The following is a 116,035-nucleotide window of genomic DNA, read 5'->3' as shown; positions in this document are numbered from 1 at the left end:
TCACTTGAGTCCCTGACATTGAAAATTGATAGAAGTGAGTTCCTGAGTTTGTTCACCGTCAATCATTTTGGTCATTCCATGAAAAATCTCTGTTAAATGGAAAAGCAAGTGGAGGGGTTGATTGTACAAAAATGCCCTCAATTTAACGGAGGTTTTTCACAGAAATACCAAAATGATTGACATGCACCAATTCCCTTGTTTGGATTCATAGACATAGAAATTTAGAATTTATGCGTGGAAAAAAAAACTTCGGAATTTGGGACCTCCAATTCCCAAGTTTAAATTCCATGTAAATAGTTATTTCCAAATTTCCTTGAGTGAGAATTTAAAATAAAATATACATACAAACTCAACAATGAGCGGTCACTACCACCACATGTCACACATCATCACCATCACGACTGCCGCCACCACCACATACCGTTGTCTCCCTTGCTCCTACTGCCACCACTACCCACCATCATCAACACCGTCTCCACCACCTCTACTAGCATATTTTCTAACTACTGTCTCATTATATATTATTGACTTTATACACATTTAATTCCATATTTAAATTCCATTGTTCTTTTAGGTTAATAAAACAAGAAAATTCACAAATTCTAGATAATAAAATTCTATCGTTTCAATTTCTGTTATTTATTCATCCTTAGTATTCTTAAGTTTTCTCATCCAAACGCAATTTAAGTGTTACCGGTATCTATTTTCTTTTCAGAGGAACAAATTCACTGCTGCGGTTGGGATATCTATGATTGTGGGTTTTTTTTTTTAAATTCAGAAGAAGCAAAAAACTAAAAAATAAAAAGTTCATTTTATATATATGTATTTGTTTTTGTGAATATGTATCTTTCATCATTTCTTGGTTGGAGAATATTGAATATTGGTTTTATTGCTGAAGACTGCTTTCCAATGCACATTTATCTGTGTTTGTCTTGGTCATAATTAAGTATTATCGGCATATCCTATATTAGTCACTTTCTTTGATAATATGTTGTTCCAAGTTGCAATTGATTGCATTCCCAGAAGTAATTTTCTTTTATTGTTATTGCTCATTCAGTTGTTTGTTTCCATGCAGGCTGTGACTGCAATGGTCCAGCAAGCGATGCAATATATTGATCAGACACCAGATATTGAAACTCGTGTAGAGCTTATTAAAACACTGAATAATGTTTCTGCTGGGAAGGTAAACTTATAGTAAAAAGCTTCAATTTCCTCCAGTTCAAATTATGTAATTTCAACTTTATAATTTTTTGTTTAAAATTCTCATGAACACTGTTCTTTAGATATATGTTGAAATTGAGAGAGCCCGGTTAATCAAGAGACTTGCAAAGATTAAGGAAGAGCAAGGGCTTATTGCTGAAGCTGCTGATTTGATGCAAGAAATTGCGGTCAGTATGGAATTATTATCTTCCCTCTCCTTCCATGCTCTCTGGAAAAAAAAAAAGAAAGGACAATGCATTTTTTAGCACTCGTTTTTAATCATTAATCTTTGCAGGTGGAAACTTTTGGTGCCATGGCAAAAACTGAGAAGATTGCTTTCATTCTTGAACAAGTATGGGTCTAATTCTTTTCAGATTACTCTTTATATTCACTACTCATTCATTACAGTCACAACTTTTTATGTCTTAGTTCTGGTTCTCATTATGAGCCATGCTGCGTATATTTATTTTTGCAGGTTCGGTTGTGTTTAGACCGTCAAGATTATGTTCGTGCTCAAATACTCTCGAGGAAGATCAGTCCAAGAGTTTTTGATATTGATGCTTCAAAAGAAAAGAAAAAACCAAAAGAAGGTGACAATGTTGTTGAAGAAGCTCCTGCTGATATACCATCGCTCTTGGAGTTGAAGCGGATATACTATGAATTAATGATACGGTATTGAGTGTTTTTATCCTATTCTATGTTTTTGTTCTGTATTTGTTTAAATGTTTATATTATCTTCACACGGTTTGCTATGGCTTGACTACCACTTTAGATTTTTTGAGGCTACACTTGACTCATACATTTGTAGACTTGTATTCAGACAAACATCTTAATATGCATGAAATTACATATCATGTACATAATGAAATGCTGTTATTAGGTAGTATTTGTTGGGTTTTTGGCTCAAAATTAGGATAAAAAAAAAATTAGATTTGTGTCACCTATTTGGTTTTGGTGTCCTATTTGGGTTTGGTTTTGACTTCTTAGTTAGTTTCCTTGTTGGAGAGATTTTGGTAATTGCCTATTTGATTTGGATTTGGATTTATTTCCTATTAGGATTCTTATTGTAACCGAAGTCCTATGCACTATAAATAGGACCTTAGGGTTAGTGTATTTAGTATGGCTCATTTGTGTGGCAATTTGGTGAGAGTCAATTTGTGAGTTTGTGAGTTAGAGAGCAATTTGGGAGAATCTTCTCCATTTGTTTTGGGTTCTCTACTCGTTTGGTTTAGGGTTTGTGATTTGTGGGATTTGGGTTGTGAGAGTTTAAACACTCTTTTGTAATCTCCATTTGTTTAGTGAAATTCCTCGCCGTGCTTCGCTCGTGGTCATAGGCTTTACGTCGAACCATGTAAATCTATTGTGTTAGTTTGAGATTGTTTGTCTTAGCTTTCATCTACGACGTTGATATTGGTACTTTGTTAGAATTCGCTTCCGTTTGCGCATAAAAGTACAACAGTATTTGATTTACTATTTTGCCACTTGGGAATCTGTATGAGATTCCCTCTGTTTTTAAGTGCAAATGGGTATGGGTTTGCCTGTTTCGTAGCTATTCAAAACCAATCAAATGAGGTTTTGCATTCCAAAAAAAAAGAGGTGGATCTCCCATTCCCGTTCCCTGATTTTGTCTTTATATTTAATTATGTTGATGAATATGCCCTTATAGGTATACTTTGTATTGGTGCTTTGGTATATAAGCACTTCCATGATCCATCCTAGTATTTTCAAGCACAAAGATGTGAATGTTGGATTGCATGGGTTTCCAGGAACCCATTGCAATGAATAAGCATGGAGTTTCTAGAATCTGATTTGGCCAAAACACTAGCTTGGTTCAATTTCTGACATAGTTCCATTCTAATGTTGTCCATACAAACCACAACAGTTTTAAAGAACGACATATCTGACGTGATGAATAACTCTTAAATGTTTTTTTTTTGTTTGGTTTGTTCATAAGATTAGGTATGAGGTCCATGAATCCATGATTCTCGTTTTTAGTTTCAGATGCTAGAAGCTGAATGGCTTCCACATAATTATGTGAATTGTTTTTGTCTAAATAAATAAATTGCTGTTGGCAGCATTATACCTTGGATAACGTAACAAAAATATCTAGCAACAAGTGGATGTCACTCTTTTGTTATTGGAATTGGAAAAACTTTTTTTCTTCAAACTCCTATCATCCCTTGTGTTGCATCATTTGGGGCATCCCGTGACTAAGAATTGAGAATCACACATGATCACAACTAGTTGAATTCTATGTGATGTTTGTAAACCTTTTGACATGTAATGGATCGCTGATGTTCTCTTATTGCCTTTGTAGGTATTATTCTCACAACAACGATTACCTTGAGATTTGCCGTTGCTACAAGGCGATATACGATATTCCTTCTGTTAAGGAGAATTCAGCTCAGTGGATACCGGTAAAATTAATATATATATTATCCTTTGAATTTAATTGAGCTTTTGTGACACTTCTATTCATTTCGGTCTTGAGGAAAATCCCTTTGAATTAAATTGAGCTTTTGTGACACTTTTATTCATTTAGGTCTTGAGGAAAATCTGTTGGTACTTGGTTCTGGCTCCATATGATCCAATGCAGTCAAGCCTTCTCAATTCCATCCTGGAGGATAAGAATCTTTCTGAACTTCCATATTTTAGGTATATTCAACAATAGCATATTAGCATCTGTTGCTCATCTCCCTTTGTGGGTTCGCATTTAACATATGCTCTTCTATGACTTATGATGTCTGCCTTTGTTATTATGCTGTAGGTTGTTGTTGAAACAGGTGGTAACTATGGAAGTCATACAATGGAACACTCTTTGGAATACATACAAGGATGAGTTTGAGAGCGAGAAGAACATGCTTGGAGGCTCTTTGGGCGACAAAGCAGCTGAAGATCTGAGACAGAGAATTATTGAACATGTAGAGTTTCCCCTACATTGCAATCTGCTCTTTATAACTGTTCAATTAGTAATTTGTTTCTGACATGTGTTACTGTTTTTTCAGAACATACTTGTTGTTTCCAAGAACTACTCAAGAATTACCTTGAAGCGACTTGCAGAGCTGCTGTGTCTGAGTATACAGGTTTGTTAATGTTCATTTGCATTTATTATTAATATTAAATCTTTATTACAATGAATGATTTTTTTTTCAGATTAGCTACAACAGGCTTAAATATAATTAGTTTCAATTAGAATCTCTTCTAATTTCCAAGACAACCCCACTGGAAGCCAGATTTACGCATTACAGACTGTTGTGATGAACTATCATGCCTTAATTTTAAAACATTTTGGTGTGATTCGCTTTTGGTTATAAGTCTCACGGCTCTTGTGCTGTGTGTCCTTCCCCACAATTGTTTATCCATTTCTCTGCATCACTCCATTTTCTGTCTGCACTCTTTTTTTGCTTTTATTGTGATTTTTAGTTAATCTCTACATTTCCTTACGTGTGTGATGTTTAAAGTCATAGGTAATCCTGATTAATTGTGATGTGTTGATGTTTGGTTTCTCTTTTGTTTTATTTATTGACAAAAAAAAAAGTCTGAAATGTATTAATGTATCATTGTATATGTAACATATTTATATATGATAACAGAGTTATCTGGATAATCTGACTGTTTAGGATGCCGTAGCTGGACTTATTTGAAATATGTGATTTTTCTTTTTTGATTCTAGTTTTATATATAGCTTTGCCCCCGTCCTATGCAGGAAGCTGAGAAGCATCTGTCTGATATGGTTGTGTCCAAGGCACTTGTGGCCAAGATTGACAGGCCAGTAGGAATAGTCTGTTTCCAAACTGCAAAGGATAGCAACAACGTTCTGAATTCGTGGGCTATGAACTTGGAGAAACTGCTTGATCTTGTTGAGAAGAGCTGTCACCAAATACACAAAGAAACCATGGTACACAAGGCTTCTCTGAAGGTTTGAGAAGACTCAGTATCACAAAATTTCAGGTTTCAGGTAGAATTCTTCTGCGCGTGCCTTGCTTTAAAATGGGTTTAAAACAAAAATGGATAATATAAAATGATGCCCATAAACCATTCTTGCAGGTAGGCGTGAATCTTTGTTTCGCGGACTAAAACAACTTTCAGATTCAAGCATTTGGATTAAATCTTTGTTTTGATCGGGGGCTGATCAGGCATGCGTATAATGTTGTTTGTTTTGTTTGCGTTATGCTTGTTAAAACTAAAAGATTGTTGTAAGCTACGAGCACTTAGTTTGCTAGTAGGTAATGAAAGCAAAACATTGATGGTATTTGTTTTTTGCATTCGAAAGAGAAATTGAGTGTTTCACTTCAATTGTCTATGCTCTTGGGCTTTGTTAAGATTCATTGTGTGCTACATACATGGTTGCTGCAGAATATCTCCATTAGAATTGTGCTTTAAGAGTGTTTTGGGTATTGTTTTTAACGTGATTGTTTCATATCGATAACATTGCCATAACGCCTTAGGTTTCTGTTTCTTTTATCCTTGACAACGCGCTCCGCCCGCCCTTTGGGTGGCAGGAGCTGCGGGCAAGTGCTTGGTAACCCAACAGGGGCAGTCCAAGGACCTATGCAAGTCGGGGTTCGTCCCCAGTCAATGTTGGATCAAACAATAGGGGGCCGTAGCACTGACCTCTGTTTTTATTGATTCAATACAATAGGGGAATATCGACCTGGCAAAAAATAAAAACGGCGGCCAAAGTTTTTAGTGGTTTTAGTTTGTAACTTAATTTGTTTTAGTTTTTAGCAAGCCTACACCAAAATCAGTTTTTGATGGATCTGTAGGAAATGAATGTTGCCATTAGGTTTTTATACGAGACCATTTTAAAACCCCTATTGCTACAAGGGATCGCAATGTGGGAACAAATACAATTTCTGGGTGAGCACAGTGCGGAGTGGTTTTAGGGTAAAATTGAAACCGAAATTTATTTTGGTTCAGTTTGACCATGTGCAGCGAAATGAAATCGAACCAATTGGCTTTGGTTTGGTTCGATTTCAAATGGTTTTGTTTCGGTTTGGGCTACTTATAGGGCCATTAAAAATTGGACTTGCTTGATAGGGTTGTTCCGGTTTGGGGTTTCCAATTTAATTATCTTTTATTTAAAGTTTTTCATTTTCAATTTGTTTTGGGCCCCAAATGTGCGAAGAATAATTTTTTTTTTTTTTTTGTTCAAACAATAGATTTTGTTAGATTAGATGTTAGATTAGCCATTGACAGAATTTGAACCCACGACGTCATGCAGAGGCTCAATATTTTTCCACCACTGTGGTAAATTGCCACTTGCATGAGAGAAGAATAATTTACCGTATCTAAAACCAAAATTGAAAACCACCATAGTAATTTAGGGCCCCACCAACCCAAATGCCTAATTGGCCAATTAATTTTTTTTATATACATTTTATGTGGTTTGGCCCGATTCTAGACATTAGGAACCGATACGAAATTGTTATTTTAACTTTCAGTTTGATTTCAAAACTACAAAATCAAACCATTATGTGCAGTTCGGTTTGGACCGTGTTTTGGCTTTAATTTTCGGCTTAACCGTCATAGAGCATTTGACTTGCACACCCTTCGATCCTAGCCTTACTCACGGTTGTGAATTCTTTTATAGGTAAACAAATTCGAGCATCTACACCACTCACGATGGTGCGCGTATTTGGTTCCAGTAATCGGTGGTTTTCTTGAGAGGAACTAAAAACATCTTGACCAAATCACTATATACTATTGTGACTACAGCAACGTCCCCACGGTGTAATTGCACCAACGAGGATGCTCCACCCATGGATAGGATTTGGGAGAGTCTGCTACAGATTTACGCGACTGTCGACAAGCTCAGAAATAACTCACAAAAAAGAGAGCACGTAAGAATCATTGACCTTGAGAAGCATGTGAATGCCCTAGAGGAACCACAACAAGAACTGCTGATTTGTACTCATGAGCGAAGAGCTGACACTGTGCTCCTGAGGCTTCACGAAAGAAGCCCCAGAGAGCTCAAGAATTCTTGAAATTCCAAGACCTAGCCAAAGATCCCACACTCAACGTCAACTGCATTTATGGGGAGTAAGAGTACCTGGGGAAGATCCACAAGGAAACAAAGGTGGCATGCAAGAAGCCCAGGATGGTGGCGACTATTAGCAAACCACTTACAATCGACTCCAATATCCTAATGTTTTTCGATCGAGATTTGGAGAAAGTCCACTCACCCCACGATGACGCTCTTGTCATCAAGGTCTAAATTTTGAACTCAATGGTTAGCCGCATTGCAATCTCCAATAGCTCACGGACGTGCACAAATCAGAGTTGGCAGCCCTTCATGAAGCCCATAAGAAGGTGGTTGAAGAGGTGTACACTGAAGGATACAACCTTGGATATTTTTCAAGTTACGCACGCGCAAGACCACTCGGGTGGTTGGGATATCTACAAGACCTACGAAGAAATCAACAACACCAACTTCCCTGTGCCATAGGACTTGTTGAATGAGATGTCACATTTAAGTAAATTCATTATATATTGTATAAATAGTTATCTAATTTTTTTCTAAATGAGATACATTAGTTCATTATATATTGTGTAAAATAGTGCCTGTTTATACTTGAAAAATACATAATTACATTAAGATACATAAATTGTAAAGTAAAATGACATATAGATTATAAAGTATTAGAATATAATGAAAACATGGAGAATAAACATATAATGTATGTTCTTCTAAGTATTCAACTAGTCTCTTATAATTTATTGAAGAAAAAAAAATGCAGAATAAAAGTTACCTATTTTCTATCTAAATGAGAGTTGTGATCTAAACGGGTGCTTAGGCGAGTCTAAACAGACCAAACAGGTGCCTAAACTGTCTAACCGAGTGCCCAAGCAAATCTGAACGCCCTTTCTTAATTTTCAAATATCTTGAATTAATAGAGCGTTGGACAGCCGCCCACCACCTAGGCCCAAAAAGCGCCGCTAAACGGAAATTTTTAAAACAGTGGCTAAAGGCGATAGCCAATCCATAATTCTACACGCCTTCAAATTCCAGGTTTTTCCCTTTTCTTTTCCCCTCAAAACTTTGCAATTCCCCAACTCGCTTTCCACGGAATTTTCAACTCCATGGAAGCTCAAACCGCCCCGAAACTTCAAAACCCTCCGAAACCCCGCAACCCCATCACAGAGCTATGGTGGTTCTTCGCCATCTCCGCCTGCGTAAAGCTGCTTCTGATCCCAGCCTACAAAAGCACAGACTTTGAGGTCCACCGCCACTGGCTAGCCATAACCCACTCTCTCCCTCTCTCCCAATGGTATTCCGACGAGACGAGCATTTGGACCCTCGACTACCCGCCATTCTTCGCCTACTTCGAGCGATTACTTTCCGTTTTCGCCAATCTCATCGACCCACAAATCGTTCACCTCCAAAAGGGCTTGAACTACAGCTCAAACACAGTGCTTTACTTCCAAAGAATCTCTGTAATCTTATCGGATTTGTGCCTTTTGTATGGGGTTTTTCGATTGACTAGGAATTCGGATTCGATGAAGCAAAAGATGATCTGGGTATTGGTGATTTGGTCGCCAATGCTTGTGATTGTGGACCATTTGCATTTCCAGTACAATGGGTTTTTGCTTGGGATTTTATTGATTTCGCTTTCATGTTTGGAGGAAGGGAGGGACTTGATGGGTGGGCTTATTTTTGCTGTGCTATTGTGCTTCAAGCATTTGTTTGCGGTCGCGGCGCCTGTTTATTTTGTTTACTTGTTGAGGCATTATTGCTGGAAAGGATTGGTGAGGGGTTTCTGGCGGCTTTCGGTTTTGGGGACTGTTGTTGTGGCTGTTTTTGCATTGGCATATGCCCCATTTGTGTACCATGGGCAGGTAATCTCTCCGGCTCTGGCTTTTTGTTTTTGAAATGGTTCTTTGCAATCTTCATATTAGTCTACACTACTGCTAAGAAACCTCATATTTATTCTGGTCTTTGCTTGTGACTTGTCGCTCAAACAATGAATAGCTCGGTGGTTTTTCCCTTCAAATGGAATTTTTGAGGAGAGCTGAATATTTGTTAATACTTTGCAAACAAATAGTAAGGGACTTCTTAGGTTTGGCACCTCTTTGTACTGTGTTTTGTGTATCTTACTATTGGAAGATGAAGGTCATCTGAAATATTATCCTGTTTTGTTAACTTGATTAATCGATAATATTGCATTACCATCGTAAAGCCACTGAATTTCCTAGCAACAGTAATGTTGTATTAGCATTTGTTGTGCGAACCATGAACATAAGGAAAGATACAGATTTTCAGTGACAGAATACTGACTGGAAAAGCAGATAATATTGCATATCAATTATTATTCTGATTCATATTTTTTTAGAGCTAGTGACTGAAAATTGTTGCACATTTTACATTAAGAACTTCACATTGTACAACTTTCTTTTTCTGGGTGGTATGGAAGGAGGGTAATAAGAGGAATTTTTAGGGAGAAAAGGGGAATGATGTGGATCAGTTGTGGTATAGGTTTCGATTTTGGTATCCCTTTGGTGTTGTTGTCTTCAGAATTTTGATATGGTTCTTTTGAAGCTAATTTTAATGATTGAAGTGCTATTTTGCTTTTGCTTATTCATCCATTTGTTATGAAAGAATAATTATGAGTATCCTTCTATTTCTTGTAGTTTAGTAGCTTAGAATGATAAGTGGACATTTAAAAATAATGTGAAAGTTGTTATTTAAGTATCTGTTTCTACAATATTGATGAGCTCCACGAAACTGCTACCCCATTTGGAGCTAATATAGTTCACAGCATTAGCATATGAACCATATGTATCCATGTCTTGACATTTCATGGTGATGATTTAGTGTTTAGGGTTTAGTCCTTCCTTCTATGGGATGGCAGGCCTCTTAAGTTTCCTATATTTCTGTTCTATGACCCTTATATCTACAATATGAATTAAACGTAGTTAGTGAGGAGAGGGATGAAAATCAAAACTCCTGCCACAATCGTCTAAACCTCAAAACGTTGATGAAAGAAACTGTGGGAACAAAGGTATTCCACCCGATCTACTGGTACTCATGTTTAACAAAATGAAGTGAGGGAATATACTACGCCAAGATAATTATGCAGTAATGTTGCTCTCTGATCATTTAATAACAATTTGCATGCATCTGGGACAAGTCATTTAATTTTTCTTGTACCTTTACAGCGTATGCCATCAATTTTATTCATGTGTAGTGCTTTGATTGTTGAACATTACCTTGCAGATGCAACAAGTTATCCACCGCATGTTTCCTTTTGGCAGGGGACTTTGCCATGCCTATTGGGCACCGAATTTTTGGGTGTTCTATATCATACTGGATAAAGTGCTTGCTTTCTTGCTTGGAAGACTTGGATTCAACATTCAAGCCCCAGCGGCTTCATTCACTGGTGGGCTAGTTGGGGATTCATCTCCTTTTGCTGTACTACCTCAGGTAATTCTCAATGGTGAACTGGAAGGAGGTGCAATATAATAGGATAACATTTTAGTTTATCAAATCAAATGGGGAAACAAAACCCCTTGGTTGGATGGTGCTGCTTGTTGATAGTTCATTCGTCTGCACACCGAGACAAATTCACGTAAGTATGAATAGGTGGTAGGTTAAGGCTGCTTTGGTTCTTGTAATCAACCCTCTGTTTACCTTACGCTCAATGGAACTAGCAAAGAAATTAAGTAATTAAAGACTTCCGAATGCCCAATTCAATTGTTTGCCACTGTTTTTCGGGTGGTCCACCAATCACCCCGAGTCCATGTGTCAGTATTTGACAGCTTCTGACTGAGCAGAAGGAAGAAAGCTCTTCACACCCTGTTAGTATGTTGAGTGCTGCTGATTGATGAGATGAGATATTCTACTTTTCAGGCTCAGGACTAGGTTATCTTAACTGATAAAATAAGATAAATACAGATTTTTATTTCCTTCACATGTTTGATGTTTTTGGGACCTAATTTTTTGTAAATTGGTGAAATGGTAGGTCACTCCTGCGACAACCTTTATTCTGGTTCTGATTTCCTTATCCCCTTGTCTCATTAAAGCTTGGAGACATCCACGACCATCGTTGATTACCAGATGGGTAGCCTATGCATATACTTGTGGGTTTATGTTTGGGTGGCACGTTCATGAGAAGGCATCACTCCACTTTGTCATCCCCCTTGCCATTGTTGCAGTGCAGAGTTTGGATAATGCGAGGCATTACTTCTTGATATCAATTGGTATGCTTCTTCGTGCTCTCATTTATTTGCAGAGAAACGAGGGGGGGTGTCCTTTAAAGATTTGTTTGAGTGGGGGTTAATATGCTTTAGGATTGCGAACTATCGTCAGATGCTAGCTTCACATAAGTTAGCATTACCAACTGAGCTTTATCCTAGACCTGGCGTAAAATGTCAGTAGTTTAACCTAGCTGAAGTAAAACTGAAATGTGTGCATGTTGAAATAGTTGTCCCTAAAATGACTAAATATGTTATGGAACTGTTTTCTTCCTACTCACTCAGGAATATTGAAATTGAAGTCTGTCGTGGCAAAATTCAAATGACAACGTTTTTAGGTCTCTAATAAGATGTATAGCTGTTTAGAATTTTTTGAAAAAGAAAGTTTCTGCATCTTGATTTCAGCATTATATAGCTCTTTATTTTCCAAATTTTCCCCAAATCAGAGTTACTGTTTAGCAACACTTTTGAGTGTAACTAACGATATTCCAATTTAAGTTTTGATGTGGGTTTTTTATTTTTACTTTTGATCCTTGGCTTCCTACCTATACACTAAAAGTTCTGTGCCATGTTTCATATGCAGTGTCCTGCTACTCACTGTTCCCACTTCTATATGAAGCCCAGGAGTATCCAATAAGGGTCCTATTGCTGTTACTACACTCCACGCTTATGTGGTTAGGTTTCTCTGCACAATTCGCTAACGGGATTGCCCTTGAAACGGCAAACTCTGGAAAGAAAAAAGATGATGATTTTCAAACGAAGAGACGTTCTGTTGCAGCTGCCCAGAAAGGAGGGTTTGTTATTGGGTGCGTTCACTGGAGTTATTTGGTTGGTATGTTGCTGGTTGAGATTTGGGGTCAGTTTCTGCATCCCATCATTTTTGGTGAAAAGCTTCCTTTTATACCCCTCATGCTTATCTCAACATACTGTGGAATAGGGGTCATGTACTCTTTCATTTGGCAATTAAAATGGATCCTTGATTCGTGATTGTTCAGGTTTTGACGTTATCTTAATTAATATAGTATTATGAAGTGAATTTTGGGTGGATTTTAATTCCTTTCCTACTAGCTCAAAATATTTTTTTACATATGTGCGTGTATATAAAGAGATATAAAGAGAAATTTGGAAAAAGCGTCTGTTTTGGGGGAGTCTTCGATAGTCTAGCTTGCCAAGTAGTCTGATTTTTTAAACAATCTTTAATGTTAGATTTCTTAAAGTCAATTTTGACGTTCATTTCCTGGACAATTCAATAGTTTCGGACAATTTAAGAAAAATTAGTTTTCGAGATCCAAAAAGGCTTTTGTCCTCATTTCAAAACTCTTAGAATGATGTTATTTCATACGTGAAACAGGACTTAATTGACCTTGTACCTTTAATTGGATTTCTCAAGTATAATATTTGTTTGTTGTTGTTAGAGGTGACAAATCAATCTATTGGGTTCGGAGCAATGGAAACATGGTCGGACGCATTTTGTGATAAATATTTTGCTCATTGGATTGGATTTTGGCTTTAAAAAAAAAGGGAAATACCCTAAAAGAGGACACTTTCTTAATCTTGGGACAAAAATCATGCACAAGCCAGACACACCGTGCACAAAACCAAAATTACTGAAATACCCACATATAAATCAAGGTTCTAAAAGACGCTAGGTGCTAGTCGGGCGGCGGGCTAGGGCCTAGCGTCTAGGTGGCTAGGCGAGGCCTAGGTGGACTAGGCGGATTTAAGTAAATCTATTATATTTCATGTAAATAAGTGTCTATTTATACTTAAAATATATATAATTTCATCATAAACTACAAAATATAATAACATATATATTAATATTATGAAGTATTGGAACATAATGAAAACATGGGGAACAAGCCTATAATGTGTGTTCATTTAAGTATTCAACAAGTCTCTTACAATTTATTGAAAATAAAATAAAATTCAAAATGAAAGTTATCTATTTTCTGTCTAAGTGAGTTGCAATCTAGGCAGGTCTAAGCGGACTACGCGGGTGCCTAGGCGGTCTAGGCAGGCGCCTTAGCAGGTTTAGGCGCCATTTCTTAATTTTCAAACACTTAGGCATTAATCGGGGCGCCTAGGCAGCGCTAGGCAAGGATTTTTAGAATAGTGATATGAATACTAAAAATCATCAGCCCATTGTATCATTGTTCTCATTTGGAAGAAAGGGCTGTTGTGACACGCCTCGACCCCGATATCCCCATATACCAGGGTGGGCATGTGTTGACCAACACCCATGGGTGACGAAGCCATTTTAAACATGCATACAAATAAAAATATGTAGATAGAAAGACTTACACCAATGCCGAATCATGTTCAGAGTATACAACTAACCAAGAAAAACACCTAAGATCTGAACAAAGGAATGAGACCTACACTGAGAAGACTCAAGGATACCTATGCAGAAATGCCTTGACGTCAGGATCGTATGCCTCGCTTCTAACTCCTGAGGGGGCGCAAAAACAAAGGGTGAGTGGACCATAATTTATACTAATACTAATAATATGAAAACCATTTTCTTTCTGAACATAATAACCCCCTGTTTTGAAAACATGTATATAGTACTACATAGTAGGATTTCTGAAAACTCTAGTATGCCATGAAAACGTTTGTAAAACTAGTACGTATAAACCAGTGCTTATAAATGATAATATAGTCGCCCGAAGACAAATCCTTAAATCTCATCAATGATGTACTCTCTCTAGGGGTATCATAGTCGCCTGAAGGCAGTACTTGTGTATCACTCGAAGGTGAAGTTATACGACATTGGGTTACACCAGTGAAGAAACATGGTAGGCCCCATCACCTGAATGTGAAGCTGTACGACTCTGGGTTACGCTAGAGAAGAAACATATAACATCACACACCGAGACTAGTCATGGCCAGTGAAGCTGGGTGATGCGAAATATATAAGCACATAAATTAAACCCTATTTTTATCAATTGTAGCAAAGTATGTAAGTATGGATCGTTCTAGGCCGATGATTAGGAGGGATTGTTAAATCACTTAAAACTGACTCAAAAACGTAAAAACAAAGTTTAAAACACTAAACTAGACTCAAAGAATGCAAAACTAAACTCTAAAACACTAAAACAAACCAAAAGACTCAAAACAGCCCAGAAACACTCAAAACTGCCTTAAAATCACAATCTGGGCAGTTTGAACACCTAACACTAATCTGGACGAAATTGGGTTATAACTTGACTCAAGACACTTAAAAACACAAACTAAATTGACTTCTAACTAAGATGACTCAACAAGATAAAGGGGGATTTTAGACGAATTTAAAAACAAAACGGAAACTTTGTAACTTGAACAGATTTTAAAACGAATTTGGCTAAAGTTAATGGATGGAAAACTAGCTAAGGGGTTCTTCTCCACACATGTCACACTTGCATACGAAACGATTTCCAATTACTTCTCAATAAACCATGAATTCCCAACACCCCAGATTAACCGTGAATTGCACTAATTAACCCTCAGATTTTCCTAAAGTTATCGAATTGGATGAATTGAATACGACAACCCAAAGCATTCCTCACAAGTTCCCTGCATGAATTGCATAACAAAGATACAATCAAAGATCATTAAGTTCTATGAAAATCATAAGCATTGGCGAGGCACTTGTTACTATGAATTGCATGAAACTTATGCCAAGAATTTACTTAACACGATTGTGATCGACAACCTTTACTACTTGTGTATATAAGTTCATGACGATTAGGTGAAATTCCCTTATACTCTAGCAATTCATGCATGCAAATTAAGTGTCGACCCTCAACCAACATACACAAATCAGTTTTAATTCTTGTAGATAAGTAAATTGAATTCACAACTTATGAAACGCAATTAGAAGTAATCAAATCATATAGCAAGCATAAACATGGTTTCGAATCCCCCCCCTAGCCAAGGGGGGTTTAGTTCCTCATACTCGCAAAGCAAAGATACATAAATTTAGAAATTAAAATCCAAAGAAAGAAAACACCTAGAACGCTCCAACTTGGCAGCAAGCGCATCAACGATTGCTCATTCCTCCTTGCTGCGGGAGAGAAGTTTAGAACAGGTTTTGGGTGGTAGTTATGGTGTAGAATGGATGGGGAATGGTATGGAAAGGTTTAGGGTTGATAGGTGGTGCGGCAAGGGATGATTTCTGGCTGGAATTAGAGAGAATGGTGGTGGAAAGCTGCGGCAGAGCACAAGGGTGGATTTCTAGCGTGTAGAATGAATATGGGAGGTGGTCCTTCGGCCAAAGGGTTATAATGAGTATATATAGGCACTTAAAACCCTAGGTAAATCAGATATGGACTTGAATAACCCAAATCCACAAGGAAATAGGCTTAGAAATCAGAATCCACAAGGGAAAAGGTCCACAAAGGTGCGGCAGGTTTAGATGATATGGATAGGGCTTCTAGAATGCCTTGCAAGGAAAGGAAAACAAGTTCTAGAAAGGGGATAGGTGCGGCAGGTTTAGGGGATGTAGATAGGGCTTCTAGAAAGCCCAAAACCAAGAGAAAATAAGGCCCAACCCACGGCAAGGATGAGAAAATGTTCTAGAACCCTTCTTTGTGTCTTCCAACACTTAGGAACCTTCTAATTTTGCTAAAACTCAAGGCCATGTAGGTTTAGGAAAGATCAACCCAAAGTGGAAACTTTTAGGCTTAGCTCTTCTACTTCAAGTAGGAAACCTTGTTTGAGTTGGAATCTTCGTTCTTCTAGGAATCCATCTTCAACTAGGAATCCCTCGTTGATAAGGAATCCTTCTTGGATTAGGACTCCTCCTCGGACTAGGAATCCTTCTTGGACTAGGAATCCTCAAATCTTCAAATCTTCAATTTTGTCCAAACCTTGTGTTCCAAGCATGTACTTTCCAATCCATGCTCACTTTTGCTCCAAAAGCTCCAAATTGCATCATTTTAGGTAATATGCCCTTTAAACCTGAAAACACATGAAAGTAGCTTAAATGTCTATTTTAACTTAGAAAACATAACAAAAATGCATAAGAACTAGCTAACTAAGGCGCATAAATATGCTCCTATCATTGGGGGTATGACATAAATATCTCACTCCTCATTTGCCCGAAGGCAGTACTTGTCCATCACCCCGAAGGTGAAGTTGTATGACACTAGGTTATGCTAGTGAAGAAACATGGTATGCCCTATCATTCAGAGGTGAAGTTGTACGACTCTGGGTTACACCAGAGAAGAAATATATACTTAAATATCCTCATCTATGTCCTATGGCCATAGACGTTTAATACCCGTGTTATGTGGATGTGTTGTATGATAACCCACTAGATAAGCACCGAAAACATATCTTAAATCTCATATCAAATCACCGGAGCTCAAAAGCTCAAAGCCTCATCATCACATAAATCCATAGTAAAACATATTCATAAATCCAATAATTCATATTTGTAATCCATAGAAATTCATATACGAAAATCCAATAATTCATAACCTTTCGTAAAACGTAAATTCGATAAATCATAATTAATGCATAAAACGTAAAATCATGAAATCATGCTTTTCATAAATGCAATCCTAATATTTTATAAAAACATGCAAGTTAAGAAGGGGTCAACTCACATATATTTTATTACCCGAGAGTCGAACTAACGAGGATGATGCCATTTCCCACTGATGCACCTAAACACATATAGAGATCATTTAATAAAAACTCTACTAAAACGTCAGAATTTGGGAAAACAAACAGCTGATTCGGATTCGGAACATTGAAAAACCTACGGAGGAACCTCGAGTTCCCCCACGTGCCGAGAAGGGTTGCTAGAAAAGTCGCCGACACCGCCGTGTACGGCGGCAGAGCATAGTACCTCCGACAAATGTGCGTGTGCTCCACGTGCCGGCCACCACGAACAGACCATGGAACCTGGGTATAAGTTCGGGTCGGGCCGGATCCAGGGTTTAGGGTTGTTGAGTTGGGTCGAGTTAATGTATTGGGTTTGGGCCTAGTTTACCTGGCCCCGATGTTTGGGCTGGTTTAGGGTTGCGTTCTAAATTGGGTTTCAGGGCTGCAGGTCAGGTCGACCCAGTTAAGTTCGTGGGTTGTTGGACCCAATGAAGAAGAAGGCTAGAAGCGTAGGAGAAGTGGTCGGGAAACTTCAAATGGCTATAACAGGTTCAGTACAAATTCAAATATTCAAAAGCCAAAATAAAAGCTCAAGATGTAAGGAATAGAAATGTACCTAAGTAGGACATGAGTCGTGGCCAGAGCTAGCCAGAAAATGCCTGCAAAGGTTGTAGTCCTCTCCAGAAAACTGGGGAAGTTTCCCCCAGGCCGTTTCTGCGTCCAACATGCAAAAATATCTTAATAACTACCCTAAACCAACCATAAGACACCACATAAAGGGTTCTAGGTACTTACCTACATCGGGGATGTCGAGAACTCGCCGTGGGTTCATCGGGAAAAGTCATGAACAATGGTTTCCGACACTGCCAAAGTTTTACGGCCTAGGCTTGGGGTCGGGACGGTGAGATCCAGATAGTGGCGATGGTGGTTCGTTGTCGTGACCCGTGGTGGAGGATGTTGTGGTCGTCGAAGCTGCGAGGGGTGGGTGGTAGTATGCTCGGAGATAGAGGAATAATGGTGAGAGGATAAGTGTTTCTTGATGAGGAAATAGGGAGAATGGAGGGAAAAAGAGGAAGAAAGAGTTCTAGATAGAGAGAGGGAATCGGGGAAGGGAACATGTGGCAGAGGGAGAAGTGGGGTGTAGGCCCCATGTGACAGAAATTATTAAAATAATAACAATATGTTACCCCAATATCTAGTATAGTGAAATGACTATTTTGCCCCTCAACTTCGAAGTTTTGTAAAACGTTCATCGTAACTCCAAATCCGATTACGTTTACACCCACGCGTTCATCGCAACGAGTGCTACAAGGATACACCAAGGATGTGAATCTTACGTGACAAGACAAAGTGATCAACAAAAGTCAATTTTTTTGTCTCGAATGGCATTTTCATAAATTCACGTATTAAAATTATAAAAATCATAATAATTGGGGATGGGTCGTTACATGTCGAGAGAGCTCTGTGAGTTCTGGGTTTTTGGGTTGAGCTTAGATCTTTGAGCTCCGATTTCGAAAAGAGAGAAGTCCAAAGAGAGGCAAGAAGAGTGAGCTAGGTTTTGGGTTGACCTCATACCTCTGATTTCGAACAAGGGGATGCGAGAAAGAGGTGAGAAGAGTGAGCTGGGTTTTATACCGTAATTTCTGTTTTGGCCGGAAAGTTTCATTTTTTCCTGGCGACTAAAGCTTTGGTAGGCATAGTAAGGTAGTGTGTTTAGTTCCAAGTTCCTTCATCAATGATTTATGGAATAAATGGGTTGTTTGTAAGATGAATTAATACTTAGAAGTTAAATTAGGGTTTGTGTTTCATGTTGGGGCGTATAGGTTGTGGAATAAATTTCAAGTTTTGACGTGCTAGAAAACTGGGATGAAACAATTTTTGGTTCAAGTTTCCAACTGTAGAAATTTGTGAAATTTTCCCACAATGTGCATGTGGTGTGCATAGCCACATCTTAATATGAGAAGTGGGAATGTTTACTAGTTATGTTGCACATATGTTGTGCCCCAAAATTTAGCGAGAGTATGACCACAACCTAGTTGGCCTTAGCGGAAATTTTTTTTAAAAAAAATGCTTAAAGGACATAAAGGGTCATGCGTGTCCATGAAATAACGATAACGAGTATCATGTTTTTCACGTGCACGGCTAAGTGGTGGTTGATATACATAACAAGATTTTTCAAACTGTCACTGTAACCTTATATATGTAACAATTATGTTTTAATTGTATCCACTATACCAATATGTTGCCGTTAAAGTTTCTTCTGCTTTGTGCATATCATGTGCATGTACTGTACATATGATGTGCATGTGGTGTGCATATAGTGTATATGGTGCGTGTTTACATCTTTGATACTCTTCGCATTGACGCAGTTTACTACTTTTTTCTTTAATTCATAGGCAGGCCCTGCAAATACAAAAAAAGCGAACGAGTTCGTGAAACAATTTTCTTTGATTCAGTTGGGTTCTTTCCTGCCCATTCAAACTGTAATTTTGAAATTCTTGAAATATTTTAACTAGGGATGGGCAAATACTCATTGATTATGGGTAACCGCGGTTACCTGCTCATTTAAATTAAACGGTTACGGTTATGGGTAACCGTTTAGATAAATAAACGGTTATGGGTATAACCGTTTACCCGCGAAATTTAAATAAGCGGTTATGGGTATTAACCGCGGTTATAAATGGGTAACCGTTTACCCATTTATTTTATATATGTAAAACTAACACAAACCATGTTCTCGATCCAATAATACTTAGCACCCAATAAATTAGCAAGGAATTCATCGGTCCTTCTCTCAATAACACTACTACAGGAATGATGATTCTCATCATCAAGGAATTAACCAAATTAATTTAAATTCCTTGCGTGTAACCGTGAAATTGAAAGAAATGCTTTGACAGAAATGTCTTCTAAACAATTTTTGTAACCCAATAATACTTAGCAAATATTATATTTAACTTCATTGGTAACAGTTAAAAATATCATTCGTAAACTATTATTTCAATTATTGGAATGGTATAAGGACTTAAAAAATTAAAATATGGAAATGTATGATGAATGTACCTATAACGTTGTTTAATTGTCAAAAAAAAAAATTATGACAAATTTTTTTTTAAATTTTCAAGTTGTTAAAAAACATGTAGACTTGTGAAAAAAGGGTAATGGTAAAAAAAAAAAAAAAGATAAACGGGTTAAAAATGATAAATGGGTAAACAGGTATTAAATGGTTACGATTAAATGAGTATGCGGTTATGGGTATGGTTAACCGTTTATAAACGGTTATGGGTATGGGTATAACCGTTTAGGCAATTACCCAACGGGTAAATGGTTATGCGGGTATAAGAATAAACGGTTATGGGTAAATTAACCTCAATTACCCGTCCGCAATAACCATTGCCCATCCCTAATTTTAACCCAATCAAATTTGATACCAAATTCAAATGAATGAATATTTGATTCTTCATATAAAGTTTAGGGTCATTTTTCTAATTGTGTCATTTTTCTGATTTCGAAAAGAGAGCTGTGAGCTATGGGTTTTCGGGTTGAGCTCAAATCTATGAGCATAAGATATGCATGTCATGTGCATGTCATGTGCATGCCATGTGCATGTCGTGTACATACAATGTATGAGCGAGCTTAATATGAAGAGAGGAAACGAGTATGCAAAACAATTTTGTCCATATCTTTCTCCTTCCATCTTTCCACTCCGATTTCTCTCTTTTCCCTCAAATTTATCTATTCTCCAAAAGGCAACTAACCTTTAATAAAGTTTTTCATTTAATTGTAGCAAAAGCCAAACCCTATTTTAGTGCTTCTAAATTTGGATCGAGAGAGGAGTAAAGGGAGGGAAAAGACATAATAAATGAAAACCCACATATAAATAAGAGAAATGATAAAATATAAAAAATCAAAATTGAAGGATTTGGGTCTCCTCCAATAAACACCAAACCAATTACTTCAACTCCAAAAATCCATCAATCAAAAAGCAAAATTAAGCAAACTCAGTTCACAAAACCTACACATGAAAAGGTAAAAGTCGAAGAAGATGGATTAGAGAGCTCTTGTGCATATTCGAAATATAGAGAGAGGAGAGAGAGAGAGAGAGGGAGGGAGAGAAAGAAAGAGAGCTTGGATGAAGAAGATGGGTGGGTTAGAGAGAGAGCTTTTGGATGAAGAAGATGGGTGGGTTACGGTTCTTCGAATTGGATTTGAGAGAGAGAGATTTTCTCTCTCTCTCTCTCCTCTTTGTTTCTCTCTCTACAACATGAGAAATGAAGGTTGGAATTTTTGGATAACCCATTTATATGAGAGGACAATTTGGTCATTTCAAGGTGTAGGAAAAATTCTATTTTTGTCATATTGTTGTGCATGGAGTGTGCATGCCATGTGCATATTCGAAATATCCTATTTATGTCCTAAGATTAAGAAATTGTCCCATTTTGGGGCATTTCCTTAAAAAAAAACTCCCCACTTGACCTAATTTTGCCCACCCAACGACTAGGAAAGCCAAGGTAGTGAAAAGATGAGATTGGCAACAATGGTGTATCCGAGCGCAAGGAAGGAAGAGGTAAAATCTCTTCTCTACCCAAAATCAACAGCCATTTTTGGCACTCTTCCTCCATTTCAAACTAATTTGACTCGAATTTCTTCGTCCCAACTTCCTTCCCCAATCCCTTTGGTGCCACCAACATGAAAACCTACCCACCAACAAACCACAGCAAGCTTTTATACCTCGTTTGCCTAAAGAAAAATTCATAGATCCGCCACTGAATGAAATTAGACAAACAAAATGCTTGAATCTAAATAAAACTACCCAGTCAATTAAGTGTTGTCACATTAATCTATAAAAATAGCGAGCCTAATAGCGTAAATTTGTAATTATGCAGAGCATTAAAGTAATTGTTTGCATGGAAACCTGAGTTCGACCTATGTTCTACAGGGGACACCCTACCCGCTATCGGTAGGTAATAAATAACAAATGATTTGGGATAATCTAATCTTTACTAATGAGTCCAATGGGCCCAAACTACAAATATCAAAGTCCATTGACAAAGCCCACAACAGCCCTCAACAAAATTCGTACCCATTTCTCCTCCATTCCACAAGCCGAAACGGCAGTGCCATTTCCGAAACACAAACCAAAACCCTCCCCCCAACCTCCCATACTCTCTCTCCGACCCTGCGAAACCCGAGCGACCCCTCACTCCGCCACCATGTTCCGCCGAGCCACCACCCTCTTGACCCGATCCACAATTCCCCTCAGGGCCCGGCCCTTCTCCACCGACGTCGCTGAGAGTGTCCCAGCGGACTCGACTTTCACTGACGCCTGGAAGAAAGTGGTCCCGCACATAGACCCCCCCAAGACCCCATTGACCTTCATGAAGCCTCGGCCTGCTACCCCGTCGTCGATCCCCACTAAGCTAACTGTCAACTTTGTGCTCCCTTATGCGTCCGAGCTTTCGGCTAAAGAGGTCGGTTTCGGAGAGATTTGTTGTGGGGTTTCTCAAATATTTGATCTGGTGTTTAATTTGACATTTCTGTGATATGGGTTTGGTATAATTAATGTTGGTTTTACTGGGTTTGGTGTTAATTGTGGTTTTGAGATTTAATTTGTTATCTCTTCTTTGATGTGAACTCATTTGGGTATTCTGTTGTTTTTAGTAGGTCTAGGTGGGTTTGGAGCTAATTCGATATTAATGTCGATTCTCATGCTTTGATTTCGTTGGGAACTTATATGGATTTGGTTTTAAAATGTTAATTTACTAGGGCTGGAGCTAATTTCAAATTCTTGATTGATTCAAGCATTTTTTGCTATACGACTTGAAAGTGCAGTGTCATTGTACATCTGTGATAAACTGATCAATGTAGGAAACTGGTTTATGATATATTAGTGAATGTAATCTTTCCATTTAATAGGTCTACATATCTTCACAGTACTTACAAAAGATGCCGCCATATTAATATTTTTGTGCTGTTTCTTGTATGAGACTCTGTGTTTTGAGTTTCTTTGCGAATGTCTTTTAGTATTTTGTTTTGATGTCAAACTTACATCTAAATCGTGCTGATTATGCTTGTTACATAAAATGTCTTTGCTAGATTGATTTTAAGCATTTATCTGTTTCGGATTTTGAATGGATGCATTATAGCATTTTCCAATCCTCATTATCCATGTTTTCACTTTGATCCCTTTTGGTTACTTTTCTGTTGACGGTGTTGGAAGAAAAGAAAATGGAACTTTGAATCCGTAGTGTTTGATTTTCTTGACCAATGAAAGATTTAGACCTGCACTTATTACTTGGTTTTCATATTTTTTCAAACATTTCTAGTACTCATATTCCACTTCCTTATTGTATATCACACTTACTTTTGCAATATACTCCCATGTTTTCATTCGTTATTGTTGTAGGCTGAACTTCATCTCAATTTAGTTTATGTAAGGATGCTTTAAGTGTAGTACATTTTTCTTTCTTACAAGTCATAACTATTTAAAATAATTCAAATTCACATGTGAACAGATGTGGACATTTTAAGGTCCCTTCTAAAAAATTTGCGGACTTTTCAATCCGAGGAGAAACCAATACTGCTTGTAATGAAAGCTAAAGTTCTGGAAAATGTGTTTTGTTAATGCATTTGAGCTAAAGTTCTGGAAAATGTGTGTTTTGTTAATGCATTTGAGGTTCCCTTTTAAAAAATTTGCGGACTTTAGTACATGGTTGCATACCCAAAAAAATGTCAAGGTCCCGTTGATTTTAAATTGTTAGTTTTCTACCTGTGTGTTTTGTGTAATGCATTTGCTCCTGTGCATAATCTAGGTTACTTCTATTTGAAAACTGAAAGTTACGTTCCATATTATACGAATGGTGTCATATTTTCCTTTTTACTGCTCTGTGAATCTTTTCAAATAGCAAGGGTAAGTACATCATGGCATATTATACTTGTCCAATATTTTTGTTTTATTTATCCCATATGGAACTAAAGATGGCTTTGTCCCAGTAAAACCAAATGAATCTCTCTTTCTCCACAAATTAAGAAAAAGTTTTTGGTGATGCATTTTGAGATCAACATGCTCTCCCTCCTCAGTTTCATAGGGGTCTTGCATTTCTAGCGTTGGACTTGGATAATCATTGAACACCCTCTTTACTATCCTTTTCACTGCCATTTCTGACATTGATAGACTGCACTGAAACTGAAACTGAAACTTTCAGCATAACTTGCTTCTGATAGAGTAAATATATGGAACTAAACACAATGATTAGTTGCATAATTGCATGACTATTTTTAATGTTATCTGAGATTAGTTTCTTGAAGCTGAGTTCCATCTTCTGCAGAGAAAATAAAAAAAATTTATGACTCAAAGTCTCTCGCCAAAGTGGAAATTGATAGAGTTAACAGAATTTGATAATGTTAAATTCAATTTTTTCTTTTGTAAGTGAGGTCACCATGTCTGTTGCCAAACTCTATGACTGTTGAGAACAAACTTTTTAGCAGCAACATTATCTGTTGATTGTGTGCACCAGTAATCCAAAGAAGCGATGCCAAGAGTTTTGTTTTGCATTAAAATTGTTTGTATTTGGTTCGATATCCATGGATTTTGTACTATATTCCTTAGTTTCTACAATTCATATCTTAACAGGTTGACATGGTAATAATACCAGCGAGCACTGGGCATATGGGTGTTCTTCCTGGACATGTAGCAACAATTGCAGAGTTGAAACCCGGGGTCATGTCGGTACATGAAGGAACTGATGTCACAAAGTATTTTGTCAGCAGTGGTTTTGCATTCATCCACGCCAACTCTATTGCAGACATAATTGCTGTAGAGGCAGTCCCACTTGACCGTGTCGATGCAAGTCTTGTCCAGAAGGGGCTTGCAGAGTTCAACCAGAAGCTGAACTCAGCGTCAACTGACTTGGAGAAAGCCGAAGCCCAGATTGGAGTCGATGTGCATAGTGCCCTCAACTCTGCGCTCACCGGCTAGTTTTACTGGTACTTGTGTGATGTTGATCGAGTCGGTTTTTGTACCCTCTGTCGTATCTTTAAGGTGATGCAATTCGACACTGATTGGTCTCTTGGAGCCAATATTTTCTCCAAAATGTTATTTTACTTCTCTTGTACTTGTGTGTTGAATGTGGAATTGGTGAACAAATAATACCGGAATTTGATGTTCTTGTTTCATCCAAGAAAACAAAAAGAAGTCAATACTTTGTGTTATACAATTCAGCATGTAGAATATAGTTGTTATAAAATCCAAGGGATCCATCCACTTTTCAGAGAGTATGAGTCGAAGCAATAACAAGAATATTTCTAGTGGAGCATCCTTCACAATCCTTGGAGATAGTTAGAAACGTCAGCTTCGTATCACAAGTAATTTCAGAAATAATTCCAGTCTCCTGGACTCGATTGCAAAGTGGCATTCAATCCTAATTTCCCCATTATTCCTCTTTTGTCCTCTCAAAGTGTGTAGTTTGTCAATGGATTTGTAGGCAACTATGTGAAGTTTGTAAAGGGTGAAAAAGGTAACTTACTCTTTTAAAACTTTCTCAAAATACCAAGTAATGGTAATTTCACTGCAGGAGGATTATTTTTACTCTAGTAAAACTACTTGTCTACTTGTCCTAAAACTCTCTCATCTTTTGTTATGTACGTTGAATTTGTTATGTTTTATTTTGTATTTGAAAATTGCAATGGCAAGAAAGTTTTGTTGTGGGACGGCAAATTTCGGATAATATTTTAGTGGTTCACGAGTTGCTACATTCCATGAAGCAAGGAAATGATGAAGGTATTAATTTTAAGGAAAACTAATGAAAAGGGTTTGAAAACTTTGAGTTTTAACGATGAAGATAAAATAAAGGGTAAAGTGAATAGTATCAGGATTGACTTTTTAGTATAAAAATGTGATTTTTCGTTAAAGTGAACAGTACCAGAAGCTTTTCGTTAAGGTTCCCTTAATTTTATGGCGATAAAATTGGATATGGCGAAAGCCTATGACCGAGTTGAATGGCCTTTTATGAACGCTATGTTGCACAAATTGGGATTTGACGATATATTATGCCAATGGGTGATGGAGTGTGTGCAAACCGTTTCATATAGTGTGGTTATTAAAGGTGAGGCCACATGATATATCACACCATATAGAGGACTTCGTCAAGGGGACCTTTTATTGCCTTTTCTGTTCTTAATTTGTGACAAAGGTTTTTCAGCCCTAATTCAAAATGAGGAGAGGGTTGGACGCATTCGGGGGATGACAGTTAACCACCTTGCCGAGCCCCTTTCCCATGTCTTCTTTGCGGATGACTTGGTTCTCTTTTGCCAGGCTACAGAAACAAAGGCTACACATGTTAATTGTTTACTCCAACAATATGTCGAGGGGTCTAGGCAATTTATTAATCTAGAGAAGAGTTCAGCCTATTTTAGCTCTAGTTGTCCACAAGTATTGAAAGTTAGGTTATCGGAGGTTTTGGGGATTAAATATTAGGAGAGTTTTGGAAAATACTTGGGTCTCCAAGTGGAGTTTGGGGGTTCAAAAAGAAAGTGTTCGAAGATGTACGGAATAGGCTGGATGAGAGAATTAATGGATGGGCGGAACAGTTTCTGTTGGTTGATGGGAATGAGGTACTACTTAAAAGTGTGGCTGCTGCTTTACCTAATTATACAATGTCTTGTTTCCAGCTACCCATTAAATTGGCAAAGGAAATTGAACAAGTGATTGCACAATTTTGGTGGATGGACCAGAAAACAAAGAAGGGAGTTCATTGGATGGTTTGGAGTAAAGTTGCAAAAGGGAAAGCAATTGGAGGGCTTGGTTTCAACGAAATTATTTCCTTTAACTTAGCTATGCTTGCGAAGGTTGGGTGGCGCATTATATGTAATCCGGACTCTCTCTTGGCTAAAGTTCTTCGACCTAAATACTAGCCTTCATCGTCTATTTTGGATGCACCAGTGGGACGAGGTACTTCTTGGGGATGGAAATGAATTTTGTAGGGGAGAAAAATATTGAAAGGTGGAATACAATGGAGGGTTGGGGATGTTAGGAGCATTCAGATTGTGAAGAACCCCTGGTTGCTTACTCCGCGTACTTTTCTCCTTCTTTTGTGCCACGTGGAGATGCCAGAAATGGTTGACGATATTATGGCCCCAGGAGGTAAATGGAAGAAGGATATTATTGGCCGTTATTTTAATAATGAGGAAGCCCGTATTATTTTTAAGTATGCCGATTAGTTAATTTGGGTGCCCTGATCGAATTATTTGGCATTATACACGAAATGGGTTGTATTCAGTTAAATCCGGGTATATGGTTGCTCAAGAGATGAATCGAAGTGGGGAGCTTGGGCGAAAGGGTGTGGGACAATCAAGTGCGGAACACATCAAGGATCCTATTCGACATTATGGCATTTGAAGGCTCCTCCCAAGCTTCGCCATTTTATCTGGAAGGTTTGCAAAAATATTTTGTTGATGGGGAACCGCTCGAACTAGAGAAGATGGGATCACTTCCAACTAACACACATAAACACAACTAGAGACCATTTAATAAACTTTACTAAAATATTAGAATTTGGGAAAACGGATGGCGATTCAGATCCAGCACATCAAAAAACCTAAGGAAGGAGCTCGGGTTCCCCCACGCGTCGACGCATGAGCTGCCACAAGACGGCAACCCAGAAGACCACATGCCATTGCATATGGCGGTTTCCGACGAACAGAAACTACAAATTCCGACCAATTCTAAAATTCACCAAATTTTACAGGAATGTAGAGCTCATCAAAGGGAAGAACTCTCTTACCTGGGCCAAAGTCCAATTCGGCCGGGAAGTAGCCTGAAAACTCCTACATCCACTGGAAACCCTATAAACGAGTGAACCTTAATTCGGCAAATCCGCAGCTCCGCCGCCCCTACACTTGTTTGGGGTTTGTTCCTGGGCTCAAGAAGAGTTGAACCATGGTGGTGGTCAACAGTGATGCTTGTAGAAACGGTTGATCGCCACCGTGCACCCACGAAACCCATCGGTGCATTTTACCCAATTTGAGGCCAATTTCCATCGAATTTTGGGTGCAAATGGGAGAGGGAAGGTCGGGGATTTGTTTCCAAGTGATAATTCGGTGTAATTCACCTAAATTTGGCTGGAGAAAACATCAGAAACCATTGTTTCCGTCGAGTTGGGTCGCAAAAAGAGAAACGGGCCAAGGGGACTCGGGTTGTCTAACCCTTTCCCTCTCTCTTTTCCCTCCCTTCTCATCTCCTGATTGGTCCCGTCTCTCCCTCATTTCCCTCATTTCTCTTCTCTTCTTTCCATCACAACCACACACGTGGCTTCCAGATTGCTGCTCCATCAAATTTGGAGCCCTCTAGATTTATGGTCAAATGACCATTTTGCCCTCAACTTTGTTCATTTATAACTCTTTTGTTAAAACTCCAAATTACATTATGTTTGCGCCCACGCGTTCGTAACGACAAGTGCTACAAGGATAAGCTAAGGAAATGAATCTTATGTGACATGACAAGACGATCAACAAAAGTCAACATTTCTTCCTTGAAGGGAATTTTCGTAAATTTATGCAATAAAATTATAAAAACCAAGATATTTGGGGACAGGTCGTTACAGGAGGCTGTCATGGAAGGTGTTATCTAGGACATTCATCATATTAAGCAGCAATTGAGTTCAGTAGAGTTTCTTTTCACCCCTTTAGCCTGTAATGAGGCTATGCATCTGGTGGCAACTTACGTCACGCGTGTGGGGGCCTACCATATGTGGGACTGCTTTTAACCAGAGCGATTGTTTAATACTCTGGCTTCTGATGTAAACATTTCAATTTATATCTAATAATATTTCATCTTCGACAAAAAAAAAATATTTTAATGTTGTTTTTTAAGTAAGGGAATTCATGCCCCTTCCGAACCTATAAATTTTGAATTTTTATGAATTGCTAAACTCCGCTCTTGTATCCGTGCTTCATAGCTGCAACATAAGAATTTTAGTATAGGGTTTAATTTTTCTGCATTTTAGTATAGGGTTTAATATTAAAGTTGATTGTACAAAAATTTCACTTTGAATTCCGGACCTCAACATCGCTCATGGTGTTTCACTTCTTTGGATTCAAATTTCCTTTTTAGTTCCAACAAAGTGGAAGACAAATTAGAAAGAGAGAGAGATGGCTCAAAGCCTCCAAGACTGAAAATTAGTCGTTTTCGATGTATTATTATTTGTATTATTTTTCTAATAATACACATTGCATATTTTATTTTTAAATACAAAGAGAATGCATACAAATTATTGAATGCACACATAAGCATTGGACCCCGACAACCAAATAATATGTTCATATAATGCAAGCTCCTTGATAGTTGATTATTCTTTTCTAATATCCCACAAGAACGATACGTGTCTAATTTAATATCATTAACTCTCAACAAACAAAAAATATTATTAACAATAATGTTGTACCAATAAATAAAATTAACATTAAAATCATAACTCAAACGCACGGATTCGTCCCAAGAAAGACGAAATAAGAGAACAAAACTCTCAAATATGTCAAATACTTTTAGCGTCAAGTGCTTTGTATTTATATTTACCAAACTTCTTATCACAAGTAACGTAAAGGTTAACCAACATGTTCAACTATTTAGAACAAATAGAATTACTTACTTTCGACCAATGACCAAAATATCGATATTATTGGCGATATTTCGCTGATAATATCGTTTTTTTTAGAGAACGATATTTTCACACGTATCCACTTAATTATCATATATTGATATTTTCGTCGATATTATCGCGATAATATTGGAAACGATATTTTCAGCATTTTAATACATTATTTGGGAAATATATCGCGATATTATTGATAATATCGATAATATCGCGAGATGAAACCGAAATCCGGTCAACCCGACCTTTCTCCGGCATTCGGAGCACCGATTGACCACGCGGCTATTCAGCGATTCGTCCGATCTCGCGATCTCCGACGCCGTCGTCTTCCGAAAGGTCTCGGCTAGGGCCTCGAAGCTGAAGGATGAGGTAGATATCGGACTTTTCTCCGCAAAAAGCTTCAAAATCGCCGCGGACGAAAACGACGATGAGGTGGTGGCGGTGTTGAAGCACTTCTGGCACAAGTTGTTGGTGGAGGGATTATCGGTGACGCCACAGTTGTTGACGTAGTGCGTTAGAGTTTCGGGGACCTTGAACTCTGTCTCTTCCTTCTCGGCTCTCTGTGCCATTTTTTTCACTCAAATTCTGATCGATCGATCGATCTCTCTCTTCCTCCATTTTTTTTTCTTCTGTTTTTTTTTCAAAGATATAGATAGATGGAAAGAAAGAAAAATGGAGGGTGTGGTTTTTCTAGAGAGAGAAAGGAAGAAAAAGTTGTGGTTTTGAGAGAGAGAGAGAGCAGAGAGGAGAGGCTTGGACAGGCGATGGGGAAAGAGAATTGGGGAGGGGGATATTATGAAGGAGGGAAAGAAGTGGTAGCAGATTTTAAAATCATCCCTCTGACCTCACGTGCAGGGTAGGGAAGAAAGAAGTGGTGGCATATTTTTTTATTCTTCTATTTGTTATTATTTTGTTTACTCCACATAGTGAGATTATTATTTTAAAATGTAGCGTTTTCCACATACACTTTGTACCTTGCATATATTCCTGTTAATTTTTTCATAGATCTTGTTTAATTTCATTTGATCCCGATCAATTGAAAATTGAGAGTAGTGTGTAAAAAATAAGTGTGTCGATAACACAACCTTATTCTAATTCGAATACAACTCTTCTTCATTAGGGCAATACACCACTTGAAACTTTCTATTTTGAATATTTTCATATTGTCCTCGAGACGTTCATTCTCATCCTGCAATCTTGTACAATGATGTGTATCATTGATTTTTTGTGTGATCTTTTAAAGTTTAAAAGAAAAAGAAGAAATAAAGGGAAAAAAGGGAGGAAAAAAAACACAAAGGGGATTTTGAACCCCTCCCATTTTACTCCTCCAACACCTTAACCACGATATATCACTTATGTTTTAGTGATAATATGCTAAAATATTTATATTTATTAATTTATATAAGTGGCATGTTAACAATTACATGCAAAACTATTTTGGGGATTTATCATTTGATGAATACTCTTCACAATAAACTTACGCTACACATAGATATGATGAAGATAGTGAAAAAGTTGAACCTCATATGAACTTTATGTGGTACTAAATCACTCATGTATCTTACCATGTAATGTATAAAGTGTAAAATATTGTAGTAAATCATTATATATAAATGATTATGGTGTGTTTAATCTTTTTTTCATTAATTACTGCATATTTTATACACTCACAGTGTTTGCCAGCTCGCTGTATAATCAACTTAAATCAGTTAAATCCATCATGTAATGCATTTCCTTCTAATTTTTTTTTGATAAACTAATAGATAATTGACTAAATAAACATTCTCCAAAGTTTCAATAAAAATTTCCAAGTTTTTCTTACAATTTCCATGGTTTTTATTCAATTTTTATCGATATCGATAATATTCCGATATTTCCGTATTTTTGGACTACCGATATTTCCGATATCATCGATATTTTATACCTTGCTTTCGACCAAGCGCAAACTAAGTGAATGGTATAGTATATTAGAAAACTATTAAATAAATTATGTCGTGCTATAAAATATCACATCTTCAAAAGAGATGTCAAAATGTTCAAATAACCACTAACGGTAAAAATAAAAAATAAAAAAAAAGAATAAATTGTAGCAATGGTTTCTCAACTTTAATCAAATTGGAGCAATGATCCCTCAACTAAAAATCCATTACCATTGGTCCCTCAACTTATCAAAATGTGTAGCTATAGTCATTTTCATCAATTTCGTCAAAATTTTATCAAAATAAGTTATGTTGGAATAACCATTTATATAATTAGGATCCCTCAACTCATCAAAGTGTGTAATTATGGTCATTTTCTTCAAATCCGTCAAAAAATTTGTCAAAATGAGTTATGGTGGAATGACCATTGCTACAATTGGGTTAAAGTTAAAGGGCCATTTCTCTAGTTAAATTAAAGTTGAGGGATCAATGGTAATGCATTTTTAGTTGAGGGACTATAGCTGCACATTTTGATGAGTTAAGGGACCAATAATAATAAATTTATAGTTGAGGGACCATTGCTCCAATTGAGTTAAAGTTAAGAGACGATAACTACAATTTACTCTAAAAAAAACAGCAACAATGCTTTCAACCGAAAAGTCAAATCAGGTAGAACATGGCATCGATTGGCAGCCCTCGCACTTGTTACCAAAATTGATAGCCCCTTAAAAAAAAAAGGGTATTAAATACAATTTATTAGTTTTTATTTTGTTTTAAAACATTTCTTTTTATCACTTAATACTACGGTCTAATGGTATTCTTTTTTACTTGTAAGTGAGAGGTTTTAGATTTGATTTTTGCCAAAGGCGAATTTGAACACAATATTGTTAGCCTATTGTGAGGCTAAGCCCACCCCCCCTTAGTGTAGATGACACTGTTTGTTAAAAAAAAAAAGGGTAAATTACATTTTACCTCCTCAGGTTTGGGGTCAATTTCAATTCCTTACAACATCTGTAAAACATTTCAATTTCATATATTTACTTATCATTTTATTTTAATTTCATACATCTGTTAGAAAATCCGTTAAGTAAACTGTTAAGTGATGATGTTGTTGCCAAATTTATGCCACGTGGCAAAAAAATATATATTTTTTATGCATTTAAAATATTATAATAATTTATCCTATTAAAAAAAAGAAACTCATCTTCTTCCCCGAGAACACCCCATCCCACCCCACCCCACCCCACCCCACCCCACTTGCAACCCCCCACCCCCACCTCGTCTATTCCCAAAAGGCCCTCCACCAAACCCAGATTTCCGCTCCTGCCCCCTCTCTTCCCTCAAGTCCGTCGAGGGATGCCTCTCCTCTATGGGCATCGAGCGCTCCACCCAAGGACGAATCCTCGACATGTACCCACAACTCACTGTGGACCGCACTTTGCCCTCTATACAATCTTCGATTTCCTTCTCACCGAGGTCCGAATCCTCTTTTTGGATATCCGAAAGTCCATAATCTAGTGTCCGAGGGTGGGTTTAGGTGCCATCAGATTGATTCTCGGATTGGCTGAAGAAGAAGGACCTCAAATAGGTAAACCTAATTTCGACCATAATTCAATTCTCTCTCTGTTTTGCTGTTTCTTCCTTGCACATTTCATCTTTAAATTATACTTTGTGTTCTGTTTGGCTACTGGGAAAACTATCGGGAATGAAAAGATTGGGTATTCCACTAGCAATAAATTTTCCAGGAAAATGGTTTCTCTCTAATTGAATGGATATGCGAAAGATACTTCTTTGAATAAAAATTGGGTTTTGCACATAGGAGAAATGGACATAACATTTGAATTGCACTTTGTGGGTGCTTATAGTTTCTTCCTTGATGGGTTGCGGGGGAGGTTGGGGGGGGGGGTGTGCTCGGGGAAGAAGATGGGTTTTTTATTTTATATTTTATATTTTTTATAATAGGATAAATTATTATAATATTTTAAATGCATAAAAAATTATTGTTTTGCCACATGGCACAAATTTGGCAGTCACGTCGTCACCACGTCATCACTTAATAGATTTTCTAACGGATGTATGAAATTGAAATGTTTTAAAGATGTTGTAAAGAATTGAAATCGACCCCAAACCTGAGGGAGTAAAATGTAATTTACCCGGAAAAAAAATCATTTATTACAATAGTTTAATGTAATAAAATAATAAGTTAATTTAATATATCGGATGATGCAAATTTTTAAAAGATGTTACAGTGCTACATAGACTGTCAAATTTAAATTTTACTTTTAAAATTTATCGTCTCCTTTAGAGATGTTCTAAGGAACTTTAGCCACTCAGTGAATGTTAACTCACCAAAACTCTAGTAAAATCGATTCACTCCATCAGATATCTCTCAAATAACGTTAGTCGGCAACTCACACATTGTTAGATAAAACAACATGATCCTTTGATAAATTGACTACTCCAATTGGTAAACTGAAATGGTTATGTGAGTTTTTTTAATTCCTGAAAGAATGAACTATGATGGCGATGTCACCCACTAGTTTTTTTTTATTAAAGAATAAAAAAATAAATTAATGATACCAATTTATAAGTGAAATGATATAGCAATTGCTACATTCTGCAGCTCACATTTGCTTGATCACTTGACACAAATGCATTTCTTAATTGATTAGGGAAGCAACCAATGATAAAAACTCACTTCGACAACTCATTCCGTCAGCCACATGCTACGGTCCACGTGGAGAGAAACCAAATGGAAATTGTAGGGCCACCAAATAATTGGAACCCTTAGAGCGTGGGACGATCTCCACCGTCCATTCCCCACCTTCACAATCGTGACCGTTCCAAGAACATGGTGCAAGCAAAATTACGTCTCTTTCCACAGCCACTTGCCACGTAGCACGTGTGGTAATCGATGTGTTGTGCTGGTAGTTCCTTTCAGGCACACGTGCAACGGGCATAAAAGGAAAGAGTTGCCCGTGGGATACGGTCAATGGTCGTGGGCCCAGGAGACAAGGACCTTGGAAGTAGAGCCAGCATGATCCTGAGTCAGGTGGGTCGCGCAGCTTTCAATGTTTTGGTGGGTGCGGGTCCCTTCCGAGTCACCTCCACGGTGTGGTCTTAATTTTGTTGTTGATTTCTTATGGGCTTTTGGGGCCCAGTGATTGCTCCAAATTGCCAGTGGTCCAGGGGTGGTGCTATTGTAATTAAGGTAGAATACAAGAACAATTTCGAAAGAGGATAAAATATTGGATTGTTTTGACATTATTGCCCCAAAGCTTCTACAAATTCTTTTATAACCCACAATTTCTTTTCATTTTTCTTTTCTTGGAGTCTTTACTTTTTGCAATTAGAATTTAGAACTTACCTAGAGGTTATATAACTAATGAGTTACCAAAAAATTTCATGATATAAAAAAGTAATAAGTTCGATTTGTCTCTTGAATTATTATCTAAGTGAAATTTAATTTTATAAACTAGTTTTTTCTTCAGAAAAAAAATAAGTTTTTAGGGTAGTTTGGTAATCGTTCCATCTAGTTATTAGTCAAATTTAAGTTAGTTTATTTGCATTTGCAATGTTTTAGAGGATCTCTACCTTGAATTCTTAAATTAAGTTCGATTAGACCTACACGTTACATGCCTAATAAATAAATTAAAACGATTTTCAGCAAGATGAAACATAAAACATGTGATGAAACACATGAGACACCTCATGTATAAGTAAAGAAAAGTACCAATGATGGTAGCATCTCCAATAGATTAGATTTTGCTTGGGAGCTAGATACCATATCATATCTACACTTTAAGCTCACATGCACCGTCAATAGTTCATTCTAAAGCATACCTAGAAACAAAGAAACAAAAGATTCCCACATATTTCCCCAAAGTGTGTCCCTTAATACATTGAACTTTTAAATTAATCATATCTTCTCACTAGTAATAAACCTTGTTAGTCAAATGAGGAACACATAAACACAAAAAACATTAGTAAAAAAGCAATTAGTATTAATCTTAGCAAACACAAAAGGAAATGGTACTAATACACTAATTAACAGCCACTTAGTACTACGGTCTAGTGATACTTATTTTCATTTATAAGCGAAAAATCTTAGGTTCGATTTTGGCCAAAGATGTATTTGAATCCTATTATTGCTAGCTCACTATGAGACATTAATGTTTAGCACACTCTCCTACCTTATTAGTTAGATAATATTGTTTAAAAGTAAAGAAAAGTACACTAATTAACCTCCTCCGTTACGTGGTCTAGGGGAAGGTAACCTCCAATCCAATTAAAAGGAATACAAAAGTGTATGGATGTACTAAAAAATACCCAACATAAAAGGGACCAAATGCAAAAACAGAAAAAAACTAATGTAGCAAAAAGTAAATAAAAGAAAAAGTGGTTTTAAGAAACTGATGCTAATGCATGCACCGCACCGCACCGCAGCCAATAGATTGAAACCCATGGAATCTCGAAACCACCACCCATTGTTTTCTTTATAATATCCATCATGAAGTGAGCAAAATTCCAATGCCTCTCAGTACACAATTAAAATATTAACATCGATATGTAAATTTATAAAAATATCGATAAATATATATTTCGATTATTTTCAATAAAAATTTTAAAAAAATTTAAATGAAATTTTAAAGACTGTCAAATATAAGTTTGGACGAAATATAAGAGTTTTCTCGATATTTAACACATGTGTAAAAAATATCGACTATATCTGCTGATTTTAGCTTAAACGAAAGAGTTTCATCCCTATTTCCATAACTTTGTCTGATTTTTTTTAGATATTTCTAATAAAATAACGACCGTATCGAAGAAATTTGAAACATAGATCTCCCAATCAATATCAACCTTTGATTCTACATAGCAATCTAGAAGTTGACTCAATCAAAGAACTTGATTGGTTTACACAATTTGTTAAAATAGACCCATAAAGCAGCTTATTCCCCCAAGTCCACTGGAACAAGTCTTTATATAGGCCAGCAGATGCCCTTCAAGTTCCTCCCCCCACTCTTTCACCTTCTTGTTCTTGGCACCGAAGTTTGCAGCAAGCTCCAAATTTGTAGCAAATTAGCAACCAGTCCCAGTCCAACAACATTTTCTTCCTCTCAGCTCCTCTAATTTTATTTTTTGAAGCATGAGGACTGGTATGTTCTCCTACACCACATATGAAGATCAAACAAATGAGCCTCACTTCCTTGATGCCTGTCATCTTTGTAGAAAACCACTTGGAAACAACTCAGACATCTTCATGTACAGGTATTTTTATAACCTAGTTTGCTAGAGCAGTGCGCTCGTTACATTGCAGTATTTACCACTAGGTTAAATTAGAAAAGTTTAGAATATCGATCCGTCGGTTTTTGTTTACGTGAAGTTTGATTTGCCATGTTCTGATGAGTATTTTTATTTTTATATTTTTCAGGGGTAACACACCATTTTGCAGTAAAGATTGTAGGCAACAAGAGATAAAGTTTGATGAGAACAAGGAGAAGAGCTGGAAGGTCACTTCCAGCAGAAGAAAGTCGGATCCCAACAAGAACTCCACCCCCAACAAAAATGTACGGACGGGGTCTGTTGCTGTAGCCTGATCGATCTGAGACTGTACAGGTTATTGGTGGAGATTGTTATTAAGCTTTCAGATCATTCCACGTGGCAATATCATGGTGGATGTGATCAATATGTAGAGGTAGGGGGGAAGGATGAGAAGATGATGTCCGATCGGATAGGATGTAAGGATTCAAATTCCAAGGAAAAGAAAGTAAATAGGAAACTGTGGCCAATTGGATAACGTAAAATTAAGGAGAAGAAATCAAGAAAAACCCAAGAATTTTGTTTTTGTTTTGGTTGATGTTTGCAAGTCAAAGAGTATCCTGTTGAAATGGAATGGTGGAAGGGAGGTTAATTTGTAAAGTTTTGTTAGTGATCGATCATCTTTGTTTACTTCTCAAAGGATGTTGATACATTGAAAGGTTTATTCAAAGACATTTTCGAATGTTTTTTGTTTTGTATTTTTATGTACAAAATAATATTCTGCTTTAATTTACATAAAAAAAATTAAAGAATTCGAAAACAAGAAGCAGTTGAAATACTAAAGTTATTATTTTAATTATAAGGTTAATTTGTAGGAAAACTAATGAAAATGATTTGAAAATTTTAAATTTTAACGATAAGAAAAAATAAAAAGTAAAGTAAATAGTATCTTGGTTGATTTTTTAATATAAAAATATAATTTTTTATTAAAATGAAAATTACCGAAATTTTTTTTTGATAAGATTCCGCCACCTGTGGCCTTTTTATTTTGATGTGAAGTGTCTGCCAAAAGAAAAAAAGGAAATAAAGAAAGAAGGAATGAATAGGCCTTTCCAGCCTTCATCTTTGCAGAAAGCATGGATGTCACATCTATCAAAAGAGATAGAAAGTGAGATTGCGCGTTTCTGGTGGTGCGGAAATAAACAAAATACGGGGAAGCGTTGGTTGCGTGGGGAAAAATGTAAAAAAGGAAGCAGGTCGGTGGATTGGGGATTAGGGAGAGGAAATTATAGTAATGATTTTTTAATTTTAATTCAATTAAATTAGAGTAAGGATCATTTAATTAAAAATTCATGATTATTAGTTTCTTAATTTCTCAAAACGTGCAACTATAATCATTTTCATCATTTCCATCAGAATTTCTGTCAAAATAAGTCATGTTGAAAGAATCATTATTACAATTTGGTTAAAATTAAAGGATCATTCCTCCAACCAATCAAGTTAAAATTGATAGACTATTTCTCCAATGGAAATAAAGTTGAAAGACCATTCTATAATTTTCTTATTCAGCCACACGGACACGTGATTCATTTTAACAGAAGTTCTAGAGAAGTTGAAGAAAATAACTATAAATGCACATTTTGATGAGTTAAGAGACCAATAATCATGAATTTTAGTTGAGGGAGATAAACATTGTTTCAATTTGGCTTTCTTGGCCAAAATTGGATGGAGGATGGTGATGTATCCTAATTCTCTGTTGGCACGAGTGCTCAAAGAGAAATATTATCCGAACTGGACATTTATGGAAGCGAAACTTGGTAGTAGATCCTCGTGGGGCTGGAAGGGTATATATTTCAAGGGAGGAAAATTCTTGAAAGGGGGTTACGACGGAGGGTGGGCGATCGGAAAGGTATACGAGTCAAATTAACTTCATACATTATTTCTTTATGAAAAATTACTAATTTATTTTTTTAATGTGTATCACATGCAAGTAAGGTGACTTAAATTGACGGAAAATTAAATATATTAGCTTTGAATATAATATTAGTGATGTAATTGGCAGATCTTTATAATTCAAAGACTGATTTTTCCGAAAAAATAGTTTAGGGACCTAATTTTCACTGAGGCGATAATTCAAGGACTAAATTGACAGTTCATCCAAAACATTTTATTTTTAGGAAACGAAAATTTGAAAACAACTTTGAGAGAACCAGAAATTGAATGAATAAGGCAAGCAAATTCCCCTTCCTCGATTCGGTTAAGGGCAGGAAAACACAGAGGATAGCAGAACAGAACCCACAAAGAAAAAAATAAAAACAGACAAGTCTCTAAAACCCTAATTGATTAAATAAACACAAAAGCATGGCATTAAACTTATCTCGTTTTGGGGCAAAACTTAGGCTAAAGAAATAGTGATGAAAAAGAAATGGGCTTAAGAAATGAATTGTGGGTCGGATATCTTGTCTCGTTTTGGGGCAAAAGCCCATTTCTTTTTCATTGCCCAACTCCAAGTCTCAACATGTTCGTCCTTTCGAAACCCACCAAACACGCGACCCAGATTTTGGGTCTCGCAGCTCAACCACTGCAGCTCTCAGGCGAGCTCCAATGTCTGCTGACCTCCGTCGCTTGCACCCTTCTCTCAAGGTACACTATCACTCCTTCAACTCCCCCCGAACCTTAATTACAAGCTTTCAAGGCTTCGATTATTTTACCCAGTTTTTGCCATTTGCTAATAACTCCACTTCCAAATCCTTGTGCTCTGTAAACTCCAATGAAAGGCGCATAGTTACAGTCGGGTTGTCACGGATAGTAAAGAACCAACATGGTTATGCTTTGAAGGGCTTTTCCAGACGGTTTTGCCCATTATTTCTTGTAAAAGTTATGAAACTATTAGGTTCTAGGGAAACTGCATTTGGGTTTTTCAAATTAGCCTTTAGAGATGATAGTGAAGGAATTGTGAGGAATTGTTGTATTGCTGCACATTTTTTGGCAGGGGATAATTTGCGGTTTCTAGCTCAGGATGTGCTTTCGTGTGTCATTGCGCGAATCGGGCCAAATAGGAGTAGAGATTTGGTGGGGTTTATGTGGGCAGGTCATTGTCAGTTTGAGTCGGATTTTTCGGTTCTTGATACTCTTATGAGAGGTTTCTTGAATGCTGAAATGGGTTCGGAGGCATTGGAGGTTGTTAGTAGGATGAGGGAGGTGGGGTTGAAGCCGAGTTTGTCAGCAATTGCAATTCTTTTCAGGTTGTTGATTAGAGTTGGTGATTATGGTAGCGTGTGGAAGGTTTTTAGGGATATGCTTCGGAAGGGGCCTCAACCTTGTAATTATACTTTTAATGCGATGATTCTTGGGTTTTGTAGAAAAGGGTTGCTTAGGGTGGGAGAGAGTTTGTTGCATGTGATGTGGAAATTTCAGTGTGATCCGGATGTTATTACATATAACATTGTGATCAATGCAAATTGTGTGAGGGGACAAACAGATGATGCACTTCATTGGGTGCATTTGATGATTGCAAGGGCCTGTAAACCGAGCACGGTTACATTTAGTACTGTCATAAATGCCTTATGTAAGGAGGGAAATATGTTGGAAGCTAGAAAGCTTTTTGATGGGATCCCAGATATGGATGTTTCTCCAAGTACCACTATATACAATACCATGATGGACGGGTACATTAAAGCACGGGACATTGGCCAGGCAAACATGATTTATGAAGAAATGAGGAACAAGGGCATATCTCCTGATGGCATAACATTTAATATCTTGATTGCAGGGCATTACAAGTATGGAAGGGAAGAGGATAGAGACAGGTTGTTAAAGGATTTATCTGTATCAGGGCTGCTTCCAGATTCTTCATTGTATGACATCATGGTTTCTGGGTTATGTTGGGCAGGTCTGTTGGATGATGCCATTGAATTTTTAGAGGATATGCTAGGAAAAGGATTACCTCTGACTGTGGTTGCTTTCAACTCAATTATTGCAGCTTGTAGCAGAGTAGGGTTAGAACAAAAGGCCTATAAGACCTATAAGTTTATGATTACGTTTGGTGTAACTCCTTCGACTTCTACATGTAGTTCTTTGCTTATGGGTTTATCCAAGAAGGGGAACCTGCAAGATGCGAGAGAGCTTTTGTGTAAGATGATAGAGAAGGGGTTCCCTATAAAAAAAACTGCTTTCACTGTGCTTTTGGATGGGTACTTTCGAGCTGGTGATTTGGATGGGGCTCAAAATTTGTGGAATGAGATGGAAAGAAGAGGGATATGTCCTGATGTTGTTGCCTTCTCAGCATTTATCAATGGACTATGTAAAGCGGGTCTAGTGGAAGAGGCATATGATATATATCTGGATATGACAAGGAAGGGGTTTGTGCCAAACAATTTTGTCTATAATTCTTTAATTGGCGGGTTTTGCAGCCGTGGGAAGTTGAGTGATGCACTGAAGTTAGAGAGAGAGATGAGGCAAAAGGGGCTTCTTCCGGATATCTTTACCATCAATATGATCATTAATGGGTTCTGTAAACAGGGGAGAATGAAGTCAGCAATTGATACATTTATGGACATGGACCGAACTGGGTTAACCCCAGATATAGTCACTTACAATACCTTAATTGGTGGTTATTGTAAAGCATTTGACATGGTCAGAGCAGATGAGTTTTTGTATAAAATGTGTGCCAGTGGATTTGAACCTGATATTACAACCTATAATATACGCATACAGGTTTTTTGTAGCACTCGAAAAATTAGTCAAGCTGTGATGATGCTGGATGAGCTTGTTTCAAGAGGTGTTGCTCCAGACTCAGTCACATACAACACGATGATGAATGGTGCTTGTATTGACATACTGGATCGTGCTATGATTTTAATGGCTAAATTGCTTAAGTTGGCGTTTCTTCCGAATACTGTTACAATTAATGTGTTGTTGTCCCAGTTCTGCAAGCAGGGAATGCCTGAGAAGGCCCTCATGTGGGGTCAGAAGTTGAGTGAGTTTTCCATTTGTTTTGACGAAATTACGTATAAATTATTGGACAGAGCCTATCATAATATGCAAGAAGATTCCGAAATTTCAAGTGGAACAGCTGAAAAAAGCCTCTTCCTGGATTTCCTTATGTACATTACATATGATTGTTTATGTAGAAATAAACCTTGCAGAGATGCAAGTCAAAATGTTCTTCAATTAATTGAATTTAGCGGCTCCTGAAAGTTGACTAGTTCATCAGTTTTTACTGCAACTATTATGATCTGGGACATTCTGATGTTATAATGAGTGAACCCTTCATGCCTCACGTTTGATGCCTCTTGTGACAAGTAGCAACAATCAGGAAGAATCAAGAACCATTTGGCTTGATGTGGTTTCAGGGAAGACTGATCACTGAATGAGGAAAGAAAGGCGAGCAAACAAAAAAAGAGTCACGACAAAGGAGATGGAAGGGAAATTGGGTTGAGGTTATGAGAATGTAGTTAGGCCTGCCAGTTATGCCGTGCAGCGCAAATGTTGGATGAAATGCCATGCATGCCAACTGCTGGAACTGCTCGATGAAATTTATGGAAAAGGTCATAATGTGCTGGGCACATTAGGTTTCAGGTAGGGATTTTCAGTTTTCAACACTAAGGCGAAGCTAATCAAAGAGAATTGCTAACTTCTAGACATAATATGGAAACCGATGTTAACTGTGTCTTAATTTTGTGGTGCAGCTGAACAAGTGTGTTGGTTGAAAACCCACAAGAGATGCAAACCTAGCAAAGCAAAATGAAAACTCCAACTGGCGGACACAGAATTTATTTTGAGGGAAATCATGGTTTCTTGGCTGACAAGGACCCTTTTGTAAGTGTTCTCCTTGACTTTCGCCTCAAATATTCAGATTATAATCTAAAATCCAAAGTCGTAAACCTGGATCGGTAATCTATCCTACTTGAAAACTTAGTATGGCTTTTCCATTTGGGTATTCTCGATATAGTCTGAATAATCAAAGGCTGAAGGCTTTAGACTGGTAGGCAAAGTATACCATGGTTTGGAACTGGGGGCTTTATATATGTTAACAAGCCAATTCATGGGTTAATACTTTATTTTGTAAGTGTGGCAGGTACACCCCTCTAGGACCTGTGTAGGATGCCCAGGGAACCACACTCGGAGGGTATTTCCGTTGGCAGCTCAGAGGGCTGCATTGTCTCCGAATTCTCTCGGCAGTACACAAGGCGCTATGCATGATACACACGAGCCAACTCTTTCGTCAAGGCCTTGATTCAGTTTGAGTAGAGTTGGTGAGAGGGAGCATCAAAGGATTCGGTTCTGGTCGTTTTTCGTATGATCCGTTGGGCTTCCTTTTCAAAATTTTTGTAGTCTATGGGAAATGAGTTATGGGGAACTCTTTTCAACGATTTAACTTTCGTAACCTTACGAATGAATGATTTACAAGATTAGATTGTATGGTGACAACGCTACCATGAATGGTTTGGGGAATTTTGGTACATTTCTGTTGATCTGGAAAGAAGGGCAAAAAGGGAAGAAAACAAATAGCCTTAGCATATGCATAAATTAAATCACCTATACATGGAAAAGACTGATTCTCTGAGAATCTCTGATGGCTTTAACAACTGTACCAAAAAAACCATCCAACTCGAGAAAAAGTTGGATCGACAAGTCAATTAGCTCACTTATTTCCTTTTCTGCACTACTTTTTCCTCATCATTTGATCTCAGAAACGACCCGAAAACAAGTTACAACTACGCCTGGGGAATTATCCATCATGTCACCCTTGCCCTCTGCATAATCATGAATCTTCTTCTACTAGCGCTCTCCACATGCTCGCCTAGTTTGGCCAGGTGAGCCATTCGCCTCTGCCATGACTCTGAGGCCTCCAACTGTCTCGGCTTTGTTACCGAGTCGGCTTGGTCATTCTCAACGGATTCAGAACTTCTGTCGGATGGGATTCCCTCTTCGGAGTCTTGGATAATCTGCTTCAGTTTGTCTACTACCTGACTCATTGTTGGCCGATCTTTTGCGCTCTTTGACAGGCAACTTTCGGCCAGATTAGCTATCTTTCTTGCCGCGGTGATAGAATACTTGTTTTCCAGCCTGCTATCCATTATCAAGCCAAACTTTTTTCCATCACAAGGGAACTGTTTCACCCATTCCAAAAGTTTCTGTTCTGTTCTTGGCCGGTTTCTCTCCAGTGATCGCCTGCCCGTAAGAATCTCATACAGCACCACACCGAAACTCCAGACATCACTCTTCGCTGTGAGATGGCCTGTCTCGATGTAATCTGGAGCAGCGTACCCATAAGTCCCCACTACCTGATCACGAGAAAAATTCATTAACTTTTTTCGAAGCAGAGTTTGCATAGGTAGGCTAGTATACAAGCTACAAATGCTGGTGAGAAATAAGTGAATGCAATACTTACTGCAGTTGAAACATGAGTATGGCCAACCATTGGCCCCTCCCTAGCAAGCCCAAAGTCCGAAAGCTTCGGTTTAAAGTTGTCATCCAGTAACACATTTGCGCATTTGAAATCTCGATAGATTACCTTCATCAACAGCAGAAGAAACATCGGAATAACAACGATTACGAATAAGCCGGAAATGTTGAAAATAGCAAGAAGAAGATACTGTAGTCTGTCTTGCAGAGAATAAAACTAATGGAACGGTTGGCGCAGGGAATGGGGTGCAGAGATGGGGCATAAAAAATCGATGTGGAAGAGGGGTCAATGAAAAATTTCCGGGTTGGCCTTATGCAAAGAAGGGAAGTACATTCTGAAATTCGGATATCCGCCTCACCCCCAGAACCAGAAGTGAGCGTAGATCTTACGAAGGATAAAGTCTGTAATGTGACATGAGCAGAGGACTACATATTCAAAATATGCCTGATCCATCCCAACATCACATGAAAGATCTGGGAGTTTAAAACAACCGACATGAAACTTCAAGAACATAAGTAGGTTGGTTTGTAAAAACCGATTTTCAATATCGATGTTTAGAGCTAACCTGAACTTCCAATCCTTGGTGCAGATACGCCAATCCTTGAGCTGCTCCAAGTATTATCTGTAACCTTGTCTCCCAAGGTACGGTTGAGTACACCTTGTTGAACAGATGATCTTCTAAACTTCGGTTGGGCATGAATTCATAGACAAGCAGTCGTTGAATCCCTCTTTCTCCATCAACAGCACAGTATCCGATTAGTTTGACAAGATTCGGGTGCTCCACAACACTCAAAAATTGAACTTCGGCCACCCACTGCTTGTGACCCTGTGTGAGAAAACAGAGAATTATAAGAAATATGTAAAGAGATTCAATTACTAGGAAGATGCTTAAACTTCCATACCTGTAAGCCATCATTGTTAAGCTTTTTAATGGCGACAACGACTGGATCGCTGCCCTTGTCATCAGCGGCCTTAATTGAACCTCTGTATACATTCCCAAATCCGCCTTCTCCGATCTTAAGCAGCCTACTGAAGTCATTTGTTGCCTGCCTGAGCTCCGCGAATGTAAACGCCCGCAAATTATGAGCCTTCTCTTCGTACATTTCTGGTATACCGCGGGGTGAATTCGCGGAACAGGTGGACTTAATGACCCTGTCGCCGCCACCTGAATAATCCGATTTTGTTTCTTCTTTCAGTTCTGGAGCAGATCTTTGTTCCCTGCTCCTAGCTTTGTCCTTGAAATAGTAGAAGCACTTCATTGTCTAGAATCCTACAGCAATTCCCTCCGCCTGCCATTGAATCGTTTGTAGAAAATTAAACCTACCACTGAATTCTCACATGAATATAAGAAAGAATCAACATTTTGTTCTTGATCAAAACTCGATTAAAATTCCCAAGTTTTTAAATAAATATGCTAAAATTCTAGAACAAAAAAATCAAGCAAATCACAGAGAAAATGTTTACTTAAAAAAAATTAAATAATTAAGAATCATAGTACAGAAATGCAGTAATTCAATGAAACCACAGATTGAATAAACAGATTAATTATGCAAAACCCTGATGAAAAAAGAGATGAAATCACAAATGGTTGTCAGATTAAAGAGAAGAACAAAAGAGTGAAAACCTAGATGGGAAATCAGGATGGAACAAAAAACTAACTTGCAGAGAAAGCAACAGACAAAAATGGTTACAGAAATCCTGACCCAGATGAGTAAAAACCAAGGAAAGAACAACGAAAGAATGAAAGAACCAAATATTAAACCCTAAATCTCAAAGAAAGAAAATACCTCTGTCAATTATTTCTCCAATAATTTGAAAAGGGTTGGGAGGTTGGGAGGGTTGGTGAGAACCGCACAGGTTTCCTTTCTTGCTTGGCTTTCTCTTTCTTTTTTATGTATGTGAATAATAAAGTAGGCGGTTGGCAAAGCTTTAATGGTTAGGCAATGTAGGAAGAAGAGAATTCAAAGTTTGGATAAAAAGAAGAGAATTCAACCAACTTCTGAAGTTGACAACAATAATATATAGAAGTAGTAGTTCCAGAAGAAACTCACATCTTTCTCTCTCACACAGGTTGACACGAAACTGAACCTGTCCAACTATCTACGCCATGGATATATAGTCAAACCCAAAAATGAAGAATATGATGAATTCCACCACACCCAACTATGAAATTGGTCAACCTATCGAATTCATTGGATCCCATCAAAATTTCGAAGTTAAGCGAGATTGGACGAGAGTAGTATTAGAATAAGGGACTTCCTAAGAGTTTTTGGGTTGCGTTCTCCCCCCCCTTCCCATTTCCAAGTTAAGCGAGATTGGACGAGAGTAGTATTAGAATAAGGGACTTCCTGAGAGTTTTTGGGTTGCATTCCCCCTCCTCCTCATTTCGAAGTTAAGCAAGATTGGACGAAAGTAGTATTAGAATAAGAGACTTCCTAAGAGTTTTTGGGTTGCTTTCCCCCCTCTCCCTTTATAATGAAATAAGACTTTGTTGTTATTTTTTTTTCCTTTGCAATTTAAGGAAGAAGGTGGGGATGAGAATGACTTAATGAGAGTATTGTACCATAAAAGCTAACTTCGTTTTTTTTTTTATAGTACTTACTTGTATTCCTTCAAAGTATATTTATTGTACAAATTATACAATCAAAACGGTTCAATTTTTTAATTTTTACTTAAAGATCATTTGAATAAAAAGATCGTTTCATAATTTGAATACATCAAATAAATAAGAGAATTTTAACGAAAAGTTCATGGTACTATTCACTTTAACGAAAAACCACATTTTTACACTAAAAAGTCAATCATGGTATTATTCACTTTACTCTTTATTTTATCATTTTCGTTAAAACTTAAAGTTTTCAAGTCATTTTCAGTAATTTTCCTAATAAATAGCTGGTTAAATATGAATATGTTATTTTATACGCACATGGTTGATGTGATCTCTATTTATTTTTTGTGCATATTGTGAAAAGCTAATACTTTTCACAACTTCACTATCCGATATTTTTCTTTGGTTAGTTGAAGTTTTGGAATAGGGTAATGGCCATGCGGATGCGGAGATACAAAATCATGGAGTTCTCCAAAGTATTATAAAATAGAACAAAGCTTTGCTGCTTAATAAGCAGCAACTTCTGCTTTCATACAATTACAACTTGACAAATGTTCAAAAAAATTGAACAATTAGAATTTGAACTAATAACTTAGATACTTGTTAAGTTGTTATTGAATGAGAGCAGTAGCTCATGCTTATTTTTAAGCAGCTAAGCTTTGTTGTATAGAATATGATAATTTAACATTTACTTACGTACATATCTTGGGAAAGTATCCAAAGACACCCATGAATCTGCTGGGAAAGTGACTCGAGGACAAATGAGACCTCAAAAATTGACCAAAATTCGTAGTTAAATCGAAGCTCGTGCTTTTGGAGTTTATTGGACATCATCTTACCCATGTAACAGATTTCTTCAATGCACATTAAAGATTGTAGCTATGTCACTCCTGTCTCCATTGAAAAATAAGTCAATCCTTTGACAAAATTAAATTGAAGGCGAACCTCAGTTGAGATTTTAAAGGATGCAAACAAACAACTTTTGTTTGGAGAAAAGTTACTAGAAGCAGAGTGGTTTTAATGTTACATATCATTCAATATTATAGGTGTTTCAACTGTTAAATTTGATTTTCAAAACGATTTAGATTTATACTTTGAATCTCAGTATTTATTTTGTAGATCATTCAGTGCTACATAATATTACATAAAATTTCTTAGAAACACAGTTCTGGTAGTATATATCTCCATAATGTAATAAAGTGATCGATATGGTTTGTTATGTTTCACCTCTGCCTAATAAAAAAACAAGTCTTTATGTTAGAGCAAGTTCACCCCTAAAAACCCCTAGTCAAGAGTCAATTCAGTTCACCCAAATGAATAGTAATTGACTACAGTGAGTAGTAACTGCCCAAGTGTACCTCCACTCCTAAACTAAATTGCCTAGTCAATTCGTATTAAAATATTATTATTTTTTAAATAATAAAAAATAATTTTATTTTTAATTTCGGATAGGATTTTTTACCAATATTATCATGCCATGTGTCATTATCCAAAAGTACAATTTTGGTGTGTTTATATAATTTTATTTTTTTGTGTTTTTTAAGTTTATTTGGTATGTTTATGTAATTTTATTTGGTGTTTTTATATAATTTTATTTGGTGTGTTTTTTTTTTAGTTTATTTGGTGTGCTTTTGTAGTTTTATTTTGTTTGAATAAACATGCTCTTAGTTTAAGTAAAGTACCCAATTTAATAAATAAGAAATTACATAAAGTACTAAAAATAAATAAGAAATTACATAAAATACTAAAAATAAATACCAAATTACATAAAGTTTGAGTAGCTAGGATATGTGTTGCTGGGATCTTTGTTGCTAGGATTTGTGTAGCTAGGACCCCCTCCACTTGTCCCTTCGTTTCTTCCACGCCTTTTTCGTGCCACGTACTCTTTTTCTGATGACAAAAAATATTTAGAATTCAGAGTCATTCCTTCTAAAGGCTTGTTCATAGTGTCACGATCTTGTTGAGCCATCCTTTCTTCTCTAAGCATCTCCATTTCTTGATTAAGTAGTTGTCTTTGTCTCTCATTAGCCACATCACATCTCTCAGTAGCTGCTAAGATTGCTTGCATATTCGCAGCTTTTGCCTCATTTCTAGATGCGTCCTGCGCCAAGTTTAGTTCACCATGACGAGCAAGTTCATCCATATATTTTGTATAGTCACTTTTGGAAGAACTCCTTTTTTTCTTTGCTGCCTTTTTATCTTGAGGCCTTAGGGACGGACTCCATATATTTTGTATAGTCACTTCAGGCGTCCCTTTTGGCACTTCAAATGCATCGCCTTCCTGTTGGTCCGGGTCTGCTTTTGGCCAAGAGTCTAGAGGGATGTCGTGCATGACAACTTCTGGACTGGTTGACACAATTTTGTATCTGGGACAATCTTTGACAACATTCCAAAATTTTTTACGGTAGATGATTTGTTTTTGTTGTTAGCATTGTACCAAACTTGTGCTTGAAGTGTCTATAAAATGTGGTAGAAAACAATTTTATAATCGAGGTAATTAATGCGGGATAAGACAATATTATATAATGTGGTTGTAATACAAATAAATAAATAAAAATATTGTCACCTGATCCGCTAAACTTCTGCCACTAATCATATTATTGGTAGCTTGAAAGAAGGCTTTTTTCCAACAAGTAAACGATTGGTTGAGTTTTTTTTCCAACGACCTTGAAGACCTTGAGCACTTCTTTAGCCTTTTCCAAGCTTCTCGCAAAACGATATTAATTTTACTCCAAAGTTCTCGTAACTGCTTCTCATTACTCGTAATCGGGTCATGAGTAGCTTTAACCCATCATTCACACAACGTAACATCTTCGATGAGGGTCCAATTAGCCATTTTTTTGCACACAAAAGTATATGAAACCTTGGATGAAAGTGTTGAAATATTGAAATGTGGTGTAGGGTGGATGATGGTTAGGTATTTATAGAAAAAAAATAATAAATTTTTGTTTTATTTTTTCTGTATTTTTTAACAATTTTTATTAAGTTAATTAATATGGACCATTGAATTTCAAAAAGATTGAAATCCAATAGCCCAAAATTGGATACATGGCCAACGGTAAGATTTCTGGCATTTTCCTAATTTTAAAAAGAAAAAATTTCGGCCGAAAAACCTGGATCGTTGATCTCAAAATTGAACGGTCCAGAGTTTGCCACGTCACTAGCCGTTATATTTCAAATTCAATTTTTTTGACCATTGGAAATTCAACGGTCCAAAAAACTAGCAATTGGAAATCCAATGGCCATCACTGCGCTGGCCCAAGTCCTGCATCCCTATTAGATGCAACGAGGGCCCTATTATGTGCTTTCGGGAACGCGTGCATGTTTCCCATGCCCCAGTAGCAAAAAAAAAATAAATAAATAAATTCACCACAATTCGAAGTCCCGCTACCATCAAACCCACACAACTAGTGAAGAGGATCATTTGAATATAAAGAAAATTATCTACAAATACAAAGATAATCCAATAAAATAATGGAGGACTCATAGTTTCAATGACATTACATAAGAAGGGAAGACAATCCTTCCATTAATTTTGATTAAACCGGTTTAGTTGGGGTTCTTTTTAGGGATACTGAAGACTCTACGTTTAGTAAAAGTTTTAATTAGAACTTCCAAGGTGGGTGTGGAAACTAGAGAGTAGATGAGCTGGTAAGGAATAATAAAGTGGGGTATGAGTAAGATTAGGGGCGGATCCAAGATTTCAAGACCGGGGGATCCAAGATAAAAGTTCAAAAAAATATTAGACTAATTTAGTTCCATATCATTATTTTCTATTGAATTTGGTTCATTGAATAAATCAAGATTAATCTCAAGGGTAATAAAACCAACAAATTCTCCTTAGCAACATAAAACAATTAGTGACTCTACAAAGATAAAATTTGTTAATGTAACATATATATTATCAATTGGGAGTTGGGACTAGAGCCTGGGATTAAAAAACTTATATGAATTTGGAAGAAATAAAATTAGGCAACTGAAGGTAGTAGAACGGCAAATGGTGGTGGGGGATAGGGTAACTTGGGTTTAAAGTTGGAAGGTTGCGATGATTGGGGCTGCGAGTTTTTAAATATAATTTTGGACTACTGGAAAAGATCGGGGTTCTCAGGCTCTATGGAGAAAGCACAGATATTTTAGTTTTTAAATTTTTTATAATGACTTGGCTAAAAAACTTTGTTGGTTTGGTTAGGTCTTTTAAAAATAAAAATTAAAAACCTCTTCTTCTTCATTATAAGCACTGCTACTTGAACATCCATGGAGGCAACAAGCCTCTCCATTGCACCCAATGGCAGAAGTAGAATTTTAAGATTGAGTGGTCCCAATATAAAAGTTTAAAAAAATATTAGACGAAAATACAAATTACAAAGACTAAAACTTGTCCCCGACAATGTTTCATACTCGAAAGTGTATCATTATAGATTTATTGTCAATTGGAGTGAAAATATCCAGAATATAATTGAAATTATCTAAAATTGGAGTTTAACTATTTAGTTTGTGAAGACTGGGGAGGAGACTAGGGTTGTGCTGGTGGGTGGTCTTCGGTTGGGTGGGGAAGTGATTGGAGAATGGGATTAGCCAATTAGGAGTTAGAAATGGAATTGGAAAAGTTATGACTTTGTTCGAAAGTTGAACCATATTTTTTTAATAAAAAATTGCAAAAACTGTATATTAAAGAACATTGTATCGAACGCACCGTTTTACTTTTGCTTTCAAACCATACATCAAACGCACCGTTTTCCCAAGTCATTTGAATAAAACGTAGTCGTCTTCTTCTTTCTTCCTTCTGGTTTGCAGAATACCAGAAGTTTCAAAACACTCTGCAACTCCACTCCTATTCTCCTCCACCATATTCCCAGACTTGGGTGATCCTCGATGGTCCTCACAGAAATTATCCCAGCTTCTGGGTGGTCTAGGACCACCCAGGTCCCTTAATAGATCCGTCCCTCTGCACTTGTCCAAATTTTTGGAGGGTCCCAAGATCGATCACAAGTGTTTCTTCAAACTTCTGGAGGGTCCCGGGACCCCCCGGGTCCCTATATGGATCTGCCTCTGAGGAAGATATACACTTTTTGGCATTCAACTAGGCGAACAAGACTGCAGAGGACTCATTAAGCATATTCCTACCATTTTCCATTTCCAACAGGGAGTTAGGTGCATCATACATATTGGCTTATTTGCATGTGTGTTGTAGTCAAATACTGAAGTCCAACTCTAATTGGTTTAGATAGTTGTATCTGAAATAAATTAGCGTTAGAGTTTTAATTAGTGAGCTATTCGTTGTGTCTTAAGAAAAGAGCGAAGGCCTGGTTATATTCCTATAGACTAAGGGGTTCTTGTGTGGAATACAATCCCCTGGGATTTAATATTCTAGTTATAGGCTCATTAGGGTTTCTAAAATCTGTTAGTGGGTAGATTCTTGAGACATGAAGCCTATATAAGTTTGAGGTCTCTATGCACGCCGCTAACATCATCACAATCCTAGAATTCCCCATCAGTTTGTTGTATAAGGAGCAGCATTGCATAGAAGTGCTTCAAGCTATTCCGTCCTCATGTTTGATCATCCAACAAATGTTGGATTTATCCAATATAAATCAACCTTTAAATGGTCTACTACATGTAATAGGAATATAATTAATACTGGAGAATAATGTAGATTGTGATTTGCTTAAAAGAATTATATCCAGTGTCTTATAATATAAGTAGGATTGAGGAGTCTTTAATTACATGTGATTATGATACCTTTCTTGGTAGCTAAGAAAGTGGGATTATGTTTTCTTTATGGACGGAAACTCTAGCCCTTAGCTTGTATAAATGCTACGGTCCTGCAAATCCTAGACATACACAACATAATGCTTCTCATGAAGTAGTTGTTCTGACTAGGTATTTGTAGAAGATTTTGGTATTGCTAAAGCTTTTCTTGGTGTTCCGGTCGACTCAATGGCGGTTCATGGCGATACTTTCAGGCCAGTCATCTTTCTTTAACCATTGTGTTTCAATCGTATAATTATATGAGGCTAACAAGTGGTATCATAGCCCATATGATTATATAATTAAAACCAATACAAGCTTAGGCTAGTAGGCAAGAAAGCGGATCAATACAATGTAGTGATAATTCTTGAGCAACTGTATATATTATATTGTCGTTAATTATGACCATATATGAGTCGATTCCCTGTGATCGCATGCCTTGCAACCAATTCCATATGAATATAGCAAACTGTTGTATGATAATTCATGGTAGTTTCAACTAAAACCATTTTTGTATGGGGTTTTGGCATATTTATAATTAACGATTATACCTTGCTATTGATTTGTGATAGGATTTAGACTTGTCCTGTAATATTCTACGGAATTGGAATCTCGTTTGTATGCAACTATTCCTATCGGCTTATTCAAATGGCTGATTACCCTTTAAAGGGAAATTATGAAGTGTTGAGTCACTCAAATGGAAAGAAGGAAAGTGGGTTATGCTTATGCGTACTGCATTTGCACTAAAAGAGGTATGGAACACCTGGCAAGTATGCACTGATTTATTGTAAAATCTGGTCCTTCTGCATAACGGTGGGCGTTGCGGGGATGAAAACCGGGATGGTCCTGAGTTGTGGGTACTTAGTTATGGGTTAGGTTTTAGAGTTAGTCCACGCAGGGACGTGTAAAATACAAATATATATATATATATATATATATATATACATAATGACTTTATAATTGTGTTTATATAAAATTTAGCCCCTATTTGAATGTTTTGCATTCTTCTCTGGCAGCTTCAACAACAGTAAAGTTCTCTTGTTGGAGAGGTTTTGGCAAATAGTATTTGGCATGGAAATATATTGGATATTGTGCTTAAGTCAGGTACGTAGTCAATCTGGTCTTGTGGAATTAATCTACATGAATGCAGATTTTAAGATTAAGCTAAACTCGCATATGATGTGTTTGAATTAGAATTGAGTTTATCTGGCTTCTCAAACTTGTGTATATAGGCACACATGGCTTCATATAATTGTTGTCTATTTGCTATAATCCTCCTATGTCGTGACACTTTCTTAGGTTTCCTATTGGTGTTGATTGCTTATTGCCATCAAGTTAATCATCTGTTCTGTAGTATATGTATATATACATAAAAGCATAATTTGGTATATAAGCATTAGTAATGCATGTACTGGAGATGTTTCCTTAGGAAGAAAAAAAATTTGGTTGTTCTTACAAGGCTAATGTATGATTTTTAATGCTAATGTTTACTAGTCTTGTACTAAGGAAATAAATATATAAAAGGAACCGTTTGACTTAAAAAAGTATTTAGGTGATATCACAAATTGGCTATGAATTAAAGTGAATGTATTATTCTTTTGCAACATAAAGTGTTTCTATTTTGAAGAAATTGGCTCCATAATGTTTTCTCATATTATTGACATCCGTAGAGCATCCCTAGTGAGGGGCTCTATATGAGACTGGAAAAGTGGTGGATATAGCCCATTTTAGAGTTCTGAGAAATCTTTGGGGCTTTATAAAGAATCTCTCCCAATAAGAGGCTATATCTTTTGGGCTCTATATGGGGTTATATATATTTATTTATTTAGTAATTTGATTAAGCGATGATTTTTTTTTTGTGTGTTAGCTTTCTTAAGTTGATTTTTGGACGTGCTATCTTAAATTTTTTTATGAACCCTTCAACCTAAAAGGTTCAAATTGTGACAAAGTTAGATTTCATTACTTAGAAATTGTTCATTGGATTAGATTTCCTTATTTCAATCTCATTAATTGAAAGAAACAAACCCTCACTTCGCCCTATGAAATAATTTGATTTTCACGTATAACACAACAATTTACCTAGCACCAATTGGTAAATTAGTATCATACAATTTTGAAAAAAAAAAAATTATTTGAAAATTTCACCCATCAATGCCCATGAACGTTAAATCAATTTGAAATTTTAATTCTTATGGAATTTAAAACAATCATTAATTAGCCAAATTGCAAGAAAAATAAATAAGAAAAAAAAAAATAAAAAAAAAATAAAAGGAGAGTATAAGTGTATTTGCAAGTGGAGGGAGAGTGATAGAATTTTGCTCACATGGGTTGTTACTTTTTTTGTGGGACCCACTGTTTTTTGGGGCTAGATGTAGCCTGAATTTATGCTACCCAAGAAAGGAAGTTGCTAGCCCCAGTTTCCAGCTCATTGGGGATGTAATTTCTCACTAAGGTTAGAAATGTGGTAGCCTCATGGAGGATAAAGCCCCCATTGGGGATGCTCTTATGGTGGAAGTGTAGTATTACATTTCTTATACAATTTGTTCCATATATGATTAATCTCCTTCAAGTATGTTGTTAGGTTTCTAGAGATCAATTGAAAATCAAAAGGTAGTCATGAAGGAGATTATTAAACTAATGTCATAGGTTAGCAAGACTTGAAACTTGAATCAGGTTATCATAATTTTGTCACTTATAACTAATTAATCCATGTGAATTTTGTATTGTTTCAGGCTAGAGTTTATCAGTGTCTTTTCAACTAAGCAAGCCACAATGACTTGGTTGATGCTAGGACTATGTTTTTAAGTTATTTCGATCAATATTGCATTTTAATTAAAATAAAAAGGATAATCTTCGTGACCACATGTGTGTATCATTTCTTTTAGTTTAATTAAGATGGCATAGTATGAGTTTTATTTTACAAGAGTTGTGAGAGCTTCATTTGCCCATAGGTGTTGAAGTTCTTCATGAAGATACTCTTATGACATATAATCTATTACTAGAACTAGTTAATTTTCTTGCCCTCAAGCGTAAATTAATATAGTTTCATGAAGTTTACTAGGGATTTAGTTCCATGTCTTCAGTTACCGATATTTCTACTATGAACCCCACTATAAGTTGTGGTTTTAAGACATGGAAATCGGTTGTGTCACGATTTATTTTTGTGTCTCTTCATGAGACTTGTAGATGGAAAGTATTGGATCCATGAAGGTTAATCAAGGATTGCTAAGGTACACATTGTTTAAGTATTATGCTTGTAAGCCTTTTCAATTTGAACTATAATGTCTGTTTATAGGATGAAATTTGACTATTTGAGTTTCATTTGGTCATCGAAATTGAAATGATATGAAATTGAATTTGTTAAGGATGTATAGATTCATGATAGATGCACATAATGTTTCTAGCATATTGTGTCTTGATTTAAGTAAGATGAATTGTGGAAATTACTAAGCATATTGTGTCTTGATTTAATGGCACTAAACGACCTGAATTTTTGATATGTTCAACATATATATGTCTACTAAATTTTTGCAAATTTCCGTAATTTTTTGCCATGTATTGTGGTGAATTTAAGAGGTCGCACTTGGTGCGATGGCAAGTGCCTTCGCCCATGAGCAGTAGGTCTCGGGTTCGAGACTTGGGAGCAGCCTCTCCATAAATGGGGGTAAGGCTAGCCGACATTCACCTCTCCCAGACCCTGCGTAAAGCGGGAGCCTTGTGCACTGGGTACGACCTTTTTATTGTGGTGAATTTAATAATAATCTATGCTCTTATAGGCAGTTATGATTGCATTGGCCTTTTGAGACGTTACTTTGGACTATTATTTTGACCTAAAACTGCTCTATATTTTTATGGTAGTAATCAAGCTTATGAATTAATTATGGTAAATTCTAAAGTAAGTGTATCTTATTGCTGAAAATCTATTGACAACTTTGTATTGGTCTTGATATCTACTCTATTATGTCTAAAATATGAAGCAATTTTATTTTGGTAAATCTTTGAAAGAATATACTAATGATAAAAAACCCTTAAGTAAATGAAGTGTGACAGCCCGTCCCGAATTATGGAATAATTTATCCTCAAAAGCGTGGAAATTACTAAATTACCCTTAACATTGAGTTGTGTTGTGTGGAATGAGCTTATTATTTTGACCAATTAAATCCATTTCCTAAGTTTTTGGACCCAATTGGAAACTTAAACTTTGTTTTAGTGTTTTATGGTTTATGGGGTTGAAAAACCTGGACCACACACTCACACACACACACACACCAAACCGTTGACTCTCTCTCTCTCCTTCCCTCTCGGATTTTCTTCCATTTTCCATACAACTGTACGGTCAAGCTTTCACCCAGCTCTTTCATGCACGGATCGAGGTTGTAATTGGTGTTTTTGGAATCCTTGCAAGTCCAGGAGTTGAGCTATACCCTTGGTTGGACGTGAGGACTCGTAGAACTCAAGTTACCAGAGCTCTGGTGAGGGGTGGATTTTCTCCGACGTGATCGTGAAGGTTTTCGGTTGTTTTGAGACCTAAGAAGGTATTATTCTTGCTTTTTAGCACGCTGGATCAATTTTGAAGGGTTTTGGACGTCGGGAAGTCCAAGTTCCTGGAGTTGCAGAGGTGGCCGAAGTATCGAAGTTTTCCTGGCGAGATTTAGTGGGTTTTAGGACCTAAAAGTGGTAAGGATTTGTTCCTCTCATCCTAAGCTTCAAATTGGTACAAATTTCATGAATTTTGATTGAGAAACGAAGAAGATTTGACGATTTGAAGTTTTTCCTAGTTTCCGGCGACAGTGACGGAATCCGGCGACTCGCCGGAGAAGAAGGCCAATATTCCATCAAAGTTGATGGAATATTCCTAATGGCATTAGGTATATTTAACGACATATGCTTTTATTTAACGAAATATTCCCTGACGGCGTTAACTGTTTCGTTTGGTGTGCCAGGCACGTGCCTGCGCATGACCGCATGTGTGGCCGTGCCTTGGTAGGCGCGTGAGGGTGTGTGGGTGCTCGGAAAATTTTGCTAAAAATATGGGGATGTTTGTGAGGTTGAGTATATCAAGTTGATATATTCAAACACCCCAATTGAGCAATGTATGAGAAGTTATTACCTAGTTTTGGTTTTGTGCTTTAAAATAACGTTTATATAGTTGTTTTGCATATAGGTGAGACCTATCCAGAGGACGAGTGTAATCAAGCGAGACTCGGGGGCTATGACCCTTCCACATATCAGTGAGTGGGCTTTTGGTTTTCAGTATATACTTATATACTTGGTATATTTCCTAGAAAATGTGTTTAAATGAAATTATGTTTTGAAATGCCATGCCTATTGATTTATGCTTAGACTATGAATTTGTATGGTATGCATAGATGTGATTTGACATTGTGGACGCTCAGGTAAGTACCAGGTGAGTTGTAGATTATTTATGTGAATTGATGATTATGTGAAATGTGTTGAGAGCTCATAAACCTGCACCCCGGTGTTAGTACTCCCGCCCGTGGTTAGGGTACAGTCCTTCACGTGATGTTCATCTCCCACACCATATGCTCACCTTGGATCCAAGTTAGGTGCACAGTCCTGTCGTACATACCACTATAGGTGGTTCTGACTAGTAGGTGACCCGTGATTATTCGCACAATCTTCACATGATCGTAGCACTAGAGCGTATTTATTTACACCCAGTCTTGTTGTATAGACCACTTTAGGTGGTTCCGACTCGCGTGCAGGCATACTTGTTGAGCTATAGATTTAGCTGTACAGGCTACTTTAGGTGGATCCAGCTGATATGTTATTTCTCATGAGTTAATTCACCTGAGTTACTTATTCAGTTATTTTGAGATATTTGGCATGGCATACTTTTGAATATTACTATTCTAAGCATGGTTTTGAGATATGTATATATTCTATTTTTTGGGAAATTATACAGGTTTTACGGCGAGGGGTTACTATCTTTGATGTTGAAGTGGTTTTGGAAAACTTTGTTTTTGCCCACTCACACTTTCTGTTTTGCGCCCCTCCAGTTTTAGGTAGGAGTGCTTGTTGATCCCTTACGAGGATTTGACGGAGGTTCTGACAAATTATCACCAATGTAGGATCACCTTTGGGTGTTGTATAATTAGTATTCGTCTTGCTGGACTGCACTTAGGCTACTTATGCTCTAGTTGTGCAATCACACTTAATTTCACACTTGCACCTTATCTTATCTAGTGCTCTAGTTGGTTTGGTTTTTTTGTTTATTCGCATTTCTTATATTAATATTGCTTCCGCACTGTGCACATGGCTACGTCATCCTCACGTGATGGCCAATATGCCTTGATCTTGGTCGGGGTGTGTCATGAAGTATTACATAAACTGCTTAAGCAAGTGAAGTAAATGAAGTATTACATAAGATAAAAATCCGTAAGTAATTTTATTTGGTAAAATTTTCAGGGATTATATTGAACGATTTTCAATTTCAGAGACTATCTTGATGGGATGAGTCAATTTCAGAGACCATATGTGATAAAAAAAACCTTAATTAAATGAAGTATTACATAAAATAAAAATATTTTTGGTCATAAGGTTCTCGACCGAAGGTATCAGTCATCAAAAGCATCAAGTAGTTTTTTTTATTATTTTTGTTTGTAGCACGGAGTATTATAATGAAAAAAAAAAAAAAACAATTTACATGTTTGTTTGCTGAATTGATAGCATAGCTACTAAAGTCTCAGTTATCTCCAATATTAAAGATCATCTTCTATGGATATTAGATCAAATGGCATTATGATAAGGTTCACAGACTCATTTGATTTAATTCAAAAAGTAGCATGCCAAAATGTATTCAAATTTCTTATATGTTAGTTCACTAATAAAAAGTTTTGAAATGTGTTTTACGGTTTTGCTGAGTGTTATTTTGCCTTATCAACAATGATTCGGAGTCTTGCATATATTCTGGACCCATAAGAGATAATCACAATTGCTCAAGATACATGTTTTTTTTTCATGGCTATTCATCTCTTCAGTTTTATACTCTTCAGTTTAAGCACTGCTATAGTACTTGTTTTCAACATTGTTATGCTCCTTAGTCTGAGATAAAAGCTGTATGACAAAGTAGACTTGCTAAAGTTTCTTTAAACATCAAAATCACAAGCATACATTAAGAATTATATTTTGAAGAATTTATCCAATTGACACATGCACAAAAGTCTTTCCATACCGTTTACCTCTCCTGACTAAAGTTTGACATATGACTGACCTAAAATTTTTCAAATGAGCTGAAATTTGGATATTTTCATCTTGTATGTGTGTCCTTATATGCTGTAAAATTCCGTGGTCATTTGCTATTCATTTTATTCTTGGAGTTTTTATTAGTAACTAGTGTTCAATAAGGTTTTCATGTTGGCAGCTTTGTTGGTTCACTTCATGTAACATCCCACATCGTTCAGGGGAGTGGATCCTGTAAGCCTTATATGTATAATCCCATATCTACCTAGCATGAGGCATTTTGGGAGCTCACTGGCTTCGGATTCCATCGGAACTCCGAAGTTAAGCGAGTTTGCGCGAGAGCAATCCCATGATGGGTGATCCATTGGGTAGTTCTCGTGTGAGTTCCTAGAAACAAAACCGTGAGGGCATGGTCGGGGCCCAAAGCGGACAATATCGTGCTACGGCGGAGTCGAGCCCAGGATGTGGTGGGGGCCCGGGCCAGGATATGACACTTCACATAATATATTTTAAGCTATTAAATGAACCTAAACGATTCTAAACTTCATTGTCTAAAGAATAATGTCTTTAGTTTTACATAAGACCTTAGGGGTATTATGTTCATTATGATAATTTATCAAGTAATTAAACTAAATTGTTGGAATCCTAGTTGATAGACTAATGAGTATTTGCTCATGTGGGAGAATTAGTAAATAAAGTTTTGAGCTTCACTCTCATTTTACTTTCTCGTAAGGTTTTCAATTACACATGCTAATTTCTATAACTGTGTGGGAGCTATTTAGTTATAAGCTCATAAAGTTTTATGTTTCTCCCTAAAGTTTTAAACAGAAAAATTATGACTAAGGGAATAAAGTTTCATATATCAATGTAAGTTTTCCTAAAGTCTTGATTACATCTTTAAAAGAACTTTTGAAGTATTGGTTACTAAAGTGGACGCTATGTCACGACCATAAAGTTATTTTATGAATTAAGGTTTTGGCTTAACATATTTGAGGAATATGTGCATTCAGTGGCTTTTCATTGCTTCTTGTACTCAGTTTTGAATGCTTTATTCGACAACTTGGTGATTCAGGTTTCATTATGGTTTTAAGGCTAATAAGAACTAAAGTTAACATGAATATATTTGTTTTCGTTAATTGTTTGTTGCCTTAATTAGCATGTTTTGTGTATCAACGAAGGATTGCATGCGGTTTTTCTTTCTTCGAAATTTTAAGTTCGAGAAAGTGTTCAGATATTAAGTTCATGCATCTAGATAAATGTACAAATTAAAGAATAGACTTCCAATGATATACGTTTTATGATGATTGATACACTAAATAATATTCTTAAAAAGGTGTTTTCAAGGTACTTGGTATATGCATGTTTTCCCTTCCGGTTTTTTGTGCACCAAATTAATGGGAGTGCAGTTCAAATTTTTATCATGTTTTGGGTTTTATTATTTATAACTGGATGCATGTCATATTGATTTGCTTATGGTTTTATTCTTGGAAGTGAATTCAGTCAAGCAACTTTGAAGATTACAGTTTTAATTATCTATGGATGAAGATTACAGTTTTAATTATCTATGGATATACCAATACCTAAAGTTACTTTGCTATGAAACGGAGTGCTTACAATTTATATGCACATTCAAGATATTCATATTAGTTTTGTTATGAATTTCAAATAACAATATTTAAGTTCATCTGTTGTAAAGTTATAGTACATTTTTTAAGTTATAACAACGTTTAGGTTATATTATCTTATAAATTTTTGGATTTTAGTTGTCTCGTACAATTATAAAGCTTCGTCTGAAGTGAGCGCCAAACACATAGTTGTTTGTTCAAGGAGGACCAACGTGATTGCGCTATAAAGATCACATCAAAGGAATGCCAATCATCATGTTATTACTAAGTCTAGTACATTCTATGTGGATAAGATTCTTGTTTGAGTGATTGTAAAGATTAAGAACATGAACATTTCTTTGTTCTTAAACTCGACAATTCCAAGCATGTGATTTTATTTGACAAGACCTGAGGGAACCATATAGCACTAGTAAACTCAAATAGGCCATAAAAGTAAACCTGTTTGTTTTGGTCAAACAACTATTTAACCAAGTGGGAGAATGTTGGAGTCAAAAACTAAATTCCAACCCTAATTGGTTTACATAGTTGTATCCGGAATAAACTAGTCTTAGAGTTTTAATTAGTGAACTATTGTTTGTGCCTTAATAAAGATTGAAAGCCCGTTCTATTCCTATAGAATAAGGGGGTTCTTTTGTGGAATACAATCCCATGGGATTTAGTATTCTAGTTATAGGCTCATTAGGGTTTCTAAAATTCGTTAGTCGGTAGGATTCTTGAGACATGAAGCCTATATAAGTTTGAGAACCACATGCACGCTGCTAACATCATCACAACTCTAGAACTCCTTGTCAGTTTGTTGTATAAGGAGCAACAGTGCATAGAAGTGCTTCAAGCTATTTTGTCCTCATGTTTGATCATCCAAAAAATTCATCATGTCGTATTCTCCAGGAAGATAAAGTTATGTGTTTTAACTAGCATGAAACAATATTAAAGTTTACAATGTGAATTGACTTTTCATGCCAAATTTGATATTTTTCAATTTCATTTACATTTGCATTTGCATGTAATATCTAAAAGGAACACTGGTCTATTTGAGATGCAGATTTCATCTCCTTCTCTGACAAACAACCATACATCTTCTTGTTTTGTTCCCTTGTATATAACAGTCTTTCTAATCTCTTTAGAATATCAAAGTTGATGTAATATGTTTATCTCACAATATTCATGTGTACGAGAGCCTATAGGGATGTATATTTGATACAATTATGGCTAGTCATTACCTGTTGTGAATGTAGACGAATTTCCTTGTGTTAAACCCAACATTATAAAAATTACTCGGTCATAACACATATATGGTATAGATTTGTGCACCCTCTAAATCCATCACAACTCTACATTGGCATATGGCCAAGTTATTTATTTATTTTTCAAATGCTCGTGTGCTTGATTGCCTTTGGGCTCAATTTGACAACCTTATGGTATGGTATATGTTATTTTGGTTTTTAAAACTTTGCATTTTTTTTTTGTATTTAATTACTTAATTAGAGATCATACTTTGGTATCCAAACTGGTGGCCAGACGTAGTAAATGAAAATGATATGAGATTCTACAAATACAAGTAGAATAAAATGTTTTTGCATTGATGGTTGAAAGTATTGTATTTTCCCGATTGGTAGAGTGACTCATATGCACAAAGTTTTAAGGCTTGGAGTTGATTGGGAATTTTGTTTTGAATTGAAGAGTGGAAATGATTTATGCGTTTATATTTTCTTTTCGTACACTGCTTCACCATGTATATATGTTTATATTATTTAAATTGGTATCCTGCAACTTGTTAACATCACAAAAGGAATGTAAGGAGCCAAATATTGCCCTTTTTTTTCTCTTTATAACGTGTAGGGTTTTCATTCTTTTGTACTTACATGTGCAATGAATTTTTTTCGTGTTAGTACAACAGTTTGTTGCAACTATTTTGCGGAGGTGGGGAATTTCTTGCTACTGAAATTCCCCACCTTCATGTTGCGTTTCGGTAGCAAGAAATTCCCCATGGGGCTATAGCTTAACAGTTTGTTGCAACTATTTTGCGGAGGTGGGGAATTTCTTGCTACCGAAACGCAACATGAAGGGGTTACAACTATTTCTATAGTTATAGCCTCATGGGTTGCAAAGATTTTCAATTGAAGCAGTATCTCAATGGTTACCCGATCAAATGTGTAGAATTGCAGCAATATAGTGCCTGGACAATCATCAATATTCTAGATTCAACTCCATCGGTTATTTGTTAATAGGCTTATTCATTGATTTGCCCCTTGAAATTATCATTTAATCTTATTTTATCCCCCGAAAATGGTTTTGTCTCACTTTGCTCCATTGAACTATCATTTTCGTCTCATTTAGTCTCACTTCACCCCATTTTAATCCATTCCGTCAAATAAACATTAAATCAAAGGGTAATATGGACATTTTATTTCTGACACGACAACAATTCCAATTCCATTTTCAATCACTCTAATTCAAACCCCCATCTGTATCTTTTGCGGATTGATGAAGCGCTGTAGTTGCAGCCATTGGGTTCATTGCGGGGCTTGAATTAGATTTTAAAACACAACTCATTATTTATTTTTTAAATGCAACCCATTATTTTCTTTTGAAATATAACTCATTATTTGTTTTTGCCAATGGCTGTAGCTACAACTCTACACCAATCAGCAATAGAGATAGATAAGGGTTGCAATTAGAGGTATTGAAAATGGAATTGGTGTTGTTTTAGTAGATAAGTTGGAGGCAAAGAGTTGTGCCAAAAATAAAATGTCCATACAACCTTTTACTTTAACGTTTAATTGACAGAATGGATGAAAATGGAGTGAACTAAGACTAATTTAGACAAAAAAGGCAATTTCATGGGCACAGTGAGATAAAACCAATTTTAAGGGGTAAAGTGAGACTAAATGGCAGTTTCATGAGCAAACCAATTAATAAGCCTTTGTTAATATCAATTATAACTCTGGTTGACTGTAATATACAAATATGCCATTATATGATTGTTGGGGGGGGGGGGTTATGTTAAAGGGCGTTGATGGGCTTGTGTTACAAAAAGACGAGCTACAACCCTCACGTTCCCTGTTTCTGAGTTAGCGAGGACTAGGCCCAAAGCATCCCAAAGGAAAAGCAAGTCCTGGGGAATGCTTTGTTGACCTTCTAGCAGCTTTTGGATGCTTGGTCTGGTGTTATGTTGAGTGTTTCCAATGCTTGTGAGATGCTTCCCTCAATGCTGATGAAGTGTTTCCTTGAACACTAATGGAGTATTTTCATGGGCATTGATGAAGTGTTTCATGGGTGTTCACGAGTATTTTCCCTTGGCGTTGGTGGAGTGTTTCCCTCGGCGTTGACGAGTGCTTCCCTAGGCACTGATTCTCGTGGCTTTGAACAATATTTGTTAAATTAACAAACATTGGGAACAACTAAATAATCACAATAAATTATGACTTGCATGAACGATGCATGGTGTGGAAGCTAAAAGCCCACTAGTTTGGCATGAAAGAGAGGTTGTTCTTGAATATATGGTTTTGAAGTAGTTAATCTAGGGTTTCTAATGGTTTGATGGTGGAGGTTTATTGGAAGGCTCAGGATAGAAGGAAGGCTTATACCTAAAGAACTATGGTTTCTACACTTAGAGAAAGCTTGCTCTATGTGGTACATTCTTGCCCCTGTCGTTCTTCTTCCCCCATGTGATTGTGTTTCTCTTTGTACAACGTACTAATGCATTGTATTCATAAAAATAGGGATCATTCTAGGCTCCAGCTGGAGAATCTCTCGGTTTCTTTTCCTCTTCTAAATCAGCTAAGTTTTCCTTCATCTTTCAATGGCTGTAGCTGCAAGTTTCCTTTTTGGTATAACACTGCAGAGGGTAGGAGCTTTGTGAAGCTTGTTTGAGCACATTGCCCAGAGTTTCTCTTTTGCTAGACCAAGTCCCACAACACCTTTCTTGGACCAAGTCCCACATCACGACTCTATTTTTTGGTAACATTCCTTTCTACTTTCTCTCATCTTTTCCTATGTGAACTTGGAAAGGAAGGATTCCTTTCTGCACAATAAAAGAGGCGCGGGCTCTCTAGATAAACATGTGATTTGGTTAGCATGACTTTGGGGTTTGGTTGTTGCCCAAGTATTCTAGTTGGTTTGCAAGGGAAAAGGTAAGGCTAAAGCTATTCTCTCTCAAGCCTTCCCACGTGAAGCCAAAATTCAGGCTTGGACTTTTGGTGCTCCCAAGTAGCCCAAAAGTCTTCCATAATTCTGATTCCACATAAGCCTAGTGAACTTCTGTAACCATTCACATCACGAACGACTCGGCAAGCCCTGTTCAGTGGATTGGGCTCATTGAAGCATGGTGTAAATGCATGGCATGACTCATATCATAATATTAATGCATTAATATTATAACACAGCTTGGCATGATAAACATGATTGATTTGCATGGGCTTGGAGTTCAATAAACTATTATTTTATTGACGTGGCATGATTGCAAACTTGCATACTCTTCATTTCGTACTTTATGCATAGATTTAAGCTTGGCTTGTGATGCTTCCACAACGATTGGGTTTGGAGACATGATTGGGCTTGTAGATGACATTTTTGGGCCCCAACAATGATAAAGTCCAAAACCTTAAAAAAAATAGTGTTTTTTTTCAAGTTATCTTTAAGGGATATTGGACATGTAATTTGACATTTTAAAGTACCAAATTCATATTAGCCTGCCCTGTGGTGAGTCAGCTTCTGTTTGCGGATATTTGTAGATAACTAGACAATGCCCACACGCCATGTGTGTCTAAATATAAAAGATTTAAAAAAAAAATTGGAAGAGAGAACTTGGAAAGGGAGAGAGATAAAGTGAGTCCACCCTAACACAAATCTCATTAAATGGCATCCCTCCGACCTTGATTTTCTCAAATTGAACTTGGGAAGGCAACGAGTGGATTTATAGTAAGGAACGAGGAAGGACAGACTATTGGAGTTGGAGCTATGAATTTAGATGGGGTTACTATTTCTGTGGTCGAGGCTATGGCTTTGAGGGAAGGTCTGAAGTATGCTAGTAAAAAAGGAGCACCAAACATTATGGTGGAAGGTGGTTCTAGTTTGATTATCCATTCGGTGCAAGGGAGATGTGAGGTTCTTTGGAATCTGAAATTTATTATTGAAGACATCCGGTGGCTGGTTACTAAATTTACAAATATCAAGTGGGACCACATCTATCAAGAATCAAATTTCGCCACTGATGCTCTAGCTCATCATGGCCTTACCATATTTTGTCTCCACATTTGGGAGCATTGTATTCCGAATTTTGCTCTTATACTGGGAACGGTTGTACTAGAGGCTTTTCTCTTTGAATGAATTTTCTTCTTGATAGAAAAAGGGAGAGAGAAAACATGGAGGAGGTTTTTATGTTGATTTTTTATTTTTACTGACGTGTGGGTGAGAGAAGAAAAAACAGCAAAACATTTTTGTAGGAAATTACTTTAATGCCCATGATTGTTTCTAATATTTTTTTTTCAGTTATTCATAGAAGGGTATAATAGGATTTTCTTGATATTTTGGTTGACAAAGAGAGTTTTATTAATAGGTGGTATAGATTTTATTTTATTTTTGATATTTTCTAACAACAAAATTGATGTTTATGTAATTACTAAATTGTCCATCTTCTTTATTTTTGTTCAGTTTTTGTGAGTGAGTTAAAATACTAATTTCTTGGAGTTTGGTTGATAACCAGAGTTTTATTAATAGGTACAAATATAGCCAAATATTAGTCCATAATTTCAAAAATGTCAGTTTTTATAAAAAATTTCAAATGTATCCAAAATATCACTTAAATAGACATAAATACCCTTAAGCTTTTAAACCTAATAAATTAAAAATCCAAAACCCTATTAGATTAAGAATTCTCATGGCAAAACCTAAAAAATGGTGAAGACCTAGTGAAGGCATCGACGGTTGGTGGAGACTTGTTGTCATAGCCTGTCCCGAGAAATATTTATCGCTAATGTGAAAAGACTAGATTACCCTTGGACATTAAGAAGTGTGGTGTGTGATTTGTTTTGAAATGGAATTGTTTGAATTTTCCTAAGTTTTTGGAACCACTTAGGAGCTAAGAAACTTTGGTTTTGATTGGGTGTTGACTAGTTTGGACCACACATATCACTTCTCCTTTCTCTCTCTTCCCTCCCGTGTTCTCTCTCTGTCATTCGGACTCTCTCTATCTCTCTCTCTTCTCTTCCGTACGAACTCAAACCCAAAACCCATTGAATCGTGACGGATCGAGGACGTTGAAGCTACCATTGTGTTCCTTGCAAGCTCAAGAACACATCTAGACCATTTTCAGGTAAGGATAGCTTCGTTTTCACGTCGAAACCATAACCCCGATTTGGGGTACTATTCATACAAACGTTAAATCTCGTGTTTTTGGAAATTTCAAGCTTGTAGGAAGCTTAGTGAGGTCTCAAGGAAGTTTGGAGTGCTTTGTTTGAAGGTTTTGGACGTCGGGATCGTGTGGACAAAGCTTGGCCGGTTTTTCTTGGAATTCTCTGGTGAGATCCTGTGACTTTTAGAACTTTAAAATGGTATAACGTGAATGTAGATGTCCTTAGCTTCATTTTGGTACCAATTGCATGAAAAATGGTTGAGAAACGAGTGAGAAATCAAGGTTTTAAAAATCCCCAGTTTTCCGGCAGTGGCGACGGTCGCCGGAGTCTCAAGGTTGAAGGTGACGGAATATTCTGTCAAGTTTGATGGAATATTCTAACACTGTTAGTTAGATTTAACGGTATCAGTTAGAAGTTAACGGAATATTCCTGGAATATACCTGACGGCGTCAATTGACACCATCAGTGTGCCTGACACATGGCCGCGAGTGGGAGGGGGTGTCTGGCCGTGCCATTGCCGGCGCGTGAGGCTTCCAAATTTTTTTCTAAAAATATGGGGATGATCCTAAGGTTGTGTAGATCACTGTGGTATATTCATATACCCATTTTGAGCAATGTATGAGAAGTTATTGGCTAGTTTTGTATATGTGCTTAAAAATAACGTTTTTATAGTTAATTTGCATATAGGTGAGACTTATCCCGAGGACGAGCGTATCCACGGGCGACTTGGGGGCTACAACCCTTCGACTTATCAGTGAGTGGGCTTTTGTTTTCAGTATATATTTATATACTTTATATATTTCCAAGAAATGCATGTTAAAGAAAGTATGCTTTGAAATAATATGCCAAATGCTTCTATATTTTGAATATGCCTTGCATGATTGCATATAATTATAAATGTGGTGCTGTGGAGCCACAGGTGAGTTCAGGTAAGTTATGTTTGGTTGTGTGAATCATCGATAATGTGATATGTGATTAAGTAATGTTGAGCTCATAAAGCTGCACCTAGGGTGATTGTGAATTAGCCAGAGATATGAAGTACATGCCTGTTTATTTACGTCACCTCTCGCACTATATGCTCATATTGGATCCAACTTAAGTGCACAGTCTTGTCGTATATACCTTATTCATGGTTCCGACTCGTAGGTGACTAGCGAACTATCGCCCGGCTAGTATGAGTGAATAGAGTTGAGCAGAATTATATTTCACCCAATCTTGTCGTATAGACCCTTTTCAGCGGTTCTGACTTATGTGTAGTATATTGCCGTATAGGTCATAGTAGTGACTCCGGCTAGATTGAGTTTGAGCTATGAATTCAGCCGTACAAACTACCTCAGGAGTTCTGGCTAGCATATCACATTTCTATGAAATTATTCGTACCTGGATTGTTTACCTTATTATATTTTGGCATAGCATACATATGAATATGATTGTGTAAAGCATGAATTGAATTGATATGATTATATATATATATATATATATATATGTGTATATGCTTATATCTTAGTTCTGGGAAAATCTTACATGTTTTACAGCGAGGGGTTAGTATGTTGATAAATGAAATGTTTTTTTTTTTAAAACATTTGTTTTTGCCCACTCAAGTTTTCTGTTTTGCGCCCCTCCAGGTTCTAAGTAAGTTGCTGTTGGTGGCTTGCGATCGTCGGTAGTTCTGACCTATTTGAATAATAGTAGGATATTCTTGGTACTGTGTAACTAGTACTTGTCCTACTGGACTGCACCTAGACTTATTATGCTCTGATTAGGAGTGTTCTTTGTTGTAACTAACTCCTATCACATTTGTTTAGTAGTGCACTCTAATAATTTGGTTTTCAATTATTTGTGTATTTGCTATCATTATCGCTTCCGCACTGTGCACATGGCTACGTCACTCTCACATGACGGCCAGCATGCCTTGACCTCGGTCAGGGTGTGTCACTTGTGCACCCCTAAACGAAGGTGAGTATAGATGGTTAATTTCTTGCATTTTTTCTTGTCTACTTTTTCTCTTTGCTTTTGTAGTTTTTTCCTTCGTATTTAATTTTCCCCCGCAACTTGAAGAAACAAAAACATGAGGTTTTATGACGATTGTAACTTGGTTTACACTCCATTATATATTTATTTTGAGATTAACATCTGAATAGTCATGAGGTTTGAAAACTTCGTGGTTTGCAATACTTGCCTTGAGAGATTTATCGAGTCTTCCCGCAGCCATGGGGACCAAGAAATTCATGTACTGCATTTAGAAACATTAGGGTTTACTTTAGGGAACTTTAATGAAAATTAATTCATGTACTGCATTTAATATATATATATATATATATATTTTTTTTTTCTTTCTTTTAGTCTGCAATTGTCAATTAATTGTACCAATAATTTGGCCAATATTAAATTAATTTTTTCAATGTGTATGTCACTTTCTTCTTTGCTTATTGTTTTGCTTATATTTCTGGAAAATGTCTAGTAATGTTCAATGTGATGAACCCAGCTCTAACCGATTAGAGGTTCACAAGGGTAAAAATATTGTACATGAATCAGACATGGCAAACCTGTGCAATTTAGATAGAGAGATAGTTATAGGTCAATTGTACGAGACTAAGGAGGATTTAAAAAAAAAAGTTGGGTATTGATGCTATGAAGAACAATTATGAATTCAAAGTGAAGAGATCAAGCAAAGAAAGGTTTGAAGTTGGTTGTGTAGGAGATGAATGCAAGTGGAAACTATGTGCTTCTAAATTACTACAATCATCCTATTTCAAGGCCTAAAAATAAGTTACTATGTACTCAGGCTCATTAGACGTTATTGTGGATGCAAATTTCTTCCTCCTTCTTCTTGGACAAAATTGCACTTACAAAACAATTAACACCTTAGAGTCAAGGCCAAGAGCCTCACGCGCCCACGATGAATGGGGGGGGCTTTGGCCGAAGAAACTCCGATGCCAAAGTTAGAATTTAGAGAGAAAAAGTGTTTAGAGAGTTTGTGGAATTTTGCAAGAGTGTTGGGATGGTTTTTTTGCTTAAACTCCTTCGGTATTTGCTAGTTGTTTATCAATTTTTGCTAGAAAATCTAATAAACTCGCTTTATTCGCTTTTCTTCATCTTTGCTTCTTTTTGTCCATGCCTTAACCTTTAGACCTTATAGACTAGTGGCAGGCATGCTACTTTTTTATAAGCAGACAGGCCTGCGTAGCTTACACAGTCGTAGGTATTGGTGTAGAACTTTTGCAAAGTTGTTAGCCATAGGGTTGGCAGCCGGATGCCTTACTTAAATAAGCAGACAAATCTGCGTAACCACTAGGCTGTTAATCTTGGCTTTTTCCAATTTCGTAGGTTGCGTAACAAGTATCACAACACTTTAGGACTTGGTGTAGGTTGTTCTGCGCTTGGCAGAGGTGAAACTTCTCGACTACATAGCATCTCGGTAGAGAATAAAGCTTCGTGTATGCATGCTAGCTTGTTTAACCTTTCACAAGAGTGTACGGTTGCATAAGTCTAGCGTGGTTTTATTGCTTGAAGGGCAAGCTGTAAGCAGTCTTCCAGAAATCCGTAGGCTACCTCAGTGCACTTGGTAGCAGCTTTAGGTTTCCAGGGCAGCCGCTCGTAGGGTGTACTGCGTAATGTGCCCTCTCCGTCTCTAGGGCCCGGTTCCATGCGGATTAGGCCAATAAACCCAAAATCTTTCAACTAGCTAAGCCTTGAAAAAGACCATTTTCCTTTTTTGTCGGTGAGGGATTTCTTGAGACAGTCGAGGATCGTCTTGTTGGACGCTTCGACCTGCCTATTGCCTTGAGGATATCTTGGTGTTGACATGTGTTGTTTGATGTTGTACTTTTAGAAGAACTTTGCCAAATCTTTTCCCACAAATTACGGGCCGTTATCAATGACAATGGACTGATGGATGCTAAATCGGTAAATGATGTTCCTCCATATGAAGCGTTCTATGTCCGTCTGAGTCGTGGTCGTCATGGGTTCTGCTTCTACCGATTTGGTGAAGTAATCGGTTGCCACGATCATCATGCATCTGACCCCAGTAGTAGGCGGTATAGGCCCTACTAGGTCGATTGCCCATCGCATGAATGGCCAAGGACTCGTCTGCGGGTGTAACTCGCTGGCAGACAGCGCTGGTACCGGTTCGTAGCGTTGGCAATGGTCGTACTTTTATACTAACTCCTTAGCATCTTGGTGCATGGTAGGCTAGTAGTAGTCTACGTTAAGAGTCTTTTGTGCTAAGGATTAGCCTCCGGAGTGATTCCCACAAACGCCTTCATGGATTAAGCTTAGAACCTTCAAGTCATCGGGAGGTGCTAGGCAGCAGAGATGTGGTCCGGTGTAGGATCTTTGGACGAGAATGCCATTCCACATATAGTAGCGTGCCACCTTGATTTGGAGCTTCCTTGACTCCAATCTTTCGGTGGGTAATGTGCTGCTGACCAAGTAGTCTATAATAGAACTTTGCCAGTTGGGAGTTACATTAACCTGTGATATTTCGGCTATCGGCTTCATCTGTAGGTATTGTGCCATCCTTGGGTGTTTTGCCGTGTATCCCCCAGTAGCCTGGCTGGTGATTAGTTGGGAATCAGAATGAATTACAAGCTTCTTCACAACCAAGTCTTTTGCCATTCAGAGGCTTGTTAGTAGGGCCTCATACTCTGCTTCGTTATTGGATGTTTTGAAGCCTAGAGTGATTGCCTGCTCGAACATTGAGCCATCTGGAGTAACAAGGACCACACCTGCTCCCGAGCCTTTATAGTTGGATGCTCCGTTGACATGCAAATGCTAGAAGTCTTTATTGGATGGAGCAGGCGTGGCTAAGGTGCGCTCGGCTACTTCTAGGGCGTCGTTGGGCCGCTCTGTTGTGTCGTCTAGGCTAGGCGTGAATTCCGCTACGAAGTCTGCCAAGGCTTGGGCCTTTATCGCTGTGCGAGGTCGGAAAACTAAACCATATTGGCCAAGTTCCAATGCCCATTTCATCACTCGTTGAGAAGCGTCTGGACCATGTAAGATGGATTGTAAAGGATATTAAGTCATGACAATGACTGTATGAGCTTAAAAGTATGATCTGAGCTTCTGAGCTGCAACAACTAACGCCAAAATTAATTTTTTGATCTTCGGATATCTTGTTTCCATATCAAGAAGAGCTTTGGAAGTATAGAATACAGGCAGTTAGGCCCCCAACTCTTCCCGTATGAGGGCAGAACTCACTGCTACTTCGGAGACTGCCAAATAAATGTATAAATCCTCCGCTTCTTCTGGCTTGGATAATAAGGGAGGTGATGTGAGATAATTCTTCAAGTCATGAAAATCTTTTTCGCATTCTTCATCCCATTTGTCTCTTTGTGCCTTTTTGATAGCTTTGAAAAAAGGCTTGCATCGATCGGTGGATCGTGAAAGGAAGCGGTTGAGGGCAGCTGCTCGTCTGGTCAAGCTTTGGATCTCGTTCAAGGTAGTTGGAGACTTTATCTCTAGGATTGCTTGGATTTGTTTGGGATGTACTTCAATTCCTCGTTGGGTTACTAAGTACCCTAAGAATCGGCCTGAAGATACTCCAAACGTGCATTTGGTAGGGTTGAGATTCATCTTGTACCTTCTAAGGATATTGAAAATTTCTGCCAAATTGCGAATGTGATTTGATCGCTGCTTGCCCTTTACTATGATATTGTCGATAAAGACCTCCATGGTTACCCCAATTTGTTTTTTGAACATCATATTTACTAGCCTTTGGTAAGTGGTTCCCGTGTTCTTGAGGCCAAAGGGCATGACCTTGTAGCAGTAGGTGCCTCGCTTTATCATAAACTTGATTTTCTTCTTGTCGGGCTCATACACGGCTATTTGGTTGTAGCTGGAGTATGCGTATAAGAAACTGAGCAACTGATTCCCATAAGTTGAATCTACTAATAGATCGATCCGGGGGACAAGATATTGGGCATGTTTTGTTGAGGTCGGTGTAGTCTACGCAAACCCTCAATTTTCCATTCTCTTTCTTCATGACTAGTACTACATTAGCAAGCCATGCCGAGTGTGCTACATCTTCTATGAAACTGGCCTCTAATAGTTTGTCGATTTCTGCCTCAATGATCGCTACTCGTTCGGGTGCGAAATGTCTTCTTTTTTGGATTACCGATTTGGCGGTAGGGTCAACATGCAGCTTATGGCAGGCCATCTTGGGGTCAATACTGGGCATGTCGGATGGTGACCATGTGAAGATATCTCGGTTTTCTCTAAGGAAAATCGTGAGTTTTTCCTTCTCATCTAGGCTTAGTCATGAGCCAATTTTAGCCATCTTTTCCGGTTGCTAGGGATCAAGAATGATGTCTTCGGTGTCTCTTTGAGTTTCCATCCTATCTAGTCTGCTTGGGCACCATCTTCTTGATCCACATGCTGTAATTGCTATTTGGTAGTTTCTTTGTCCTTTTGGACTTCGGTAACCTTTACGGGGGTAAATGTCTTTTTTTTTTATTCTTTCAACATTTGCACAATGCACCGTCGGGATGAAACCTGGTCAGACTTGATCTCTCTGACTCCTCTTCCCAGGATGCGGAATCAGATTTTTTGATACTTGACATAAATGACGGCATCCAGCTTGATCAACCAAGGTTTCTCAAGAATCCCATTATAGGGAGATGGATCGCTTACGATTGTGAACGTTTGCTTTGAGATGACTTGCGGTGTTTTTACGTTAAGTATGATATGGTCGATGGCAGTTGAGGTGTGTCTATTGAATCCGGTAAGTACCTCTGCTCTGCGTATGATTGTGCTTTCTAGGCCTATCTTCTGAATGACTGAGAGTTGAAGTAAGTTGACTACATTTCCTTTGTCAACCATCATCCTGTCAACTATAGTATGGGCTAGTTGGACAGGTACTACTAGTGCATCATCGTGTGGGAAATCGACGCCTTCTGCATCCTACTCGGTGAAGCCAATAATGGGTCCAGGTTGGGTATTGACTACTTGGACTTGTGACATTAGTAAAGCCTATTGGATCTTTCTCTTTTTGGAGTTATTAGTGGCCCCCAAATGCTCGGATTCGGCGAAAATGCCATTGATTTGAAACATCTTGGTTGGCGACTCCTCATCTCCATCTGCATTCCTTTTTGGCTGTGCAGTTGGCTTGTCCAAGTATCTATCGACTTTGCCCTCTTTCATGAGCTTCTCTAGGTAGTTCTTCCAAGTGTAGCAGTCGTCGGTTGTGTGACTAGGACCTTGATGGAATGCACAATACTTGGTGTGGTCCAACTTGGAAATATCTCATTTTGATTGTTTCGGCAGCTTGAACCATGGTTCATTCTTGATGTCACGAAGGATTTGATGAATCGAAATTGAGAACTTAGAATAGCTCTTGGTTATCGGGCCTTCTTTGGTCGTGGGTCGGTCCTTGAGCTTGGCCTCCTGTTTGCCCTTATTGGGCTACTTCCTATCCTCCTTTCTTTGAGTAGTTGTCGATTTTCTTCGAAGCTGCTCGGGCTCATTTTCTGCTCGTCGAGCCTCATCCCAAAGTGCATGCTTCGCCAGGGCAAAAGAATCTGCTAGAGTTAGGTCTTCTTTCATGATCATTTCTCCGAACAGTGGGTGGTCTACTGGGAGTCTTTTTTGGAAGGCTGCACTTGCTATTGAGTCATTGCATCCGACGATCTTTGCCTTGTCTGCTTTGAATGTTTTTACGTAGTCGCGAAGTGACTCCTTTGGGTTTTTCTTTACGTTGAATAAGTGATCGGACTTTTTCTTGATCGAATGATAAGATGAGTATTCTTTGGTGAAAACCAAGGAAAGATCATCAAAGTTTTGGATGGTTCGCGTCAGCAAGGTATGAAACCAATCTTATGCCTCGCCTTGCAAAGTGGTGGCGAATATTTTGCATATAAGGGCACCATTATTCTGATAAAGGACCATCGCGCTTCGATAATGCTTCAAGTGTTTTTCTGGATCCTCATCTCCCTTGAAAGATGTGAATTGCGGCATGCTAAACTTGCGTGGAGGCTCTACCTGCTTGATCTCGTCCGTGAAAGGTGTCCTACTTATGTTGATCATATTTTGCCTTAGTGTTTCATCAATCATTTCGTTGCGTCGGAAATCACGCATCCGTTCATTGAAAAACCTTTCTACCTCTTCTTGGATTTGCCTTTATTGGGGTAGCGGAGCCTTCGGCTACCTTTGGTCTTGACCTGCTAGTCTAGGTTGCTCTTCTACACGCTCAGCTTGTCTATGTCATGGCTGCGGTGTATGAGATAGATTTCTAGCAGGTGAGGGATTTCTTTGCAAGCTGTTGGTGGAACTAAAGCTGGATTGAACGATTGTTTCCTTCCGTTTGTCAGGCTGCCTGCTTCGATGTGATATGGAGGATACTCCTTGTAGGCTTAACCGTGAATGAATGCTTTGCCTGGAAGGCTGCCCATGTTGATTATCAAAACGTGGCCCCAACCGTGAATGTATACTTCCCTGTGGGCCTAGTTGAGAGTGCATGCTCCTCCGCGTGCTAAGACGGGAGTATACGCTATCTCGAGGGCCCAATCGAGAGTGTGCACTGCTTGAATGCTCGATTTGTGGTTGGTTAAGCAGCTGCTTTCCAGGACGCTGCTTGAGAAGTTCCTCGTCTACCCTTGTCCTACTTCGGGATACTTCATTTGGGGCACTTTGGATCTCGGTGCGTTGCAAAAGTTGATTCACTAAGGTTGTTTGTTGTGCAATGGCGCTTGTCAATTCTATGACTTGTCGGGACAAGTTTTGTTCGCCATTCGGATTGCAAGAACTTGGATGAAATGCACCTCCTTGAACAATAGAAGGGTGGTTGACTCCAAATGCGAGATTTGAGTTGGGGAATGTCAAATCTGCAGAGAAATGTGGTGAAAATGCCCCAGCATCGATGATTGGTCCAGATGGTTGAGATAGTCTCGGGCCGACTTGGGCAGCTTGGGAAGCCATGAGAGCAGGCTGGGCTGTAGGAGCGGGCTGGATCACAGGAGCATGCTGGATCACTAGAGCAGGCTGGGCTACAGGAGCAGGCTGGATCACGGGAGCAAGTTGCTCAGTGCATGGTGCATGCGAATGCGAGGCTTGGGCTTGGGCCTATGCAAACTTGGATGGCACGACTTGGGCTATGGTGGAACCTCGTAGTGGTGGTGCCACTCTATTTATGACCGTATTTTGCCTCATGGATCTCTGCAATCCCATTTCTTGAGTATTAGAATTTTCACTTGTGGTATTTTCTAAATTTCTAGCCATTATATTTTTCTTATACGTTTTATCAAAGAACCTTTGCAAGTAAAAAATTCTAATAATAAGAACATATGAAAATATTCAAATGGACTAGAAAATAGAGAAAAAACCTTTTTGTGTGAGAGTCTTCTACGAGTATGGATTTCAACTCTCAATGAAAGCACCAATTTGTGGATGCAAATTTCTTTCTCCTTCTTCTTGGACAAAATTGCACCTACAAAGCAATTAACACCTTAGAGTCAAGGCCAAAAGCCTCACGCACCCACAATGAATGGGGGGGGGCGCTTTGGCCAAAGAAATTCCAATGCCAGAGTTAGAATTTAGAGAGAAAAAGTGTTTAGAGAGTTTGTGGAATTTTGCAAGAGTGTTGGGATGGTTTTTTTGGTGAAAATTGGAGCCTATTTATAGGGATAGGCCAATCCTTTTTGGAGAGGGAGTGGCCGGTTTTCTAGGTTAAATTTTGGTTTAATTTGCCAATTAATTGGCTAATTAAACATAAAGGGAATGTTTTCGTGGTTATGGAATTAATTAGCTAGCTAATTAGTGTAATAAAAAGGAAGAAATGATAAAAAAAAAAGGTAGAAAAAGTGGTGGACTCTTTTCTGAATGGGGATGGCCGGCCTTTGAGTGGTTTTGGGTTTGAATGAATGATATAATTGACAATTAAGGGATTGATTAGGCAATTAATCCCTTAATTAGTCAATTATTACGTTTTTAAAGGAAGATTTTAGGTAATATGAAAGGAATATATTATTTAGCTAATTGATTAGCTAAATAATGGAATATAAAACATATAGAATAAATTAGGTTTTGGGAATTACCTTATAGAAAGGATTTGATGAAATAGGTTTTAAATTGTTACCTATTTTGGGCACTTTTGACTTGGTTGAAAGATGATTGCCCCGTTGTTCGTGCATATGAATCCCGTTATGCCTTAAGGGTATTTTTGTCCTCTTTTGTCCAAAAATCCATGTGTTGCCTAGTGAATATTTTTGGCTCCACAATTATCAATCGCCATCATCGACAGGCAAGTAGTTCTCTTATTGGTCAATGCATAAAGTCTAAGTACGAGGGTGTATCAAGAGTAAATAGACCAAGTGACATCATAGAAGATATGTGGAAGGACATGGGTGTGAGTATAAGTTATGTGAAGGCTTGGAGAGCTAAGGGACATGCAATGGAGTTGGTTAGGGGATCACCAGATGAATCTTACGCATTACTTCCATGTACGATAACACGTATTAAAACGGATGAGAATAATTGTTTTTTGTACTGTTTCATGTCACTTGGACCTTGCATAAGAGGTTTTTGAAGTGTTATTAGGCTGGTAATAGCAGTTGACGGGACATTTTTAAAGGGTAAATATCTTGGCACTCTATTTGTTTCCACATGCATGGACGGCATAAACAAATATACCCTTTAGCATTCGGAGTTGGAGATTCAGAGAATGACGCATCATGAAATTGGTTTTTGACAAAATTACGGGGAGCAATTGGGGAAATTGATGACTTGGTGTTTGTTTTTGATAGACATGAAAGCATTTAGAAGGCTCTCTCAACTGTTTTTCCCAATGGCCATCATGGTACATGCATATTTCATATAAGCTAAAACATTAGGCACAATTTTAAGCATGAGAGATCACACAAACTGTATTTTACAGCTGCTAAAGCATACAGAGTTCCTGAATTTCATCGTTTCATGACAGAAATATATAAAGTTGACTTTGAGATGGGTGATTATCTTAATTTGGCTGGATATGAAAAGTGGACTCATGCGTACTTTGATGGAAAGGGGTAAAACATCATGACAACCAATATTACTGAATGCCTTAATGCAATCACTAGAGATGCTCAAAAGCTACCTATCACATGATTTATTGAGTATTTAAGAATGAATATTCTCCAGAAGTGGTTTTATGAGAGTTGAATCGAGGTAGCCAAAATGAATACACATTTGACAGATTGGGTAGACAAGTTGGTGTGAGAAAATAACAAGCAAGGATTATAGTTCCAGGTATTTTACTTCATTCATTTAACTAGAATTTATTTTAATTTGTCTATTTAAATTTGGCACATTTTGATTTTTTCTCAAGTTTTTGAACTATTTTATTGATTATCATATCAAATAATTCTTAACTTTATCCATCAGTACCATGTTTAGTCAAGAATAAATATATGTATATTTGCAATGTAAGAAAGTAAAGTTAAAAACTTGGGTTTGACAAAAAAAAAAAAGTTTAAACCTATATCTAATGTAACTTCAACGTAATTTTGTTGTAGTTTTATGCAAATTGCTTTTTGTAGTTTTTATACGGATTTTTGTTGTTGTTGTTGTTTAGTTCTTCTTTTGTTTGAGTAATATATATATGTGTGTGTGTGTAGGTATCGCCCATCGCAGCTTACTCATTTCATATATACGATGAATCTCGTATTGAAGTTGTGAATTTATAGGAAAAGAGTTGCACATGTCGGCAATTTGATCTTGACTAGCTACCTTGCTCACATGCTTGTGTTGCATGTAGACACCGACAAATTTCATGTTATCCTATGCATTCTCATTATTATATGACAAAGTCCTTGGTCATTGCGTATGCAGAAGCTATATGGCCAGTTGGTGATCAGACCGATTGGATAGTAATTGATAATGTGCGTGAAAGAATTGTCCTACCACCAATTACACGAAGAAGATATGGTAGGCGCAAAGAAAAGAGGATCCCATCATGTAGAGAACAAAAATCAATTCGAAAGTGTTCAAAATGTGGTTGAAATGGCCATTATAATTAAACTTGTAGGAATCCCATTCAACTTCATCCTACTTTGTAGAACCCTTATAAATTTATAGTTTATTGAATACAATTTTCTTTCTATCATTTTATCAAGGTTCTAAAAGACGCTAGGCGCTAATCGGGCGGTGAGCTGAGGCCTAGCGCCTAGGCGGCAAGGCGGGTGCCTAGTCGAACTAGGTGGATTTAAGTAAATCTATATAATTTCATTATAAACTACAAAATAGAATAACATATTTATTAGGAAGTATTGGAACATAATGAAAACATGGGAACTTGCATATAATGTGTATCTATTTAAGTATTTAGCGAGTCTCTTACAATTTATTGTAAAAATAAAATGCAAAATGAAAGTTATTTATTTTTTGTTTAAGTGAGTCGCAACCTTTGGACGGGTTGGGCGGGTGCCCAGGCAGTCTAGGTGGGTGCCTCAATCGGTCTAGGCGCCCTTTCTTAATTTTCAAACGCCTAGGCATTAATCTGGGTGGTGGCCAACCGCCAGCGCCTAGGCGGGGCTAGGCAGGGATTTTTAGAACAATGCATTTTATTATTTTTATTGGTTGTACAATCCTTTAAATTTGAGACAATTAAAAGTTAATTTATTTTTATTTGTTTACTCTGGTATATTGCCTTCTTCATCAACTTCTTCATCTATTCCTGATTATCTTTACCACTGCTTGATGTATTGTTCCATCTTCCCTGTCAACTACTAGATTTTCAAAGGGAAACTTATTTGATTACTATTAGCCGAAAGATACGAAGAGAAAACACCATTTTTAGGTTTTGCAGTGAGAATTCATTCATATAATAGGGTTTATTTATTTTAATGCAATGATATATTTTATTTTTAATTTATTAGGTTTAAAGTTTAAGGGTATTTGCATCTATTTAAATGATATTTTGGATACATTTGAAAGTTTTTATAAAAACTGACATTTTTGAAATTAGGAGCAAATATTTGGCTATATTTGATAAATACTCTGCCCCGACCTAGTATGTCCACTAGGACTTCGAATCGAGCTATGTTGGCGATATATATATATATATCTTACAGATTCTAGAAATGTTTTAAATTGATTATGCATAGTATGCCATGATTTAAATGTGTTATATTTAAATATTGCATTATGATGAGATTTGTGATTATGTTATCCTACGGAGGCGCAGGTAAGTTCAGGTAAGTTTTTATGTGGTTGAAATGGTTGCATTATATGAGCATACATATATTCATTTAGAGCTCATCATTGCTGCACCCCAGTGTTAGTGCTCCCGCCCTGGACTAGGGCACAACCTTCATGTGATTGTTCACTTCCCGCATCGCACACTCGCCTTGGATCCAAGTTTGGTGCAACCTATCGTACAGACTGCATTAGGTAGTTCCGACTCGTAGGTGACCTGCGATTTATCGCTAGCTTTCACGTGATCATAGCACCAGAGCGTACATATTTATACGTAGCCTGTCGTACTGGTCACCCTAGGTGACTCCAACTTGTGTGCAGGCATAGGTCTAGTCGTATAGGTCACATTAGGTGACTCGCCCTTCCAGGTTTTAGCTGCTGAACGTTTTGTATCGACGAGGAGTCTTGGCAAATCTCAGTATAAGTGGCTACATCTGAGGGTATAATCCTTATCCATTCTACTGTACTTTACTTATGCTCTGATATCAAGTGTGAAACGGGTTCATTCCCACTCACCAGTGCACTCTTATATTTAGGCACTTTTAAGTTTAAATTTATTCACATTTTTTCACATCACTACACCTTATGGCTTCGTCACCCTAGTGAACATACCAGATCGGCGTGTGTCATACTCTTAATTAAATGCATATATCTCATAATCATAATTTTTCACATATATTAGTTAAAAAATTTGTTATCCTTTTTTTAATACGTTTCATTGTAAAGTAGATTGGGATTAAATACCAATTTGGACAGGTTTTCAAGAAAATATTAATATTAAGGAAAACTGCCAAGCTCAACCCATTTATTTAGATTAAGCCACAAATTGTTGGACAAGATATTTATAAGCATAGGAACATTTACATTTTTCATCCCTTACACATGACTCGCAAGTCACTGACACCAGTGGCAGAATTATCGTCGACCATTATTAGTGTCGAAAAAAAATTCTAGTTGCCCAAAAAAAATTTCAAGTCATTGTCCAACGATGACATAAAAATAGCAATAGGTGTAATAACTCGTTTCTAATTTTACGATTTTATAAACTTTAAAAATACGAATTGACCAAAATGCCCTTTGAGGCGAGGATTTTAACTTTCGTTGACCGTCGTATCGTAACCCGTATGAACCATTCTCTTAGCATATTGGCATAGTACTCGTTGCTATGAACGCGTGGGCATAAGCGGAATCGAAATCGGAGCTATAGTTAAAATTTTACAAAATTACGAATGTGATGGCCATTTTAGTAATTTCACTATTCTAGGTAATTTGGCTATTATTTAATAATTTTCTTTTAAGTTTTCTTTTTGGTGGGACCCACCCACGTGGGACTCCCCACTCCAAATCTCTCCCAAGTCTTTTACCCAATCCCATTTTTCCCAAAAATCTCAGAGACACCTATCTTTTCCCTTTCACATTTCATCTCTCATTTCTCTCATTTCTCTCATTCTGTAAAGAACCAGAAGCCATACACCACCTGCCATCAACCTTACCACCTTGATGAGATTTACAGATCTTCAAACCCAGCAAATCATGTTCACAGACGTCGAACTCAACCCAGCCATGGGACATGACACTGCACTGTTGCACCATCATTGTTCAAGGAGTTTTTTGGCGAGTTTCACCATTTCTAACATAGGTAAGACTCGGGACTCTCTCTAACCTTCATTATAGATCGATCAAAACCTAGTTATGACCCATCTTAGGCGTTTTGGTGAAGGTTTATAACAAAACCGACATGGGGGAAGAAATCCTTCAGATTTCTAGCAAGAACCCATGACCATTTGGCCACCTTCAGATCATTTTTCCGGCCAACGTCGATGATAACTTGGCCCCACTTTGGTATGGACTTGTTCTCCACATTTCTTAGCTTCAATATGGCTTTTGAATCATTGATTTTGGTTGAGTATCAAGCTCAAAATGAGCTATGAAAGTCGGAGCTAAAACCTGCAAACGCATGCGTTTGCGAGGAAGGTGAGTACGATGGTACTCGTAGGCGCATGGGCTTATGTTGGTTGTCAGCACGTGTGGCGGTGCGTGGAGGAACCCGAGATCCCTCTTTAGGTTTCTCGACGTGCCGAACCCGAATCCGCCCTCCATTTTTTGAAATTCGACCGTTTAAAATAGTTTTTTTTATTAGCCATAGTTCGTACGAAAATGCGTATTTAAGTTAATACGTTATATATTTACGTAAATGGTTTCGTTTCTGGATGAAACCATTTACGTAAATGGTTTTGTGAGTGGGTCTTTACTTTTAAATACCATATATTTATTTAGTTTCTACATATATATTTAATAAAGAATTTACTACGTATACTTAGATTAAATGAATGTTTTAAGAATTAACGAAATGACGAAATTTACTAAAGTGCACTAAATTCTATGGGATCCTTAGGTATGCGTACTACTAGGGGATTTTATATATGACCATGATAAATATTTTATTTGAACAATACGTTGTTGACTAGATTTATCGAGTCACTGTGGTACGACTATATTTATGTTATTCGCTCATCGTGTGCTACATTGGTCTTTGTACTCGCTTGGGCTAGGGCCAAACTTCACGTGTATGTTCACTTCGCACCGTATGCTCACTTTGGATCTATTGTAGGTGCTAGGTCTGTCCTAGATTGCTATAGGCAATTAGGACTCGTATGTGATGTGCATAGCACCAGTCTTTACATGATTGTAATAGTAGAGCGTAAATCTTTATTACACCCAGTCCAGTTCATGTCAGAATACCTCTGCATGAACTTATGTATGTGTCAGCATATGTCGATGAACACTTGATATGATATGTTGTTTATGCGAAATTATGTGATAACCTGACGTTATGTGTTTATTTACGAGATGTCGTGACCTATTACATTCTTGAGATATTGCAGGCTACGGTAAGTATTTTCATACTATACGTAGTACGTATATTTTGGAAACTATACTTGTTTTACGGCGAGCGGTTATTACATTTTCAAAAAGGTTTTACAAACTTTATTGTTAGGCCCACTCACCCTTGTTTTTCGTCCCTTCAGGATTTAGTGGCAGTGCTTGTGTCAACGAGGATTTCTGGCAAACACTGATATTGGACTACTTCCAATGGTATAGTTCTCATTCTAATTTTATTGTACTTTACTTATACTTTAACATCATGTGTGAAATGGGTTCATTCCCGCTCACAAGCGCACTCTTGTATTTAGGCACTTTTAGGCTTTACATTTATTCACATTTTCCACCTCACTACACTTTCAGGCTTCATCACCTTCTTGTGTCGACCATCACAACTCGATTCGGAATCCAAGTGGACATTCCGGGTCAGTGTGTGTCAATAGGTTCAACTTGTCATCTTTAATTATGTTTATTGTTGAGTATTTGTATTTAAACACCACAACCTATGTAAGTTCACCTCACTACTTAGTCCATTGCGAGGTTAAGTCCTCCCCCTCTCCCTTAGTGTAGCTAATATCGTTTGTTTAAAAAAAAAATTGGTTTTTAATGTGTGAAAAGAGTAAATAAGACATATTACTTAATTTTTTTTTTTTTGAACAAAACGTATTAAGTTACTTAAATTTAAGATTTATATTTCTATCTGTAGACCACAAACCCTAATTGTTCATATTGTTCTCCAACAAAAAAAAGACTAATCTTATGATGCTTTATGCATCTTGTGATTATGTTGTTCCTCCTAAACAGAGGCGGATCCACAGTGGGGTCAATGGGGTCGCACGACCTCTTGGAAGCCATGGAAATAACCTTGGAGCTGCTGGTGCGACCTCTTGGAGCTGCACACCATGTGGTCGACGAAATGTCTGAAAGAAGAAGAAGGAGTTCGCTTGCAGGTTGAAGAAGAATGAGGCTGCCTTTGTTCCAAACTCTAAGTTCCAAACTCAATCCCCCCCAAACCCTCAACTCCATCCCAGGCTGTTGAGTATCATGTTATGAACTGCTGTTGGTGCTAAGCATTAGGTTAAATGCATTAGATATGTGATTCTTTTATTATTCACAGAATACTGCTGAATACTCCACCAACCCCCTTTTTAGCTTCCATTATGAGTAATTGTTTTGTAGGTTGTAAATAGAATAAGTGAGCAAACTATTGAGGAACTTCAGTTTGAGCAAACACCTGAAGCAGTTTCAAGGGGTGTCACTGGATTGTGTAGTGATGCCACTGCTGGGTTGTTCTATGCATATGATCAAAACTCTGTATTTCATGTTTGTGTCTTCGATTGCCTAAATATTTTTTGAATTTAGTTCAGTTTGCATCAGACAATAATGTTTTCCATACTGCTGAATTTGAGAACATAATGTAGGTGTCTGTTAATGATGAAGGCCGAGACATGTGGAAAGTTTACCTGGACATGAAGGAGTATGCTGCTACTTTGGCAAATTGCCGCGACCCACTTCAGAGGGACCAAGTATATTTGGTGCAGGTCGTATCTAAGTGATGGTTATACTCATTGTCACTTATTGTAATTTATTCTCACTATGGCACTTAATTAAAAAATTTGTGAAGATTATTGTGTTGCTGTGCTGTGTATTTGTCTTCTCAATCTTGTATTTACCGGGGTAGTCAGTAACGAAGTAATTTGATTTGCAGGCTGAAGCTGCATTTGCTGCCAAGGATTATCTTAGAGCGTCATCTTTCTATGCAAAAGTGAATTCTCTATTTCCTTGATCTGTTTTCCCATATATTTATTGCAATAATGCCTACAGGTGCAGTAGGCCATTTGTTGTTTATTCATGATAATATGATTCTTTTCTAGTCTTATTGCTTCGTTTTCAAAATATGAAACCTCGTCGTGGACAATTATAGCTTGTAATATTGTTTCTGTTATGAATTATGAATGAAAATATTATGATTTCATTTTCAATATGTTTTTCCATCCTAAATTTTTATTTGGACTTTTACACTAAGACCCCTTGTGGTAAGATTCCTGGATCCGCCACTACTCCCAAATGAGGAAATAAACTTGAGAGAGACATAATAGAACTAAATGGCCCAAGTTTTGTGCATTCCAGGACCTTTTCTTTTATCGTCAGTGGTTAAATATCGAGTGTGAGCATGTAGCCATCAACAGCAGTTTGCACAATTGCCATAGCTGATTAGCCCATCAACACGATAAAGACACTAAATTCAGGACAGGATACCAAATGTGACATTATGAGCACGAATCAAAATTTACAGACCCAAAACAAAATTAGGTGATCGACATGGTAAATATTGAAATGTTTGCTTGCAGTGTTGAATCAAATTAAAACAAGCATAATTAGATTTTAAGTTAATGATTAAGGCAAAATAGAGTAGATAGAAATTGGAGTGAACTTAGATAGGTGATGGGGTTAAATAGAAAAACTCATCGTTTCTTCACATGTATACACAATAAAATGAAAGAACTAATGAGAAAATTCATCACTTTACATGCTTTTTTTTGAAACTCACTGTTGGACAATGACCTGTAGATTGGAAAAATTGATCTGTAAGTCACTAGAAAAATTGATCAGTAAGTCACCGGAAAAATTGATGAGTCGATCTTTGGAAAATTGTTGGTTGGTTTGAAACATGGTAGGATTGAGGGAAAAATTTGTGATTATTTTAAATTATAATAGTATTTAGAATTGTTTTGGTTCACTTTTTCATTGGTACCAAAAACTAAAATATTATTACAACCCGTACTAATAAGTATTTAGAATTGTAATAATATTATTACAACCCGTACCTTAAAATATTATCAACCACTTAATACTTTTCCCTCTTGGAAATTAAAAATCCCTCAATCAACTAAATTTTGTAACATAACTCTCGTAACTCGAATTCTAATTCCATCTTCGCCTGCACAATTATGGATACGAAAAACAATTTAAGAAAATAAATATTGACTAATTACATTTTTTAATTATACTTATACAATTTGAGTAAGCATCATGTCTTTTAACCAAAAGTTGCAACCATTCAACAAAATATACAACCGTAAAAGGTTGAATGAAACCCAACCTTTTACAAAAGGTTACGACACAACACCAAGTCTCATATATATATAATTATATATTTATTATTGAAATCTCTAACAATGTGAAATCCCGTTCTCGGATTTCACTGTTTAAAATTCCGTATTCCGTATTTCGTATTCTTAGTTTCGATGCTTTTATATTTACGGCGTATTTGATCCCTGCGTATTTTTCCACTTATCTTTATATATTTGGATAGTACTTGTCAAGACGAACGCGTGGGCACAAACAGAATGTGATTCAAAATTATAACGAAGATTTTATAAGGTTTTGAACGTCGAGGATATTTTGGTAAATTGATAATTAATTGGACATGTTATACCATTGGGTGAGTGTCATGTGGGCACCCAAAAAAATTCTGGAACTCTCTCTCCTCCATTTTCTCTCCCGTTCTCTCTCTCTCTAGAGTTCTCTCACTATCTCTCTCGGCTCTCCTTCTTCTTGTGAAACAAACCACCACCACCAAAATTTTGGCTTGTTGAACACCAAAACCATTATTATCTGCATGTCTTCACCACCATAAACCCAGTTTTGAGTTTTGTTTCATTGAAAACGAATCCTAACCTCGAGTTCGAAGAACAAGGTTTTGGGCCGAGACTTCTAGGCGTGATTCAGACAATTTTCAGCCATTTTTTTGAACTCAGAACAGGTATAAATTGATTCCTCTCGTTGATTAGATAAATTTTCATGTTTGGATCGTGTGATTTGGTTGAGAAATGAGAAAGTTATAACGATTTAAAATTTGCCTAGTTTCTAGCGATCTCGTGACCTTCCAGACCATTTTCCGGCCAAACCACAGCGATTTATCCATCAGGAAAGGTACCAACCTGTTCTTCTCGTTCCAAGCTATGATTTTTGTTTTTGAATCACTTGATTTCGTTGAGTATTGACAAAGTTATGGACATTTAAAGTTTGCCCAGAAATTCCGGCGAGTTACTTGTTTTCCCGCGGACAGCCATATTTCAGGCCATTTTCCGGCTATCTCTGGCCACCATTTGGACTCCAAGTATGTGGAATCTTGTTCTACACTTCTCTAGCTTTGTTTTGGTATATTATGGGTCAAAATTGGGTGTGAAACGAGTGAGATATGGAGTTCTAAAGATTGCCCAAAAAATCTGCAGAATCCAGCGAAATTTCGTTAAGGTCTGCCACTTGAACATTATAGCAATTGACGATCTGACCATTGGATCGTCACCAAAATTTGGTACATTATAGTACGTAATATTTAAGGACCTTAGGAACTTACGAATCGAAAATCTAGTGGTTGGATCTTATGGAGCAAGTGACATAGGATCATGGACCCTACCTTTGAATGACGGTTTGATTCTCATTAAATGTTGTTGTGGGGGACATATGGGAGTTTTTGAGTATGTGAATTATCAAAGGAAATCTAAATGTGGACTTGCACTTTGTTTTAGGCGACCCTAGTGCGTGACATCTCAATTCTTGCGCTAGGGTGCGTTAGTGCAGGCTCTAGGTGAGTGACTTTAATATATGTGATATTGGTAATTACCCTGTTTTTGTAATTGTTATCCTGTGTGGATATGACTTGGTTTTATAAATATGTTTTCTACTGAATTGTTATTTTTAATACTTAGCCATCGATTTATGTTTATGAAATGAGATTTTACGTGTATATTTGAGATATGGTTTGATTTTTATGATTGGCATGTTGTGATGAAATGTGAGGGCTAGTAGTGGACCGTTAACCCATTGTGATGGGGATTTGTTGCTTCGATATAGTTTCATTTCCCACTTCGTTGATTTGCTCTAAATAGTATTTGTTCCTTGTTTCACTTCGTTGAGCTTTTGTAAATTGAGTAACTTGCGCCTTGTTTCGTTTCTTTGAGCTGTTGTACATTATGGTTGTTGGCCTTCAACTTGGTTTCGTTAAGTGATTTAGAGCTGGGGTTCCGTTGAGTGGTCTGGTTCCCTGCTCCATCTGGATTCCGTTGAGTGGTTCGGAATCCCTCATGATCTGCGATTCCATTGAGTGGTCTAGAATCATATCCAGCTTGGATTTTATTGAGTGGTTCGATATGCATTGTACTCTGTGATTCCGTTGAGTGGTCCGGAATCGTATCCACTCGGATTCTGTTGAGAGGTCTAGAATCCCTTCTACTCCGTGATTCCGTTAAGTGTTCTGGAATCGTATCTTGGTTGGATTCTGTTAAGTGGTCTGGAATCCCGTTTGGTATTATGGCTCTGTTGAGAGGTTCAGAACCCGATTAATTGCTTTGTTGATTCTTCGGACTGAGTTTGAATTGAGATAGCTTTAGAGATGTAGGCTTCGACTGAATTATGTCGCTCTAGCCCTACGTTTCATTGTATTGTATGAGTTATTGGTTGTGAATTTTTGTGATTTGTTTTAGACGAGCCGTTGGATGTTTGGGTGACTCCTTTGGGATTTTCAGTAACTTGATTATGATTTCATAAAATATGATTTTGTATTTGACGTTTATAAACCGTGATTGATGGATGGTTTTTAATATTATCACATATGTTGCATTATTGTCACTCACACGAGCTTCACGGCTTATCCAGGTTGTTGTGTGCTTGGTTCACCATTCTGATGGTGTAGGGGCCATTGTGCAGGTATTATTAGATACGATGAGCTTTGGGGTAGCAGACAGAGTTCTGAGAGCTTGGAGTGTTAGGTTACCCCTATACTTTTCCTTAAAAAGATGTGATTATTTCATTTTCAGTTGAGTACTCCAGTTTGTATTTCCTGACATCACCCTACAGTCTTCCGTTATGTGTCGATCTTGGACATATGTCGGGATTGGGGCGTGACAAACAATCCTTCCCAATTTCAATAATATGGTAAATAATAGAATAACAATTCTCTCTTTATAATTAACCACAAACATACTGATATAATCATGCATACAATAAAGGTGTCTTTCGAATGAAACCTTTAATTAGTGTAAGTAATTCAAAATTATAACGAATGCGATGGTGACCTAAGTTTAAACTAACTATTCTTATGTTAAAACCGGAATCGCTACACACATGACTATGTCTTATTTCCTTAAAGAAGTTTCTGAACTAATTAAGCACTATTATGGCATTGTGCTTCATCCTGGTTTCATGAACATTTACAAAAGAAAACCCAACCCTTGCTAGAAGCGGCACCACTTCTTATGTTCACATAGTTGAGGTTCCTTCCCATGTCACTGCTACTATAGACACAACTACAAATAACCTCATTAAGAAATAAAACTCATTCTCATAAATGTAGCAGTCTTGCACTAATTATCCTGGAATGAGCTATATATTAATTTTTAGTGCTTTCACATCCACTTATCAATAACTTGTTATTACCCATTAAACTTTTAAACTAGGGTTACCATTATTGGTGGCTAATTTTCAGTAAAGGGTTTTAGCCCTATTCCTCTAGATGTACAAACTACCAAAGCTCTTGAAAGTGCTTTTGTTAACAGATCCACCAAGTTATTACTTGATTTAACATAAATAATATTAATAATTCCATCAGTTATTAATTGCTTGACATATTCATGTCTCAAGCTAATATGTCTAGACTTTCCATTGTATACCTTATTGTATGCTCTAGACAAAGTAGTCTCACTATCACAGTATAAAGAAATGGATGGCATTGGTTGTGGCCACAACTCTATTTCCAATGACAAATTTCTAATCCATTCTGCTTCTTTACCTGTTGCCACTAATGCTATAAATTCAGATTCCATAGTTGAATGTGCTATACATGTTTGCTTCTTTGAAGCCCAAGAAATTGCTCCTTCGGCAATTGTAAAAATCCACCCTGATGTAGACTTATTATCATTAGTAGTTGTTATCCAACTTGCATCTGAATATCCTTCAAGTACTGTTGGAAACTCATAGTAAGTTAAACTCAGGTTAATAGTTCTTTTAAGATAACAAAAAAAAAAAATTCTATTTATTGCTTTCCAATGAGAAGTACTTGGATGACTAGTGTATTTAGAAAGTTTGTTTACTGCAAATGCGATATTTGGCTTGGTACAATGCATAGCATACATTAAACTTCTGATTACACGAGCATACTCAAGCTGTGCAACAGACCTACCAAAATTATTAAGCAAAGTTTCATTAGGGTCATAAAGGTATTTGCTTCTTTTATTTGTAGATGCTTAAACTTAAGAAGCATTTTTTCTATATAATGTGACTGACACAAAGCGTAACCCCTATTATGTTTTTTACTTTAATTCCCAAGATGGTATCTACTTCATTCAAGTCCTTCATTTTGAATTTAGTTACTCTTTAGTTTCAGATATACCTTTCATGTTTGTACCAAAAATTAGCAAGTCATCGACATATAAACATATAAAACATCATAATCATTTGTGAATTTAGAGTATATGCATTTATCAGCACTATTATGTCTAAATCCATATGATAAAATGACAAAATCAAACTTTTCATGCCATTGTTTTGTTGCTTGCTTCAATCCATATAACGACTTTACTAATTTACAAACCTTCTTTTCATTCCCAGGAAGAACAAACCCTTCTGATTGTTCCATTTCTTCATCCAAATCACTATTTAAAAATGTTGTTTTCACATCCATTTGATGCACATGCAAATTATATAAAGATGTCAATGCAAACAATATTCTAATTGATGTGAGCCTAGCTACTGGTGCATATGTATCGAAATAGTCTATTCTCTTTTTCTGCTTAAAACCCTTGGCAACCAGCCTGACTTTAAATGTTTGAATAGACCCACCTGTATTGTATTTTCTTCTAAATACCCACTTACAACCTATTTCTTTTGATCCTTGGGGCAAGTCTACTAAAACCCATGTTTGATTAGATATTAATGATTCAAATTCATCATTTATAGCCTCTTTCCAAAAGGCTACATCTCTTGAAGTCAATTCTTCGCTTAGACTTTTAGGATCATCCTCAACATTCAACAATATGGGTATTTTTTTAAGAACCTTCTTTCTATTTCTTTCAACTAAAAATACAATAGATTGAGACGAAATAAAATCAGAGCCTAGAGTCTTTTCTTTTCTTACCCTTTGGCTTTTCCTTGGTTCATTAACAGTTTCAGACTGTTTTCTTTTCTCACATTGAGAATGACTAGTAGCCGAATTAGAGGAAGGTATCTGATCATTATCTTTTCCAGACATTGAGTAGTCATTATAAAATTTATTTTCTATAAATTCGACATCTCTAGACTCAACTATTGTATTTGAGTCTAAATTAAGTAACCTATATGCCTTTGAATTTTCTGCATATCCTACAAATATCCTTTTAATTCCTCTTGGACCCAACTTGGATCTCTTAGGATCGAATGCCTTATAAAAACCTACACAACCCCATACTCTCAGATATGACAAATTTTGTTTTTCCAAATTTCATATGGTGACACGTGTCTTTGTTGATGTAATTCTATTGTATACATGGCATGCAGTAAACAATGTTTCACCCCATAAATATTTTGGAGTATTAGCATTAATATCATAGAATTAATCATTTTAGTGAGCCTCCTTTTTTTTCTTTCTGCCAAATCATTTTGTTGTGGTGTATAGGGTGCAGTTCTTTGATGTATAACACCATGCTCTTCACAAAAAATATCAAATTCATGTGAAAAATATTCACCACCTCTATCACTATGAAGGCATTTAATTTTCTTTCCTTTTTGGTTTTCAACTTCAGCTTTATAGCGCTTAAAACACTCAAAAGTTTCATCTTTATTAGACAATAAATAAACATAAGTGAACTTAGAACAATCATCTATAAATGTGATAAAATATCTTTTTCCTCCTCTTGTTAATATACCATTGAATTCACATATGTCAGAATGTATAAAGTCTAATAAATTTGTATTTCTTTCGGCAGTTGGAAAAGGTTTCTTAGTCATTTTCGCTTGAATACATGTTTCACATTTATCGTTATAATTATCATTGCAAGCAATTAAACCAAGTGTGCGCATGTATTTTAAAGATCTAAAATTTATATATGCTAAACATAAATGCCATAAATGAGAGGAAGATTGAACATCGCATCAAAAGAATATTCATTTCCAACAAACATCCCATTTTTCGACATTAACTTGTCGGACTCTAGAACAATCTTTATATCATTCTTACATAATAATTTTGCAGACACAATATTCTTTCTAATTTCTGGAACATGTAGTACATTAAGCAACGTCAATTTCTTCCCAGAAGTAAACTGAAGTTCAACGGTTCCTTTTCCTAGAACTTTGGCGGAATTATGATTCCCCATTAAAACCTCTTGATTGTCCGTTGATACTTCATATGTCTTGAATTGTGCCTTGTCATTGCACACATGTATAGTAGCTCCTGAGTTGAGCCACCAATCGGAGGATTTTATTGCTGTTGCCATATTCAGTTCGATAATCATGCCATACCATTGTAACAATGATATCAATTCCAAAGTTTTCCACCATATTTGCGCTATTGGTCTTATTGGCATATTCTTCACTTGCTTTTCTGTGTCTACAATCACGAATGTAATGGCCTTTCTTTCCACAATAGTAGCAGACACCATTTGCATTCTTTTGATTGTTGTTGGAATTGGTCTTCTTAAACTTCTCTTTGTCAATTTTGACTTTGAAGTTCGTTTTATATTTGTTTCCTTCGACAATGTGGACTTTAGAGGAATCTTGATTTGCAAAATTCTTATCACGATTTTGAGTTTCCTCTTCAATTTGAATACCCTTTTGCAAATCCTCCAAACTAATATCTTCCACCATGTGTAGAAGTTTCTTTCTATAGTTATTCCATGTTTGGGGTAATTTTGCCATAATAACCCTAACTATCCTAGGATTCGGAATAACTATTTTAAATTCACAAAGCTTTGAGACCAAGACCAATAATTCATGAACTTGGTCTAGGATAGGTTTGTTATCAAACATAGTGAATTCATAATATTTGAACATTAAAAATTTATCTGTACCTCTTTTCTCCGTTGTGTACTTGTGTTCAAGTGCTTCCCAAATTTCCTTTGGAGATTGAATGTGTGCCTACAGGTCATATAAACAATCAGATAATGTGCCCAAGATGTGTCCTCAACATACCAATTCATCTTCTTCACGCTTCTTTTGATCGGCAACTATTTTGTCCGAGTCTTTGTCACTTAGTTCACGAATAGGCTTCAATTTCGGGTCCAACACATATATGACATTTAGAACAGTAAGCATGAAACGCATCTTATCCTTCCATCGGGTGAAATTTGATCCATCAAATTTGTCTAGCTTGTAGACATCTTGATTGATAATCTTCAAAGTCATGTTATCATATTTGTTCTCCATGACGAAAATAATACTTTAAGATTGTTAGAGTTAATGTAGAAACATAGAGAATAATCCGAATGATGACTTTAAAGTACGACTTGAATCGTTTCCTTAAAGTATTATTTGCCCCCACTTGAATGAGTTTGCTAAAGGGTTATTGGCAAGTCACTTCCAGGATACAACAAATTATGAAATATTCGATTAGCAAAACCAAATTGTATTCCCTTAGAAATAAGTAGAAAGAAATTGTATGAATGTGATGGAGAGAAAAGAGAGCAAGGAATGTAGAAACAAATTTCTGAAAATTGTGTGAAACATTATGCCACAATAAGTATTTATAGGCATTAAAGCACCCGTTCATTGAGCCCTTTCATTCTAGTTGAAGATATACAACCCTTCTTAATAGTGTTGACCCAAAAAACATGTCCTCTATTTAATATTTTCAGAAAATAAATATTGACTAATTACATTTTTTAATTATACTTATACAATTTGAGTAAGCATCATGTCCTTTAACCAAAAGTTGCAACCATTCAACAAAATATACAACTATAAAAGGTTGAATGAAACCCAACCTTTTATAAAAGGTTACGGCCCGTGCACACACATGTTGCACAATGCAACACCAAGTCTCATATATATATATATATATAATAATTATATATTTATTATTGAAATCTCTAAGAACAACCCTAGTTTCCTCCCCAGTCTTCACAAACTAAATAGTTACTAATTTTATATAATTTCAATTATATTCTGGATATTTTCGCTCTAGTTGACAATAAATCTATAATGACACATTTTTTAGTATGAAACTTCGTAGTGGACAAATTTAGTCTTTGTAATTTATATTTTTGTCTAATATTTTTTTGAACTTTTATATTGGGACCACCCAATCTTAAAATCCTGCATCTGCTATTGGGTGCAATGTAGAGGCTTGTTGCCTCTATGGATGTGCAGGCAGCAGTGCTTATAACGAAGAAGAAGAGGATTTTAATTTTTGTTTTAAAAGACCTAGTCAAAACGGCAACGGTTTTGAGCCAAATCATTATAAAAAATTTAAAAACTAAAATATCTCTATTTTCTCTATAGAGCCCAAGAACCCCGATCTTTCTAGTAATCCCACATTATATTTAAGAACTCTCAACCCCAATCATCGCAACCTTCCAACTTTAAACTCAAGTTACCCTATCCCCCACCACCATTTGCCGTTCTACCGCTTTTAGCTGCCTAATTTTATTTCTTCCAAATTCATATAAGTTTTTTTAATCCTAGACTCTAGTCCCAATTCCCAATTGATAATATATATGTTACTTTAACAAATTTTATCTTTGTAGAGTCACTAATTGCTTTATGTTGCTAAGGAGAATTACTTTTGAGATTAATCTTGATTTATTCAATGAAACAAATTCAATAGAAAATAGTGATATGGAACTAAATTAGTCTAGTATTTTTTTTTTTTTACTTTTATCTTAGACCCCCAATCTTGAAATCCTAGATCTGCCATTGGATTTAAGATTATAAACCATGTGTTGCTTCTACTTTGAATTCTAGAAACTAGCAACGAATTTTGGCTAACTTCCTTTGAGTTCAAGTCAAAAATCCCCTTAATCCATTATGAAATTAATTCTGGCAAGTTACTCCACTAGCTTTCTGAGTTTTGGATTGATAAGCTCAAATTCCAGAAACCTATCCAACCTTAACCACATATGCAAGATGCAACAATGGAGAATGGCGAAATGGAGAAGATGTGTATTTTTTTTTATTTTGTAAAATTATATTTAATTTCATCATACCGTTGGAATGGGAAGTGGAGATTTATATAATAGCTCGAAAGAAATGCAAATTGCAATGAAAACCTAGACAATTACAATTTGACCTCAAATTTTGTTACTTGTGACTAAGGCAATTACAAGATCATAACAACACTTCCTCCTTCAAAACTAATCTTGTCCTCAAGATTACAATGCAAATTCTGGAAATCGAGCCTTAAATGCCTCATAATCCTCCCAAGTAGCATCGACAACATCTTGTCATTTCCACTGCACCAAGAGTTGTACCCCAACAACCATTCCTTTCTTATACATCATACGATTTAAGATTGCAAAAGGTTCCACCAATTGAAGACCATCCTCAGTGCTCAATGGTAGTGTGGGACTTGGGATCACATTGTTTCCTAGTTGCTTTTTAAGGCAACTCATATGGGAAACTAAGTGAACCTTGGTTTATGGGGGTAATTGGAGCTTGTAGGCTATGGTTCCCACTTTTTCCAGCACCTTATAAGGCCCAAAGAAATGAGGTTGTAACTTGTGGTAACTGTGGGGAGCTAGTGACTAAAGTTAGTAAGGTACCAATCTTAAGTACACCATATCTCCTACCTCAAAGTGTTTTTCAGTCCTTTTCTTATCTGCCTACAATTTCATCCTATTTAGAGCCATCAGTGGCACCCTGGACATAGCAATTATCGTCCACATCAAGCATCAACAACTGTTTAAGCCCACATTTGTGACCTCGAGTCCCTTTATCAGGGCAGAACCAACACTCACCTCTCTCTCGTTTTCGTTGGATTTCCTCGGGAGACAATTTCTTAACACCAAAGTTACCCGACTTAGGTGGTGGATGAAGTGGAGAAGTGGGTAACAGTGGATGATGTTTAGTGGGTTGGAAGGGTTTTAGGGTAAAAGGTTTCAACTCAGTAAGCTTGGCATCAAGCAGAACAACAATTAAAATAGCTTCATGAACAGTCACTGGTTTTAACAATTTCACATCGAATTTCAATTCCTTCTTTAGGCCCCTTACAAAACAACTCTTGAGCAACACATGACCTAAATCATAAGTACGAGTGGCCAAACATGATATAATCCTTAAGAGTACTTGTTTGGCATAATTTGAAGAGAGATTTAGCACTGTCCTCAAATTCCAAAGGTCTAAATTCACGATAGAAGGTCTTCGTGAAATCCTCCCAGTGTGGAGTGGAATGGGTGCAATCCATCCAGTGAAACCATTGCAAAACCTCACCCTAAAAGTGAAAAGAAGTAGTGAGGACTCGCTGAGCATCAGGGGTTTGATAGAAGGTGAAAAACTGCTCAGCCTTATAGATCCAAGCCAATGGGTCACCACCTTCCACCAAACAACGGAAATCAAGGCAAGGAAATCACTTTGGTCGAGGATTGGAGACCCCAGAAACAAGGATCTGGTCAGAAGGTGGATGGAGATGCTCAATCACTTGAGGATAGGGTTTGGAAGAGACGATAGAAGCAGAAAGACCGACACCAGGAACACCGAACTAAAGTTTGCGGCGAAGTTGCTCGAAGTAGAGAGGGAGTTTATGCTCAAATGTGTTAGACACATGCCCAATCGATTTTGGAATCAAGGTTGGCCATGGAGGCTTCAAAGGCAGTGACACGGCTATCCATGATGGAGAGTTTGGAATTGGTAGTATGGCGGGGCATGCAATGGAAGGGAACTAGGATTAAGCAAATGGGTGATACCAATGATAAGCTCTAATTCTAGAAACCTATTCAACCTTAACCACAGATGCAAGATGCAGCAATGGAGAATGGCAAAATGGAGAAGATGAGTATTTTTTTTTCATTTTGTAAAATTATATATAATTTCATCAGACCGTTGGAATGGGAAGTGGACCTTTATATAATAGCTCGATACACTGATGTGAGCTGCCACGTAGGCAATAACAACCAACTATTAAAAATAGAACTAGAAAGAAATGCAAATTGCAATGAAACCCTAAACAATTACAATTTGACCCCAAATTTTGTTACTTGTAACTAAGACAATCACAAGATCATAACATGGATTTGAAATCCGAGAGGTTGTAACCTCTGCATCTATGGTTTCATATTTCAGATTCCAGTGAACTATTCCGAGGAAAACTCATCAAATCCGAGGTAGATTTGACCTCCTATCCTCCTAAAATGATTTTGGGTGAGTTCTTAAACCTCGAGGGTGATTTTTGGTTAAGTTTGGAGATGAAAACCATCGAATTTAGACCTAGAACTAAACCTAGCCGTGTTCTAGGTTTTCTATAGATTTCGACGGCAGCGACGGATTCTTTAAAAATAATGAAATCAACTGACTGAAAAGGTATATACCGTTAACCCTTTAAACATTTTTCGACAACCGGCATGTGGCCTAACGATGATGTAAGCGACGCCTACTCATCGAACCGTAGAGGCAAGTATGGCGGCACATTTGCTGGCAGCAGTGCATCGGGGTGACACGTGACGGTGCGTGGCATCATCGTGGCCGTGCGTGACCAGAGCACAATGGTGCATGCAAGACCCATGACATACCCTTAGGTTTTTCGATGTTCTGAATCATGTGGCACCTTTTGTTTGTGCAAAAGTTTTACCTATATAGTAGTTTTGAACATATGTTCATAAAAGAGTTAGAAAAGCTTATCTAAGCTTAATATTTCATTCACAGGCTTAAATGAGATCAAGGAGGAGTTAGGCAAGGAGCCTAATAAGGAAGAGCGCTCCACTTACCTATGAGTGAATCCTTTAAAGAATTAAATGTTTTTAAATAAACTATGTATATGTTGATATTAATATTATCGGTTAGTCTTTGATGAGACTTAAATCTAGTTAGATATTAAATGATATCTTGAGACCATGGTGATTTATTTTCCCCACATGGTTATTATACATATCATCTAGCTAGCTACGGCCATAGGCTTATTGCAGGCACTGATATTTCTAGTAGAGGCTATCAGATAGGTTTACTTTCTTTGATATGACGAGTAGTATGATGAGAACTTTATTACTATTATAGTAGTATTACTATTATGTAACTTTTGATTGATTTCAAAACGAGGGTTAGTATGTTCAAATTATTTTGACTAGATAAACTTGATCCACTCACAATTTAATTTGTCGACCCCTCAGAACATAGCAAGAACAAGGAGACTCTTGGGAGTGATGAGTGGGCTTGGAGGTGAGGTAGTCACCTATGGATTTTGATGATGATCCCTTTATTGTACTTTTTATCTAGTTGCAATAAATTGCATGATCATACTTTTGACTATGCATAGCACTGCACTATTTTGTATAAATTGTTGTATGAACTACTATCTGCTCTGGAATGATGCGATAATAATGAGATTGTATCTCTTGACTCATGTCCCCAAGTCGGGATATTGTTTAGGATTTGCAGGATAGTTGATAATTGAATTTAATAAATAACGATTTTGTTCAAATTCATTCACATCGTTTATTCTTTACTATGACTTTCATCATTAAATTGGTATTGTGACGTCATTCTATGGTGGGGGTTACAATGTCGGCTTAGGGTCGACCAACACATTACCACCCTTTAGCTTGCTAGTTATTGGGTCTGGGTGTGTCAAATACGGTATTGTGGCTCAAAGTTTTATGAAAACTGATATTTAAACTAAAAACCCCTTGATATTATCTACATTAAGGGTTGGAGGAAGGGGTTAAACCTCGCAATGAACTAGCCACAATAATTTGGTTCGAATTCACCTTAGGAAAAATCAAACCTAAGACCTCTCACTTATAAATGAAGAAGAATACCACTAGACCATAGTACTAAGTGACAACCATAATTAACTTAGGGAACATGTGTTCAGCCTTTAGTCTTTATAATGCGATGATGCTCACCGCTTTGCTAAGGTGGTGAGCATATTTGCACTCAATTTTTACTAGAATATGATAAATAATTTTTAAAACAACAAAATCTCTTTGTATAGAACAAGAATGTTGGGATCAAACTTTTTAACGTATATAAAGAAAACTGATTTTTGAACATCGTTTTTCCTCTTTGCGCAGTCATTGTTATTTATTTATTTATTTATTTTTGTATCTTGATTCTTCTTTAATTTATTTAAAAGGCAATTAGATTCAGATCCTTAATATGTTTTTTAAATTGAGTTCAATTGCAACATACCTATATCATAAGAAGACTACAAAATTTTCCAAGAAACATATTTAAGATAGAATTGAATACTGTGGTAGCAAAATTATGCGGTAAGAGGTATTTGACAAAATTGTACCTAAAATAAAGCCAAAGCCTCACATGCCCATGAGGTGGGGGAAGAGGGGTTTTTCTTGCAAATGGCAGCTTCCCATTGGTCAAGGTGAGTCATAAGGAAAGAATAATCTCAAAAATATTAATTATCAGATAATATCCGAGGATAATGATGGTAGTATCCTTGATTGATTATGGTAAAGATTCCTTACTTGTTTGAGAGTTCACTTAGGAGAGTATTAAATATAGGATTTGGCAATTAATCCTATCATTAATGTCTTTAACTTTTCTTCCCCTCCATGAGCCCAGCTTAGTGGTGTCTAAGTCTGCTACTCAAGCCTCCATAGATGTTAAACTATGCGTGGTAAAATATTTGCGGGCTCTGCCCATTTATTGAGGGCACGTTGGACTGTGCGTGGGAAAATTTGGGGGCATTATTGTCTTCTTCGAGACAAAAAAGTCACGTGTCATCTCTAGAACTTTTGGAAATAATTTTGCTCCACAAATACAACTAATTCTAAAAAGGTAGATTACAAGCAAAAAAAATCTTTAATATAGGTAGCTAAAAACGGTATAGATGTGAAATAGGTAGATTATTTTGAGAGAAATCTATTATATAAGTATATTAAATAAAAAAAGACTCGGAAAAAATTAAGTAATAAATTGAATGCAGCATGGTTGAAGAGATTTAATTCTTGTGATTTAGAATATTATAATAGCTCAAGTTTTTTTCATTAAAACTCCTTATTATAATTTTTTAAAATTTTCAGTCTTATCACAAACTTAACAAAAAAATAATAGTCACTTTACCTATTTTAAAAAAGTGGACTATTCCTAATAATAGCTCACAAAATTAGATTTATATTGAATTTACCCTTTTATTTAATTTAGAGTTTTTTTTTCATTTAAACATCACTACTAATCTATCTTCAACCCAATTTTTATCCACAGTCCATTCAAATAATTTAAATTTTAACTTTCCTAAAAACACCACATGTGTTACCAAATTACACATAAACACCAACACACCACGTTCACCAACCCTTAAAACCTCCCAGAAATAACAAATCGTTCAGATCTTAAGAACAAATTGTTTTCTCCTTAATTATCCTATATTGTACCTGCTTGGATTTTCTGCTGCATTGGATGTCCAGATACGAAGCACAAGCAGCCACACGTTTTAAATATAAGAAGAGAAAAAGGTGAAACTAAGACCACCTTTTCCCCATTTCCCAGCTTCTTTGAACCCATTTTCCTAATTTCATTGTTTGTCAGTTCCTACATAGCAGCCACACTTTTCTTTTTCACCTCTAAAAGAACGTCAAATTTCAAAACTTCGTACTCAAATACTGTTTAGATTTGTTTCCATGAGCATTAAGTAATTCTGGTTTCTTCTGTCACTTTTATAGGCAGCTTCTTTTTGTATTGCACAAGATAATGCTACTTTCCTTTACATGCAATCCTATATTGAAAGAATTAATATGCATATGTATTAAGTTGAATCGTATATCATGTGTTTGATGGCTATCCACAGATAACTCTCCCTACGAGTGTTGGGAACTCTGTGCCAGTTTAAGGACGCCTTAGGGAAGTCATCAGTGGGCCTTTAGGCTATCTTAAGAGCAAGTCCACCCCTAAAAAAATGAGCTAACCTTAAGTCTATATAATCCATCCAAATAAATAGTAATTGACTGCAATGAACAGTAATTGACTGTAATAAACAGTAATTGGCCAAGTGCATCTCAACCTCTAAAAAATGAGTTGGGCAAGAGTCTAGTCAATTCGTATTAAAATATTATTAATTTTTTTACAAAATAATAAAAAATATTTTATTTTTTATTTTGAATAGGAATTTTAACCAATCTTATCACATCACATGTCATTATCCGAAAGTTTATTCTTTAATCAAATGCAACTTAAAAAAACACACCAAATAAAACTTAAAAAAACACCAAATAAACTAAGAACTTTATTCTTCGACCACAAGCTCCTTTTAAGTTTCTTCACCTTGTTCCAATTGATTGTAACATCCATCCATTTTCAATGGCTCATGTTGCATGGGGTCTTCGGTGCGGTCATGAACACAATATATACATGTTCTAGAATTATTGATTGTGTCCGGCTCATAATCATCGATGACATCATAATCATACTCATCTTTCACAATCATATTGTGGAGAATGATACATGTCATCATGATGGACCAAAGAGCCTCTACATTAAACAATCTAGCAGCACTCCTGACAATCACCCAACGAGCTTGCAAGATACCAAAACAATGGTCCACATCCTTCCTACACCTCTTGACATGATGGTGATATATATGTGTTTAATTATCTTTTTAGTAATGAGAATTTTAAGTAAGATAAATGTTATGACAATGTGTGCCTAGAATCTTATTAGAAGTATGATGTAGAACTTATAGGCTGGTGTGACATATTTGTTGGTGGCCATGGGAAGTAGATGGTGTAGGTGACTACATTGTAACTCATAGGGGTTGAGGTATGGTTAGATAGTGTGCTGAATTGATTGCACCAGGTAGCAGTGGTACTTAGATGGTCATGCTTGGTATATCCACGATGGAAGACCATACATACATCAATGATGATCATGCTTGGTATATCCGCGATGGGAGACCACACACATTCTAGGAGTGATCATGCTTGGTATATCCGCAATGGGTGATCACTACCTAGAGCTACATAATACAGTCCTGCTTTGTATATCTACGATGGGGGACTATTAAGGGTGATCGTGCTTGGTATATCCGCGATGGGTGATCATTGCCTATGTTATTAGATTATGTATATGGTTATCCTTGGTATATCTGCGATGGGGGACCATATGTATTTAGGGGTGATCATGCTTGGTATATCCGCGATGGGTGATCACTGCCTGCATGAAGAGATTATGCCTATGGTTTTGCTTGGTATATTTGCAATGGGGGACCATACGCATTTTAGAGGTGATGATGATTAGTTGTACTTAGTACATATGAAATAGGTGATCATAGAAATAGGTGATCATAGATTAGTTGGATTCTGTTGAGTGGTCCGGAATCCTTGCTCTTTCTCATTTCCATAAGGTTAGTCTAGAACCCTAGATTCGTGTGAGTGGGAATTACCCACAATAGACCTTGCAAAGATAAATCAGAATTACCATGTTTATTACTTATAATTCAAGTAGGGAATTATAAAGAGTTCCTTAATTAAATTCGGGAAATTATATGTTTTTTTTCATTGATTAATTAATGTAGTTAGATGTTAATATCGGGCATCTTTGATTCATGGAATTGATTAATTGACGTGATTGTGGAATGACGTTGGGTATGATTGAGATTATTATGATTAGATTAGTTGATTAATGTGACTTGAGAATAACATTGTGGTTCGTTGGTTCTTTGATATGTTACATACTATGATTTGCGGTATTATGTGAAACATAGTAATTTATATGATGGATGAATTGGAAAGAATATGTGTGAGAATGGTTTACCTGCATGCATGGAAAGATGATAATTTTTGTTTGGCGTAAGGTTGATATATAGTGTGGTGCTCTATGATTTTCTACTAGAAGCATTTTACGAAAAGATTAGAGTTTCACGAATGATGAACTACAAATGGCTTGATCCCTTTTGAGGGTACGTAGGCAGTCTAACGAGGAGGTTAGATGCAGCTATAAAGTATACGAAAAATTACTATACGATTAGATTCTTGAGTTATGCTTCATACATATCCCGAAGGTGGGATCTGTTGGGTATACGGATACTTGGTGATGTCACGTGTCAATCTTGGACGTATGTCAGGATCGGGGCGTGACACTATCTGTTGGAAATCCATCGGCCATCGCCACACCACATGGCCCTAGTATTGCGTCACATTAGTGCACCTGCAGCACGGGCCTTCCCCTCTGATTGTTGTCTGCAACGCGCGTCTACGCGCTAGCCACAAAAAAAAAACTCAACTTATGGCTGACGTCAGATGGGCCAGTTCCTCACTCAGTCCATTCTGGGCTGGCCTAGAAGCTAAGTTGGACTTTGGGCCAACCTATTGGGTGGGGTGGAATGAGTTTTTTTTTTCTGTTGGGGGGGGGGGGGTTGGCTTGAAAAATGGACTTGGCTTAGCTTATTTATTAAGGGTGGAAGTGCTGAGATTAGTTGTTTAGGTGTGCCATTGTTGGCTAAGACCAACAGACTAATTGAATATTATTATTATTATTATTATTATTATTATTATTTAAGTCATTTGCTTGCGTCACCAGTAAATTGAGCTTCATTACCAAGGGACTATCCATAAAGTGGTTAAATCTAAGTTTAAGTTCTTTTCCATGCCTTGTTGACAAGGACTTTATATTTTCCCTATATAGAATGCCTAGATACAACCACAAACTGATCAAAGCTAGTCTAAATCAGTTTGCAATCCTCGTGATAAAGTAAAGATAGAAAGTAATGCAAGTTAACTAAAAACAGTAAAAGATTGAAAGTACAATTAAGTAAAGACTTGTTAAATGAAGTTAAGTGCTTGTTAATTTACAATATGAACATAAAGATAAACACAGTAGCAAATGGAAGATTTTATAATGAAATGAAATACAAGAAATCAATACTACAAGAAAAGTAGTAGAGCTATAAAGGTAAATGCAAGGAAATAGAAGGGTGTTGAATGTATTGAATTTTTTTCTAAGGAAGTATAATAGTTGGCTCCAAACAATTATGAAGAAGACGCTAAATTTCTCTTATTGGAGATGAACTACGAGTGGCTTGATCCTTTTACACGGTAAGTAGGCAGTCTAAGTCAAAAGTTATATGCAACCATAAGATTAAATAATAATTAAATATTTCATTCATGTTTTGGAATGGGACATTATTGTGCTTCGGTCTAAATACAGACTTTTACTAGATTGACAAGAATAAAACTTCTTAGACCATCTCTAACCCTTGGAGTAAAACCTAAAATTTTTAACCCAGAAAATTTAGGTTTTAACCTAGAAACAACTTTTCTGCTCCAACCATTCTAGCCCAAAACTTTAGGCCCAGATTGTTAAAGAATGAATCTGACCCGTTAGATTTAAAGGAGATGGAAATCTATGACATCTGATAGAAACAAAGGAGATGAGATTGCATATGGGTGGCCAACAACCCTATCAGGTTGGGCCTCACTTCCCCTCAAAGTGTCCCTTTTTCCTTGCTTTTTGGCATGTTGACATGCTTTTAGCGCATTCAATAGTGCGCTTTCTCTTTTTCACAATGTGTCTACACGCATAGTGGGCCAGGATATTTAACCCATGCCAGTTTATTGGCTGGTATTTCAGTTTTTTTTGGAGTTCTAGCACTTAACCCAATTTTAAAACAAGGGTTAGAATGAAATGGGGGGGGGGGGAATAGAAGGGAAATTTTAGAACTTACTCCAAGGATTGGTGTGACAACCCGTCCTTAATTTTACGATTTTATGAATTTTAAAAGAGTGAATTGATCAAAATGTCCCTAAAGGCGAGGGTGTTGACTTCCATTGACTAGCATATTGGGAGATGTATGAAACATTATTTTAGCATACTCTTGTAGAACTTATCTTTATGAACATGTGGCTGCAAACAGAATCGAATTTGGAGCTACGATGAAGATTTTACGGAACTACAAAGCGGAAAAGCATTTTAGTAAATTCGCTATTCTAGATATCCAACTTTAATATTTTATTATTTTCTTATTGGATATCTGTATGCTTAGAACCCACCCATGTGGGTCACCTATACCCTTTGTCCTCGTGTCTCCCTCTCTCCCGAAATCTCTCATTCTCTCTCTTACATTTCAAATCTCCCTCATCTCACTTTTCCAATGGATGATTGCCACCTCACTCTTGCTTCTAACCCTCTCAGCTCTCTCTCATTTCCCGATTCTTCTCTCTTTCTAACTTTATCCTTCATCTGCAATGATTGCACCAAGACCTGAGCACCACCTCAGTCGCCACCCCAGCGAACTTCTCCACTACCATCGTCACAACACTTCCCTTTCTCCCTCGTCGCAAACCCTCATATCTCTTCCTTCCTTTATGCTCACTACACATAAACGCCGATGAGAATCCATTGAGTCCACAGCATCTCCGACGATGGTAAGTTTGAAAACCACACAAAAAATTTATGGATCGTGTTGTGGTGTGATTTCCTGGTAATTTTATGGACTTTTGGTAATGTTTTGGCACATAAACACCTCAGGTGTACTTTTCTAGATTTTTCTGGCGAGAGCTCGACGGGTTCGATCCATTTTCAGACCTACTTCGGCCACGGCTAGGTGTTGTAATGGTATATTTTGATTCCTCGTCCTTTAAGGTTCATTTTGGTATTTAGGTTTCTAGTTTTGGTTGAGTTTTGAAGCTAGTGGAGTCGGAAACATTTCCCGGCCGAATTCTTTTCGAGAATATGGCAACCCGCAGGAGAATAAGAAGAAGAAGAAAAAAAAAGGGCCTTAACCCAACTGGCCCAAAGGTTCCAGCCCAGCCGAATTTCCAAATGGGCTGAGAATATTTTAAGATTATTCTTTGGAATATTCCTTATGTCGATCATTTGGAAATTTCTCAGAAACCCTTTTAGGCTAATTTCGATGCCTTGAGTCCATTTTTTGGCATCCATTTAGTGAAATTCTAAAATTTTAACGTAGTTGACCACCAGGGTGTCTTGGTTGATTTTTTTTGGGGTTGACCGTCAACCTTCTTGTTGACTTTTTACAATATTTTCCAGGGACCCTCCTTAGTGAATTTCGATGCCCTGATTCCAAATTTGCACTCAGTTTTCCCAAATTTAATTTTATTAGTGGAGTTTTATGATAGGATTAAAAGCACACCACAATGTAGCACACAAATGTCCTATTGATTTTCCTTATTAACACTAAGATTTTTCAATTGTAGCATATGAAAATAAGGGTCTTTCATAGTTTATCTAACCACTTAAAATGTCACAAAAACTGGGCTGTTGTCCCTACTGACCAGCCACCAAAAAATAATTATTAGACCAGCTTACACTTATCTAAAGTCTACGAAATTATATATGAAGACACTAGACACACAGAGCTACACACACACACAAATTTTGGGGATTTTTGGAGTTGATTTGCTATTTAAATTAAATCGAATAAAAACAGGACATAAACATATTTTAAGTAGTTCACAAATTAAGAAAAATGAGTTAGGGGAATTGATATCCACCACCAAATAATCATGCGAACATGTTATGTTTCATTCAAATTTCTTTTATTTCCGGATGAAGATGCTCAAGTTGGCTCAATGTTAGAACTCAACCTATTACTTTTTCTTATGTGGTATGTTAAGAGAATGGCATTTTCAACTTAACTTAGTCCCTAGCATGCAATCTAGAATGGCATGTTCATAGATTTAACAAGTAGAAATCATTAAGAACGTCATCACAAGGCATCGTAAGTACTAGCGTTGTCTTACTTATCCTAGAAATTAGTTCACATGTTCATCACAATTAACAAGTACTACTCTAGAACATATGTAGGTCCTCATTTGACAATGGCAGGCACACACACATTCATAGCATTAGATTCCTAGATATACTTACTAAGTATGCATCCGTACAAAACACAAAGAATTCATCAAGAGACAGGTAGTGAACCAATTTTCATCCATTCATAAAAGTAATTCAAACAAAAAGTCATAACAAACTTGCAATCATAGGCTTCAAAACAGCCCCTAACTACTAAAAATTTAGTTACACATAATTATTAAATTAAACCAAAAGAAAGACATGGGTTTTGAGAAGATAAAACCGAAAGAATCGAGTCTCCTCTTCTCTCTTTCCTTCCTCAATGCTACTGCCTTCTTCCTTGTCTAACTTCTTGCTGCCTTGCTTTCTTCCCTCCCATTTTCGTCAGCTGCACCTTTCCTTTCTTTTTTTTCTTTTTTCTATCTTTTTTCTTCCCTTTTGCCGCTACAACTTGCACCTTTTTGTTCTTGCTTGATACCCCAGTTTTTTCTCCATAACTCACCCCAATAACAGTCATTTAGTGATGACAATAAGTGAGAGGAAATGGTAAAATAATTGTAACTCTTTAGGTAGCCTTTATGCCCATTACTCCCACTTAATTCTCATCTTTATTTCCATTTCCACTAATATTTGAATAGGTGTCAGCTGACTTGTTCTTAGCTGCATCAGTTTTGGTTGCTAGATTTATTGCTTTTAGTTACAAACTGCTTAGCCTCTTGGGAACCTTTCAGTGTTAAAATGGCCATAACTTCTTCTAGAAAAATGATATTAGCAATCCACAAATGGTCTAGAACATAGATATCTGTAGCTTTCCAAGCATATAAGGCTCATTCTCTAATGCATTCTGAGTTGTCCGTAACTTGCTTCCAAAGTCAGCTGATCTGCACAGGCAGTTTTGACGAATTTGTTACTTAAAATCCCACTTGTGCTATTTTTCTTTTCTTTGCTTGACAAATCCCACAAAACACAAAAACAAAGTAAATAGCTCAAAAATATAAGGAACTAACTAAGAAAAGACAATTGAATTTGATTTAAAATATATATAAATATGAGTTTATCATTTTACTAATGGGTCCTAATATTATGCTTAGGTGAGATTATTATCGATGACTTCGGCTATTCTAGTTCGAACGGGTTCCGTGATCTGTGAGTAGGTCCTTTCTTTTATATAATGTGTGTATATATATATACTTGTTAGTTTCCATTTATACATAGTTTTCTACAGTACGCTTAGATTAATGTGAGGTTTATAAGATTTAGCGCATTGATAAAAATTACGATGTTATGCTACATCCTACAGGATGCATAGGTATGCGTACCTTTATGGGATTTTAATTACGGCCTTGATTAATATTTTATTTATTTCTTTTATGTCGATGTGAATTATCGAATCATTGTGGCATGGTTATATTTATGTTATTTTCTCATCGTTTACTGCACCGATGTTAGTGTTCACCCAGGGCCAGGGCCAGTCTTTCACGTGTATGTTCACATCCGCACATCACGCTTGCCTTGGATTAAAGTAGGTGCCAATCCTATGGTACAGGTTGCAAGAGGCAACTCAGACTCGTATGTGACCGCGAATAACGCCAGTCTTCATATGATTGTAGCACTAAAGCGTATATTATTGTTACACCCAATCCTGTCCATGTCAAAATACGTTTGCATGAACTCGTGTGCCAGCATATGTCGATGAGCACCTGCTATGATATGTTTTCTTAGGCAAGATTATGTGTTATTGGTTGTTATATGTTCATTTACGCAATATTGTGACATGTGGAAATCTTGTGATTTTGTAGGCTTCGGTAGGTATTTTCATACTATACGTAGTATGTATATTTTGGAAACTATACTTGTTTTACGGCGAGAGGTTATAACATTTTTAAAAAGGTTTTTATAAAACTCTACTTTTAGGCCTACTCACCTTTGTTTTTCGCCTCTCTAGGTTTAACAACTGAACTTTCGTATCGACAAGGATTCTTGGCAAATATGGTATTGGAAAATACCTCCGATGGTATAATTCTCAATCCACTTTATTGTACTTTACTTATGTTCTGACATCACGTGTGATATGGGTTCATTCCCGTCACCAACGCACTCTTATACTTAGGCACCTTTAGGTTTAAATTTATTCACATTTTCCACATCACTGCACTTTATGTCTTCGTCACCCTCCAGGTGTTGGCCAACACAGCTCGATTCAGAGTCCAAGTGGACATTCTGAGTCGGGGTGTGTCAGTTTGGTATCAGAGCATAAGTTTGTGCAGTATTGCATTCATCACATGTGTGATGTAAGCATTCTTACTCCTTTAACCTAAGTGTTGAATCTTGCCACCTCGTCGACTATGAGAAATGTGTTAGGTTTTTCTAAGTTTTGAGTGACCTAGATGACTTATCGACATTCTAGAATATTGTTTTAACGGACGCCTCTAGATTTAAACGAATAACCTCTCTGCCAAGGAAAAATCCTAAATGGAAACAAGTTGATGACCCTAAAGCAGGGCTAATGTATCGATAGTTTTGTATCACCAGAGACTTACCACTCAATCCCACCATTATTCTCACGCCATCATTACCAACCATTCTAAGTTAGCAAATCATAAATAGCTTTGATTCCTTGGCAGTACCCATTAGTATATCACTTATTAGAATTCTTACGAAGTTTACTTTCATCGAGATTTCAGAAATGTCTTAAGTGACAACCTGATGCTAAAATGGTAGCACTCGACGAAATAACATCTTGGGACAACCACTTTTGGTCCCCAATAGCACTAATATTTTGAAACGCACTAGTGATCATTTCGGATCTTCAAGAGGAAGATCGACTTCCGTTTAAGTCCTTCCTAAAGTAGATTACTAGTAAATTCCTTTTTCAGCCTTAGTAAATGCCTACCAATACTAGTTTCCAGAAATTCTTGTGGTGCTATACTCTTCATTTCGACGAGCATAAGCATAGGTGCATGAGTTGTTATACCTATGGTTACTAGAAATCCTCAAAGTAGTAAGTATTTTTCCCTAGAATGAATGAAACTACCTCTTAGGACCAATTCCTTACCAGTTGTCCGACATCATCCAACCAAGCGGGCTTCAATATGTAATCAGTCTATTGTGGCGCTACTAATTGACAATATTGTTTGATATCCAGGAACTGTCAACCAGTATTCAGGCGATATGATTTCTGATACTAGACACAGGTGCTAGTATCTGGGAATTATACCCCTTGTGCCAGAACACTGGTTTACGATTTCAGGGTGACGAATAATATCAAAATATCATAAATGTGTTAATTAGCAACGCGATTGATTGACTAATTAATAGTAACAACCTACGCCGAAGAAATTACAATTGTGGAAACTTAGGAGCAAGTTTTGTTAGAGATTAGTAAAGTCATAGTTGTTTAACCTTATCACCTATTTAGGTAAACATAACCTCTTTGACTAGCCACCTTTTCGATCACTTCCACAGGTAGACAGTAGAATCGAAGTACAAGTTAATTTCTTACTGTTAGAGTGAATTAAGTATTGAGAAAGCTATGAAAACCTAAAATGGTGAAGTGAAGTACACCGTTGATTCACTTTCTTGTACTACACCAATTTTCCTTGTATCTCTCAAACAACTCCTACTTTATTGAGAGAACTTTGGAACAAAAGCTTACCGATTAGGAATTAACCCAACTAAAAGCTTTATCTTGGGAACCTCAAACCTATCCACGAAGGTGAAATACTGAACCTTAGGATTGTACCTAGTTTAGCAACTCAGTCAGGTGGCAATTAAAACTGTTAATATCCATACTTCATATTGATGGTCTACCCGACCATCCTTGGAACTTGAGTTTTCTACAATAGCCTAATGAATTCATTGTAGTCTTATAGACGACTTCCCCCCCTTCAGCAATGAGGTCAAATTTCTAAACGTCGATAGTCAGCTTTCTACCAAATTTCTCAAATGTTAGTTTTGTTTAAATTGGTACTCTTCTTGGGAGACATGATCTCAGCAGACAATATTCCTTTCTTTTTCCCAAAAGGTTGTACTGGAAGAAAGTTAAAATTCTCACAAAGTATTGTGAAATATGCAATATTCTTGGTCTTGTCGATTTTATCGACAAATTGTTAATGATTTTTTGGCTATAATGTTTTTCGTCACATATCAACCGAGGACAGTTAGTTTAGTTGTGATATTGATTATGAATAAAGTTTCTGACAACCAAACTATTGTCTCACCTTACCTCTGTTTTATACCTTTCGATGACATCAATCATTTCAAAATCCATGATGACGTGTTCTTTGGATGTTTTGGCTGTGTAAAGGCAGCATGGCGAAGTATTGCTTATATTTCCCAACGTGTAGAACCATTCGAAATGAACCATTATATACATGACCTAGAGTTAATAGTTATCCTATTCATTCGAAAATCGGATGACACTTATCTACGGAGAAACGTGTCCAAAATCTTTATCAACTTTAGACCTCTCAATTGCATCTTCATTTGAAGAGAACTAAATTTTTGACAACGATGATGGAAGAACAAAATCAATGCCTACGACTACACTATCATGTATCATCCCGGTTGTGCAAATGTAGTTATTGTTTACCACTACAAAAGATATATCTACCCTTGAACATTTCTAGCCTTTCCTATCCCATTTCAGCTGGAGTTTACAAGCATCGATTTGACTTTTTACAAATCATCAAGAAATCGTTCAAGTGGTTATAATCACTTCCTGTATCTGAATAGAGATAGGAAAATATCACCATAAGCTTCTATTACAAGGCATCCTCGTACATGTGGAGAATATGATGATGTTTGGTCATTACTAACTGATAGGAGCATATTTATGCCACTGAGTTAGCTTGTTCTCATGCATTTACGTTGTTATTTCTTAGTTAATTATGTATTTTAAGTTATTTTCATGTGTTTGTAGGTCCATAGGCCTTATAAAGCAATAAGATGCATTTTGGTGCATTTTGGTGCATTTTGGGCTTAGAATGGATAGCACATGCATGGAGCAAGGTGGATGGACGAAATTGAAGACTAAAGAGGCTAGGAATGTGTTAAAGAGAAAGAAGAATTAGTGTAAAAAGGACAAAGAGCTCAGCCACAAAGGGGTGTCACTCCACCATTCACCTTTCCATTATTGCCATGCACCACCATTGCACTTCCTTTGGATTCCTATGCCGTGCATCATCATCCATGTTCCCTCCATTGACTCATTTGTTGCATCATTCCACTTCCTTTCCTTTGTCCACCATGTGCACAATATCCTTTCACCTTCTTGCACTCATTGATTCACCACTTACTCACCTTTCCACCCATGCCATGCATAATCACCCTTGCCCCCTTCATGCACCAGATTTCTTGCACTCATTTCATGCACCATTACACTCATTACACTTCATTGTCGTGCACCACCCTTGTCTCCTTCATTATTTCTGATTTCATGCATCAATACATTGAATCATTACACTCAATTGCTGCACACTCCTTGTTCCCTTCACCCATCAGATTTCATACAACTTTTACCTCCACTACATGCACTCATTGATGCACCATCCACCACCTTTGGAATCCCATGCCGTGCATCATGACATTTGCTGCACCTTTGACTCATTTCTGCACCATTCCACCCCCTTTCCTTTCTATACCATATGCACAATCATTCATGTTCCCTAGCTGCAACACCACTCCATTTTACCCCCCATGCTTTGCATCATCACTTCACTTTCACCTTTGAATCATTTCAACACCATTCCTTGCACTCATTGCTGCAACACCACTCCATTCTACCCATCATGCTTTGCATCATTACTTCATTTTCACCCTTGAATCATTGCACACACCACCAATTCACCTTCCTTGCCGTGCACTTCCTCTATAAAATGAAGTGTGTGTGGCAGCCATAGAGTTTAGTTTTTGCTTGATCATTCATCCCCATTTCAATACAACCTTCATCCAAACACATCCTTTCATCTTTACATCCATTCCTCCATACAAACAAACCTTCAAACACTCACCAACACCTTGTGCCGTAGCAAAGGAAAGGAAGGAAAGTGCTTGGATGTGCTTGCTGTCCAACTTGGATCGGTGGAGCGTTTAGGTGTTTTCTTTCTTTTGTTTCCAATGTTTAAATTAATTTTGTTTCGTTTTGTTGTGAATATGAGTAGCTAAACCCCTCTTAGCTAGGGGTGATTTGAAAGCCATGATTATGTGTGTAATATGATTTGATAAATTCCAGTTATGAACTCTTGAATCGTGAATGCAATTGGCTTAACTATTTGATTGATAACTTATTTGTATTTGTTAATTAAGGGTCGACACTTAATTGGCATGCATAAATCCGTCACTAGAGTATAAGGAAGTTTCACATAATCATTACAAACTTATATTCACATGTAATGAAGGTCTCTTATAAACGATCGCGTTAAGTTCAATTCCTAGCATGAGTGACATGATGTCATAGTTGCAAGTGCTTTGTCAATGCTTATGATTTTCATTAAATATAATGATCTTTGATTGTATCTCTATTATAATGTCATGTAGGGAACTTTTGAAGAATGTTTTGGGTTGTCGAAAGATGTCATCCAATCCAATAAAACAAGGAAAATCTGAGAGTTAACTAGTGATGTCACAGTTAATTTGGAGCATTGTCATTCATAATTCAATGAAGTAGTAATTGGAAATCGAGTTATTTGCATACATGTCATGTGTGGAGAAAAAGCCTCTAGCTATCCCATCCATCATCTTATTTCTCACATTCGTTTTACAATCTGTCTAGTTTTTCATACTTGTTTGTTTGTTACAACTTTATCCAAATCAAAACCCCCCTTTTAGTTTCTTATTTCAAAGAATCTGTTTTAGTTTGTGTTTTTAAGTGTTTTGATTCAAGTAAAAGTCAATTTTCGTCCAAAGTCATTCCTAGTGTCTAGTTTAAGTTTATTTGGTTGTTTTAAGCTATTTTGAGTATTTTAAGTTTGCTTTGAGTCTTGTGAGTCTTGTTAAGTGTTTTTAAGTTTAGTTTTATGTTTTTGAGTCAGTTAGAGGTTATTAGCAAGCCCTCCTAATCCCCGGTCCAGAATGATCCCTACTTATACTTATACTACAATTGTCAAAAGAGGGTTAAATTTGTGTGTTAAGTTTATTTTCGCATCACTAACCGACTTGACAAGTCAACTCACCTTCCGTTGGTCCAGAGGGACTATGTTTAGACCACTTGTTAAAATTCCTCATTATTGAAATTATCAGATTTTCTGATGTTTCGATCAGCATTTACTCTGATTGTGATTCTATATTCACTTCTTGTGCCAGAAGGCTTTCCAACCAACCTTGGGTACGTGTCTACCCTATTGCACTTTGTATCATTTCTGAGGCAGGTAGAATGTTTAGAAGAATCATTCAGACATTGAAATCTAGTTGTGATCATTAATTCTTCAATCGCCCAACAAATACTCTGCTGAACGAATTTTATCGTTGGTGATTGAATCTTCTAGAAGCTACCATCGTTGCGAGATGTGATGCATTCACTCCAGTTACCTTGTATCCTAGATTACTTGTTTTGACCCTCAAATTCTAGAGTGTTATGTTAGCCTTCTCGACATAATTTTTCACTAAATTCAACAGAAATTCAATATGAATATGCTCATTATGGTATTGTGAACTGCATTGTTGAAATATATACTATGTTTGTCACTACTGCATCTTGCCGTGACACGTGGTTCACTTCCAAGCCTTGGGAAGTCTCCTTAAAGGCAATGGGTACAAAGTTGTTGTCATGTACCACAAACGAACTATCCAGATCCTTGTGGCATGTTATGTTATATGTTCTATAGTTTTAGCATGATAGTAGTATACATTTATCTTTGTTAGAGTTGCGTGTAACGACGGTTACACTTTCGGTTTTTGGGTATGGTACCATTTGAGATGTTGTATAGAGATTGATGCCTAACACATGATTGACAGAGAAGTATTATGAATAGGTATTCGAATGATCGAGGTTATGATGTAGCAAAATTGTGTGATATTGATGATGTTGCCCGAGAGGGTAGTGTGTGAGCATAATCGAGGCTTTGATCAGACGATGTATATGTATTTCCCAATGAAGGACAAGATGGTAATATTGCACCCTTGGGAATTTGTTGCTTGCTTATCGAGACAACAATGAGTTGTCGGTATTGCAGGCTGCAGACAGTTAACCAATAACTTATACGTTGAGTTCGTTAAGCAAGTGGACAAGTAAGTCCCTTTACGTTAGCATTTTTAGTTATTTAATTATTGTTTTGGCTTGACCTAAGGATACTATACACATACCTTCAAAGTACGTGATGATACGTTTGCTTAGGTGAA

At 36.9% G+C, this 116,035-nt stretch overlaps 7 protein-coding genes and 2 long non-coding RNA genes across 21 annotated transcripts in view; 7 read left to right on the top strand and 2 right to left on the bottom strand.

Moving 5' to 3' along the window:
- LOC126604168 (26S proteasome non-ATPase regulatory subunit 12 homolog A-like) overlaps positions 1–5,496 on the top strand; it is a 7,030-nt gene extending 1,534 nt beyond the window's left edge. For 2 of the 3 annotated variants that reach the window (XM_050271315.1, XM_050271323.1), the window contains exons 4-13: positions 1,076–1,183; positions 1,284–1,388; positions 1,496–1,552; positions 1,676–1,872; positions 3,518–3,617; positions 3,743–3,855; positions 3,968–4,121; positions 4,206–4,283; positions 4,907–5,158; positions 5,248–5,496. In XM_050271315.1, coding sequence (XP_050127272.1) covers positions 1,076–1,183; positions 1,284–1,388; positions 1,496–1,552; positions 1,676–1,872; positions 3,518–3,617; positions 3,743–3,855; positions 3,968–4,121; positions 4,206–4,283; positions 4,907–5,125 — 1,131 coding nt within the window. In that variant the 3' untranslated portion in view covers positions 5,126–5,158; positions 5,248–5,496. The remainder of the gene's footprint in view (positions 1–1,075; positions 1,184–1,283; positions 1,389–1,495; positions 1,553–1,675; positions 1,873–3,517; positions 3,618–3,742; positions 3,856–3,967; positions 4,122–4,205; positions 4,284–4,906; positions 5,159–5,247) is intronic. The other variant, XM_050271331.1, reaches the window with a different exon arrangement.
- Positions 5,497–8,143: 2,647 nt separating this feature from the next.
- Positions 8,144–12,447, top strand: LOC126613743 (probable dolichyl pyrophosphate Glc1Man9GlcNAc2 alpha-1,3-glucosyltransferase). Its single transcript, XM_050281327.1, has 4 exons — positions 8,144–9,039; positions 10,418–10,624; positions 11,163–11,400; positions 11,978–12,447. Exons 1-4 carry the CDS (start codon positions 8,284–8,286, stop codon positions 12,379–12,381), a joined length of 1,605 nt encoding a protein of 534 aa, XP_050137284.1. The 5' UTR covers positions 8,144–8,283; the 3' UTR covers positions 12,382–12,447.
- Positions 12,448–22,073: 9,626 nt separating this feature from the next.
- LOC126610134 (ATP synthase subunit delta', mitochondrial-like) lies at positions 22,074–25,185 on the top strand. The gene is made up of 2 exons (XM_050278121.1): positions 22,074–22,457; positions 24,620–25,185. Exons 1-2 carry the CDS (start codon positions 22,200–22,202, stop codon positions 24,962–24,964), a joined length of 603 nt encoding a protein of 200 aa, XP_050134078.1. The 5' UTR covers positions 22,074–22,199; the 3' UTR covers positions 24,965–25,185.
- A 4,455-nt stretch (positions 25,186–29,640) lies between these two features.
- Positions 29,641–30,389, bottom strand: LOC126613729 (zinc finger A20 and AN1 domain-containing stress-associated protein 5-like). Its single transcript, XM_050281312.1, has one exon. It carries the CDS (start codon positions 30,200–30,202, stop codon positions 29,792–29,794), a length of 411 nt encoding a protein of 136 aa, XP_050137269.1. The 5' UTR covers positions 30,203–30,389; the 3' UTR covers positions 29,641–29,791.
- Positions 30,390–36,547: 6,158 nt separating this feature from the next.
- On the top strand, positions 36,548–37,553 carry LOC126583169 (FCS-Like Zinc finger 3-like). Its single transcript, XM_050247483.1, has 2 exons — positions 36,548–36,823; positions 36,987–37,553. The coding sequence occupies exons 1-2, from the start codon at positions 36,702–36,704 to the stop codon at positions 37,150–37,152; spliced, it is 288 nt and encodes a 95-aa protein (XP_050103440.1). The 5' UTR covers positions 36,548–36,701; the 3' UTR covers positions 37,153–37,553.
- A 1,781-nt stretch (positions 37,554–39,334) lies between these two features.
- On the top strand, positions 39,335–43,280 carry LOC126610291 (pentatricopeptide repeat-containing protein At3g22470, mitochondrial-like). Of its 3 annotated transcripts, XM_050278322.1 has the most exons (4): positions 39,372–39,457; positions 39,807–42,394; positions 42,505–42,634; positions 42,894–43,280. In XM_050278322.1, the coding sequence occupies exon 2, from the start codon at positions 39,896–39,898 to the stop codon at positions 42,008–42,010; it is 2,115 nt and encodes a 704-aa protein (XP_050134279.1). In that variant the 5' UTR covers positions 39,372–39,457; positions 39,807–39,895; the 3' UTR covers positions 42,011–42,394; positions 42,505–42,634; positions 42,894–43,280. The 3 variants fall into 3 exon arrangements, with proteins under 3 accessions (XP_050134261.1, XP_050134270.1, XP_050134279.1); XM_050278304.1 differs by having other exon boundaries at positions 39,335–42,394; XM_050278313.1 differs by having other exon boundaries at positions 39,335–42,394; positions 42,886–43,280.
- Positions 43,281–43,315: 35 nt separating this feature from the next.
- Positions 43,316–46,180, bottom strand: LOC126610308 (probable serine/threonine-protein kinase PBL19). 5 transcript variants are annotated; one of them, XM_050278345.1, is made up of 5 exons: positions 46,013–46,180; positions 45,128–45,551; positions 44,791–45,051; positions 44,211–44,333; positions 43,316–44,103 (listed from the first exon to the last, which is right to left on the bottom strand). In XM_050278345.1, exons 2-5 carry the CDS (start codon positions 45,482–45,484, stop codon positions 43,555–43,557), a joined length of 1,290 nt encoding a protein of 429 aa, XP_050134302.1. In that variant the 5' UTR covers positions 45,485–45,551; positions 46,013–46,180; the 3' UTR covers positions 43,316–43,554. The 5 variants fall into 5 exon arrangements, with proteins under 5 accessions (XP_050134302.1, XP_050134291.1, XP_050134313.1 ...); XM_050278334.1 differs by having other exon boundaries at positions 45,128–45,514; XM_050278356.1 differs by lacking the exon at positions 46,013–46,180 and adding an exon at positions 45,885–45,994 and having other exon boundaries at positions 45,128–45,514.
- A 36,143-nt stretch (positions 46,181–82,323) lies between these two features.
- On the top strand, positions 82,324–85,794 carry LOC126585062 (uncharacterized). Of its 4 annotated transcripts, none has more exons than XR_007610289.1 (5): positions 82,324–82,568; positions 82,650–82,771; positions 83,959–84,025; positions 84,617–85,353; positions 85,521–85,794. It is a non-coding gene; the product is annotated as an uncharacterized LOC126585062 (long non-coding RNA). The 4 variants fall into 4 exon arrangements; XR_007610294.1 differs by having other exon boundaries at positions 84,617–85,392; XR_007610293.1 differs by having other exon boundaries at positions 82,650–83,820.
- A 1,528-nt stretch (positions 85,795–87,322) lies between these two features.
- LOC126612082 (uncharacterized) lies at positions 87,323–89,750 on the top strand. 2 transcript variants are annotated; one of them, XR_007618958.1, is made up of 4 exons: positions 87,323–87,578; positions 87,680–87,748; positions 87,841–87,935; positions 89,525–89,750. It is a non-coding gene; the product is annotated as an uncharacterized LOC126612082 (long non-coding RNA). The 2 variants fall into 2 exon arrangements; XR_007618957.1 differs by having other exon boundaries at positions 89,474–89,750.
- The last annotated feature ends 26,285 nt before the right edge of the window (positions 89,751–116,035 follow it).

This window comes from Malus sylvestris, chromosome 2 (assembly GCF_916048215.2).
Source record: "Malus sylvestris chromosome 2, drMalSylv7.2, whole genome shotgun sequence".
In the NCBI taxonomy this organism is placed as follows: domain Eukaryota; kingdom Viridiplantae; phylum Streptophyta; class Magnoliopsida; order Rosales; family Rosaceae; genus Malus; species Malus sylvestris.
This window is presented reverse-complemented; position numbering and strand designations above follow the sequence as displayed.

What these genes read in the sequence shown, in the direction of transcription:
- LOC126613743 (XM_050281327.1), top strand. Translation starts at nt 8,284, where the DNA reads ATGGAAGCTCAAACCGCCCCGAAACTTCAAAACCCTCCGAAACCCCGC. An exon ending in CATTTGTGTACCATGGGCAG is followed by an intron (nt 9,040 to 10,417) that starts GTAATCTCTCCG and finishes ATTACCTTGCAG; the next exon opens with ATGCAACAAGTTATCCACCG. An exon ending in TTACTTCTTGATATCAATTG is followed by an intron (nt 11,401 to 11,977) that starts GTATGCTTCTTC and finishes TTTCATATGCAG; the next exon opens with TGTCCTGCTACTCACTGTTC.
- LOC126610134 (XM_050278121.1), top strand. Translation starts at nt 22,200, where the DNA reads ATGTTCCGCCGAGCCACCACCCTCTTGACCCGATCCACAATTCCCCTC. An exon ending in CCGAGCTTTCGGCTAAAGAG is followed by an intron (nt 22,458 to 24,619) that starts GTCGGTTTCGGA and finishes ATATCTTAACAG; the next exon opens with GTTGACATGGTAATAATACC.
- LOC126613729 (XM_050281312.1), bottom strand. Translation starts at nt 30,202, where the DNA reads ATGGCACAGAGAGCCGAGAAGGAAGAGACAGAGTTCAAGGTCCCCGAA.
- LOC126583169 (XM_050247483.1), top strand. Translation starts at nt 36,702, where the DNA reads ATGAGGACTGGTATGTTCTCCTACACCACATATGAAGATCAAACAAAT. An exon ending in TCAGACATCTTCATGTACAG is followed by an intron (nt 36,824 to 36,986) that starts GTATTTTTATAA and finishes TATATTTTTCAG; the next exon opens with GGGTAACACACCATTTTGCA.
- LOC126610291 (XM_050278304.1), top strand. Translation starts at nt 39,419, where the DNA reads ATGTCTGCTGACCTCCGTCGCTTGCACCCTTCTCTCAAGGTACACTAT.
- LOC126610308 (XM_050278345.1), bottom strand. Translation starts at nt 45,484, where the DNA reads ATGAAGTGCTTCTACTATTTCAAGGACAAAGCTAGGAGCAGGGAACAA. An exon ending in TTAACAATGATGGCTTACAG is followed by an intron (nt 45,052 to 45,127) that starts GTATGGAAGTTT and finishes TTTCTCACACAG; the next exon opens with GGTCACAAGCAGTGGGTGGC. An exon ending in ACCAAGGATTGGAAGTTCAG is followed by an intron (nt 44,334 to 44,790) that starts GTTAGCTCTAAA and finishes CTGTTGATGAAG; the next exon opens with GTAATCTATCGAGATTTCAA.